Source organism: Sorghum bicolor, chromosome 6 (assembly GCF_000003195.3).
Source record: "Sorghum bicolor cultivar BTx623 chromosome 6, Sorghum_bicolor_NCBIv3, whole genome shotgun sequence".
NCBI classification, from domain to species: Eukaryota; Viridiplantae; Streptophyta; class Magnoliopsida; order Poales; family Poaceae; genus Sorghum; species Sorghum bicolor.
In genome coordinates this window covers 6,045,509-6,189,687 of record NC_012875.2, presented here as the reverse complement: position 1 = coordinate 6,189,687, position 144,179 = coordinate 6,045,509, and the positions used below count along the sequence as shown (strand labels likewise).

At 42.3% G+C, this 144,179-nt stretch overlaps 7 protein-coding genes across 9 annotated transcripts; 4 read left to right on the top strand and 3 right to left on the bottom strand.

Annotated features, from left to right (window-relative positions):
- On the top strand, positions 33,292–37,621 carry LOC8067784 (GDSL esterase/lipase At5g62930). Its single transcript, XM_002447496.2, has 7 exons — positions 33,292–33,528; positions 33,630–33,745; positions 34,759–34,836; positions 34,952–35,092; positions 35,690–35,766; positions 36,154–36,318; positions 37,089–37,621. The coding sequence occupies exons 1-7, from the start codon at positions 33,456–33,458 to the stop codon at positions 37,243–37,245; spliced, it is 807 nt and encodes a 268-aa protein (XP_002447541.1). The 5' UTR covers positions 33,292–33,455; the 3' UTR covers positions 37,246–37,621.
- On the bottom strand, positions 45,728–52,139 carry LOC8085740 (DNA repair protein RAD5B). Its single transcript, XM_002446127.2, has 18 exons — positions 50,980–52,139; positions 50,725–50,858; positions 50,499–50,634; positions 50,357–50,410; positions 49,940–50,074; positions 49,681–49,832; positions 49,509–49,593; positions 48,912–49,103; positions 48,549–48,692; positions 48,285–48,434; positions 48,074–48,141; positions 47,837–47,959; positions 47,656–47,755; positions 47,300–47,412; positions 46,639–47,212; positions 46,472–46,543; positions 46,269–46,367; positions 45,728–46,170 (listed from the first exon to the last, which is right to left on the bottom strand). Exons 1-18 carry the CDS (start codon positions 52,048–52,050, stop codon positions 46,048–46,050), a joined length of 3,525 nt encoding a protein of 1,174 aa, XP_002446172.1. The 5' UTR covers positions 52,051–52,139; the 3' UTR covers positions 45,728–46,047.
- On the top strand, positions 54,572–57,594 carry LOC8067783 (subtilisin-like protease SBT2.4). The gene is made up of 3 exons (XM_002447495.2): positions 54,572–55,662; positions 55,761–56,043; positions 56,114–57,594. The coding sequence occupies exons 1-3, from the start codon at positions 54,670–54,672 to the stop codon at positions 57,397–57,399; spliced, it is 2,562 nt and encodes an 853-aa protein (XP_002447540.1). The 5' UTR covers positions 54,572–54,669; the 3' UTR covers positions 57,400–57,594.
- On the bottom strand, positions 57,583–74,768 carry LOC8067782 (actin-related protein 9). Of its 2 annotated transcripts, XM_002446126.2 has the most exons (21): positions 74,610–74,768; positions 74,402–74,474; positions 73,933–74,054; positions 73,766–73,825; positions 73,613–73,687; positions 71,494–71,596; positions 70,881–71,086; positions 70,350–70,470; positions 69,339–69,403; positions 64,891–64,980; positions 64,708–64,758; positions 63,294–63,425; positions 61,838–61,927; positions 61,054–61,124; positions 60,798–60,973; positions 60,684–60,727; positions 60,550–60,599; positions 60,198–60,243; positions 59,955–60,005; positions 58,370–58,516; positions 57,583–57,946 (listed from the first exon to the last, which is right to left on the bottom strand). In XM_002446126.2, exons 1-20 carry the CDS (start codon positions 74,610–74,612, stop codon positions 58,373–58,375), a joined length of 1,773 nt encoding a protein of 590 aa, XP_002446171.1. In that variant the 5' UTR covers positions 74,613–74,768; the 3' UTR covers positions 57,583–57,946; positions 58,370–58,372. The 2 variants fall into 2 exon arrangements, with proteins under 2 accessions (XP_002446171.1, XP_021318347.1); XM_021462672.1 differs by lacking the exon at positions 63,294–63,425.
- On the bottom strand, positions 76,840–79,958 carry LOC8085739. Of its 2 annotated transcripts, XM_002446125.2 has the most exons (5): positions 79,700–79,958; positions 78,352–78,466; positions 78,178–78,267; positions 77,293–77,391; positions 76,840–77,196 (listed from the first exon to the last, which is right to left on the bottom strand). In XM_002446125.2, the coding sequence occupies exons 1-5, from the start codon at positions 79,765–79,767 to the stop codon at positions 77,095–77,097; spliced, it is 474 nt and encodes a 157-aa protein (XP_002446170.1). In that variant the 5' UTR covers positions 79,768–79,958; the 3' UTR covers positions 76,840–77,094. The 2 variants fall into 2 exon arrangements, with proteins under 2 accessions (XP_002446170.1, XP_021318348.1); XM_021462673.1 differs by lacking the exon at positions 79,700–79,958 and having other exon boundaries at positions 78,352–79,405.
- LOC8085738 (1-aminocyclopropane-1-carboxylate oxidase homolog 1) lies at positions 110,000–112,993 on the top strand. The gene is made up of 3 exons (XM_002447494.2): positions 110,000–110,691; positions 112,077–112,398; positions 112,575–112,993. Exons 1-3 carry the CDS (start codon positions 110,135–110,137, stop codon positions 112,818–112,820), a joined length of 1,125 nt encoding a protein of 374 aa, XP_002447539.1. The 5' UTR covers positions 110,000–110,134; the 3' UTR covers positions 112,821–112,993.
- Positions 125,167–133,813, top strand: LOC8067781 (LEAF RUST 10 DISEASE-RESISTANCE LOCUS RECEPTOR-LIKE PROTEIN KINASE-like 2.4). Its single transcript, XM_021462847.1, has 5 exons — positions 125,167–125,909; positions 125,980–126,137; positions 131,387–131,431; positions 131,926–132,988; positions 133,424–133,813. Exons 1-5 carry the CDS (start codon positions 125,242–125,244, stop codon positions 133,458–133,460), a joined length of 1,971 nt encoding a protein of 656 aa, XP_021318522.1. The 5' UTR covers positions 125,167–125,241; the 3' UTR covers positions 133,461–133,813.

The following is a 144,179-nucleotide window of genomic DNA, read 5'->3' as shown; positions in this document are numbered from 1 at the left end:
ATAGGGTTCGGTCAAAGTTTGTGTTTCTAAAAACCAATGGTTTGACTTTGGTCAAACTTGGTCAAATGACCCATTTGATGACTTGAAATAAAAAAAATTTGAATACAAAGTTGTTAGAGATAATCTGATGTAATGGTTATTGATGTAAGCATAAATAAATAAGAAATAGAGAAAAAATTTTAAAAAATAATTCGATGTAACGGTGAATATCACGTATATCATGATTTTGGAGATAAATGATGATAAATAAACGAAATTTACGTTTAAATATTGCACAAACAAATTTTTCTATCAAAAACATCTGCTTTAAGATATTAAAATTAAATAATACATTTTTGCATTAACAAAATACTAATTATTTTTCATATTTAAGTTTGTCAATATAAGTGATGAAAAGATTTTATGTTTCCAAATTTATTATGTAACCAATTAGACAAAAAGAAATGGAACTATTATTTTTTAACAAATTAATACCTATTATTCTATTTACTATGCAGTAAACAATATTAATCTAATTATTGTATGCATAAATAAATAAGAAACTGAAAAATACATTTAGTCCCGGTTCCTGGCTAGAACCGGGACTAAAGGTTACCTTTAGTCCCTGTTCTAGCTAGGAACCGGGACTAAAGGGTGGACCTTTAGTCCCGGTGCGTATCACTAACCGGGACTAAAGACCTTTTAGTCCCGGTTGGTGATACGCACCGGGACTAAATGTCTCCGCGGGTATTTAACCGAACAGTTGTCTTCCTCCTCGATCCAGTTCGACGTTGCCCTAATTTCTTCCTCCGCCGCGCGCCGCTCCCCGCCGTCGCCTCGTGCCCTCGTCCCCAGCCGAGCGCCGTCGTCTCGAGCCCGGCTAGAAGCGCCGCCGCCACAGCCACCCCTCATCCTCGGGACGAGCCGAGGAGCGCCGCCACCGTACTACCGGCCCCGCTTTCTTCTCCGGCGACCGCTGCGAGCTTCTTCGATCTCCGGTGACCGCTGCGAGCGTCTTCGATCTCCGGCGCCGCTGCGCGAACTTCTTCTCCGGCGCCGCCGCAAGCTTCTTCTCTCGGCCGCCGCTGCGAGCTTGATCTCGGCCGCCACCGTACTGCGTATAGTATAATTCTTGGTCGGCACTTATGATGATTTTTTAGAAACTGTGTTGAGCGCTCTGTTGTATATATATTGAGATGAGATGATATAATTTATATTTTATAATTTATCCTTTGTATGATATAATTTATATGATATAATGTATCCTGTGTAAAAACTTGAAATTTGTAATTTATTTTTACAGTATGTTTCTAAGGCCTTAGTTGTAATTAGTTATTGTTATTTATCTTGTGTAGAAGCTTAATTAGTTTATGTTAGCCATAACTACAGTGTAATTTATATGATATATTTGTCAATAAAAACAAAAGTGTTACAATACCAAAAACCAAAAAAAATTCAAAACTAAACAAGTCTTTAGTTGTTGTTTCGAATATTTTATGGAATAGAGCAGTTTGGATATTAATTAAAAAATTAATTACATAATTTCTCTAAAAATGTGAGACAAATTTATTATATCTAACTAATCCGTTATTAGCATATTTGTGTTATTATAACAATTATGGCTAACATAAACTAATTATGTTTAAAAGGTTTGTCTCGCGATGTCCCTATGAACTGTGTAATTAGTTATTTTTTCTCTATATTTAATACTAATTTTATCTAATTTTTAGCTAAGGCATGTATACCTATGAACTAATTTTATCTAATTTTTTGTCTCGCGGTGTCCCTATGAACTAATTTTATCTAATTTTTAGCTAAGGCATGTATACATATATATATGGAAGTGTTTTGTTTATCATATTTGTCTCGCAAATTTTTCTCGTAAATTAATTACATGCTGTAAACATATATATGAAGGGCTTTGTTTGCTTGCAAAAAATTTGTCTCACAAATTTTTCTCGCAAATTAATTACATGTTATAAACATATATATGGAGGGCCTTGTTTACTTGCAAAAAATTTGTCTCGCAAATTAATTACATCCTGCAGTGGCGTTTTTATTTATCCATACATTTTTATCTATCTATGCAAGAGTTAATGGACAAAAAATAGAAGTGCTTTCTTTTTTATATATTTATAAAAAAGTTACACATCTAGATTTACTTGTTGATAAATATTTATATGTATTAAAATATTCATTAGATAAAGTGTAGACAAATATTTTATGATAAAAATCCTCTTAAAACCCCTCAAAAGCTATATTTATCGTTATGATAAAAATCCCAAAATGTGTGGACAAATATTGTATCCAAATATTGTCTAAGTACGAGATTTGACAAATAACTTTTAACACTTGATTAAATTTGCAGAAATGGCCTGTGGGGGTATAAACCCCTATACCCTTACGGCTAGACTTCGGCCAGGAAGCTTGGCCCATTACGAGACGAGTTCAAGGCTTGATCCGACAACCTGGAGTTTCGCGCAAGGAAACAAGATGGGGAGATCAAGCAGGATTCTAGTCGGTTAGAATAGGAATTGATATCGAATTATCCATGGCAATTGTAACCGACTAAGATTAGTTTCGAGATCTGTAACCCTGCCCTCCAGACTATATAAGGAGAGGCAAGGGACCCCTAGGACATCATATTCTCTCAACACAAATCAATACAACCAGACGCAGGACGTAGGTATTACGCCAACTCGGCGGCCGAACCTGGATAAAAAGCTTGTCCGTGTCTTGCGTCACCATCGAGTTCGTAGTTTGCGCACCGTCTACCGATAAACTACTACCGTGGGTATACCCCAAGGTAGACTGCCGACCAGCTTTCGTCGACAGTGGCGCGCCAGGTAGGGGGTGTGCGTGCAACTTTTCCGGCGAACAAGATGGTCACGATCCCAGCTTCCGCGACCGTGCCTGAAGGCCTCACGTTCACCATTGGCCAGATCACGTGGACGACGTGCAGCGGCGGCCTCACGACCACGGTTTCGAAAGAGACCCAGATCCAATCTGAGATCATGCCGTCTCCGACCACACACGTGGCGGCACCGAGCGCCCGACCACCGCTCCCGCTCTACAAGGGAAAGAAGATCGACAGCTCGGACCTTCTCCAAGCGCTTGATCGCGCTGACTCCAAGCTACTCGAAGTTTCCCAACTAGTAGACGGAGTTCTGCGTCGGCCCGACCAAGCTGCTCCAGTGGATTTTTTCAAATCCCGCCGGCCAACTCGTGTCGCCACACACGAACGGCTGGGAACGTCTCTGACGATAACCTCAACACCCTCAGGACGATCCGTCGAGCTCAAGAAGGAAGATTATCCTTGCGGCCTGAACAACTCGGCCTCTGTTTACTCACAGCACACCCAATCCGTTTTCAGCAAGGCGGGTTGGTTGCCGACAAAGAACGATCGTCACTACGTCAACATGGTAACAATCCGAGAACTACGGGACGGCCAGGTTTCCAGCACCAACTCAAGCACCGGTTCCGTCCCCACCGAGGTTATAAACACCGAAGACGAGGACTACGACCTGGATTTTCCTTCACACCCTCCGGGTTTCGACCGATTCCCGATATTTCCCCCCCGGCGAGGGGATATTGTGTTCAATGTCAGCGCCGACGAACCGGTCGTTGATGGAGAAACAGATGACCAGAGGCAACTCCGCGAACAGCGCAACGCCGATCGCGCCCGACGACGCGCAGACGAGCAACAACAAATGCCACCAAATAATCTCAACGATGCCTTTGACATGGTCGGGGACCAGCCAGTCTACAAAACGCCAAGCGCCAACGTGGCTGTCGCCATGGCTAACCTAGATCGGCTTCCTGATACCCCCGAATGCCAGGGAGTCCGGACCAGCATCCGAGCACACCTGATCGCTGCAATGGGACAGACAGCCACTCTGCTCAAGAGAGTCCAGGACGTCTCTTATACGGGAGCCGCCTCTGACCAGACTAATCGTAGCCGGGCCTCACCGCCTCCCAGCAGGCGTCACCGCAGCCGCTCCCCCGACAACCGTCGAGGGGACTCACGGCGCGATGATGGTGGTCGGAACGCCGACGGTCGCCGCAAGCAGAACCACGTACGCGGCCAAGAAGTAAACCAGCACAGGGATCTCCGCCACGACATCCCTCCCAAAGATGCCCGGGACCGCATCAACAGGCGCGCCGCAGAGAGAGCAGTCCACGAAAACCTGCGCCGCATCGAGTACGATGCAACGCACGGTCCTCCGGGCCTAAGACAATTCTCCTCACACCTCCGCCAGGTCGTGTGGCCCCGCAATTTCAAGCTCGAAAAACTTAAAAAATACGACGGCAAGGAAAATCCACAGAACTAGATCACCCTCTATGAAATCGCCGTCCGATCAGCGGCAGGGGATGAGCACGTCATGGCTAACTACTTCCCCGTAGTCCTCGACCAGGCTGGTCATCAGTGGCTTCTTGGCTTGCCCGAGGACTCCTTCGACTCTTGGGAAGAGCTACGCCAGGCTTTCATCGACAACATCATCGCCACATGCGAGCAGCCCGGCAACAAGTATGACCTCGAAAGGATAAGGGACAGGAAGAATGAACCCCTGCACGATTACATCCGACGATTCTCGGATATGCGCCTCAAAATCCCGAAGATTTCCCACGACGAGGCCATCTCAGCCTTCATCAAGGGCCTGCGTTTCCAAGAAGCGCTGAGGAACAAGCTGCTGCGTAAACGTCCAACAACGGTAGCAGAGCTCCTCGCCACGGCCAAAAATTACGCCGATGCCGACGACGCAGAAAAACTAATCCGAGACGATGCGAGAGGTCCCGACCAGCCTTCCCGGCGAGATGATGGTCGTGGTCGCTACGACAGCAGAAGCCACCGCCGCTCCGACAACCGCGATCACCGAGAGGGTTGGGATCGGCGGCGCGACAACCGCGACGATTTTAGAGGAAAGCGCCCTCGCGACTACGATCACGAAGTAAACACGGTCAAGCGTCCCAACGGACGACGGGACTACCAAGAAGACTACAACAAAACGTTGAAGGGACCATGCCAACTGCACCCAAAGTCTAATCATACCATGGAAGAGTGCCGCGTCCTCAAAAGCATCTATACACGGCGGGCCGCCCAAGACGACTCCGCCAAGAAAAACAACAAGCGAGACGGGCACGACCACGAAGATGAGGACGAGGACCAAGATAGGGACCCCCGACACCAGTACGTCAGCCCCACCGACGTGGTCCACTCCATTTTTGGGGGCAAGGTCTCCATTGAATCTAAGCGAGAAAGAAAGCTGTTAAAGAGAGCTTGCCTCAACATAGACAGCATGGACGGGCTGATCGCAGACCCAAAATTCCCCCCGTGGTCCCACAGGGAGATCTCGTTCAGCAGGAAGGACCAGTGGGCCGCTATCCCAGAGCCGGGTCGTTTCCCCCTGATTCTGGACCCTTGCATCAACAGCATCAGATTCGAGCGCGTGCTCGTGGACGGGGGAAGCTCCATTGACATCCTCTTTCGCAACAGCCTGCCCGCCCTCAAGATATCTCCTGCACAACTAAAACCTTACGACGCCCAATTCTGGGGGTTTTGCCGGGTCAAAGTTCTGTGCCTCTCGGACAGATAACATTGCTTGTCCAATTCGGCACACCCGACCACTTCCGGACGTAGTTCATCAACTTCGTGGTCGCCGATTTCGACTGGACCTATCACGCTATACTGGGCCGACCATCGCTGACAAAGTTCATGGCAGTCCCGCACTACTCATACCTGGTCCTTAAGATGCCTACGGAGAAGGGTGTCCTAACCGTCAGAGGCAATGTTTACACTGCGTATACCTGCGAAGAGGAGAGCTTCAAGATCACCAAAGCAATCGACCTCTCAATCCGCATGGCAGAAACAGCAACTCAAGCCGCGCAGCTGCTTCCCGACCAGCTCCGATTACCTGAGCAGGAGACAGCCAGAAAGAACTCAAAATCCAAGGAGCACAAGGAAGTTCAGCTGGTCGACGGAAGCCCCGAGAAGACGGCCCTCATCGGGGCCAACCTGGATCCAAAATAGGAAGACGCGCTCGTCAGGTTTCTAAGAGACAACGTAAGCGTTTTCGCATGGAAACCCGCAGACATGCCCGGCGTCCCACGAAACCTGATCGAGCACTCCTTAAATGTCTCGAAGACCGCAAGACCAATCAAGCAAAAGCTGCGACGGTTCGCTCGCGACAAAAAGGAGGCTATTAGGACAGAAATCACATGGCTTCTAGCAGCCGGATTCATAAAAGAAGTGTATCACCCCGATTGGCTCGCCAATCCGGTTCTTGTACGCAAAAAGAATAATGAATGGAGAATGTGCGTTGATTACACTGATCTCAATAAACACTGTCCTAAAGATCCTTTTGGTCTCCCTCGCATCGACGAGGTGGTCGACTCAACGGCCGGATGCGAACTCCTCTCCTTTCTAGACTGCTACTCTGGTTATCACCAGATTTCATTAAAGGAAGAAGATCAGATCAAAACATCCTTTATCACACCTTTCGGCACATACTGCTACACGACCATGTCTTTCGGACTCAAAAACGCCGGAGCCACTTATCAAAGGGCCATCCAGCAATGCCTCCACGACGAGATTCGCGATGACCTCGTCGAGGCCTATGTGGACGACGTGGTCGTAAAAACAAGGGACGCGAGCACCCTAATCGACAACTTAGACCGAACCTTCAAGGCACTCAATAGGTACAAATGGAAGCTCAACCCCAAGAAATGCATTTTCGGCGTTCCTTCCGGTCTACTGCTCGGCAACGTTGTCAGTCGCGACGGCATACGACCAAACCCTTCAAAAGTAAAGGCGGTACTCGACATGCGACCACCGAAGAACGTAAAGGATATCCAAAAGCTAACCAGATGTATGGCCGCCCTCAGTCGCTTCATCTCAAGGCTAGGAGAAAAAGGCCTCCCTTTCTTCAAACTATTAAAAGCGTCGGAAAAATTTTCTTGGACAGAAGAAGCCGACACCGCATTCAACCAGCTTAAGACCTTCCTCACTTCACCACCTGTCCTTACAGCGCCTCAGCCCAATGAAGACCTACTCCTTTACATTGCTGCAACCGACAGGGTTGTTTCCACGGCAATAGTGGTCGAGCGAGGTGAACCAGGTCACGCCTACAAGGTCCAGAGACCAGTTTACTTCATAAGTGAAGTCTTAAACGAGTCCAAGGCCAGGTATCCACAAATACAGAAGCTCATATACGCCATTCTAATAACGTCAAGAAAGCTGAAGCACTACTTCGACGGCCATCGAGTCCTGGTGACAACCAGTTTCCCTCTCGGGGACATCCTGCGCAATAAAGACGCCAATGGCAGAATCGTGAAATGGGCAATGGAATTATGTCCATTTTCCCTGGAGTTCCAGAGTTGCACCACTGTCAAGTCTCAGGCCCTGGTCGATTTCATTGCTGAATGGACGGATCTCAACGAGCCTTCCGTTCCCGATGTCTCAGACCACTGGTCAATGTTCTTTGACGGGTCCCTGAACATCAACGGTGCCGGCGCTGGGATACTGTTCGTATCACCCAACAAGGACAAACTGTGTTACGTCCTTCGGATCCTTTTTCCGGCGTCAAACAACGTCGCCGAATATGAAGCATGCTTGCATGGCATAAGACTAGCCGTTGAGCTGGGAGTCAAGTGCCTCTATGTTTATGGCGACTCCGCTTTGGTCATCAACCAGCTCAACAAGGAGTGGGACGCAACCCACGAGAAGATGGATCTCTACTGCAAAGAAATTCGCAAATGGGAAACCAACTTCTACGGCATAGAGTACATCCACGTGGTCCGGGATAAGAACCAAGCAGCAGATGCGTTGTCAAAGTTAGGCTCATCTCGGGCCCAGATCCCGCGGGGTATTTTCGTCCAGCACATCCACGAGCCGAGCGTAGGCTCCTCCCTGGCCGACAAGCAACCCACCGAGGCAATGCTCATAGGCGACGCCACTCCGACAACCGGTGGGTGTGACTGGCGTACCCCGTTCATCAAATACATATCGGACGAGACAGGCCTTCAGGACAAAACAGAGAACGAGCGCCTCATTCGACGATCAAAGAACTACATCCTGGTCGACGGCAAACTCATGCGGAAAAACGCAAGCTCCGAAGTACTGCTCAAGTGCATACCCCAAGATGATGGTATCAAGCTCTTAGAGGACATACATGCTGGATCCTGCGGCAATCACGCCGCATCCAGAACGCTGGTCGGAAAGGCTTTCCGAGCAGGTTTTTATTGGCCAACCGCGGTCGGCGACGCAGAAAAACTGGTTCGACATTGCGAAGGATGTCAGTTTTTCGCTAAGAGGACCCACGTACCTGCCCACGAAATTCAAACCATCCCGTCGTCTTGGCCCTTTGCTTGCTGGGGGCTTGACATGATCGGGCCATTTAAACCAGCCCCGGGCAATTTCAAGTTTGTTTTCGTGTTAATCGACAAGTTCTCCAAGTGGATTGAATACATGCCTCTGGTCAAGGCAACCTCCGAGAAGGCTGTGGAGTTCCTCAATCAAATCATACACAGATTCGGCATCCCGAACAGCATAATCACCGACCTGGGCACTCAGTTTATTGGCACCACTTTTTGGGACTTCTGCGATGACAGAGGCATAGTCATAAAATACGTGTCAGTGGCACATCCACGTGCCAACGGTCAAGTTGAACGTGCTAACGGAATGATCGTTGACGCCCTAAAGAAAAGGTTGTACACCGAAAACGACAGAGCACCCGGTCGATGGATGAAAGAATTGCCGGCAGTGGTCTGAGGCCTCCGAACTCAGACCAGTCGAAACACAGGGGTGTCTCCCTACTTCATGGTGTACGGCGCAGAGGCGGTCCTGCCGTCTGGCATACACTTCGGATCTCCTAGAATCGAACACTTCGACCAGGCGACCGCCGACAACGCCAGAGAACTCGAAATCAATTGCATGGAGGAAAAGCGTCTAGATTCTTGTCTCCGAACAGCAAAATATCTCGCGGTAGTCAGGCGATACTACAACAGGAACGTCAAGGACCGTTCCTTCGTGGTCGGCGATCTGGTACTTCGATGGAAAACAAGCCAGGAGGGAATGCACAAGCTATCCACTCCCTGGGAAGGACCCTTCGTGGTGACCGAGGTCACACGACCTACGTCCTACAGATTGGCATACCCAGACGGAACACGAGTGCCTAACTCTTGGCACATAGACAAACTGCGACGTTTCTATCCATAAAGTTTTAATAACTTTCCTCTGTAAGTATCTTATAATTGTTGATAATGAAATTCTCTATTTTTTGTCTATACCTTGTCGCACACAGCACTCGGCAAAACTCCTGCAATGGATGCTCTTAACGACTACCAAGACGAATACGGTGACACGTCACTCAGATAATCTTACAGCGCTCAAAAACAACAGTCATGACAAAAAGCAAACTTTATTACAAACTTTACATACAAAGTTTACAATAAATACCCTGACGGGCAGACACTAGTCTATTCCTACAGACTACTCTATTGGCCCAGCTGCTCGGGCTGATCACCCGCCTGGCCCTGCTGCCCGGACGAAGGGGTCGGGGCCACCGGCGCCTGGCTGGTCGAGACCGCAGGCGTCGACCGCCCATCTCCCGCAACGGACGCGCCCGACAACTCCCTGGCCGACCTATCTGAACTCGGCTGGTCTGGGGGAGTGGCCGTTCCGCACAGATTGATGTCGCCGATCACTGTCGACGACAAATCCAGCAGACTACCCCGAAGCTCGTCCGCTTCCTGTGGGCCGACCTCCTTTGGGTACCCCTTCTCCAGCCTGCTCAAGTCGACCAGGGGATAGTGGGCGCGCACCATGCTGAGGACGTGCGCGCCGGCAAACTCCCCGGCGTCCTTCACGAACTGCTGGAGCCAGTCCCACGCCCGTTGCGCCTTCTCGACCGGGGTCAACAGTGGCGCGCGGGGCTGGCTCTCCGGGAGCTCGGGACTGATCAGGTCTAGGACCGGGGACACTCCTTTCCAGATCCTGCAACAGTTGACCTTCCAGGAGTCCCGGTCCTTGATCAGATCATCCAGGTGCTTCTTGGCGTTCACCTTGAGCACTGCAAACGAAACAAAGCGTTATTTTCGGCATACCAAACAAACAAAGGGGCGACAAGCAGCAGCCAACAAGGCGGCACTCATTACCAGATAATTCTCGGTCCTTTCGACCCAATTCCTCTCCTGCTCGCCGCCCGGACTCCAGCGCACCGGCGAGCTATTGGCTGAGCTGCTCCTTCTCTTGTCAGAGGCGCGCCACCTCCTCCTCCAAGTCTGCGTGAATCATAAACTGGTCAGTAAAGCAAACTACACAAGTACGCAAAGCTGCTCGGAGCGTGTGACTAACCTTCTCGCTGCCGGTACTGGTCGGCCAAACGACGAGTGAAGTCGAGACGACGCTCCTCTTGGGCGCTCATCTCGGCCACCTTCTCCCCGACTTCCGACCGCAGCCGGTCTACCTCCGCGGCCAGGGCCTTGTTCTCGGCCACGACGCCTTCTATTTGGTCAAAGCACCGTTTCCGGTACTTTGCCGTTTTCATTGCGCCCTACAAAGCGAACATTTAACGACCATGCAAGACAAGGCATAGAATGTACAGCTGTACAAAAAGTCGCTTACCTTGACTTCGTCGACGAGGCGCTTGGCTGCGCGCTCCACCCTGGCGGCCTCCTCGGTCTCGGCGAGCTCTTCATGCCCGATAAAGTGATCCCAGCGTTGGCGCCACACATACACGTGTTGGCGGCCATCACGGGGACGACCCTCAATCTCCTCCACCTCGTCCTCGGAGGCCGCCTGAGCTTCCTCCTCCCGCGCTGCGTTGCTCCCGGTAGCGGTCCCAGGCACTACTGGTCCCCGGACCAGACCTGGGGAGCCTGCAGTCGAAGCGGCCCCTGCTCGGGGCGGTGTGGAGACTTCACCCTCCCCGGCGGGAGGAGGGGTCGGGGTTCTTCCCTCCTCTTCTGTGGAGCCAGCTGGGGGAGCCTCTTCAGCCCTGGTCGGGCTGCCTATCGTAGTCGGTGCCGCGGTCGGGAGCCCCTCGGTGCTCCCAGGCGCGGCTGCAGCTGTAGGCTGCTCTGTGGTCTGGAGGGCCGTATCTTCAGCAGCGCGGACAGGCTCGCCCGTCCCCTGGCTGGCGGCCTGGCCGGGGTCGACATCTGACGCCGCACTATAGGAACAAAAGTGTAATTTAAAAAAAAAAGTAAAGAGGAGTCCAAAATACGTAAGTCGAACACTTACAGGTCTGATCGACGGTGGGTCGCGGTGAACCTCCTCCTCGCCCGGCCGGTCGGCACCTGCGCCCTCATCTCGACAACTTGCGGTGCATGGGGGTCGCTGGCCACTCGATCCGTAGCGGCCGGCGCATTATCTGGGCGGCTCCGAGGCCGTCGGACTAACGACGGTGCAGCCTCCTCGTCGTCGTCGTCGTCAATGATCCGCACGAGCCGACGACGCTTCGGCGCTTGGCTGCTCTCCGCCGGTAGATCTGCCGGCAACATCGGTGTCGGCGAGGGATCTGCCGGCAATGGCCTTTTCCCCGCTACCCTCTCCTCGGTGGTCGGGACGGGGCGGGCTTGTTCCTCCTCACTGCTGGTGTAACGAGTACACCTAGCAGCATCGTCTTCTGGCAGGTCTTCTCCCGCAGGATTCTTCATCCCCGGTGCCAGTGATACATACACTGTGCACCGGTCGACATCGCCGATCTGCAAAAGCAACAAAGATGAGTCAGCTACAGACAACATACGAATGCTAAAACAAATACTCTGCAACATACCTTTGGTGCTGGTCGGCCTAACTTGAAGGCTTGCACCCGATCACTGCCGCGGATGAAGCCTCCGTCCGCAAAGTTGAACAGCTCGTTCAACAGCTGTTGTACCTCCGCCTTCTCCAAGATCTCCGGTCGCATCCTGGTCGGGTCCACGCTTCCGGAATACTCGTACGCCGAGTGCACCCTCTTCTGGCAGGGCATCACCCGACGACAAATGAAGTTGCCGACCACGCCAAGCCCATCCAGGCGCGACCAGTCGATCAGCTTCATCAGATCCGCCACTTGACCGTCGAACTCCGGGCGGTCGGTCCAGCTTACCCTCTTCTCGGGAATGTACCCCACGTCGCAGAACGTGGAGCTGCCCTGTTCCTCCCTGACGTAGAACCACTTCCTATACCATTCGGTCAAGGAAGTGTTCCATGGACAGTGCAGGTAGTGATTCTTCATTCCATCACGAAGGTTGAGGTACCTCCACCTGCAACCTTGGAGCCTCCAACTGCTCCCTTCTTCCTCAAGCAGAAAAGGTAACGAAAAAGATCGAAGTGCGGTTCTATGCCAACATAGGCCTCGCACAGATGAATAAACGTGGAAATAAGGAGAATTGAGTTCGGGTGCAGATTGCAAATCCCGATCTCATAATACAGAAGAAGACCTTGGAGAAAAGGATGAACCGGAACCCCAAAGCCCCTCTTAACGAAATCTTCGAACACGACGATCTCACCGGCACGAGGGTCGGGGAAGCTTTCTCCTTCCGGTGCTCTCCAGCCGCCGAGCTCCGAGCTGTGCAGGAGTCCCATGTCGACGAGGTCACCGAGGGATTTGGTGGTGCTGCGGGACTTCTTCCACTCCTTGGCCATCAGTTCAGCCCTCTTCTTGGCGTTGCTCTTCGCCATTGGAGGAGAGAAGTGGATTTGGGTTACGAAGATGCAGGTGATTGAAGGAGGCAAAAATGGAAGGCTTGAGGGCAATGGCAGGGTAAGGAGTACAGGCGGAACTGTCAGGCTTTTATAACCCGCAACTCCACCTCTCCCACTTCCCGTATTCTCGGGAAGTGGGCGGGCCATGCGGCGGATGCGGCGTTTCGGTTTATAATGATTATAGACAATTAATGCGGCGGAGTTTTCGTACCAATTGATGGTTCCCTTTTTCTCAAACCACGCAAAGGGCGGCTGTACAGTTGCCAGGCGCAACTTTTCATGCGTCCATCTGACAACCCATCAGGAGGTCTCGTCATGTCAACTTTAACTGAAAAGATCGTTTCAATAAAAAGAAGACAAATATGCCAGAGAGTCAACAATCCGGGGACCGCACCGACCACCGAGCACTTGACGCTCGGGGACTGGTCGCCCAGTCTATCAGCTCGGAACTTCAAGGACTGCACCGACCACCGAGCACTCGACGCTCGGGGACTGGTCGCCCAGTCTATCAGCTCGGAACTTCAAAGACTGCACCGACCACCGAGCACTCGACGCTCGGGGACTGGTCGCCCAGTCTATCAGCTCGGAACTTCAAAGACTGCACCGACCACCGAGCACTCGATGCTCGGGGACTGGTCGTACAGTATAGCAACGCAGAATTCTAAGGAGCGCACTTGGTGCTTGGGGACTGGTCGTCATACTATTATACACCCGGAGACTGGTCGATTAGTCTATACCTGGGCAACGGGCCGGCCCGGCACGTTGCCTAACGGGCCGAGGGGGCCCGTCGTGCCCTGCGGGCCGTGCCTTACCGGCCTGCGGGCCTGACCTCCGGCCCAGGCACGGGCCCGTGGGCCTTTTTGCGTACCGGGCGGGCCCGTCATGCCGGGCCGGCCCATATCCCGTTGAACAATAACATATCAATAAACACATATTTAAAAGCATATTTCAAACACATTCATCAATTCATCACTTCATCAGTATAAAGAACACATTCAAATATATATGACAGATGTAGAGAATAGATTTAGATATCAAAATGAGTTATTTTATACAATGTTGTTATTTGGCGGGCCGGGCCGGGCCGGCCCGCAGGCCTGAAGTGCGGCCCAAGCACGGCCTGCAGCCCCGTGCCGTGCCAGCCCGGGCCCAATGACCTTCGGGCCGGGCCGGGCTAGGGCCGGGCCAAAATGACGGGCTTCGGGCCGTGCTCACGGGCTCGGGCTGCATGCCCAGGTATAGATTAGTCTATTCAATTGCAGACGGACTGGTAAATTCAATTTTTTAGACCTTGCTACAAGGCTCATACTTCGCCTTCCAGCAAGCTCGGGGACTACATCGGTACGATGCATCTGGCGATGCATCTCAGTTGCAGAATTTCTTTGAGGACTTTTATTTTGACCCTGGCACCACGTGCCTACGTCACCTACTACCAGGCTCGGGGACTAAGTGGGCACACTTCACCTTGCGGTGAATATGCTTGCTTTTTTGATGTTTATACCTTTCAAAAAAGTAAAGTGGGCACACTTCACCAGGAAAGAAATCTTTTTTAATTTAGAGCACCATGCATTCTTCGAACAACTCGCTTCTTCGATGTCAATGTTGATCAACTGTCTTTTGAGTTGGTCAAAGAACCGTTGCAACTGTTTGGGCGACTTTCCCACTTATTGAAGACGTCAAGTCTCACTGATCGAAGAAGCTCAAGACGGCGTGTTACATCACAATACATGGTGCTCGGGGACTAGCTGTGGGGGTATAAACCCCTATACCCTTACGGCTAGACTTCAGCCAGGAAGCTTGGCCCATTACGAGACGAGTTCAAGGCTTGATCCGACAACCTGGAGTTTCGCGCAAGGAAACAAGATGGGGAGATCAAGCAGGATTCTAGTCGGTTAGAATAGGAATTGATATTGAATTATCCATGGCAATTGTAACCGACTAGGATTAGTTTCCAGATCTGTAACCCTGTCCTCCAGACTATATAAGGAGAGGCAAGGGACCCCCCTAGGACATCATATTCTCTCAACACAAATCAATACAACCAGACGCAGGACGTAGGTATTACGCCAACTCGACGGCCGAACCTGGATAAAAAGCTTGTCCGTGTCTTGCGTCACCATCGAGTTCGTAGTTTGCGCACCGTCTACCGATAAACTACTACCGTGGGTATACCCCAAGGTAGACTGCCGACCAGCTTTCGTCGACATGGCCAATTCGAATGACAACATGGATGACGCAATGATGGACCTAATCAACAGCGGCGCCAATCCAGATCCCCAAGATGATGGGAGTCAGTACTTTGCTGATTATGAAGAACTTATGGGAGACAATCCTGATGAGGTCTATCTACAATCTAGTATATATTTATACTTGTTTGTGATGCAATGAAGAACTTTGCTGATTATGAAATTAAAATAAATGACATTTATACTAATATATTTATACTTGTCGCCAAAAAAGAAAGCCTCCAAAAAGAAACAAGCTATCATTCCTAAGAAGCTGTCCTATGATCAGATGACTGATGCAGAAATAAATGCTTCAGTTAAATCAGATGTGGATAGTTTCTTCAAGAAACTTAAGACTGAAAGAGAAGCCAAGCGAAACCCTGAGAAGTCGTACGTCTTACTACGGCCAGAAGATCTACGACAAAGGGTTGAGGCTGATAAAAAAAGAGGCGTGAAGCTCAGAAAGAATCATCATCTTTATCAGACTATGATCGCACTTTAAGAAAATCCATAGAAGAAGAGAAGAAGAAAGAGAAAAGAGCACGCAAGGGTGTAGCACAGCTCGGGGAACAATCAAAGCAATCAATGACCCCGCTAGTCATTGGAAATGAATATGGTTCAAACATTGACGTGCTAGACCAGCAGATACCGGCAGATTTAAAATTTGAAGAGCTTGAAAATTTTTTTACGGAAACTGGTCTTAGCTTAGCCCAAATGATAGTGGGGGCACCAATTGAAAGTGCTCCACAAATTGATCATTTGCAGAAGGAATATACATATGGCAAGAGTTTATACAACCCTGCGGCCCTCAGCAAGCTTGGAACGCAAATGTACATGCTAAACAAATGGTACATGGAAGCGTGTGTCAGAAAAGCAGATGACTATATTTGTGTCCGAATTAGAAACTATCATTACTTCCGTGGTGATGATATTATTTATGTTCAATTTAATGAGCTACACCAACTATGCCACATGGACGCTCTTGACAAATCTCTAATGAGTTGCTTCTGTCTGTAAGTGATTCTTCCTTTCAATAATGTCTCTGTAACTTATCATGTATATATATAACTAATTACAGAAACCCGCTATACATATGCAGAAACATGATGAGGGACCTCAGAGTTAGAAATGACAAGGAGATTGGATTTGTGGATCCAAATGTTGTATTCAAAGACCACAAGACCCCGTATGTTTTATGGAGAACTCAAACAGAGAGAAATCTACGGAGGTTCTTGATCAACCAAAAAGATAAAAGATATATACTCTTTCCCTACAACTTTAAGTAAGTGTCGTTATCGTGTGTACATTCTATTTAACTAATTAATCAAAACAATATGAAGATATATACTAATTTTGCCTACATATATGCACACAAATGCAGCTTTCATTGGATACTAATTGTCATTGATCTCTCGCAATGTCAATTGGTAATCTATGACTCATTGAGAAAACCACAGGAGGATTACCAAGAAATGATAGATATTATCCAAGGGTAACTCCGATCTCTATATATTAAATTCTGCTCTTTTAACTTGGTAATGGATAATTAATAATGTTCGTTTTATTGCTAGGGTTTGGGCTGGGTTCGTGCAGAAACACCGTCCAGAGTTGAATGCAGCACTTTCAAAGCCCATCTTACTTCAGTGGGTTCTACGGCAGACACCGGGCAACAATTTGTGTGGCTACTATGTGTGCGAGTTTATGACGGTGTATGCCAAAAGAACTAATCTTGAGCACCTAAAAGTATGTAACATGTATATATAATAAGTATATTTCATTTATTTGTTGCTATTTAATAAATCCTATTCATACCTCTAACTTTTTTCTTTAATGTCTATTAAAGGAGATGTGGCTGAAGGAGCAGGTGTTGGATGCGGTGCGCCTAAAAGGAATTCAGGAGACAATCGCAGGATTTCTTAATGACCAAGTCCTGGATTCCGGCGGCGAGTGCTATTTCAACCCTCAGGAGCAGATGAAACCAAATAACGATGATCATTTGTACGATGCTTGAGTGGTGGAGAAAAATTATGTTGTAAATACTTTGTCCGTGAAGCATATGTGTAAATATTTTATTATGGACCTATAGATATAATTATTTATATATATATAGTGTTTTATAGTATATTTATATGTAATCCTTTAAATTATATAAATTATATAGGTGCGCGTTCCATAAACTACCAGCAAACAATACGCATTCGAAAATAACAATAACATAATTGTAAACCCTAAATGGAAAACCAAATGAAAAGAAAAAAAAAAGAAAAAAAGAAAAAAGTCTTTAGTCCCGGTTGGTAGCAACAACCGGGACTAAAAGTGGAGGCCAGGTGGCACACCCTGGCGCACCTTTTAGTCCCGGTTTCTGTTACCAACCGGGACTAAAGGTGGGACATTTAGTCCCGAAACCTTAGCCCCGGTTCCGTAGCCGGGACTAAAGGCGCTTACGGCCCGGAGCTAAAGCCCTTCCCTGTACTAGTGATCTTGTACCCCTAATTCTACTGTCGGACACTTGTCCATTTTTACCTCTCGTCTCACTTTTTCTTTTCTTCGAGGTTCCAGGCACTTGCCCCTTTTTATTTTCTCGTATCTTTTTTTTCTTTTTTTTAAGAGCACTCATCTCATGAGATAATATAGCAAGTGGTAGTAACAAGATAACTTGAGCATTTATTTCATAGGAGAAAGACAGAAATATTTTTGGCTATTCTCTCCTGATTAGGAGTAAAATATTTTTGGGTGGTTCTGGAGATGGAAATGGATGGATATATGTGGATGCGTACTTCCGGAGTAGAAGCAGCATGTATGAGTGAACGTGCAAGTGAATCTTGATTTTAACCACATGACAAGCTCCTAAGGGTCTACACAGCTTGACCACACTCAATGCTCATAAGCAGTAAAAAGTAAATGTGTGGCTCAAAGTCTAGCAAGCATGTATATATGGCTGTGGTGGGAATTTAAACTCTCATCATACAGGAACTCATTATGCAACATTTTAAAGATTTTCAAAGATGAAATTCTCCAAAATTCTAGCATCTCTAGGAACAGATAAACAGCAGCTCAACCTTCCCATATCATATCCGTTAACGACTTAGACTTCAGATCAAGTACTCTTCCCACAAGTTCAGGTTTAGAGCAAATCTTAATTAATAACAGTTAGGCCTAAACTTGAGAGAGATTTCAATTTTAAGAACTAGTCATGGCAGAGCAACTATTCATCATTTCCATGTGAGAGCTTATCATGATGGTTCACAGTAAACTTTATTTATTTATTTATTTAGCAAACTAAGCAAAGATATATATAAGCACAAAATCTTTATTTGGGTTTTTATGATCATGCATCTTTTTATTATTAGAGTAAAGTATAAACGTGAGTAGAACACTTAGCTGGATAAATGGAGGTGCTCTCCCCCAAGCTGGATTTTGACGTAATTTCTTCTGATGTAGCTAGCAGCTGGCGGAGGTGTATTTGAATGTCGGCAGCACTCTGTCAGTGATTAGGATGTTCTCCGTCTGCTAGTCTTCTTTGATCCTTGAATTCTGTGGAGTTCAAACAGACAACAAAGCTTTGTGGAACTGGTTAAGGGTTAGCGTAAATACCTAGCCTTTATCATGTTGAGCCTCCTCAATAAATGTTACTCTCTTTAGTAGGATCATAAATTTATTTTTATATTTTCATTTTTATAGGACAGGAATATATTTATTTTATTTTTATGCCACCACAGTGAATGTACTTATGGGTTTTATGCCATGAGCATACTCACATGGGGCTTACTATTTTTAACATTTTTATTTTCTTTTTAAGATGATATGAACCTGATTAACTAAGCAAACTGTTTTAAATAATTGAAAGGGAAAAAGGATAACTACCAAGTTTACCTCGTGGCAAGGCGTTCGGTGTTTTTAAGTCCTCCGAACGGGACTCTCTATCTTCTCTCTCCACACCTGACTCGGTGCTACGGTCTTCTCAGGACAGTTCTGTTCAAGCTGTATGTCTTCAGACCTTACGACTTCTCATTCGTAGTCTGCCCATCCGTCCTTTATGATTTTCCTCCTCTGGTTACGGTTGCGTCGTCTTCTTGTTGTCCTGACCTGCTTAGAGTCTTCAACTATATAGTTAGGGTCAGTAAAATAGCGGCGTACCTTCTCAGAGGGGAAATGCATATGGACTTCTCCAGTTCCAATGTAGATGATTGCTTTAACGGTGCTGAGGAACGGTCTTCCAAGGATGATGGGTGGATTGTACTTGTCTTCAATCTTTTGAAATGTCTGATCTGCCATCTGGAGCTGAATGTATGTCGGTTTTAGGGGCATGGTTCCAAATAGGAGCTGATAGGTGACTGGGTCGTCTTTTTGGTCAGAAACGGTGACTTAAGTCGACGGTCTTGACCTCCTTGAACTGCAGTGACCATCTTAGCTGACTTGGTCCACATTTGCTTGTTCTTGTTCCTCTTGTTGGTCCTTCCTTGGTTCATGTCAGGATGGCTCTAAGATTTGTGTAGTCTTGTTCTTGAAGGAAAACGTCTTCGTCCTTCCCTTGATGTAGAAACTGATCTTGGCAGCACTAGCGTAGATGACAGCTCCCGAGGTGTTCAGGAATGGCCTCCCTAGGATGATGGGTGCCCTCTCATCAGTATCAGTCTCTATCACCACGAAGTCTGCTGGAGCGTATAAGGTACCAACTCGGACGTAGAGGTTCTTCAATATTCCCTTTGGGAAACTTAGCGTATGATCTGCAAGCTGCAAACACATGGCTGTCTCTAATAAAGGATGTGTAAATAATTTTTTTTATAGAGTACCCTGAGCATAATGTTGACGCTGGAGCCAAAGTTGCAGAGTGCTTCTGGGAAGTCCACCATGCCGATGGAGATCGGGATGACGGGGCGTCGTGGATTGCCTCTCTTGACCGGCAGAAGGTCAGTAATTACTTCCACAACGGGGTTACTCTAGTAGTTACGTCCTCAAGCATCTCAGGGCAGTGATTGCCTGAGTGTCCAGTATCTCGAGTGTGTTTGTGCTCGTAGATTTAGGTTCTTCACTTGGTGGAGTCTGGGAGTTATAAAAGTCCTTCATATTTTGCTCGAAGTGTACCTGCTCATAGAGACAAGGCAGAGATCAAGTGCATGGGCCCTGTTGGTGAAAAACACCAACAGAACCAAAAGTGTATTTGCTCTTCTCTATCCTTAAGCATAGTGAGCAAGACACAGTTGATGGATAATAAGATCATGAGTGTAGCATTTAAAACATTCGTCAGATCAGATCACTCAACCTAATGGAAAGATAATCTATCTATACTTATGTTTTATATATATATATATATCTTCCAAAGATTGAGTGTGCAACATTTTAGCTCATATGATTAGGAGTGTGGGATCACAAAGGTGGAAGGACTACACATATTGAATCGATTGGGTTGGTTAATCTAGAGTTGCAAATCATACATATTTGTCTCTTTTTTTCATGTGAACGCCAGAAATAAGGAGAAGCTTATAGAAGTGATAGTCAAGTACCTTAAGATGTTACCTTTCTTGAAGAGTGATGGTACAGTATTACCTTATGGAAGCTTTCCTTTCTTTGCGGTTGTGCATCGTGTTGGTGGCACCCTCCATGGATCATCTCTTGTGAGCTATGTCTTCCTTGTGTAAATTGTTAAACGTCATGTGTGTCTCTCTTTGTCTCCAATGTGAGTTTATCTCAGGACTTCCCAGGTCGATATTGAAAGTTTTCTTTTTTTTGCAGGGGTTAGTCTGACAAAATATACCAATGTCTACACAAGCAGTTTTTAGTACAATAACCAAACTAGACTCCATGTCTAATTAGATTAAGGAAGGCTGTTTAACCTAAGCACCATGCTTAATTTAAAAACCAATAGAAGTATGTACAGTACTTCCAAACTAACACTTACTAGGATAAACAAAGGTAGTGTGATGGCTTTTATAGAGATCTACTCAAGTGGAGATGAAGTAGTGTGATTACTATTTAACAAATTGAGCATGTCTCAAAGGTAGGGACAACCAACATAGCAACATGCAAAGAATGTTTTTATGTAAAGTACTCCCCCAAGCTTGAATTTGTGCAAAATTCAAGTTTGGATGAATTTAATTCAATGTTGTATGATGATTGGTTGGACATACCTTGTGCTTGTCGTTCATCCGATCTTCTTGCTCCAATCTTGGAAAGGTTAGTGACAAGAATACCCGAAGAAATTTTTTTTACAATTATCCTTATATGCTCAACACACAAGGTAATGTTGCAAATAATTAAAAGCTCATGTTACAATCTGATCAGTGCTTGTTTTAGGACACTAAGCTTGTCCTTGGGAAACCATCAATTTATGTCAGTGAAGTGGTTTCCCCTCCAACTCTGACCTATATCAAGATCAACTCAACGAGATCTGCAAAATTTATTATAGACATATGCATCGACAACCGCCCTTTTAAAGTTTTTATAAATAGAAAGGAAGAGGGGGTTGGAGATCTCGAATGTGGTGATGTTGGAGAGACCAATGGATTGTGAAGATGTTGCATATGAGCATGGAGTAAATGAAGTGGCTATGAAATAAATTCCATGCTCATTAATGCTTAGAGTGAAATCCATGTGGTGTGGTGAAAATGGTAAGGTGAGTGTGGTAAAAAAAAGGAAAAGAAAAAGGATACACGGACGACTTGGTTCGAAACTAGCACAGCTACCGTTCCCCGGCAACGGCGCCAGAGAGCTTGTTGGGTATTTTAAACGCAAACAGAAAAATCCGCAAGCACACGGATACCAATGTAGCCTTCACCCGGGAGTATTCCAGAGTATCGATTTTTCACAGGGAACGTGAGTGTACTAATTAAGATCTAAGATCGCCCAAGGATAACTATATAAGTATTTTTGGTGGGAAGAGAGGAAGTTTCCTGAGAGTTCTCTAATTGATCTAAGAATCAAGAATTACTTCAAGATTATCTATTTCGGGACATCAGAACACTAACCACAGAAAGAGATGAGAAAGGGGCTAGGAAGCTCCGACTACGGTCCTACAAACACCGATCCGAACGAGGTGGAATACGTCGACCGTTAGGGCTGTCACTACCCTAAGGCTACCACAACAATCCGCAGGATTGGGTGCAATTCCAGGTAATTGCAAGACTAAACACCACGTCTAATCTATTAATTACTACTCTAATGTTTCAAAGATTAGAGCACTTGATGCAAGCGGGAATCCAATAAATAACTTGAATGTAAATAAAAGTAATTAAAGAACTCAGGAATTATGAATTGAAGAACCTGGAGAACGATGAAGAACGAACCAGATGCTGCAAAAGTACAATGTTAAGGAAGATCCGACAGATCCGGCTCCTCCTCCGCTCTCCTCTTCTCTCTCCCTATTTTCTAGATTACAACTAGAACTAACTAGAACTAGAACTAGAGGAACTAGAACTAGAACTAGATGAACTAGAACTAGATCTAGATGAACTAGAGGTAGAACTAGAAGAACTAGAGGGATCCTCTCTACTTGGATGAAGAATTGAAACCCTAGCTTTGATTCTGTAGAAGAGGTATGATCTCCAGGGGCCAGGGAGGTCTGGTTTTATAGTCCCTTCAAGTGAATCTGGGCCGTCGGATCAAACCGACATTAATCGCACGGTTTTCCTTGATCCTTTAGGTCGGTGGAGCATAATCCGCGAAACGTGTCCTGATTGGGCACTGTAGCTGGGCGGGCGCCCAGGAGAGTAGGGCGGGCGCCCTGCGTCCGAGCCCGATTGCCTTCCCGTTCGGTCCCGTGGCTTCTGGAGTCTTCTAGATGATAGAAAATTGTGCGGCACGTTAATATCTCTATGTAAACCTGACGTGTGGGCCTTTCTTCCGTATTTCCTGATAACCCCCTGCAGAAATAGACAAACACCAAAACTCGTGGAATTCTGTCAGATAAAACCCTAAGTCTAGGTATTGGTTGCATTTGGATCCTTTTCTATGATTAGTTGATGGTTAAATGTGAGCATTAAGGACCGTCAACATATGTTTATGCTTGATTTGGATCTTTGTAATGAGTGCAATGATCTTGTGGATTTCCTCACAATTTCATTAGTTCATAGGCCTAAGGCATAAGGATTAATGACATATAGTTGGGTTTGGTTATATCCTGTTTCTATCTTTTGTTGTTTTTCTGGAGCAGTCTGCAATGATTCTGGTATAAATCAAATTCTGTTCGTGCAATGTTCATCAAATTTTTCTGAGAACAAGTAGACTTTCATATCTTTCCAGTGCCACAAGAATGACCATATTATCTATTATGAGCTGTGAGTTATGACTGTTTAAAGTTGAGGTTTTTGTGCTGTCGGAAATCTGGACCAGTTTTGGTTTCCTACTGTTTTAGACAAATGTACCTATAGAATTTGGAAAAGTATTCTATAGAAAAGTTATATACAATTTGATAAGCTTTCCAACGGTATAAGCTGGAACGTATTTGGATAACTAGAACCTGAGATATGATATTTACACTTGGATGTTTCTGCTCTGTTTCAAAATCTGGACAGATCTGGCATTTCCTATTTTCAGCCAAGTTAAAGTCAGAATTTGGGAAAATGTTGTATACGAAAGTTGAAAAGGATTTCCTAAGCCTTTCAAAAATGTAAGGATCATCTCTAGATGAGTTAAGTAGCTCGAGATATAATTTCTGGAATTTACTGCATCTTTGCTGAGACATTATCAGGAAGGATATTATGTTTGGTTGTTTTACCTAAGCTTAAAGACAGAATCTAAGGAGGTCTTCTACAGGAAAGTTATGGTGAATTTCATAAGCTTTCTAACGGTATAAGCTACAATTCTATGGAAAATTTGTTCACGAGATACGACTATAAGACATAAGTGTTTATCTTTGGAGTGCAAGTTGTGAAGTGGAAATAGTTATCAATATCTTGCTCCTATTTCTCTTTCGGAATCCGTGCCTCTTCCGAATCTCGAGGACGAGATTCACTTTAAGAGGGGTAGATTTGTAACACCCAAAAAAATTGTTTTCTAGGAAATAGAGTTAAAATAATTTAATTATGATTTTTTGGTGCTCATGAAACCTAGGAAATAATATTCTTCATCAAAATAAAATTTATCTTAGGGTGTAGCAACATTTTTGTGCACTCATGCTTTTGCATTTTTTTTTGCTGAGTGTTTTTGAACTCAAAGTTCAAAATGATTTAAAAGAATTTTTAACTGAGTTTCAAATGGCTTTGGAATAAAAAAACAAAATCTCTCCCTTCTATCTCTATTCTGGCCTGAAGGCCCAGCGCTCCCTCCCCTTCTGTCACTGACACGCGGCCGATGCCTAGAGTCGCTGACGCCTTGGGCCCATTCGTCAGCCGCCCTTCCCTTCTTCAACCTTTGAATCGGGGCTGTGCAGGACTCCTGACCGGGCAGCAAATTCCGATTTCTCCGGGATTTCGCGCGATAGGAGATCTTCTCCAGGCCAATAAAGCCCCGTGCCCTCCCTCTCGACCCCCTCTTCCGTTTAACGCGACGTGATGCCGCCCCAGCAGCTCTCTCGTCACAGTTTGGATCTCTCCGACGAACGAATTCGCCCGCCGTCGTGGGTCTCGCCATCAGCTGCATCCAGAGCACCGAAAACCACTTGCCGAGCTTCGGATCGAGGTTACGAAGATGTCTAGCCCCTTCTCTTGCTCTCTACTGCATTCTTTCGTTCACGCCTCACCGCCGAATCTATATAGGAAGGGCCGTCCGCATATTGCGTCGCGCGCCTCTCCCGAGACCTCCCCGAGCTTCGATAACCTCCCAGTTGAGTTCACGAGGGCCCTATCTTGCTCCCGGAACTTTTCCCGTCGAAAACCGAGCTTCCTAGTGCCTCCTCCACCAACTCCAGCGAGTTCTACTCTTTTCCGGCCATGGAGCCGCCGTGGCCTCCATCTGTTCCGGCCGGTGCCCTTTCTCTCTCCCTCCTACTTCTAATCAGAGCCATCCATCGCAGATCCAACGATCCAGATTTCATGATACCTCTTCGATTGAAGTTTTGCTAAACAGTCCCTGCACTTCTTTAAAATAGAACTCGCGGTCCAAGACGTATTCTCTGATTCGCGCTTTTCAATTTTGAAAGCGTACTCTTATCGATTTGAAAGGAAATACGTATTCCAGTATTTACAAGATTGCCACTAGATTTGTTTAGCTCATAAAATCTTCGTTTTAAATCCGATTTGATCCATTCAAATTTCGTTAGATTCGTATTAATGAGCTCTACATGTTAGTAAACTTAATTCACCAGTTTGAAATTTTTTATTTTCGTGATATTATTTAATTAATTATTTTTCTATATGAAATCTTAGAAAAATCATAACTTCTACGTTTTAATTCCGATTTTCGTGATCTTTACGTTCGTGTGATCGTAGCGATGCATAGAATCTTTTTATAAACTTTTCATACTGTTTTTATATGATTGGTGTACTGTTCTAATTGTAGCCTTATTTGCTTCGTGTATGTTTGTTTCTGATTGTTTGTGTGATGAAGATCGATGATCGAATTTAGATGGAGAGCAGTTTTTGGTGATCAAGATCAGAGCCTTGGACAAGTGAGACCAGCAGAACCAAAAGGATAAGCAAGAGCATTTGGATTAAGGCAAGTATAGCATTTGGAATTTATTTCTGTGACCGTGATCCTGTGACTAGATTAATGTTAAGTAATAAATGATAAAAATGACTTTTTAGCCACTTGATGATTTATCTGTAAGTGATAACCGAGACAACAGTGCAACCAAGAGGGCTATAATGGCTCTGGCTTTAGCTCAGTATGAGGACTTTTTTCTAGCTTGTTAGCGGTTATCTTAAATGGCGTAAGAATGGCTAGACACCTGTCCGTGTGTATAGGCTGCGGGTTACGTGCCATGGAAGGGGGGCTCTATATCTGCCTGCCGAGTGAATCTAATGGCCCTAACTTGTTAGACGAAACCTTTGAAAGGCTTCATAGGGATCCCTGCCGACCTCCCAAAGAAGGGGGTTAAGAGATTAGCTACCTCGGGCGAAAGGGTAAATCATGACTCATGGGTAAAGATGTATAACCTCTGCAGAGTGTAAAACTGGTATACTAGCCGTGCTCACGGTCATGAGCGGCCTTGGGGATTCTTGCATCGACGATGATGATTCTTGTGTGTTAAATATGCCCATTATTTATTATTTAATGCTTTATATTATTTATGTCACATTGATCATGAGATTGTGGGATCTATACAATCTAGTTGCTATACTTGTTGAGTTCGACATAGACTCACTCTTGCTATTTCCCCTAAACCTCAGGAGAAGTTTAGGCTTGTGATCAACCAGTCAGTTGGATCCTATTGAGTGAAGTTAATACCCGAAGTTTGGAGTTGTCTATCCGTTGTTTGCTATTAAAGGTTATCTCTTTTATACTAAGTACGTTATATAATTTATGCATTGTCTTTTGATATTACCCATTATTTGTAGCTATATGTGAGATTTGTCTTTTAAAACTCGCATATAGTGCATATCTGGTTTTGTCCTTAAAATCGGGTATTACATCAACCCACAAACATTCGAAGTCTAAGTAACCCAAAAGTACCACTTACCAAAATCTATGGACCCTCAAAACAACAACCCACCAGCCTTTTAAGTTTAATTATTCCATAATTAGATATTAATTGCCGAATAAAATAAAAATGCTAAGACCTTAGCTGCCTAGCAACAACTTATATAATGCCCGTGCTAACGCAAACGGTTTTATCTCGGGGATATACATGAAAACAACCAATAACTTTGTTCCATAATTTAACTTTTACATAATTATATTTGAGCATACAATCTGAAAACACTTTTGCATAAGTCCTTAACCATCTAAGTTACATTCTGTCTAAGTCCTTAATCATGACTTGGAGATCTCTAGGGAAGTTGTCAAAACATTCATTTAAACGGCTCTTCAAAATGTATGCCATGAATTCCATCCTCAGTGTAGTTGATAGCTATGCATGACAGATAGTAAGCTAAGTACTTTTGATCTGTGCCAATCGTACAGTGTACGAACTATAGTTGAAGTATATATATACTTACATTGTTGATTGGTGGCAATCTTACACCATCCCATGACTTCATAAAATTATACACAAGGAAGCCATAGAAGGAATACAAATTCGTTTGAGGGCCATAGAAGAAAGTTAAAAAAAAGAGGCTATACAAGAAAGAGGCATTTTTTAGGACCACACAAATAAATCTCTCTTTATAGTATGTGAGATATGACTTTATTATTATGCATGAGTGTATTCCTGATTATATGGTCATATATAATTGTGTGAGACAAAAAATATTGAAAAAAAATATATCTTCGTTTGGTTGAAAATGGTTGTTTCCAAGTGCATCCCTAGAATGAAATCGTGGCGTTAGCACGGGCACTATACTAGTAAAATAGTGTGGAGATGTGTTTCAAATTTGAATATGCACAATTATTTATTCTAATAAAATAAAACAAATTATCACTAAATTAATATATAACATAGAAACTTTTATCAAATCATAGAGTTACAAACTTTTTTTTCAAATTATAAAGTTACAAATAAAATTACATTATATACACTAACACGTTACCCACTCACCTAACACTATGCATGCATATCACGTATCCACTCATTTAAAATGCATACACAAGCATACGCTAACATAAGCACACACATGCAAATCACATAAAACTTCAATGTGTCACCCTATAAAATTTGCACGCATAATCATGTCATGCATGAGTTACCCATGTCATGCATCATGTCACGCTATAAATTTTAATCCTATTGCACACGGTAAAAATTATGTCACGTATAAAATAAAAGATTTACCCCATGTGTGCATCAATTAATCACTAGTACAGGGGCATACAATACATGTGGCTGGTAACCTATTTCTACTGGTGTTTTTCAGCACCGTCTACGCTGGAGGCTAGTAGAAATGGGTCAATTCCACAGACGGTTCCTTATGAGCCGCATGTAGAAGGGAACCGCCTGTGGAATTTTTTTATAGAAAATATGAAATCACATTTTAAAAATAAAAAAAATTAAACCTAAGACATCGCCCTCGCGTGTAACCTCTTCTACTACTCCACCTATCACTCAGATGTGTCTATATTAGAGTTTAGTTCCCCACATATTATCCTATACTGAGCATACATTGATTATTTGAGGCCCTAAACAGATTCAAATGGAAAAGTTGTCAACTACAAAGTTTCATAATATTTCAAGATCTACAACTTTTATATTGCCTGTGGTATAAAAAGGGGGCGTCGGCGTTGTACTCTTTTCTACTAGTTTATTAGAGATCACATATAAAATAAAAGATTTATTGTGTCCAAAGTCCTAAAATAAAAAGAATTACAATATCACTTTTTAGAGCAATTTACCATATCACTTAGAGATCACGCATGCATCAATCAAATCTAGAAAAAGAATTTTTATATCTAAAACTTTTCTTATTTAACCTATTTTATAAAATAAAAGGTTACTAAATGTACATTTCATCTATTACCTCCTAGGAGGCAATAGTTCATCGTAACCATCCTATCGAAATCAATGAACAACTCACAGTCATTTAGGAGTACCGTAGTAAAACCCTACTATCAAAACCACTTTTCATAGATAGATGAAAACGGTTAATAGAGACAATTGTACCATCTCTTTACACTTGTCTAAAAGACGGTTTAGAGAGACGAGCATTCAATTATCCCTACATATCTACTCCCTTTGTCCGAAAAAAGCATGCACCTCTAACATAGTTGGCTGTACGGTTATGCCATAAAACATGCAAATAAATCTATCCAGACTAGGATCTGTGGTGGCTCCTTTTTCAAAAAGCATACAAATACAATAGGAACTTTGTCTTCCATTTGCTCTTCAAGCTTGTGCAAACCCGTGAAAGTTCCGCGCAGAAGCCTAAAAGTGCCTTCGAGCTATAAGTCATAGATGAAAAACAGATCGAGTAGCTTCCTAGTGGTTCTAGCTTCCTTTTCCAACAAGTCCTACAGCTAGAACACACTATACGTGTAGATCAGGTTAAAACCCTAGAATCGCAATTCAAACACGCGAGAGAGGCACCAACTAACAATAGGAGAGGAGATATGTGATTTACCCAAGGTTCAGTGGAGCCACAAAGGCTTGACTATGTCCTTGTTGAGGGAGACAAATGCTTCGAGTCTCTTCCAAGTCTGACCTCTTCTTAAATAAACCACAAAGATCAAGCTTCCACTAAGCTTCACAAGGGTAATAAAAACTTTCCAGTGCTCAACCACAACTGATTGGGATCTCATGGACAACCTCCAGCCGTCTAGAAGCCAAAGCTCCAAGAGTAACAAACACTAAGTGCAAGATAGAGGGAGAACCAATCTCAATCGATGCTCTTGCTCAAGGGCTCTCTAATCCACTTCCAAACCCAATCTCACAAGTGGAAATCACCAAGAACTCAAAGGGAGGTTGGGTGGCCTTCAATGGAGGAGAGAAACTTTTTTGCATGTTGGTGGGGGTGAGCAAATGCACAGACGACAGTTGAGGGAAGAAGACAGGTGAGTTTAAATAATCCCCTCACTCCCATTCCAATTGTATAGATAAGTCAAGAAACTTTTATGGATGGATGCGGAACTTCCGCGCTCGACCACAGAACTTCAGTGGTCGAATGTAGAACTTCCACACAAGCCAGAATAGATAGGACTAGGAATGTTGCTGGCTTTCTTTTGCTTTGGGATTTTTGGTTCGAAGTGAGAGCATAGGATTCCCCTTAAGCTTGCATTCTATGTCCCCATTTGTAGTATGACGCTACTTAAATTTTAAATATAAAATGAAAAGTAAGCCTTGATTGATCCAAACACCACTCGTATAAGAATTAGGGGGAGGGGAGGGTCTCACATGTTTTCATACACCTTTACATATTTGTTACCTATCCAAACTTGAAAAATCTCAAAAGTTCATTAATTACATTATCATTAATATGTCAAAAACCCACTTAGGAGCTTAGATGTACTTTCACATATAGGGAAAAAAGTTTTGTACAAAATAAATCAACCTAGAGTATTCTAAACTAAATTATCTGTCGGACACCAATATTAGGCCAACCTTATATGAGGGCCTAATAAACTGTCAAAGCCACAAAGAATGACCCAAAACATGGGCATAAGCAAATCTGGGCCCTTTTTGCATAAGCCTTGATTTTTTCATCATCAGCGAGGGGGGGGTTAGCTAGGGTTCTCTCCATAGCACCCTTTGATCATGGTTCGTAATCCCACTATGTTGGTCTTGTAACCATATACTCGTACCGGTCAGAATTCCGCCATCCAAGTTAAGTGATACATGTAAACCCAACCATGGCAAGATGGAGATCAATTAGATTGATCGAATCGAACCTAGGTGAAGTGCCGAGCACATGCTATGCATGGCGGTGGTAGATTGGATCTACTGCTACGCACCGGGGGTGCAAGAAAAGTGTTGTTCAGTAAAATAGTCGTAACTTTAACATACGACTCAGATTGAGATGATCTTTAAATGAAAATCATAGAGAAAAAATATTACATCTATTTGTCCCACGTTATGCCAGGTTTGGTGAAATTATATTTGTGAAAAACGACCGGGAAGATGGAGTTTTCAACGGTTTAAGTTTAGACGTCGGAATCGGTTAACTCTATTTTGCAGGGATTCATGACTGGTATAGCCCATACGTGTATGTGATGCATGTATGTAATTATTTTATGGCTTGCATGTCATGATTATAACAATATGGCTAGAGCCACATAGATATTGTCAATTTGATGCAATGGCCTGCGTGCCACACTATGATGATCCTATCCGTGACTATGTAATTTGAATTCACTGCCTTGTGTTAGTAATAGCTAGTATTGGTGGACTCATTACTGGAGAATAGCGTACATGGATCATGGAGATGAAGATCATCATGATGAACAGTTCGATGGAGATGGAGATCCCCAAACAACAATGGGCTATACAAGTCATATCCTTGTTAATACCGTTCTTTACTTTGTTCTACTTTCACATGTGATGATGTTTTTATCTACATGCGCATGGTAGTGAAGTAGAATGATCCCTCAGCGATGTTTAAGTTACATGCTCTCCCAAATCTTGCACTACATGTGTCTTGTACAATTGGTGGCAGGTCTATGAAATTAGGATGCCACTGGTTTTCCTTGACTAGGCAGGTTCGTATCGGATACTTACTGCAAAAGGATTGGTTGCTTGAACAAGGTCATCCTAACGGTTAGGGGCCTTGGAGCATGAGTAGTTAGACGCCAAAGCATAGAGATGCTGCCCAACAACAAGAGTCATATGTTATATGATTAGCAAGGAGTTGCTTACCGATCTACCATATGATTAACAAGTCTTCTAAAATACTAGTATGGTATCAACTACATGAAAATCTGGAAGTCAAAGGTTCCGCTCAAAGTGAAAGTATTCATATGGTTAGTCCTACATGATGCTATTCTCACTAAGGCTTCGTTAGTTTCTTGTCATTCCTGCTAAGAACTATTCATAGAGAAGCTTCGCCAGGAACAAATTGTATAAGCGTTTCTGGCCAGGAATGGTTGAGGAACTCATTCCCTGCCTACTGCCTACTGAACGTGGCCTAAGGATAACTTAAGTAAACGCAAATGGAAAGACCATGATTCTTGTGCCTTTTGCGCAGAGAAAGAAAGTGTGCAGCATCCCATCTTTGATTGTATGATAGCTAAGTATTTATGGAGCCTATTGGCTTATGTGGTCTAAGTGCTGACCCGGCAACGACTTTGATCAATCCTGGAAATGGATCAGTAACAGTTTACCATACCATGGGACTGAAAGTTGTTTGTTGGGCTATCTGGAGAACTAGAACTTTGTTTGCTTCAAGAGCAAAAGAGTTAAATATCCTATTAAGATAATTTGTATGATATGTTCTTTCATCACATATTGCCATATTGGGCAAAGACTTTAAAAGGTGGACATGGAGAAGCAGCTGGTGCAAGGCATTAACATCGTGATTCGTGAAGAAGACGACGACACTAAGCTTCCACAAGTAGATATAGAGAGGCACTTGCAAGAGGATCGCCAGATGGTCTCTTATGTCGGTAATGGTTGGGGGTCAAGTTGGGTTGCTCCATGCGTGCCAGCCGGGCAGAAGCCCTATATGGAACGCCTGGATATGTCTTTCTGATAGCTTTTGAGTTGCCTTTTATGCTGGCAGTAGGAGCTTTCGATCACGAAATTGGTCCCTGAGGTGACCAAGTTCATGATCGTGACTATGCTTTTAGGTGTTCTTACCTTCGATCTCGTTAAATTGTGGCACTTTGTAATTTCATTATAGTCATAATGAAATCTGGTTTGTACCATTCTAGAAAAGAACATAATATGGATAATGTGCATTTGAGAAGATCTATGGCTAGATCTCTGGCATTCAATGTGTATTTGAGATCTATGGCTAGTCTAGTACGAAACTATGTGCATCTTTTTATTGAAATAATATTAGTTAGAAAAAAAAACTGACTACTCCTAGTCTATTCCAAATTATAAGTTATTTTGATTTTTTTTGTTACATTCATCTGCTATGTATCTAGATATAACGTATGTCTCGATACGTAGCAAATTATATATATCAAAATAGTTAAAGCGATTTTTAATTTAGAATGAAAAGAGTAGTTTTGTGCATACACGATTCAGAATGTTAGATTCCGATACATTGTGTGACTTTCGGATTTGTTTTCGGCCTTTTAGTTTGCCGTTAATTCACTACGGGAGAGGAAACTTTTTTCGAGTATCGCAGGTTTCTTCGAGTGTCAAAAATCGGACACTCGAGAAAGCTAATCTTCCCTGAGTGTTATACTCAGGGAAGAATTGCACTTGGAAAAGAGATGTTTTTCCGAGTGCCGCAGTGTACCCGGCACTCGGGGAAGAGCGACACTCGGCAAAGGCCCTCTTTTCCGATTACAACACTAGGGAAAGAGCAACATTTAGGGAAGAAAAGTGTTACTTAACGGCCCAACCCACCGGCACTGTTGCAACTAAAAACAAAAAAAATCTTCCCCGAGTGCCTTGCCTAACTCTTGGGGAAGAGGCTCTTTTTTGAGTGTCATGACATGGCTTTCATGGAAAAGGCTGACTTTCTCGAATGTCATGGGCCTAGCAGGTAAGACATTTGAAGAAGAATTTTTATTTTTTAGTTTGTTTGCCTCATTTTTTTAGGCCACATTATTTTAAACTTCTTTTTCAATTTTAGTTTGACTTTTAGTTTGCCGTTAATTGCTGTCAAAATTAACTGATCATCTTGTAATTTGTTGGCTCTGTTAACTTGTGTCGCAGTTTTTTTTTTGCGAGACAAAAAAAACCTTGTGTTGCAGTTGGTAGAAACTGAATTTCAAAGTTTTTGTTAACCGAAATTTCAAAAATGACGGAGAAACCTAACCGAGCCAAAATTAAATTATCACGGCCGACACACCGCGACTCCGCTCGCCCTTTCCATCTCGCTCCCACCGCCGCCGGCCAGCTTAGCCATCGGGACCTTCCAATCCTTCGCCGGCCGTTTTGGTTCAGGGGCTGCTCTCTTGATCGTATCGGTGTCGACGCCCCCTCCCCATCCATGACGACGCCCGGCTCCTGCCCCGCGACCACCGCCGCCACCCACCCTCCCGTCTGCGACGCTGGCGCCGCAAGTAGGTGCTGCTGTATTCTCCTCCCATCTTCCTTTCTTGAGCCGCTCGTGCGCTTGGCACACTAAAAAAAAAATCTTTCTTCCCATTCTACTTTCGGGCAGGTGGATCGCAAAAATTGGTGCGGCCGCGACTGGTGCTCTTCGGCGACTCCATCACCGAGCAGTCCTTCCGCCCCGGTGGCTGGGGCGCCGCACTGTCTGACACCTACTCGCGCAAGGTATAAGTATATTCATCCCTCCCCTTCTCTTCTTCGATATCTGATAGGTTCAATTGTTTTGTTTTACCTCCCGTGGGCCGTAAATACATCGCTTTCTTGGTCAGAAAATTGTAAGTCTTAGATATCAATTTTCGAGTCCAAGCATTGTGGGTGTACAATCAGTGCTTGTTAGCATTTGTGCCTTGCATAAATCTTGTGAAACATTCTATTCTTTTTTAGGGGGTGTTTAGTTTAAAAAAATGCAAAATGCCAACTACTTTGGAATGATGGAATTCAAAATGCCAAAATTTTTAGGGTCATGTTTAGTTCCATCCAAAATACATAATTTACTGCCCTCATGAGGGCCTCTTGAGGCTCTTTTGGGTTTTTCTTTGGCCTCTTGAGGCCAAAATTCAAAATGGAGAATAACCATCTTTTTGCCAAAATTTTTGCATGGTGTTTAGTTCTATTTTGTAAAATGATGAATCAAAACCCAAAAAAAATTTTGGAATAGAAGGGAAACTAAACACCCCCTTAGTTTGGGGAAGTTGCAAAAACCAATGTGCAAGTTAAGGGGGTTTTTTTTCAAATACCCGCATCTCTTGTCCAACACTTGCATGTTTTATTTGTTTGCATATTTCACTTTGTGCCTATCAAATGCATCTATCATGTAGCCTCCAATAGTGCCCAGCTTGTCCTGTGCCAAGGAGGTGGTTGAGGCGCTCGATTACACAACGTGTGCCAAGTTTCACCTGAGTACGAAAATCATATAAGATACCGATGTTATCCAAACTCGAGGAAAATGGGTCAGTCTTGAGGATGATTACTGATCTCTAAGAAACTAGCTTGCTAGCCAAATCCTTGAGGAGGGAGTATTTGAATATTGAAAACATATAAATTTTTAGATGTTAGAATGTATGAAATTGGGATGCAGATAGGTGTTTCAACCCTCACCCTTAATTTTTAGGTGGGTCTTTGCCATTTTCCTTAGTTTTCCTTACTAATGTACATGATATCCGGTCCTTTTGTGCCAGGCTGATGTAGTTGCCAGAGGCTATGGTGGATACAACACAAGATGGGCTCTTTTCTTAATACATCACATCTTTCCACTGGTAAGAAAGTTCCTCCAGCCGATAGCAATGTGGTGTTGTGCACACCACATATTGCTGTAAAGTCAGTGTGTTGGCATACAGATTGATACGCAGCAAATCGTCATATGCCTTGTAGGATGGTTTAGCACCCCCTCTTGCAACCACTATTTTCTTTGGAGCAAATGACGCTGCCCTTTTAGGAAGAACTAGCGAGCGACAACATGTTCCAGTTTCAGAGTATAAAAACAATCTCAAAACGATTGTTAATCATTTGAAGGTAATTTCTTTACGATATTTATTAGTTAACTTTAGCTGGATATTCTGGTAACATTTTTTTCTCCTATCTTGGGGACTCAAGCGCGTTTAATTGGTTGTCTGAAAAAATCTTACATTCTACTCCAAGCAGCCAAGCAGTGTGCTGTGAACAGAGACGTGATAAACTTATGTGAATCTCGTGTATATTAGGAAAGACTACAGATTTGCTACCATGAATAAAATGTTTCTGTTAAGTTAGCATAACTTAAGTTGGATAAATCATGCCTGTGTAGTCAGTGAAAAGGTACTGAAACTGCACACATCTTTAAGCTCCTATTTCCTAATGTATTATTCATTTCCTATTGTGGACCCTTCTATTTATTTAGATTGAATCTTGAGAATAACATTTTTGGCTTTGTTAACATGGGTCTCACCAATATACCACAATAATACCCAAGACTTATAACAAGATTAACAATTAGTCGAAGTTAGTTTCAAATGCAATCATCGAAAGGTAAGTCTTCAATCCTGGTACTGGTTTAGTAAATGGGAACTTTGGATCTATTGTCATTCTTTAAACTTATTGTGCTATCAAATTTTTACTGTAACCACAATGCAGGACTGTTCTAATTCCATGGTTATTGTGCTTATTACACCACCTCCAGTTGATGAAGAAGGAAGGGAAAGATTTGCACGGTTGGTATAATGTCTCTTGTTGAACTCAATTAAATGCATGATGCTTTTGCTTTATGATTATGATTCAAAAATGTTAAATGAATGATAACTGTCGAGCTAATAGTTGGACTGTCGTTCTATTTGCTTGTGGCACTTCTGCGTACTTACACTGAAGTGTGTGTGTGTGTGTTTTTTTGCTATCAGTTCTATTCTGTTAGCTCCCACCTTGTATGGGAGCTTTAACCATTTAGTGTGCCCCTGTAATTCTTGGTTACCTGGGCTGTAATAATGATTAAAATTTTGGGTTTTCCTTTTTGTCATGTCTCCATGTAGGGACCAATATGTTTTATTACCACAAAGTTTATCATATGCATTACATGGACCATACCAATTCTGATTACCCCAAAGGTCACTTTATGGACAGGATGCGAGGAAGCTACCTGAAAGGACAAATGAGATGGCTGGGGTCTATGCTGGTTATTGCGTTGAACTAGCCAGAGAAATGCATATACCCTGCATTAATATCTGGTCAAAGATGCAGGAGACAGAAGGATGGCAGAAACTTTACCTAAGGTAATACTTCATGTCCAGACTTCATTTTCTTTTGTTGTACATATGGTATTTACTGTGTTTATATCTCGACTGTATATGCAAGTGTAATAAATATAATTTAGTGCAGTTTTCATGGTCATAGTCATTTTCCTTAATTGAATACATCATTGAATTCCAAAGGATAAATGTTTTGTTTATGTTATATTTCAGTCTTGGAAGAAAAATGAGTCTATCAATGTTGTGTTGTTTTTCCACTATAAGAGTATGCTGATTTTGTTTTAATGAAATCTAGCTTTGTTTTTGTAATGCGTGGTTTATAGATCTTAAATTTATTTGTTTGTTTGGTTTCCCATGGTGGCTTGTGCAATGTTTGGCTTTACAGTGTGGCTTATAGGAGGTCTTAGTGGATAAATATGAATTTTGTGCATGAATGTCATCCATATGTTTGTGAAGACTCAACCATGATTGAATAAACTTAGGAGACAAACAACTTTACTTTTTTTTGGTTTGGCAAAATAGTGATTGTTTGGTCTTGCAAGAATAGAACATTGTTCTTGTGAACCTATACTTTTGGTTATTTTCAAGACAATGCAAGTTTCTGCAATTGCAATCCCTGGATTTTGTTCTTGTTTAAGGATACTTCTATTTATTGTACTTGTAAAAAGGCTATTGGGAGTTAGAAAACTGTTGCTAAACCTCCAACGTAGCTGTAAATCCAGGACTAGTTACTTGTTTTTTTTTCCCTTCTTATCCTGGTGCCATGGTGAAATGATTCTGTTTTGATCCTGCAGTGACGGCCTGCATCTGACTCCGGAAGGAAACGCAGTTGTCCATAAGGAGGTCGTCGAAACATTGAGAAATGCTGGTCTGAAAGCAGAACACATGCCGTATGACTTCCCTCATCACTCCAAAATAGACGGGAGTTGTCCAGAAAAGGCGTTCCAATGAACTGATTTCAAGCTGTGTGATGATTTGGAGTTTTGGATCCTGGATTGAAGATTATGATGCCCTTGAATTAAATGATTTCAAGTTGTGTGATTTTTGGAGTTTGAAATCCTGTCTTGAAGATTGTAATTTGCTCAGGCTTCTCCAAATGCTGGTTTTGCTTCTTCTACACTTACATTTTTGGATTAAGGAATGTTAGCTTCCATTTCTCATTACTCGTAGTGAGTATTATTAGCTACTAATGTCATGTTCTTTCCACACTTGCCCAAAATAAGGGGTGGATATTCCTCGGATCATTTGTTTATCACCAATTCGGATGAACAAATGATGTATGCTTATAATTGATTCGATGTTATTTCAGCCTTTATGGAGGCCCATATAAGCTTTTAGCCCATTTTGACATAAAGTTACTTTTTTCTTACCTAAAATATATTTTTATCTTCCTACTATATACTTTTTTTGAAGCGATGCGGCAAACATGGTACAAAGTTTGTGGTAGAAACTTTGAGTCATTGTATTTTTCTGTTCATACGAAAGAAACAAATATAATTGGAAATCAAAATTAAGCCATTTTTGTTCAGTCTATCTGGACTTTTTTTGTATAATAGAAATTAATTAGAATATTATATTCTAAGTATTTTGTTTCGTCTAGGAACAGAACCTAAAAATATTCCTTGACTTTACTAAAAATCTGGAATTGTGTTGTATAAGTGAACATGAATTTATTAAGGTTTATATTACGGGCCAAATTAAAATGATAACTTCACTTATACTAATAAATTCAAAATAAACAAGAAAAAAAGGTAAATTTTAAGTCTTCATTTAGAACTATTATCATAAATTCAAAATAAATCCAAAATATGATTTTGAAATTCAAATTCACTAAAAGTTTTGAGTAAACTAAAAAATATAAATGTTCATATTAGTATAAATTTTATTTTAGAAAGTTAGGGATCCGAGAAAAAGCATTAGGTTGACTAACATTTTACTAAAAATTTCTAGAATTGATTTTTTTTCAAAAAAAACATTTTGTCTTTACCAAATCCCTTATATTACATCTCCTATTACTTTTTTAGGATCAATTTCGTCTCTACCAAATCCCTTATATTGCATCTCCTATAATTTTTTTAGGATTAATTTTGTCTCCAGCAAATCCCTTATATTGCCTTAGAATCAATTTCAGGATATAAGAGAGTACTGTTGTAGCAAATTACCTGACATTTGTCTCCTATATATATTTCTTTAGGAATACGGGAGAGGGAGTTGGTTCCTTTATTTAGGAGAAATAGTACTTTTTTAGGAGATCTTTTATAAGTATTAGAGATTAGATTAGATAGGAGAACTGCTGAAGCACTTCCATCTCTTAAAATACTACCTTTTAGGTATAGGAGATTGGATATGATACGTGGGCAAGATACTTTTAATTGTTATTCTAGTGAAAGGATCGAATGGGAAGAGGGACCGGATGGAGGCTTTAAAAAATTAAAGTAATGGAATCCACCCAGTTTCAAAAAAAAAGAAAAACTAACCTTGGAACTTCTACAAAAGCACACGAAAAGCAATTACTTAGGACCATCATACGAACATGTCCTTTGTTTTTGACGAGCATGTCCTTGAAGGCTTTTAGAAAGAACTACATAGAGAAACATGCTAAGCAAATTCATCATTAACTTTGTACGAAACATAGACTCTAGCAAAGGTTTAGTGATTCTAGTGGTTGATTGACCATTAAGACTAACAATATTTGCTAGTATATAGGTACATTAGTTCTTTGGATGCAAAAAATGTACTTGAGCTAGGTTAAGGCGAAGATCTAGAAATCAACATGTCAAAAATAGAGTTGGAAGCAGTGCACTAGCTCTAAAAATTTTATTTTTGTTATCGTGTTCCAATCTATCTTTATAATTTTTCTTTGTCAGATTTTTTTTCAATTAGAAAATGACAAAAACCACTTTGAAACCTATTTCTGACCTTGTGGAATTTAAATGGTTTAAGAGTATAAGGAGGTAGTGGTAGACGACTTCTCTGTCGACAACGTGTCTGTGGTGACTTCATGAATCTCGTGATGTCATTCGGAGGTACTCATAATGTTTTTACGTTCATAGGGATGAATGTGCTAACGTTGAGTGTTTACGTCATACTATGTAATTCTTAGTAGTCTGTCTTTTTTTTCTCTCAAGAAGGAAACTTATATTTATATTATGATCATAATTTAGGGGGAAAATATTTAATTTTTTGTATTTATTAATGTTGTCAGGTTCCACCTTTTTTTCGAATCGGAGGTATCCTCCATTTTTATTAGATTCAACGGAAATACAGCAGTTCATTCAAGACTGTTGCAGGACATCAAGAAAACTAGATAAAACCAGACCTGAACAAGTTTACCCTGATAACAAGATCTAAAGACAGCCAAACAAAAGATCGAACAATCCGGCATACAGCCTTAGCATACAGACATTTAAGTTTAACCAACAACCAAAAAGAAAACATCACACATGTTGATGGTAAGAGCCTCTTAATCATCACTCAGATCAGTTCTGGGAGTTGTCATCCGACTTCTCTTGTAAGAGTAGTTTGCCATCTCCATGCTTCGACCATATCATCAGCTTGGTGGCGATCTGCAACATTGTGTTCACCCAAGCTTGTAGCGCCTCCTTGTCCATCTCCGGAAACAAACCTGCCCAATATGTCATGAGGTGAAAGGTCCAAAAGGCTAGAGGGAGGGTGAATAGCATATTTAAAAATTCTACAAACTTCACTAAGCAAGTGAGTTAGTAAAATAAATGGCGAAGCAATTCTAGCACTAGCTCAACTAAGCTATGCAAGCCGCCTATACAAACTAGTACAAGGCTAAACACTAAAGCACAACAACAAGAGAAGGCTAGTTACACTCCTAAACAAGAAGACTAAACTAAACAAGCTAAACAACTAGCAAGGTATACAGATAAGTAAAGGAGTGGAGAGTGATTGTTATACCAAAGTTGTAGAGTAGAGATATATGCAATCAATCACTCACAATCACAAGAGAATCCTCGACAAGAGATGACACAAGATTTTTACCGAGGTTCTCTTGCTTCCCGGCAAGCTACTCCTCGTTGTAGCGATACACCCACTTGATGGATCACGAGCTAATTAGCAATTCAAAGCCAAACCCTCAGCGGGTGCCGCACATCCACTCATAAGATGGGGATCCTCCAAGCCACAAGCAATCCACTAGAGTAACCAATTTGCGATCTCCCGCGGGGAAGGCTCAAAAACCCTCACAAATCACTTGGTGAGGCTCGAAACAATCTCCAATCACGAGCTCAACACCACCGCTGCTCCAAGCCGTCTAGGGCGTCGGGAAACACCCAAGAGTAACAAGAAATCCGCAGCAAACTTAAGAATCAAGTGCCACTAAATGCAACTCTCAAAGCAATACACTTGAATCTCACTCAATCTCACTAGGATTAGCAATCAAGCAAGGAGATGAGTGGAATGAGTGTTCTCTAGCTCAAAGTATGCCTCAAGTAATCAAATGTGCAAGAGTAGACCTCCCAAAGCCGGCCACCCTCTATTTATAAGCCCCTCAAAGAAACTAGTCGTTGGCTACTTTCACTGGGCTGAAATCGGGGGCACCGGACGCTACCAAGTGATCACCGGACGCTCGACCCCCAGCGTCCGGTGCTCAGGGGTTGGCCACGTGTCCTTCTTGGATCTTGCGTGTCAGATTCCAACGGCTACCTGCGAATCACCGGACGCTCTGCGAGTCCACACCGGACGTGTCCGGTGCACACCGGACTCATGCGCAGAGAGTACCGCAAACTTGCAGGGTCACCGGACGTGAGTCACCGGACGCACCCTGAGCGTCCGGTGCTCACCGGACTTAAACACAGAGAGGATTGCAAAACGCCCTCGCACCGGACGCTAACCATCGGACGCTCTCAGAGTGCGTCCGGTGCTCAACCCTAGCAGAGTCAAGCACACCGGACTCTGAGGCCAGCATTCGGTGCCTTCGTACTCAGCGTCCGGTGAGTGTTTCTCAGTGAGAAAGCACTCCCGCGACTTCTCCAAATTTCCCATCGGCGCAATAGAAAATATGCACTTAATTTTCTCAAAAGCGTCGAATCCCGCCTCGCAAGCTCGGCGGGAGGGAGAGAGGAACCCACACCCCTCTCAACCCTAGGAACTCCACCTCCTTTGTAAATGTGCTAACACCAACGAGTGTCCACCACCAAAGTGCATATGTGTAGCTTTTCACAAACATTTTCACCCAAAGGAGTTAAGTTAGCACTTTACTAGATCCTAATGCATATGCTCAAGAAGTAGACCTAGTAGCACTTGATTTGAGAGATGACCGTGATTTCCCCTCTTGATAGTCGGCTATCTATCCTAAACCCGGTCAATCACTTCTCTACTCATCTTAGACCGACAAAAGTAAAACCCTATGTTTATACCTTTGCCTTGATAACTTTGCTCCTCGTCTATCACCATGATCTTCACTTCATGCTTCATCCCTTTGTGATCATGTGGTCACCTTTCCATGCCACCATGCATCTTCATTACATGTGTTGCTATGCCTAACTCAAATCACTTAGACACAAGGCATTAGCAACTTGGTGTCATTAATTTCCAAAACCAAACTTGGGCTTTCATGAGGGCACATGCATAACATATAATTTCAACAGGGTTTCTGATTTTTTTCTTCGAAACAAACTTTGTTTCTTGTTTTCCAGATTGCCCAGCAGATGGCGGCAATGCCCATAGTATGGAACTGTTTGCCAAAAGGCAGCCAGCGCTCACACCACAGCCAACATTGATTAAGAGATTTAGGTACATTATTAGCACCAATGCAGCGAGCGACAATAGCCCAAACTGCCTTAGCTGTACTACATTGGAAAAAGAGGTGAGAAGCACTTTCAATCTGATTACAGATATAACATGTTGGGTTACCAACCCATTTCCTTTTAATCAAGTTATCCTTCGTTAAAACCGCATTATTGAGAAGAAGCCAGAGGAAGATTTTGATCTTAGCAGGTATTTTACTTTTCCAAATTTTACTATGAGAAGGACCTGAGTCATTAAAAGTCATAGCATTATAAACTGATTTCACACTAAATCGGCCAGCAGTTCCAACTGTCCAAGCAACTGAGTCTTTGTTAGAAGTAAAATTAATTTTCCTCATATCACTCAAAGTAATTTGCCAATCAGTTAGCATATCATCCATTAACCACCTAGTAAAAGAGACACTCTGTAAATTGTTTCTAACCTGATCAACCAAAATATTTTGCTGTTGACAAAATTTGAACAGAACAGGATATACAATGCAAAGTGGCTTCTCATAAAGCCAACTATCTTTCCAGAAGAAAGTAGTCTTACCATTCCTCACCAACTTTTTTCTTCCCTGCAAGTAGATATTTTTAACCTTCAGAAGATCTGCCCATATAGCAGAGTCAGATTGCTTATGGGAAACATCCAGAATTGATTCAGATTTAAGGTATTTGTGCTTGATATTTTTTTGCCACACATCCTCCTCATTATCTAGCTTCCACCACCATTTAACAAGTAAACTTACATTCATTTTTCTAATATCCTTAATCCCGAGACCTCCTTTTTTCTTACTTTTACAAATCTTGGTCCATTTGATCAAATGGTACTTACGTTTAGTAAACCCACCTTGCCAAAAGAAAGTTCTACGAATCTTATCTAATCTGCCTAGGATAGTCTTTCGCAACAAGTAAATTGACATATGGTAAATTGGTGCATTATTCAAACTAGAGCTGATCAACGTGGACTTGCCCGCAATTGACATAGTTCTACCTTTCCAGATGTCTAACTTTTTCATACTCTTGTCAATCAGAGGCATCCAGTCACAGACATGAAGTCTGCTGGAGCTGACAGGTACTCCCAGATATTTAATAGGAAAAGTCCCCACCTGAACGTTAAAAATATCGGCATATTTTCCATCCCAATTATCTTCATCACTGATGGTTATAACTTCACTTTTAGAGAAGTTTATTATCAAGCCAGCCATCAGTCCATACATGTAAAGCAATAATTTCATGTTTCTAGCCCCCTTAATATCATGCTTTAGGCAAATAATAGTATCGTCAGTGTACTGTAAGACAACAACTCCTTTCTCAATAATATGATCTCCTGAACCACAGAAAAGATTATTTGATTGAGCTTTAAGTATCATTCTGAAAAGTCCATCAGCTACAAAATTAAACAGAATAGGGGAGAGGGGGTCCCCTTGTCTCACACCTTTATGACTTTTTATGTAAGGACCAAGGATATTATTCAATTTAACGCTTACAGTCCCGCCTGAGACCACACTTTTGATCCAGTCACACCAAATAGGGCAAAAGCCCCTAGCAGCCAAATATTGAAATAAAAACCTCTATTTGACTTTATCATAAGTTTTTTCAAAATCTAGCTTGAGTACAATACCAATTTGTTTTTTTCTTTTTGTTTCATGTAAAATCATGATTCCATTCATGATATTTATTCCTTTCATAAATGTCATTTGATTAGGATGTATAAGTTTTTCTGCCACCTTTTCTAGCCTCAATGTCAATGTTTTTGTTATGAGTTTATTAAACAATTCAGCAAGCAAATAGGCCTAAACTGTTGAATCCTGGCAGCATCAGAAACTTTGGGAAGAAATGTTATAACTCCATAGTTAATTCTACTAATATCAACTCTGCTCTCATGAAATTCAGCAAACAACTGAATAATGTCATCTTTAACAATATCCCAACATGCCTGATAGAATTCAATAGGAATCTTATCTGGACCATCAGCTTTATGTTTCTCCATTTGAAACAAAGCATCTTTTATTTCCTGTTCACAAAAAGGCTTACATAAATTCTCATTATCCACATCTGATACTTTTTCAACTTCATCCCATAAAGATTGATCAATATGAATGTTATGGTCCTCTTCAGGTCCAAACAGGTTTGTATAGTATTCTGTAGCATGATTCAAAAGATTTTCATCCCCCTCAACGATTTCACCATCCTTCTCCAAGGAAATAATAGTATTTTTCCTTCTCCTTCCATTAGCAATTTTGTGAAAATAGCTAGTATTATTATCCCCTTTAAGCAACCAGTTCTCATGACACCTATTTAACCAATAAGATTCTTGCTCATCTAACAAATGGAGATATTCTTGTAATAACCAAACTTTCCTAGCCAACTGCTCACCATCTAACAAACCTGTTTCCTACTTTCCTCAATAGACTCGATTTGGGCTAACTCAATGCTGATTTTTTCCTTTTTTTTCTTCTCATTTCTCCTTGTAGATTAAACCCCCAACCCTTGAAGTATTGTTTAAAGAGTTTCAACTTTTGTTGAATTCTAAGCAGAGCAGATTTTGCTCTACATGGTTTAGTCCATATTTTTTCAACCATAGGAAGAAAATCAGGATTACTGAACCAAGACAGTTCAAATCTGAAATGGATATGCCTTGTAGGCTTATAAGAAGTAGTGGATAAGATAAGAAGATTGTGGTCAGATACTTTTCTTGGCAACTTTTTAACTAAAACATTGGGAAAAATATCTTCCCATTCCTTGGATACTAAAATCCTGTCTAGTTTTTCCAAAGTTGGATTTTCCTGATTGTTTGACCATGTGTATAGCCCTCCAGACATGATAATTTATCTTAATTCATAGAAATGAATCAAGGTATTAAAAGTATCAGAATGTGAATGTCTACCACCAGGCTTATTCCTCTCACTACTATATCTAATAATGTTGAAGTCACCTCCTATCAAAATAGGTTCCTTGTTTTTTGAGCAAAATGATGATAATTCGCTTAAAAAATCCATCTTCCTATCATCATAAGCGGAACCATATACCACCAAGAAGTTCCATTTTATTCTATTTGTTTTATCCCACAAATTCATTTGTAACATGAATTCTCCTTGATGAAAAGATCCCACATCATATAAGTCTTTTTTAATCCCACATAAGATACCTCCTGATTTTCCATTTGCAGAGTTGTAAAGCCATAGATAGTCTTGATCAGTATCAAATTTTTTCAGTAATTTCTCATCACAATCCTTAATCGTTGTTTCCTGAATTCCAATAAAGTAGAATTTATATTCAGCAATAAGATTTTTAATGAAAGTGGCGATCCCTTTTTTTCAGAGGCCCCTACAGTTCCAAATGAGCCCTAGCATTAAGATTTTTTTTTTGACTTTGTCCGGTTCCACCTGGAGATGCCGAACTGACGCTGTTCCGCAGCCCCTGACAAAGCGAGGCGGTTGCAGCTCGAGGTGTAGGAAGGAGATCGATACAAGAAAAAGAACCGAGAGGAAGAGCAACTTCAACAGCTCTCAAAATCAGGATGCAGCCATCAGCTGACGTTTAATCAGGCACTGGAGACTAAAAAGATTCTGACAAGATAAATGCAGCGATCAGCTGACGTTTATTCTGTCTTGAAGTGGCCGGTGTGCTGATGCATGTGCTGATTGCATAGAGTATCAAATGATCAATTCTCAGCATACGAAGATCAGAGACCTCTCACACTGAAGCTAATCCAAAATCAGCGACCACAGGCCACAAGGACCAGCAATGGTAGATTAAGGATTTCATAGGATGTTTCAACACCGTAAGAAACTACTCTGCAAGATATACATACTAGCATGGGGGCATATACACAAAATCGGACGGGCCAAAGTTCCACCCACTCCATCCCCATCTACAATGATCTGAACCTAGATAATAATACTCCTACCAAGCATGCCCTGAACAACATACTTGACACTACCAAAGTATCCAGGACATAACGTCAGTTATACACATCAGGAGTTCATGGCTATAATCACTTGAACAACATCTTGAGATGCTCAATGCGAGCGCCACGAATTTCCTCATCAGTGAGCGCCCCAGAAACCATCCTCTGCTTGCGCATTTGGACCTGTTGCAACCGCTCCTCGACAGTATCCTGAAATGAAGACAGCACAGCATTTGAGATTTCAGTATCCTGGGACAGCAAACAGGCCAGTGATGCCCCGTCAATGGGATAGAGATGCCATTACTTACCTTGACAATGAAGCGCTTGACTCGGACCTCTCTTTTCTGCCCAATACGGTGAATTCTCATGATAGCCTGCTCTTCCACAGCTGGATTCCACCATGGATCCTGTACATCAGCAAAATGTAGTGCCAAAACGTCAATATGACCAACTAGTTGATGTCAAGATAACTACTAAGTTGTACTGGATTGACAGGGTGCAGTATAATTACCATCAGAAAAACGTTGGAGGCAGCAGTTAGATTTAGCCCTACACCTCCAGTTTTGAGTGACATCATGAGCACCTATTTTTCATACCACGTACTCAGTATGCATCAAGAAAAAATGAACTTATGCAGAAAGGAAAATAAGAGCATGATTATAAATTGCTCAGGCATACCAGCTTGTCCTGGGTTTCACTGAACTCCTTCAGAATTTTTTCTTTATGCTTCTGGCTCAGCTTGCCATCAAACCTCAAGAACTTGATACCCTTCTGATTGAAGGGGATCTCCAGAAGATCGAAGAAGGAAGTAAACTGGCTGAATACAATGCTCTTCTCCTTTTTCTTCTGAAGGCTCTGCAGCATCATTATAAGTTTGCTCACTTTGCACGAGTCCTTCCAGTTATTTTTGGCATCAACCTGGAAACGACACTGAGCAGGCAATATGATCAGGTCAGATTTGCTGATGTGACTTCTGCAGAGTGGGCATGGCCCTCCATCTGGAGTCCTCCAGCTAGAAAGAAGGCATTCGCGGCACATCCGGTGGGCGCAAGGCGTGAGTACTGGATCATCTGAAGCTGACTCAAGACAGATAGGACACTCAGTAGTAGCACCCTGGCGAATTTCCTCAACAACCTCTTCTACATAAGCACGTGAGGGCACTACATTCTGTCTTCCAGAAAAACTCTGCACTCCTTCAAGGAATTGCTGTGCTACCTGATCGAGGTCAGCATACTTTCCAGGGTCAGCTCGGCTGCACATTAAAAATTTGGTAAACGGATTAGACGATAAAATCATGAAATGTAAGAATTAGAACATTTTCTTGAAATGCATAGCTAACCTGATAACTAGAAAAGGGTGGTCACAGCACTGCCTTAGCCGGAGAAGTAGCTCGAGAACATTAGCATAATTGTTCAGAACACTGCCTTGTGCCACAAACTTGTCAAATTGAACCTGGCGGAGGTACACATGCAAGAAATTTAGTTCATGAAATTTCACAAACAAATGATATGCAGAAGCACAATTTAGTGAAGTTTGACAATGATAAACAAGAATCCTCTTGGTACCACATCAGTTAAGCAACAAACATAATAGCATTTAAAGTTTCATGTTGTAGCTCCACATCAGTTAACAGCAAGCCAAACATTGAAAACTCATCCATCTTGTATCAATGAAAAAGCAAAAACATAAATATACCTTTGATCTCCTGAAAAGCGCTTCATAGAAATCACGTTCATGTTCAGATTGTTCACATTCTACAACTTCAATATGAGCTGGAGGTAGAACCAGTATGGGACTGAAGAAAAAATTTGAGCACTGTGAGGCACTATATATGCTTATTTATGCAGTTGTGAACTTTGAAAAACAAAATACATACTTTCCAATCTTGTCTTTTGTTTCCTTGGTCCTCCTTAGCATTAGTGGCCTAAGAATAGCTCTAACAAGTTTCAATCCTCTATCATCACCATTCTCATAAGGTTTCTGAATAAGCTTCTGCCACCTAGAGAGATCAGCAAAATCGTCCTAAGTAAGGATTTAAAAAAAACAAAGGAAGCAGTTGAAGACTGTAGAGGTCAACATGGCTTTCAACTAAGCAGTTGGCTTTCATCCATACCATTTTGCATTGCACCATGGCTCACAACGTAGGAAGCAGAGAAGACTGTAGAGGTCCTCCAATTTATTCTGCAGAAAATGTGATACTGAGTTAGCTTCACCAGAAATTGAAAAGCTTTAGATCATCTTTTTCCATTACTGTCAGTTTACAAGCTGCCAGTTAAACTGAATGTACTGAAAACGAAACATGAATGTCAATGGTGAAAACATACTTGCAATGGTGTGCCTGTAAGGCACCATCTGCATTCTGAGTTTAATCTATAAGCTGCTTGGGCACTTTTAGTTTTAGGACATTTGATTGTGTGAGCTTCATCAAGCACAATCCTATACCAATCCATCCTGTGAAAAATGCTGTTGTAATCCTGTTAAGGATAACCTTTTCATTAGTTAAAGTTCCGATGACCTTGTTACTTCCAAAAAAAATTATAAAGATTGCCAAAAAAAATGGACAAGGAGTGCAAATGCCAAACACATACAGCTTTGCATGCAGCTGAGAGGACACCATAGGTTGTTAAAACGACATCATGTTGAGCCATCAGCATGAGGCTACTAGTTTTATCACCACCATAATGCACAAACACAGAAAGAGCTCCTTGTGCCGAATGTGCCTCCAACTCATCCTGTGAGGAAGAACAATATGGCTGTAATTATTTTTCTTGTGTGATCAAGTTTATTGCAGAAAATAAAAGAATTATTAAGTTGGTCCAAGATGCAGTGCATGAACAACAGGATAAGAGTGAAAGTTTAGCAGTGACATTCAAATATTCTGTCATCGATTACAAAAACAAATAAAAAGCTTACTAATAACAGTTGCTTCAATAGTAAATCACAATGCTAACCTTCCATTGACCCAATAACGACTGAGGGCAAACAATAAGGGTACCTCCTCTCATAGAGGATGTTGTGGAGTGTGCTCTGGTCGCACGATCTCTGAGATACCTCGTGTCTCTTTCTAACTCCCCCCTAGGATTGGAAAGTATCAGAGCAATGGTCATCACAGTTTTGCCAAGACCCATTGCGTCTGCTAGTATCTGCAAATACAGAGTTAACACATAAATATTTTTCATAATACACCATTTAATCACAACCCAATTAGGAGAACACAAACATTCATAGTCATGTAACTGAACAAAATTGAAGGAACCATCTGTGAGGATTGAGTTTATGTTAGCACCAGAGTGCTGAGCATTATGCTTTAACATGAATAAACCAACATTTGCCAGAAAACGTCAGAGTGCAAGCAAAACTATAGCTTATAACAGCAAAATCCTTGTTACAGAAGCAAATTTCATGTTATTTAGTCTTGTTAAAATATCTTGGCAGCATAACATAGCATAACTGTTAAGGGGCAGGATACATCAGGGAAAATGGAACAGCAAGACCTTTGGGAATATTATGGAAAGAAAGCACATGAGCACCCCTTGAAACAAACTTACCCCTCCTCTAGCAGTCTCAGTTACACTTGGAAATTGTGTTGTTGCTTGACCAGTAAAAAGATTGACATACACTGGAGGAGCTCTCCTGCAAACAATGACGATTTTCATAGTTATCGCCATAATCTAGTCAGCATTTTTGTGCTTTGTAAAAAAGACACTGAATAGAGCATACCTGTCTGCAATATTGTAGGCACTCCAACACGGATTAAGAGTTTTTGTTTCTTCATTAGCATCAATTCCCTTCTCCAATTTAGACATCCAGAAGAGAGCTTGTTTTTGGTATGGTTTTAGAACAGAGACAAGGGTAGTGGGAGGCTCTGCTTCCTGTTTTACAGTTATGTAACCAAATATTTATAACAGTTAAAGTTTTTGCAAAATATTGGGCCAGCATGAGTAAACATTCCAACAATTCCACAAGCTTCAATTCTTACCTCTAAGTCAAATGTTTCCGCAATGCCAACAAGTTTGTTCAAGGCAGCCTCTGAAATAGCCTGCTCATCAGCGCCTTGCTCAAGAAATGTTTGGCCAAGCACAGGAGTAGAATCATCACCACTATTATTGTCCCCCTGATCCAATTATCGGAAAAAGAAAAAAAACATAATAGCAAGAATCAACACATAGAACAAGGCAACCGATCATAATGCCAAGAAAGAAAGTATTATAGTACAAGAGAAGGCAATAACTTTCTGCAGTGAGTTTTCCAAAAAAAAAAAAGCCTACACTGCTGTAAAATAAACACAACAGTAGGTATACTGCATTGGGGAAGTACCCAATTACAGACGCTACATTGTAGGATACGACCTGAAAAACTTGTAACAGTAAAAACAGCAAGAGGGCTTGTGGCTTACCCTTAGAATTTGCTTCAGCTTTCTAGTGGTGAGGTCATCAAGAGAGAAAGCATCCTGCACATGGTAGGCACATCAACATTTATGAAAAAAAAAACAAGAACATTGTCAAATCTAAAAATAAAAAAATCAAACAATGAGCTACCTTGTTGGATGGCTTTAGGTTCAGCAAATTAAGCAATTTATGAAGAGGACTGGGAGAGAAATCAACATTTGCATGATCGAGCATGTCACAGGGTGAGTTGTTCATTTCAGCAAGCACAGATTTGTGGATATAGAAGCTGCACAAATAAACTTCAGCATCAGAACAAACTGGCAAATCTAAGTAACTTGCTAAATATAAAAAAACACGTATCATCATCAAACATTACCTAACATAAAGCAATATCTCCTGCATCAGCCTGAGCTCCACTGTTGGGAACACGAGCTTCCCCTGAATCTTCACCTTGGACGAGTTGACAAGCGGGACAAGGCATTGCGTCCACTCTGGGGACAGCTTCCCAATCTACAAACACCATCAGGGAGAATGAGACAAGACCAGATTATATCAATTTCAAACAAAGAATTCATTCGCTAAAAAAATATTCAAGAGTAATCATGCATCATAAGATGGATTGAGTAACAACCTCTCCGGCTCGTTTGGTGGAGAAGCGAACAATCTGTGCCAGAGCAGCCGCCTTCCTGGCTGTCATCTTTAACCCGCCATAAATCTTGTCGTACGAAGGGAAGGCGAAATGGACGATCTCCCCGGCGTCCAGCCTCCTCCTCCCACGGTTGGTGGACAGCCCGGGAACATAGGACTTGCCGACGAGCATCCAGTCGCGCTCCACAGGGAAGTCGCCAAACTCGGCCTCCGGCGGCGCCACCACCATCCTCATGTCCGTTACCGGGGCAGGCGCAGCCGTCCTGATGGGCCGGGGCGGCGGGGGACGCGACCGCTGCTCGTACATTTCGACGTCGACGGGCGACGGCGCAGGCACGGCGGGCCTGCGGTCGTGCATCCGGACTTCCAGGGGCGGCACCATCTGGATAGGCTTGGGGTCGTACACCTCCCCATCCCCACCCACGGGTGGCAACGCCCGGATGGGCCGCGGGTTGAGGTACGGCACCGGGTGGGTGGTGGTGAGGTCGATGGTCTCCTCCTCCTCCTCCTCCCTCGGCCTCTTCTTCTGCCGCGGGATGAGGCTTATGCCGGCGCCGCCGCTCGCCGCCGCCACAGGCGCGCCGGGCACGAATCGGTCCGGCTTCTTGGCGGATGAATCGGCCGGCTCGCTCTTCACCTTGGCGGTGGCATTCGCAGAGGAGCCATCGGATTCTTGGCTCCCGACGACGTCACCGTCGTCGATGGACTCGGCCTTCACCTTGACAGCCGTCAGCACCACGGCCCCACCGTCGATGGACTCGGCCTTCACCTTCACCTTGGCATCTGCCGGCGCCGGCGTCGGAACACCACCGACGTCGAGCTCGGCCTTGACCCGCTTGGGGGCGGGACCGACCTCGGCGGCGTCGTCGAGGAGCGCGTTGATGGCGCGCTCGGCGTTGCCACCGCACCGTGAGAGCGCGGCGATGACGCGGGCCTCGGAAAGGCCCCCGCCCAGGACGGCGCGGACGGCGGCGATCTCGTCGGCGAAGAGGACGGCCTGCGACGGGGACTCCTGCCACCCAGAGTCGTCGTCGGCAGCGACGGAGGCCAGCATGGCTGCTACACCGGCGCGGCGAGGGCGGGGCGGCGGAGTAGATGTGGGCGGGAGTGGGAGAGGCGTGGAGGGCGCCGCGAGGGGGGAGGTTTGGGGGCGGAGGGAGGGAAATGGTGGACTGCTGCGCTTTGGAGGGGGTTTTAAGCGGGGGTTTTTTTTTTTGGCGGGGAACGGAGGGAGGGAGGGAAATGGGCGTGCAGATTTTTGGCGGGGGAGGGAAAATCTGCAAGGAAGCGGGGCGGTCAAATTTTTGTGGACTCCAGCGGTGAAAAGTTTTTTTTTCTTTTTTTTTTGACGACTCTCCCGCGGTGAAAAGGTGAAAGTGGCGGGGGCGCGCGCGCGGGGATGTTGCTCCCGCCTCCCGGTATCGTGGCGCCGCGTCTGCGCTCCAGTCCGGGCCCATCACGCCACGTGCTCGTCACCGGTTGGTTGGATGACGGCGCGGTGGGCGGGTGGTGGCTGAGCCGCTTCCGGGTGTGGCGATTCCGTTATGTCTAAAGAAGTATTATAAAAACACCAAGATCTAAATAAATATGGGAAGAAATATAAACACACGACACGAGTATTTGCATATATTAAATAAAAAATAAAGAAAAAGGAATATAATCATGTGAGAAGAGAGAGACGGTGCGAGCACAGTGTCATCTTTGAACTCTGTTTGTTTATCTAAAAAGTCATTACTGAAAGTATTATTCGTTAATTTATTATGAGAGAAAAAAATATTATTAAATGGTTAGCAAATTTGATAGATAAGCTTAAGCAAATAAGACCTTTGACCTAGATTCTGAAGCTGTCGCGTGTCCACGGAGGAGATGCCACCATGCACGTTAAAGATCCACCATTGTTGTGCATTTTGCTCGATGGAACCAGCCATAGTTGCTACTCGCTAGATGTCGTGCGCTCCTTGATGGATCCAACTGTGGTCGAGCTCCTCCTCTAGTGCACATTGCTCCACACGACCGTAAGGAAAATGGCACCTAGCAAGTATCTTAACAAAATGGTTAAAATAAACTAATGTGGTTCGATAGTATATGAGGTTTTAGTTCATTTGGATGTAGAGATGGCTTGAACAACAACAACATTAAGATCAAGTGATCAACACTTTAAGAAAAAACTATACATATGTTTTTTTTAAGGAACTAGCAGGGGAATCCTCTACTATTTTATTTTTCTTTTTCAATTAAATATAAGAATGGAATGTACAAAAGTTGTAGTAAAAAAAACAAAATACAACGGGAATCTTCCTGTCTGATCTTTCGAACGGGAGATAACCGATGATTCCTACATTTGCTTTTCAGCTACCACAGCCCACATGCACGCGTGACGGGTCCCCCAAGTAAGTACGTTTACTTTGTATTTTCTTTTTCTGTTCTTCTTATTTTCATTCTTTTTAATTTATTTTTCACTCCCGCTCGTTGCTGTTTAGTTCCTTTTTATTTTTCTTTTTCTTTTCATTTTTTGGTTCTTTTCTTTTTCTTGGTATATTTTCTTTTTTAATTGGTTTTTATTTTCTTATTTCCTATACGTCAATTTCTCTTTCTTTATATTCCTTTTTCTTTTTTTCTATATTCCTTTTCTTTTTTTGCTTTATTCTTATTTTCATTTTATTATTATTATTATTATTATTATTATTATTATTATTATTATTATTATTATTATTATTATTATTATTATTATTATTATTATTATTATTATTACTACTATTATTACTATTATTACTATTATTATTATTACTATTTTTATTATTATTATTATTATTATTATTACTATTATTACTATTATTACTATTATTACTACTATTACTACTATTATTACTATTATTACTATTATTACTACTATTATTATTACTATTATTATTATTATTATTATGGTCTGCCCATCGGACACTAGCAACCCTAAAATACAAGGTATCTAGACCCAAAGACAACGCCACCCCTATGGGGGGGCAGTGGCCCATGGGCCCTTGCGGCTTGGGGGATAGTATACGTATTATAATTTGAGGCCTTGCAGGAGTAGGACGAGTCCACAGAAAAGCCGAGTGGCCGCTGCCAACACACGCCATCGCCTGTTGCGCTGCTGGCCGCTGCGTCTGCGTTCCAAATTTCAATCAGGTTCTTGTTAATTTGATTAACTGATTCATTTCATACTTTTCGTTCATATGATCATGTCAAATTGTGTAGGTCCAAGATTTTTTCCCTTGTTCAATTTTTGTTTATTACTTTGTACTCAATTACTAATATTAATGAACAAGTTGATGCTTGGATGAATGAAAATTTACAGCCTTCCTTTGAACCTGAAAATTCAGTTAATGATGTGCAACCCTCTATTCATGATGTCTTTGATCCTAGAACTTGTCCTTTGCACATCGTAGCGTTTGACTGCCAGTTTCTTGTTTCAGTTGGAGCTTTTGTCGCGTGATGATGATGAGGCGGCAGAAATAAATCTCACTGGTATTTGGGGTTTCACGGTTTCTCCCGGATTTTGCTGGCTGACCACGTTACACTTTGAGCAAAACAAGCCAGTTACAGATGCATCAGCAATGAGGTAATAATAAATGAACTCAAGGTATATAGCTCCCAAGCGAATTGCGAATGCAGAACATGTGACGCACAAGAGGCAATGTCGGCTCTTGCTCGCTGCTTCCTGATCCCCATGCTCTTTGCAGCAGCAGTGCAGGTCGCATCCTCGTCGGCGGCGGCGGAGGCGGTGGGAGTCACAGTGAGAGCAAGGCCAGACGATGAGCAGGAGGAGGAGAAGCCATCCATCTACCTCGTGTCGGTGCACGGCGAGCCGCCATTATTGGCCGCGGCGGCAGTTGGCCGGAACGCGACATGGTACCACCGAGCACAGAAGCGGAGGGCAGCGATGCTCCACGACCGGCTCCTCCAGCGCGCCATGGACGACGACGACGACGGCGCCGGAGGTTCAGGTTCGTGCTGGTGCCGGAAGCTCTACAGCTTCCACCACTCCGTCAACGGGTTCGCCGTCCACGCGACGGCCTCGCTGGCCGAGCGGCTGCGAGCGGTGCCAGAGGTGGCGGCGGTAGAGGAGGACGTGGGGACGCGGCTCATGACCACGTACACGCCGCGGCTCCTTGGTCTCCCCGACGGTGTGTGGCGGCGGCGGCGGCACCGGGACAGCGGCAAAGGGGACGACGACGGGGAGGGCGTGGTCGTCGGCGTCGTCGACTCGGGCGTCGACCCCGCACACCCCAGCTTCGCGTACGTGCCACGGCCAGAGGCGGCGACTGATCCGCCGGACCCGGACGACGACGACGGTGGCACGTTCGCCGGGGTCGGTCGTTGCAGCGTCGGGCCCATGTTCCCGCCTGGCTCCTGCAACGGCAAGATCGTGACGGCGAGGTACTTCGCCGCCGGCGCCGCGGCCGTGCTTCCGCTCGACCCCTCACGCGACCTGTCGCCGTTCGACGCCGAGGGGCACGGCAGCCACGTTGCTTCGGTAGCGGCGGGGAACCGGGGAGTGCCGGTGGTCGTCGGCGGTGCCATGTACGGCTTCGCCAGCGGCATGGCGCCGAGTGCAAGGCTAGCTGTGTACAAGGCTGTATACCCGGCTGGAGGAACAATGGCTGATCTCATCGCTGCCATAGATCAAGTAACACGACATTATTACTGATCTGGACCACATTTCCAATCCTTGAAATGGTTCAGTTTTCTAAATGAAAATCTATCGTGTCATCAACTCGCTGTCAGGCAACAGAAGACCAGGTGGACGTGCTGGTACTGTCTGTTGGACCAGATGAGCGTCCTGCCAGCAAGGTCACGTTCCTCAGCATGCTGGATGTCGCTCTGCTGTACGCAAGGAGAGCCGGCGTGTTCGTCGCTCAGGCCGCCGGCAACCGTGGGCCGGCCGAGTCTTCCGTCGTCTCCTACAGCCCGTGGGTGACGACCGTCGCCGCCGCCACCACCGGCCGGAGCTACACGTCGTGGCTGGTCCTCGGCGATGGTCGCCGCATTCCGGGACTCGGATTGTCCGGTACGTTAGTATTCTTCTTGTTCCGGTCAAGCTAAGGAGTAAGGACGATTATATATATCTGGTCTTGCAGCGCCGACGATCATGGCCAGGCTCGTCGCGGCCAAGGACGCTGCGGCGCCGGACGCGGCCAGCATGGAACGCGCGGAGGAATGCCAGGACGCGGAGGCGCTGCGGTGGCGCGGCGCCGACGACGTGCTGCGCGGCAGCATCGTGGTCTGCTCCTTCTCGCGAGGGTTCTACAACGGCACGTCGACGGTGACCGCCATCCTCGACGTGGCGGAGGCTCTCGGGTTCGCGGGCTTCGTCCTCGTGGCCGACGCGCGGCACGGCGGCGACTTCCTCGCGCAGCCGCTCCCTCTCGCCGTCGTCCCGGGCGTCATGGTCCCTCGCGTCGCCGACGCGCTGGTGCTCTGGTCGTACTACGCGGCGCACACGGTGTACGGCGGCGGCACCGCGACCGTGTTCGGCGCCACGGCGGCGATCACGGAAGGGAGAGTCGCCGCGTTTAACGACGCGGCGCCGGTGGTGGCGCGGTACTCGTCGCGAGGGCCGGACGTCACGGACGGGGAGTCGACGCCGGCGGACGTGCTGAAGCCGGACATCCTCGCTCCCGGCGACCAGATATGGGCGGCCTGGAGCGCGGTCAGCGTCAACGAGGCAATCCTCGCCGGCGACCGTTTCGCGATGATATCAGGCACCAGCATGGCGGCGCCACATATCGGCGGCGTGGCGGCGCTCATCAAGCAGAGGCACCCGTCGTGGGGGCCGGCGGCCGTCGCCTCCGCGCTGTCCACCACCGCGCGGAGGCACGACGGGCAGAAGCGCCCGATCATGTCGGAGGGCTTCGAGATCGGCGGCTCGCTGCACCGGGCGACGCCGTTCGACTACGGCGCCGGGTTCGTGAACCCCACCGGCGCGCTGGACCCCGGGCTGGTCGTGGCGCCAGAGCCCGATGACTTCACCAGTTTCCTCTGCTCCCTGCCACAGCTCAGCCCCGACGACGTGGTGGCCGCCACCGGTTTGCCCTGCCAGGCGTCGCTGGTTTCTCCGGTGGACCTCAACCTGCCGTCGGTCACCGTCTCCGCGCTGCGAGGCTCGCTGTCCGTCCGGCGAAGGGTGACGAACGTGGCGGGCAACGCGGAGACGTACCTCTGCTCGGCTCTGCCGCCGGCCGGGGTGGACGTCACCGTGCGACCAGGGTGGTTCGAGGTGGCGCCGGGGGAAACGCAGGAGGTGGTGATCGCGCTCAGAGTGACCAGGGCGTCACACGCGTTCGGCTTCGGTGAGATACTTCTCGCCGGGAGCTTGGACCACCTCGTGAGGCTGCCGCTGGCCGTGCGACCCGTTTCTACGTGACAGAAATGGTCGGGAGTGAAGTGCTCGCGAAATCAGCTCCAAGAACTATGATTCGACAAGTGTAGGAAAAATTACATGGGATGGATCGAGGTCAAGAGAGAATGGTAGGAACGACGGAAACATATGATCCAGTATTTTTTTTTCTATTACAGCAAGGATAAGCAAATGGACGAGGATTGTTCATTCTTTCAAAAAGGGCTGAGAATGCATTTATATATTTATCATCATTGGAATTAAACTACGAACCCAAACATCCGCAAATCAAAGTCAATAGGTAACACCATTGGCAAGGAATTAAATTACTGTAGAAATTTGAGTACTATATGTTATACTAGTACATCTTTAGAACGCCAGAAGACTGGTGTACTTCTAACAGAAACATCAAAGTGCTTGAGCGAACAACCAGCCCTTAGTCCAGGTCTCGGGTTGATGACCGACCTCCGAACCCAAAAATACAGCAGCCAGCATCAATGAAACTGATGCATCGTGTACGCAAGTTAATCGCAGTCCACCGATCATGTTCTAAGATGGTTTGCAGTCGAACAACCTGTATATCTTGATGTGTTAGGGGCTCGGTAATAAGATAGGATAATATAATATAGAGAAAAAAGTTGATAAGAATTATTGACCTCCATGCACAAACCAGTTTAACCAAAAACAGCCAAGTTGTTGGGCTTGGGTTTGTTTTCGTATGTCTAATCTAATGCGTAACTAGGCTCATATGTTAAAGAAAGAAAAGCATCCACCAAACTCAAGGTCACAATGAAATGGATCTGATAATCATGCTGTTTGAAATAAAGTCCTAAAAATTCCTTCCAAGAAATCCATTAGCATCAAGAGCCATTCCATGAAACTAAACCATGATTCTTTGTACCGAAAACACAGATGTTAGGATACAACTTGGTCAATACTTGATTGCATGAATATTTATAACATGTACATAACACAAACAGGGACAGAGAGAAAGCACCTGTCATATATTGTAGTAGCACATTACTTGCGCCTGAAGAAAATAGGAATCCTTATATTTTCTGCCACTCCCGATGTGGACACCATTTTTAATCCAGTCTTCTCTATGAATCCATGCATCCCTACCAATATCAAGGACACCCAAAATCTGCAATGAAAGAGTAAGGATCCAGGAATATGGAACATAGCATAAATAAAAGGGGAAACAAAGGACAAGATACATCACACTCATTTTCATCCTACTGTTACTGTTCTTTATTTACCCGGTTCCTAAAATCAGACAGGCCCTCCTTTTCTTTTTAGTGAATGCTTTGGTGCCCACAGCAAAGTTGATACAAAACTGTGGTTCCTTAATGCATGGATTATCTTATCTTTAGTTCAAGTTCATGCTTAGTACTAGCTGGTTCCATTTTCTATTTAATTAAATGGACTGTTTTAGAAGTTGGTACAAGTCCCACCAGTTCCACTTTTACAAACACTGGGTTGATGTGGATAACGTACAATACAACAACCACAATGAGATCAATCAAAATCTAATCTTCGTAATCTCTGTAATCAAGACCTAGTGGACTAACCAACTGAATGACTTTTAGCAATGGATTTCCTCTCAGGCTCATAAAGGCTAGGTCATCAGACAGACCCAGCCCATATATCAATCATCAGTCCAATTTGGTAATATTGTCTAAAAAGAAGGCATGGCAATAAAATAAGAGAAATCCTTGCTTGGCACATGATATGGCACTTAAACTCAAATTGTATTTGTGCATTTCGTCGTTGCCTTGTTTGGCTTGAAAGACGGGTCAACAAGATCATGAGCTATCTACTAAGGTGCCTGGCCAAGTCAGTTTCTGGGCTTTCGGTTTCATTGGTTCAGCTACCACTGTCCCCCATGATTAAGATAGTCCAAACATGAATGCTCTTTCCTCAATGAAAGAAAAAACTACTCCGTCTGTCCAAAAATACAAGCCATGCCTATTTTTACAACTTTGCATGTCTAGCGCATATATACAGAGCCAAAAAAGATTAATCTTATACTCTTGGACATGAGGGGGAAATGGTTATATTTTTTAAAAAGGAAAATTCTCTTCTAAAAAAAGTTGCATCGGTTTGTTTTATTAGCACATACTGTTAAGTTGTTACCACCACTCCCTCCATCTTTTTATAAGGCGTTTTGGCTTTTTTAGATACATTGCTTTTACTATGTATCTAGACATAGTGTATATCTATGTACATAGCAAAAACTATGTATATAGAAAAGCCAAAACGTCTTATAATTAAGAACAGAGGGAGTATATCCTGAGGAGCGCCCGAGACCCTCTCATATTAAACGTAGAAAAGAAAGTATTTTACAGAACAATTTACAGTGGAAAGAAGAAATTAGACCAGCCACAGGGCACTGACATTGTCCAAACTCTAGTCCTAACTTCTGAGCAATCAATGAACAAGAAAACACATTACCATTATATATAGTGTATAAAACTAGGACATTAGCTCTAATGCCATATTGAGTTTGCTGCACCAAAAGTTCACCCAAGCTATGTAGGAAAAATGGACAACATACTTCAACTGAGAAGAGTCTGACTTACCACTCCACCTTTCCATGGAACAAATAATGGATAAGTCCTAGATTGCAACACCTGCCATTTTCAATGAAGAGTTAAAAAGAAAGAAATAACAGACCAATAATGTAGATTATGGACTCGCAAACATCAATCGCTAATAGAAATGACGTAAATCCAGGGACAAACCTATCATTATGACACAACTACATATAAATCGCTAAAGAAAGAGAAAGAACCAATCCACGTCTTTAAGTTTATAGGGCACACCTCAACTTTCTCAATAGATTGGTTTGCTGAAATTTTAGTGCGAACCCTGAAAAGAAAAGTTTAGGAGATCAAAAAACTTTTGAAGGTAACTTTGACCATAAATTTTACAACTTGTAGACACATTGCATGATAGACTAGTGATCAACATACATTTTGAGTACTGTGTTGATGTCCAAAAAGTCAATTATCTGTGGCTGAAGAGTATAAAATATACAAGAAAAAGGAAAGAAATGACAATCACTATACTTGTGCACTATTTACACATAGTGGGATGTTTGTAGGCTTTTGCAAATTTATTCCAGTACTGTTCCATGAAACAACGCTAGGACAAGCCGATTGACATCTAACAAACCTTTGCTCCAGCACTTGTGCAAGGCCAGCTGTAGAAGCTGCACCACCAACCTGAAAAGCACAGAACAGCTTAGCCGCTTTACCAAGTAACAGAGAAGTATTCGTTTATTGGAAAAAGTAATCCAGATACTTTACCAGCTGAATGCTACAGAACAGCTTCCTTTGAAGGTCAACACGTCCTGCAATCAGTAGTTTCTGTTAAAGAAAAGTTTATATTTCAGGTAAGCGATATATTAATAAAAACACTACCTGTTGAAAGAACGCTACTAATGATGGCCTCTACGAGGCCAATGTTCTCAAATTTCTTTAATCTAGTGGAAAACACTGGATAACTGTCCCACATGCCAAATCCACCATTCCCACTAGGGTAAAGACCATCACTTGTTTGCCAGGTATCCTCCAACATGTCATCATAGTCTTGGAACCTGGGAGCATGCACAACTCGTATAAAGCAATCATATCATATTCGAAGCCTGATCACCAAAACTGAAAAAATAAAACTCACCAAGATCGAGGAGGTGGAGGGTACTCTTCTGGAACAAGAACCCTTGGGTAAAGAAGCCCCATAGGAGGAACCTATTTTTTCCACAACTTAGAGTAAATTGCTGGAACATCAATTGCAACAATCCAATAGGATGTTTAAATAGAGAGACCCCCCTCTGTTTCTTCTAAATATAATGAAACGCAGTTCTCCTGCATTACGGAGGATAGGGATGGCAAAATTCCCTTAAAGACAGGGATCTGCTCCGTTGCCCCACCCATCCCACCCCCCTGTGTGGGCTAACAATGTGAGGCCCCAAATTCAGGTCGGGGCTGGGTCCAAGCTCCAAATTCACTCATCTGGCCCCCCTACGTATATGCAGAACAGCCCTTTTTTATTAAATCTTATATGACCTACACCCTCCTGGAACCCTACTCCTATCCCCAATCACACTGCACACTGCAGCCAAAAGCAATCGCTCACTCGCCTGCCAATGCTGCCACTAGCAATTGAGTGAGGAGACAGGTGAGAGCGCGAGGCCATGGCACGGTTGTGCTGACACCAGCAAGGGGGACGCCAGTGTCAAGCAGCCCGCCACATTGCTGGCCATTCCAGATCAAGTGAGCGCCTGAGCGGATAGAGGGAGGGCTTCCCCATCCCTACAGATAGAGGGAGGGAGCTTATTTTTATATGGCAGGCATGAACACAATGCTCATTTCTGTAAGACATGTCTGAAAAGACAACAGCAGCAAGGAAATAAAAGGAAAGTCAGAAGACCAAAAGATAATGTATGCCTTCAAGGAATTACATTAAGAGCTGATAGTTTTGTCTTCTGATGTCCACCAGATCTTTCATTATCATATGAATGAACAAGCGCAACTGCATCAATGCTCCCAGTCTGAAAGAAGGAAAAAATTATGTACTAGAATAAGGGAATTATTCCACCTCAATTGTTTGTGAAAGCAATAGAAATGACCACAAAAAGTTTTGAGGCAAAAAAATACAACTTTTTCTTATTTTATTGATCACTTTCACATAGAGCATGGTAGTACAGACTCTAATGTAGAAAAGAAAATAGATCCAGATTTAAAAGTGTAGTACATTTCTTCAGCAAAACATTACCCAATTCTACTGGATTTCTTTCTCTGCTGTGCTTACTCCATTCCAAATTGTAAATCATTTTAGCTTCACCCGAAGCCAAGGCCCCATTTGGATTGTAGAAATTCAAAGGAAAGATACAGGAATCGAATAATGGAGGAAAGGGAGTGAGAATGAACGTTTGGAACAAAGTAAATGGCTAAACGCCAATTCCTTTCTTCCAGAATCCTGCAGCCAGATTCTTGTTTTACAGGGAAAAAATAATCCACTTTGACCTCTGGTTTTCTTTTCTTTTGCTCTTGCCTGAGGCAACTCGTACGAGAAGAGAGAAACAAACAGCTAACCACACCAAGAACCTGACTAGCCAGCTCCATCACTGCTCCCATGGAAATACCAGCCAACTCGCATGAGAAGTTGATAGCGCACTTATTTGATATTGTAGGTGTTAATATATTTTCCATAAACTTGGTCATAGTTAGACAAGTTTGACTTAGGACAAAACTAAAACGATTTATGATTTGGAATGGTGGGAATAATACATTAAAAAGCATGATACACTAAAAAATTAGCAAGCTATATGAAATGATTCATCAGCCCAAGGCCCAATTACAAGGCATGTTTGGAAGATGGGGGTTACTCGAGGAATTTTAGGACTTATTTTGCATTCATACTAAATCCTGGGGATTTAGATCCAGACCTACCTTCACAAAGTATGAGAAGGCCCTAAATGCCTCAACAAGGCCATTTACTAGGATTTCATTGCATATATCAAGCAATCCAATGTTTTGATGAACTGGAGCAGTCAGTCAGATACAGCTCAAATACCATAAAAGGAAGGAAGGATGGAGATTTTAACTAGGAAAAAGAAAAGAAAAGTAGAATTTGTTGGGTTTCAACATGCCAGATTTACTAGTCAGCATGCATAATAGTACAATCGTGAAGCAGTGGATGCACATGGTCTTTTTCATTTACATGTGACTGGCTTCAGCTTTTCAGATGAGTTAATCAATTCAATCATAACATAATATGCAGAAGATTTACATGTTTATTATTGTTCATTACTGTAATAAATGCAATCTTCTGTAGCACGTACAACACTCCAACTAGGAAAAATTCTTTTGCGGTCACCAGTTTAAGAATGAGCAAGCTTAGAACAAGCCACTTACTTTTATTTGGCTATATGACTCTTTTATTTTGTTGAGCATTAGCAGATCTATAGGCTTGCTCACTGGATCAGTTTGGAAGTTCGGCCACGTGCGATGGCGACGTTGAACCCAAAGCAAGCATCTGGAGATGTCCTACAAGGTAGCAAAGGGCGCATTGTTGAGAAAGAAAGTGGACTGCACAGGTAGATGGTGCTTTCAGCAGCCTAAAGTAATTCATGCAGTTACTAAGGGTAAAATGTAGACAGCTATTTACCAGGGAGATGAACATATTATTTTGAAAACTAATAGTAACACCATCCAAGACCAAATTTATCACTAGCTTGAAATACAACATGCTTTAGTCAGAGTTAATGTATATTAAGTGCTATGATAATTTAACTTCCCCAGACCCACTATACTTTAGTCAGAGTTAATGTATACTAAGTGCTATGATATTATAATTTCAGTAGACCCGCTTTCAACATTGGATGCACCCTTTTTTTAGTGCAATTATCTGTTCCACTAAAGAATCATGTGACTCTATATCGCATTCTCTACAGACTTCCTCACTCATTGAAATGACTATGTATATTTTAGTTAGTAAAAATAACAAAAGGTACACGGACCAAACCACATATAAGTCAGAAGCAGAACAAACAAAGGGCACAACCATTTACTAGCAAGCCATCAAAAACGAAATGAAGAAAAGACAACATAATTCTACATATAACTTGTTTGTAGTGTTCTAATGCTACACTAAGAAGGTTCATCCTACCAATCAAATAAACTGGACCTATAGAGTTCTATTACTCTGCTTTGTACAGTATGTAGACTAAGAACCAAAAACCTACATTATGCGCCAAATAGTAAGTCATATTGTTAGGACTTCTTTAAGAACCATAGATACTCTTTTATTTAATTTTTATACATAGTTTTGGCACTAGAGTAACTGCAGAAGCAGATTTCTGCTGGAGGGAGCAATAAGGCAGAAATTGCTGCATCTGTAGATAATATGTTATGATTTTTTTTCCTCGAACATGCAGGAGAGCTGCTCATCATTTCATCGAGGAAGAAAAGAGAGTACAAGGGGAATCCACAAACAAAGTCACACACACCACAAAAAGTTCATTCGACAAAACTGAAGATTAGATCTTTCACCCTTTGAGAATAACATGTTGTGAATAGGATGATGAAATTAAAAGACACAACAACAACAACCCTAGACCATCCACACCCTCAACCAACCTTCCTATCAACACAACAAGCACATCATACCAAATAAAAAGATCTCCTTTGTGGATGCATAAAGTAGAAAGCGATTGTAGGCACAGCAGTACATAATTGCAAAAAAAAAAAACCCATAGTACATGAGAAAATGACGCCATATGGATAGAACGACAAAAGTAATGAAAATCTATTGTGCAAGAAAACATACATCTCCACCATATGGAAGCGCCAAAGCTGTGTGTGGCAAAGCTACTCCATCCTGTAAAACATTGGGGGAAGATGGTATGTTGATATCTAAATAGAGTTTCAAGAAAAGATTTCCTGGAACTAAAAATAAGACCTGCATTCCATGCAATTAGTGCAATAATTAAAAAAATACAAGGGTTATTACCTCAACACAAACTACTTGTGTAACTTGAGCACCAATGTTGACAACACAAGCTGTAGATAAACCATTTCCAAAAGCTGCAGCTAGAGCTTCCTAATAAAAAATAGGGTAGAATAAGTTGAATGCTACTCTTGAATACTACCAGAAAATATCTTCAGAGCTCAACAAAAGCACCAAGCAGTCAATTTGTAGTTTCCTAACACAAATAGGATAACCCATATAACACTCCAAAATTTTCTAATTTTGGATTGTTATTAGAAAACACTAAATTAAATAAGGATTTAAAAAAATTTAAAAATATTACAAGATTTATTTTATTAATTATTGTCATTATAAAATGAGAAAAATGTGAAATTCTAAAATTTTTGTAAAGAAAAGTGAAGGGCGTTTTGTTTTGTTATTGTGTGCTTTGTGCTCTAGTTTTTACTTGGGTTTGTTGTTTTTGTGCATGCTAAGATTTTACAAACACGTTTAGACGCCGTCCGATCCTTCCCGAGAATTTTCCAAAACTTTTTCAGAACTTTTTCCCATTTTCCTAGAACAAAATCTTTTTTTATATGCTCTAAAATTCTTTTTCATGGACACCAAAAACTTTTTTTGGATTGATCAACTCTCAATATATCTCTAAAAGTTTTCCTTTAATTTTTAGAATTTTGGAAATATTTTTCAGGGCTTTAAAATGATTTCAGCTTTTTCTGGAATTATTTTGAACTAAAAATGAATTTCTAAAAATCCCGTAATTAATAATTTTTGAAACTTTTCCAAACCCTAGACCTATATATATGCCGGTGTTCGTCTCGTCGCGCTGATCACAGATCTAAAAATCCCATCGCGAGCCGCCACCCGTAGCTCCCTCCATCTCTCGCCGAAGTTTGCAAAAGCTAGGTTTCCGGCGAACTCTCCGGTGAGTTTTTCCGGCAAAACCATGGCGTCCCGGCGTTAGCCATCACCATGAAGAGGTAGCCCTTGTCATTCTCTTCACCGTAGTATTTCTTTTTGGGCGAATCCATTATCGTTTGACTAGTTCCCATCTTCCAGTTTCATCTCCGGCGAGAAACCTCCATTGCCGGTGAGATCGACCTTGTTTTTCCTGCGTTCTTCGGCACTTAGGGCCCTTCCTCGGCTTGTCCTGATCACACGCCACCGGCCACCGGCGCCCTGGCCAGTGCGACGTCGTGTCCTGCGTCGGCGCCGCCAGCGCACCGGCCGTGTGCTCGCTCGAGCAGGGCGAGGCCTCGTGCCCTCCCCCACTTGCTACGGCTCGAGCAGGTCCCAGCCGTGACCCGTGGGCTCCTCCGCGCTGCAGCTGCACGCCGCGCACCAGGCGGCCAAGGTCCGACCGAGCCCTTCCTTCCCACGCACAGCACGAGCAGCATGTTGTCCTGGTTCGGTCCGTACAAAATCTCAAGGTAGAAGATGAAAGTAATTACAAGTTTGCCACTGGTCATTAATCCTTCGCCATTCAATCGTTCTAACTCTGTTTCATTCCGTTTCAATTGCGTTAGTTTCGTAACGTCGCGCTCTACGCAGTAGTGCTAACTTTTATTATGTCATATATTTTTTTCCATATTTAATTGAATATTAGATTAATTAATATATGCACCTAATTTTATAATTAAAAGCAATATAGAGTTATAATCATGTTTTCTATTGTTTTATGACCATGGCAACGTAAATGACTTATTAGCGATACTGTTTTCCATGTCCCATGTTTATAAATATAATTAGTTTAATTAATATTTTTTGAATGTCATTTTTAATTAACAAAAAAACAATCTAAGTTTACACTTCGCTATTTTTATAATCTAATATTAACTTGATTGAAGTTAACTTAAATATTTATTAATTATAATTCTTTTAGTTAGACATAAAGTATATAATTAATTTGTTTAATATTTATTTAATGTCTTTTTGGATTAAAAGTAACCTATGTTTATAATTTAGATCTTTTATAAATAAATAAATGTTAACATTATTAATATCAACTTAAATGGTTCTTTATTAGTTATAACTTGTTTAATATACATGCGACGCATGTTAGGATTTGATTAGCTGCTCTTACTTGCTTTATGTTTTCTAAAATTACAAAGGCGTAAATGGCTTAAATGATATATAACCATCTACAATTAAAATATGACTAAAGTTTAACTCCATCTTTTATAATTCTTTATAATTTGGTCAATTCAACTTTGAGATATTTCTCTAAAAGTCTATCACCTTCTTTTATTAAATAAAATACGACCAGCGTATAGTCGTCTTCTCCGTTACACTCCGAACCTCGAAAGTCGTGTCCGTTTAACGATAGCTCCGTTCTCAATCGTTCTTGCGTTGTCACGATCGTAGCAATAAGTCGTGTCGTTTAGTGCGCTCTTTCTAAGCTTTTCTTTTGATTGATGCTTGTTCTTAGTCATGATTGTTTGTTTGTCTGTTTGTGTTGCTTGGTTGCTACGAGTAGAAGAAGCGTGGTTCGTCAGCATTGAAGATCAGGCGCTGAGGACCGATAATCGAAGCAGAAGTTGGAGATCAGAAAAAAAGAAGCCAAAGAATTCTGAGCAGATAAACACTGGGAATTAAGGCAAGTGCAGGCACCCTTTGATCATATTGTACCTATAAACTTTAAATACATTTACTTTCCATTGCATGTGTCTTAATACTGCAAACCCTAAGGACATGACTAGTCTTCTACTATATTCCTTGTATACCTGGGTTTATATATATGGGTAGTATAGTGAACAGTAGATATGCTTAGTTGCTCTACTCATCTAATCTATATAATAATAATAATAATGATCTTGCTTAATGAATTCTTCAATGATGATAAATGATTAAATGGTGAACAATGGTCACTTCGGTGATGGAGATGTTGCGGTGCTTGCGAGCATCGTGGTTTGGTTGAGGACAGGGGGAGCGGGTACTGTTGGTGGTCCGGTTTGCCGGGCGTACCCGTCTCTGCTCTCCGTAAGGACTTAGTCAGGGAGCGGCCCCCTGGGACTTACAGTGCAGCTCCAAGCTATATGGCTCTGGCTTGACTAATTATCAGGCTATATGGCTCTGGCTTGACTAATTATCAGGACCTCCGCTGGTAGGGTGTTACTTTCCGGGTAGGCGTAAGGAAGTAGCTTGGGTATTCATATTAAGAGGTCGGTCAGTTCGGGGTCCCATTGCTATGGGCACGGCTGCCGCGCGCCCCGGCAAAAACTTACGAGTGGCATCCTATTAGTTGGACCCTGTGAAAGGTCTCGTAGTGAAACCCTGCCTGCTCACCTTGGAAGTGTTTTGGGGAGTCGCGACCCCGGGCAAATGGGAATCACGACTTGGAGTGAAAGTGCACACCTCTGCAGAGTGTAAAACTGATATATCAGCCGTGCTCACGGTCACGAGCGGCCCAGACCCTCACTTGATGAGCAAATTGGATTCACTGGATACTTGGAGGCGAAATTTGGTTGAGGTTGCTACCTCGTGCTTTGGCGGAATGGCTATTCCGTGTTGGCAGGATTGCTATCCTGTGTTCTAAATTGGGATTGCTATCCCATGACCTTAATGGGGTTGCTACCCCGAGTTACTATCTGAGGTTGCTACCTCGGTAATAATTATAATGATGATTAATAAAATTGTTAATATACTTTCATCTAATTAAGGGTTGGGATGCTTTACCCATATTTAGTAATAGGTTGTTTTAATAATAGAGTTGTAATAAAAGTTTACCAACTTAAAAGCTCACCTGCAGTTAAACAGTGTCAGCTTTTCCTTTGATTAAGCCTTGCATGTCATTATACTTTCCGCCTGTACTTGTTGAGTTGGACATGAACTCACCCTTGCTATTTCCCCCACACCCCAGTGTGTAGTAAAGTGCTGCTCAGAAGAAGGATATAGATGCTATGGAGTTTTCTAGAGGCTTATCAGAAGTGCTTGGCGTACGGAGCCCCCAGTCAACCGTCCCTGAGAAGATTGGAGCCTAAGAAGTTTAGCTATTGTTTCCGCGTACTCTGATGTTTTGTAAGTGTTATTATAAATATGTTTTTCTGCTATATATAACATTGATTCTGATATTTCTATTCTTTTGTTATATGTGTGGACTTCCTGGGCACACATATGACGACTCTGGTCTTATTTTAAAAGCCAGGGTGTGACAACCCAACACCATATGGACCATATTTACTTAAACCTAAGTCTCAGCTTGGAAAAGCGATGCAACCCTCTCCAGCATATATTACTTAAAAATAACAAAATATAGTGAAATGACACTCTGCACTATGCTGAATTTCTATTAAGAGCATAATCTATCAAGTGAATTAGTGAACACAATTTCAGTAGTTCCACAAAGAAACCAACAAGCTCAGAAATGATGAAATTATTATAGCACCATACAGTAACAAAAGTTATCCCCATCTCGAATGAGAAGTCAAATTAACCAGGAGAAAAATGCTAAGAGATTGGAGACGAAGGCAAACCTGATGTACAACTGCTGTGCTGAACCCCAAATCATTGAGAACGATAGACAGCATCTCTTTTATTTCTGGCATACATTGAGCAAATTAATTTTCTTCATGAGAAAACAGAATCAGCCTTATGAAACATAACATACACTTTGCGGTATAAGACAGTGGACAAAGTAATAAAAACAGAAAAGAAAGCAAACATATGATAGAGACATTGAACGGCTGTGGGCTGTGACTAATTATGAATTTAACAATTTAAATGTTCCTTAACTACATGGATGATGGGCATTTAAATGTAAAACATTAGAAAAGGAGATCAGACAAATTGATGAGTGATGGCCAACAACAATAGGATGGGGATTCACAAACTGGACAAAGGATAACGTAGGATACACCATCACGACACAAATAAAAATGTACCACCTGACAAATGATCATCTCCACAGATATCACAAAGCCAATAAATCGAATCAGATGACAACCAATAGTATGTGAATATGTGCTTCAGGAAGAATTTATTTGAGAACTACATGTTAATCCGAACTGTATTGCTAAGAAACTATGTTATGTGGTTAACACTTGACAATCATGTCGACTGGGAGAACTGAAAGAAAAACCAATACCACATTAGCTTAAGAAACATTCAAATACAAACAAAACACACCATGTAACACAAACCAAATCAGACGATAAAAAGATCAACGAGTCCATCATAGGCACATGAACATTGATGGTGTCTGTATTCTTCTTCATCTGTTGTTAACTCTCTTCAATTAACATGTAATAGATGTCTAGTAAAGCAATTCACTAGGCAATAGCATCACACAGGACAGTATTCTATGGAATGGCAAGTGATATCAGGTCACACAAACCCAAGAAAGTGATCTATTACGAGAAGAAAATGGATAAACCTTTTGTATATTTTGCATACCAAGTTTGTACCAAGACATATAGATGTACTTCATAAACAGGTGAGCCCACCTTGCACCCTAAAATTCTATTGTATGATGAAGGGAGAAATACCTCGGTTGTCAAATGTCTCCCCAAGAACAAGAATTGCAGAATATAGACCTCTATCTCTTGGGTTGATATGCAACTTTTCTGTCAGTACCCAGTTCCAAATAGTGCGTAAATCTTCTAAAACCTGCAAATAATGTTTATCAAAGAAGATATAGAAATATGACACGTACACAAGAATGACAGGGCATAGTTACGAAAGTATGATGAACGATTCAAAAGGATATCTACTTTCCTCCAACCCTTTTAGGAGAAAGAAACATACATCTGTTGCAAGCATCCAGCTTAGGCCTTTCTAAAACGAAAATCTTTACTGTTTTGCAGCCCAGAGTTCTATCCATTGTCTCAAAAATAACTACTTTCAAAGCCAAAACACTCATACTCAGCCATTATAGAACTACCAAAAGAAAACTTGGCAAATGAACTGAAATACTCCATGATTACACAGGCTGTGTTATCAAGAACATATACCAAGAGAAGCATACCACAGTTGAACTATCTTTTAAAAAATAAGCATGCATTAATCTGGTTTCCTACCTGATGCAGTGAATAATTATTAGACACATTAAAATGGCCTCTCCTGATAGGACGACTCAGACAGTATGACTCTGAAGGAGGAATTTTCAGAGCATCTTCTCCAAATATCATTTCTTTATACTTATTCTCTTTAAATTCATGTCCATTATCATCACCAGATGTGCTTGGCGGAGTATCTTCCTCAGCATCCTTGTATACTGACCTATCTGGCCAATTCGAAGGGTTAGGCAAAACAATTATAAGAAATTACTATGTAGAATTTCCTCTTAACAAAGAATTGAACATAACTGGGTAACTGTAATGACAAAAAGCAGCAGCTTTTCAAAATTATCCCTGAAATTAACTCCAGCTGTTTCATATGGGTCAGCCAGGTCATCCTAACTGGGTAGGTTTTAAAACAGAAGTCATAACAAGAAATCACAATGTCCAAAAGTAGAAACCATATCAAACGACACTGCTGTAGAACTTCCAAAAGGTAAACTAATCCATAAGTGCAGTACCCTAAACATAAAAATATACAGTTTAACTTTAGTTAACAACTGCAACTCTGAAATGAAAAAGGAAAAAAGGTAAGCACCACTTCAATGAATGAAGTGAAATGATCAGAAAGTACCAATTGATGTGGATGGCTTAGTAATTCTCTCTGTCACATCTGTCCAAGTGAATTTAAGGTCATCTCTGTTTTGCTGCGAAGAAAAGCCATCAACACGTCCCATCTGAAGAGGTCAACATAACCATATCAGCATGCAGAGATTATGTTGCAACATTTCTTAAACAAACAAAACAAAACTGAATTTTGTGATGCTGAACTATCTAATATACCAAACATCAATTAGTCTCAAATATTTGAAGCTACGTTCCATGATTGGAACAATAAGTTCCACAGACAGAGATAATTCAGAACTATTTTTATGCTTTTAAAAGAGCTGAAAAAACATTGAGTCATCCATGGACATGTTAGAACCTTCAACTGCAACTGCATGCTATGATGCTAATACACTGCATTATAGTTCTCTGTTCAACACTTGACATCTTTTCATATCTGACAATCTCATTTATATCTTTGATTGATAGCTACAAAGGAAATTCATGAAAAAGCTCAGATAATTTATGTGCTCGCTTGGAGACACTATATTTCATCAATGAGAAGATTTGTTATAGCACTGAACAACACCTGATTGAACAATTGCCATAAAACAATTATATTGCCATTGGTTTTCTGAAGTTGGGCACTCCATGCTACAATGATGGTTAGCAGCACATCAAGTGTTTAAGGTTGAAACTAAAGACTGATGGGAATACAGAAGAAATGGTAACAGTGGCACAGCCCCAAAATGATAGTTTATGTTCTGTAAATGTGTGTTTCCCTGATAGATAACAAGTGAGAACACATGGATTTGCATTTACATCCAAACCATCTCAAACTGTCATAATGTGCTATATCTCTCTGAGGGACTTATCAAATTGGCTAAAAATGAACAACATATCTGGAGATCTAAGCATCATGTGGCAACTAAGACAATACAGATGAAAACAGGAGGAAACCACATAAGTTGTGGAAGCCACTGTAAGAACATAGGTAAAGTTCTTGGCAACTGCAACAAGGTGGTCAATGATAGTAATGGAAGTGATAGCCAAAGTTGAAAGACTAAAATGTAAATTGATCCTACCAATAAACACAATCCAGGACTGGTGGTACCATACATATGGTTAACATCAGAGGACTGCAAAACAGCAGTGAAATGCTGGCAGAAATATCTAGGGTTCGGCCCCATCGACTGTTTTTTACAAGAAATGGTAAATCAAAGAACATTTTATTTCGGCCCAGAAAAAAATTTGAAAAGGAATGCGATAATTGCTTGTATTGGATCATTTCTAGATGAATGGTTAGGCTAGTAAGGGCACCCTCAACAACAGAGTCAACTTGCTAGCTCATATGAACTTGAAAAAAAAAGGTAAAAAAGGAGTAACCCTAACATGCTATATAGAAAATTGTGCAAGCATAGACACATGAATGATGAATCATAGAAAAGTATGTGAGCTTAGCTCTTCATGGAGAGCTACCTTATCATTCTCTCTCTCCTTATTCAATAAAATATTCTATGAGCTAGCCCTTTTAACACTGTTGGAGCTGCCCAGATACTTAACAATTTCTGAGTGGCATTTGGGGCCCACAAAGGACAGGCATGATAAACAGCAGGTTGCAAACAGGAGGTAATAATGATGGAATGGGTTGCCAAACTTTTAAAATCAATGGCATAAAAGAAATTAAAATGATTATTTAGTGGAGGACCATGCAGGGGTTCTCTTTACAAATAAACTAGCATACTGTATAAACCCTTAAACTTATCTAGGTATTGTTCAACTTATAAACAACCTAGAACCTATAAGCACATATGTATGATAAGCAACTCCTGCTGGCATCTGTTGCACCATAAGAAATTGGCCTTATCATTATGACATGAGCTGATGAGGCTAAGAACCCAGGTTAACACGGCAAATTTCTTAAAATAGACCAAACAAGTCCAAGGCTTCATCCTCCCAGCCCATTTACTGTGCAAATACAATTTTGCAACCCCCTAAGAAGACTAAGAACTTCAAGGAGGCAAACCCTACCTCCAGGTGCCATTTCCCACTTACTTCATAACATGAAAGGTAAGTGTGACTGTGCGAATAACATAAAAAATGGTACAGGCTTTGGGCACATGGTCACAAATCACAATGCCCAGTACCTTTGGAGGAAGGGGTTGGCTCGGTGAAGGCATTTCTTCATCATCCAAAAATGGGATTTTCATCAGTGCTGCAATCTGTATGTATAACAACTCATTAGCTACAGAGCCAAACCTAGTCCAAAAGGAAAAAAGTTCAGAATAATTTTCTTTTACAATATCATATGCACTCTCCCGCTCTGCATTCTGTGATGAAGTAGCATGGCAGTTGAGCATCTGCATACAAGCATAACTCTTGCTTACTAAAAGAAGATACATTAAAATTGCAATGCATAACACTATGGGAGAGGACCTGCATACAAGCAAACTCGTATTTGCATCACCTGATCGCGCACAGAGAATCTTGGTTCTTCGCCCTCTTGTGGATTGATGTGTCGGGCAATGCAATGTGGTATATTGAATGGCACATCCTGACTAGCAAACCCCATTCGCACATTTCCAGATCCTATAAAACATGTCAATTAAATGACTAGCAACCATGAATTACATCATATACAGGGGAAACATACAAATGTGTTGCTAGATTTTCCTTTCAGTTGTAAGCAACAACAGCATCCCACTGCCAGCAGGGTAAGTTACATACATGTCAGGTAATATGCTTCTCTTAAAAGCTCACTTCAGTACTACAATACTAAGGCATTCCTTTTAACCAGGCACAGATAAAACAATGCAAAATTCCCATTTCAACCATCAAAAGTAACATAAGGTTCAGAAATTCCGAGCACATTGGAACCCAGAAAAAAAAAACTTGACCAAGGACATGGGAGCGCTAGGGTTTCTGCAGGACCGAACCTGGGTTGATGACGACAAGATTGGAGCCGCGCTCGGCCATGAGCTGTGACGGAACCACCGTCTTGAGGTAATCCTGCGGAACGGTACATTAATCAAATTGTCAATCGCCGCTCGCTAAGGTTTCTCCGGGGTTTATGGGGAAGGAGGAACAAACCAGATGCGGTGGGACGGAGGAGGATAAGGAAGGGAGGAGGACGTTAGCGCTTACCATCTCGGCGGCGGCGGCGACGGCGGCGGCTAGCGCGGCGGAGCGGACGCCGGGGTTCGAGACGAAGACACTGTTCCTCTTCTTCCACTAGTTTTTTTTTTTTTTTGAGCAAGCTCTTCTTCCAGTGCGGCCGTGCGGGTTTGCCTGCCCACGTTTTCGGTTGCGCCTCTTTTTCCAGTCCGTGTGGGGATCCTGGGCCATCCGACCCGAGCCATCTCAAACGGGTCGGATTTTCGATTAAGGGGTGTTTTTTTTTGACAAGTTATTAAGGGGTGTTTAGTTCCTATGGAATCCTAAATGGAATCCTAAATGCAAAATGTCAACTACTTTGGAGTGATGATGAAATGCAAAATGGCAAAATTTTTAGGGTCATGTTTAGTTCCATCCAAAATGCAAAATTTGGGTTTTCTTTTTTTTTGTCTCTTGAGGCTAAAATATAAAATAGAGAATAACCATCTTTTTGCCAAAAAAATTTGCATGCTATTTAGTTCCATTTTACAAAATGATGAACCAAATCCTTTTTTTTGAAAAAAAAAGGGAACTAAACACCCCCTAACTAGAATTGGGCAGATACCGAAAACCAAACCTATAATCACTATGTTTAAATAGTATAATAAAAAATTATGTATTTAGAGAAACCAAAACAATCTACAATTTAAAATAAAGGTAATACAACATAATAAGTATACACATAAAGTATCAAAATATATGCATGGATAGGCAGCAATATGAAAATTAGTTTAAACACAACCATCAATAGAGCACTTGAATCTTTGACTCGCGGATATAAGAGTGTCACTTAAACAAATTAAGCCTTACATTACATTATATCAATGGAAGAGGATATACAAGTGTCATTTGAACAAATTAATCCTAACTTTACCTTATCAAATTGAAGGGGTTGTGACATCTACGGAGGTTGAGTTAGATCATTTGTAAAAACTAAGGCCCCTAAATCACTTATAGAAACCTAAACAACTTTTATCTAGATGCACATTAGGTGGAATCCAATGCGTTGAGAATAAAAATTCTATCCATGTAGACTATCCATTGTTTGGAAGCCTTATTTATTCGGTGATTCCTCTTATGCCCTATTGTACAAATCTAATGTGTTGTTCAAAGGATTGGGATCCAATGAGCGTTGTTTTGCACCACACCTATACTCTAGGTGCATTCTTGGATGCATCACCACTTGCCATCACACCATCTATGCAACATCTTTTGTACTTAATCTTTGATGCTAAACTCTAATGTCCACAACGGAAGTACACTATGCGTAATTCCAACTTCCAACAAAGGGCAGCTCCAACAATCGACTTTTAAGCTAGCTCTAAGTATTTTTCTCATATTTTAATAGAAGAGAGAGAATCTAGAGCTAAGCTCTTGCCATACTTTAAAGTTATATGAGTATCATGTGAGGTTATCCATACTAAAAATTGCATACTAAATGTTAGCACTGTTGGAGAAGTTTGCTTAGGTCTATTGTAGGTTCCCTAAGTATATTTCTTCGTATCAAATCGTGGGCATCAGGTTTTCAATGCTCCTGTTTGATCTTCATTTAAGGCATTGATTCATCAATCTTCATCAGAGCCTACCTCAAGTACATCTTTTTGCATCCTAAAGGCTAATGTGCATTGTATTGTATACTAGTAAGGCCATCCTCAATGGGAGTTTCATGACACAGTTTCCAACACATCAATATTTTGAAAACAGTGCATAGGAGTTTCACGGGGATGAAACTCTCTCTACTCCCATGAAACTCTTATCATCTCTCTCTTTATTAATATAGTGCCACGTCAGCATATTTAATGTACATGAAACTCTAATAAAACCCCATTGAGACTGGCCTAAACATCGTTAGTACTAATAGTTATGTTATTAATCAACCATCAAAATCAATAAATCCTTACTAGGGTCCTTGTTTCTTAAATCAATTAACATCATCCATCCTAAAATATAAGCAATTTCAGTTATTCTAAGTCAAAATATCCAAAGTTAATCAAATTTATAAAAACAAATAATTTGCATCTATTAAATCAATGATGTACATATGAAAATACTTCCATAATATATTTAATTTGAAGCTCACTTGATATTATAAAATATTGTTCTTATTTTTTCCAAAACTAGTATGGTTAGAGCAACTCCGAAAAAGAAACGTTTTATTATTTCAGGTAGGAAGTACGGAGGCACGAGGATGAACAATTCTGAAGCTACAACACCGTGCACGCACAGAAAAGAGACTATGCAACTTACCATTTTTCACTGGCAAAGCAGTTCTTGTAGCAAAATGGAACATGACATAACTCATCGCAGCATACGAAAATAGAATTGTGCAAGATAACTTAAATATCCTACATGCTAAGTCCTGTAAGTCCCGATTCACAATTCAATTGGCGCACCAAGAACAAAAGTGGGACATCTACTCCTGTATAGTATGCAAACATAATGAGCTCAATTGCTTCCCCTCCTACAATAACTGACATCAGTTTGTCTTGGTTTTTGTTGTCCTTCCCTTGGAGCGCCTTCTTGGAATCGAGTTCTTCATCCCCAGGAAGAAAAGCAGGGCACCGATAAACGCCAAGTTCTGAAAAAATATGAAGCGCAGAGCTTGTCATGCTTAATAGTAACTGAGGGAATATTTTCCAATTAAGTAAGACAGCATGGTAGCAGGCTAACAAACCTGTGTGAACTTGAAAAAAAGCTGGACAAACTGCTCTGACTCCATTTCATAGTTGTAGAAATCATACACGATAGGGGTCATAAACGCCAAGTAAATGAGCTGTGCGAATGAGCAACATCAAAGCATCAGAATAACCACAAATCTACCAAGAACCTGTGCAGCTGTGGTATACAGAAATATGATGCAAATATGTATATGAGAATCCAAACTTGATCCCATATAACTATATAATACAGGTTTATAATGGAGCGAATCACACCCCTTGAAAAATCACATATGGGCCCTGCCAAGTGGATCAACTATTGTGACATGTCACAGTATATCATGAACTTGAGCCTTCCACTTCTACTCCCTCCATTGAAATTTTTAAGGCATGTTTTATATTGGGAAGGTCAAGCTCTGTATATACTGACCAACAATTAGTCAACTTATAAAAATTATAGAAAATTTTGTATTTCATAAGTGTTTTTACACTATATATACATTTTGTAACTATTATTAAGTAAATGTTGTGGAAAAAAAAACAATGGTCGAAGTCTAAAATCAATGACTGCACCAAAACAAAATATTTATTCATGGCCAAGGGAGCAGATGCTAAAACCTTGCTAGACCAGGGACCAGCAAATGTAAATGTATAGTGCAGCAAGCCTAAAATGCCAGAGTGCCAGACGTAAATGATGTTCAAATTAGCAAATAGTTTTAATGTTTGAGAAGACATGCTACAAGAAACCTTGACATCTAGATGGCATTCAATTAGTCAATTACACATGACAGTATCTTTAGTGCCTTTTCCTTTGCAATTACCTTACCTCTATAAGCCCTTTATTCTTTAACACAAGACATTAGTCATAGTGCAAGCAGAGAAAACAATACTTAGTTGCTCACCAGGAGGAATGCTCCAAATGAGCTGCTGAATATGAACAGAAGACCACCAAAGCCTTTAAGAAACATGGTAGCCGCAATGACAGTTTTTATCTGCAAAAAAACAACAAAGTAAATATCAAACTGGGTTGAATAGATTCCAAAACAGAATGGGATTAAACCAAACATCATTCCTACATCAATATGCGGCACCCCCAATCCGGTATTCTTGGACACTAGCTTGACGAAGAGATTGAACTTTGGCTTCAAGGTCTTCGCTGCCGGTCCACCATCATTTCCAAATTCAATGAACCTAAATATATGACCGAAAAGCATTATTTCAATGTTCTCAACAATAAAATGGTGCATGAAAAGAACAAAATAATGTGCAACAATTGAAAGAGAGGAATTCAAAAGCATCTTAGGGATTGGAGAACATAAGGTGCACATAACTTTGGCACCAAAGATCATTGGTGAAGACTCAAGAGTTGTGACGGTCAAAAATGAAAACCGAAAATGCACACTGAGCCTTGACGGTCAAAAGATTATGGGGCTAATTAAGGGTAAGCTGCAAAGAAACCTTACTACTTTATCAGTGGTATGCTTTTTGGTAGACAAACATAAGGAAAATGAGCAATATAATAGTAATAACAACATAATTTCTCTTTAACTCAGCCATGTATCAGTTTTTAGTTAGCAAGCCATGACTTCAGTACTTCAAATATCTGATTGGACACCAAGAAACAACACTAGCAGTTAGCAGAGTGACAAGTTTATAGAGATACATCAGTTTTACAAAAAAAAAGGACCTTCATCAAAAGTACAAGCCAAATGTGCCGTACAAGCCAGCATTTCTCAGTTGTTCTTAATGCATAACTCGTTCTATTTTTGAAGGAGAGAATGCATAACACATTAATGAGAAGACCATAACCATGGAACCGAAGCTAAGGGATCACGTTTGTATTGGATAAGATAAGATGAAATGACCAGAGGGAAGCTAATTCAAATATTAATACAATTCTAGCCCTGGGGAAACATCTCCAACTGAGTGCTTCAATACCGAACAAACTTTTCCACTTGTACACAGGCTGCACCTACGACTAACGGCAACTCGTATCATTTTGATCCCTCGACTACACAAGATGCCAAAAAAAAAATGCAGAGAGATCTGGTGCAATACAAGTCTGTCTGTGCGCCGTGCGGCTCACAGACTCACGGCGGGGGGTAAAATTCCGGGCACCTTAACTGGCCCTCGGATCTACCGCAGCAAGATCCAAAAAACGCACCGCACCCGCACAGACCGGATCTCAGCTCGCGTCGGCGCACCGGAGAGGAAGCATTTCGATTGAGCCCGCCCGAGCCCGAGCCCGAGCCACCATGGCCAGATCGGTACGGAAGCAACCAACGGAGAGGCGACGAGACAAGGAGCGGCCTCGATTTGGCGACGAGCAAGAGGGTACTCAGACGAGACGGGATCTGAGGGATGGTGGGCGAGGAAGGCGTGGAAGAAGAAGAAGAGAGGGTGGGGGGACGTCACGTCACGTACTCTTGGTAGGCGGAGAGGAGGAAGAGGGAGGCGAAGAGCACCCGGCCGACGAACGAGATGAAGCCCATGGTCGTGGTCGCGCTTCTCCTCCTCCGCCCGATTGCGCTCTGTGTGTGTGTCTGGAACTGAAGAGGAAGATGACGGGTCTTTGAGGGGGAGGGGAGGCGAGGCGAGGAAGGAGGGGCAGACCGCAGACTGGGTGAGGAGGATGGGCTGCTGTTCTGTTTTGTCCGGAATCCGGATGGCTGGTCGAGGGATCGAGTCAGTCTTTCCATGTGCTCGCTCAGTCAGGATCTCAGGGACCCAAGTTCGGGTTGGGGTGATTGGGTCCCTTCTCCACGTCAAAGCCTTCAAAATAGACATGGTTTATTTCCACCTAAAATCCAAAATTTTTTAAGATTTTCTGTCACATCGAATCTTTAGACGCATACATAAAGTATTAAATATAGATAAAAATAAAAACTAATTACACAGTTTGGTCGGAATTTACGAGATGAATCTTTTGAGCCTAGTTAGTCCATGGTTAGACAATAATTACCACAAACAAACGAAATTGCTACAGTGTCGCGAAATTTTTCCCTTCAGAAACTAAAAGCGGCCTTAGGCTCTTTTTGGATTTTTTTTTTATTTTTTAGTCAAAATTTAGAATGAAGAATGACAACTATTTTGTCAAAAAAAAAATACATGTGCTTTAGTTCTATTATATAAAATCTCTACTCCTAAAAAGAGTCACTGGGATGTGTCTACCACTAGTGGTGAAGCCGCCCACCTTATGCCTCCCTATAAAAATTTGGCATCGGCATGTGGGCCCATGCTCGCTCCCCGCACGCACCTCCTCGCTCGTCAATCTCTACGGCAGAACGAAACACCCCTACGACACGCCGATGCGAAGGCCGGCGCCGCCGTTGCAACTCTTCGCCACACGGACCCCAACACCAACAAGCAGCCGCAGCCAGTCCTCCACCGACCCGCCGAGCCCTCGCCTTGCCGCCTCTCCCATCCCCGTGCTCCCTCTGCTACCCTAATGCCTCCACCAAGCACTGCTGCTGCCATTACCGAGGTCGAACTACCGATCTCCCCACTCTGTCCCTCTTCCGCCTCGATTTTCCCTATGTTTGGTTCACAGCGGCACGACACGGCCTCGCCTTCACTTGCTGGTGTTGATCCGTGGCTACTTTGGCTTCCCCACAACGCTCGCTAGAGCTGCCGTCCGACTCGCCCACAACTCGGTCTCATCTTCACTTCCCAGTGTCAATCCATGGCTGGTTTTGGCTTCTCCGTGATCTTGGAGTTGTTTTTGCACATGTATCAATACTCCTTGTGCAGTAGCTCAGAACAGTGTTGTGTTGTTTTTGCCGTTGGAGTCCCCAAACCATCAATGTTTATGGGTTAGGATTTGAGATATTATGTGCTTTGACTATTATTCAAACTCAAGGATTACCCAAACCATCGATGCTTATGGGTTGAGTTTTGGGATACTATTGTTAAAACGTCTTTGCAGACGAATTTCAGTTTCAATCGATGTTAATTCTATGTGTATTTGGTCCTAGTTGGATGCTTGTCTGATTAAACATGGGAAGGATAAAAAAAAGTTCATGGCAAGCTATAATTAGAATGGCGGTCGCAAGATCCAGTTATATTGCATACATGAATACATGATGTGTTCGGTAATTTGTTTGATTTATTTTGTTGCATTCATCATATATCATGTTGTAGTTTGAAATTATATTGGCATTTATGTGTGAGCAAGGCATATCAGTTGAATCAAAAATAAAGAGAAGGTATGACAGGTGCCAAAGATTGTCGATTCTGCACATGTCCCTGTTATCTATCTCTGCATGTTTGCATTTGAGGTGTATGTGTTTTGTGATGTAATGTTGCTGCAAAATAAGATAATTTGTATTGATCACAAGGTTACTCTGTATTGCAAAATGTCTGTGAGATAGATCTTTGTTTATTTTTTAAACAATCTATGCAGGCAGGCAAGGAAAAGAGTGACGACTATTGACTGATGTTGAAAAATAGGACGGGGCAGTACCAGCTTGAGGTGCTTGAGCAAGCAAACAATAGAAACACAAATTGCTTTCGTTAAAACTGGTGCGGCGAAGATTCTCATAGCTATATCGCTGATCCAAAGCATCTGTGACAAAATGATCAAGGAGAACAAGAAGATGCTTGTTGTTTCTTGGTGTGCCCCTTGTGTATCAGGTACAAACATAAGAGCAAGTCTTCAAACATATAGAAAAGCAAACTTTTATACTAGCACACACTATTTTGAAATAACAGAATATAGAACAAATACTCGACAAGATAAGTGTGAACCTTCATGTGCCCACTATTTTTTTATGAAAAGAAAACTTTAAGAGGGTGAGGATACTTACCTAGATACACATGGGAGATGCCCCTCCCCCAAGCTAGATGTTGACATAGTCTTTCAATCCAATGGCTTGCATTTTAGGTTTTCTCTTCTTGGTCCTCAAAATCCTGTGGAAAAATAGACAACAAAACTCATGGAGCATATTAAGAGTTAGGTGTTCGAGCATTAGTTGTATAGAGCTTCGGTTGAATTTTAATGTAAGACTTCAGTGAACTTGATTACATCAAATTCCTCAACCGAGTTGATTTGTGGCTCAAGATAAACCTTCAAGCATTGGCCATTTACCTTAAAAGTGTTACCTACATCGTCTTGAATGGTAATGGCCCCATGGGCTGAAGTATCGATGACCTTGTATGGTCCATCCCACTTCACAATTTACCATGTCCAAAGAGCTGAACTCTTGAATTAAATAGTAGAACCTTGTCTCCAGGGTTAAACTCCTTATGCTTGATTCTCTTATCATGTCATCTTTTTGTTCTCTCTTTGTAGATCTTAGAGTTATGATAGACCTTTTCTCTCCATTTCTCTAGCTCAGTGATTCCTACCAGCTAGGTGGAGATCCATGTTCCATTTCTTGATTGCCCAATGAGCCTTGAACTCCACTTCCATAGGCAAATGACATATTTCCCATATACAAGTTGATAGGATGACATGCCTATGGGTGTCTTGTAGCCAGTTTGGTAAGCTCAAAGTGCATTAGGGAGTTTGTCCTTCCACCTCTTCCCTATTTCATCCATGGTCTTTTGCAGAATATTCTTGATTTGTTTGTTAGATGTTTCTGCTTGATTGTTGGTCTGAGGATGGTATGTTGTTGTGACATTGTGACGAACTCCATGATCTGCTAGGTACTTCTGAAAGACTTTATCGATGAAGTGGGAACCTCCAACGCTTATGACCATCCGTGGTATACCAAAATGAGGAAATATCACTTCATGAAACATTCTCTTGGCATGTTTAGAATCTGATGTTCGATATGGTAGTGCTTCTACCCATTTGGACACATAGTCCACAGCTACCAAGAGGTATTCACAATTCTCAGACATGGGGAATGACCCCATAAAATCAATGTCCCAAACATCGAAAAGTTCAACTTGGAGATTGTTTGTGAGAGGCATTGCATTTTGCGAGTTGATATTCCCATGCTTCTGACATTGGTGGCATCTCCTAACAAACTCCTTTGTATCTTCATACATCGTTGGCAAGAAAAATCACTTTGCTAGACCTTGGCATGTGTCTGGAATGCTCCATAGTGTCCTCCATATGGCGAGGCATGGCATCTTTCCATTATTTGAATAGCCACAACAATAGGGACACATCTTCTCAATAATCCATCAGAGCAGATTCAAAAAAGATATGACTCTTCTCGTAGGTGAAAACGGCTATCATATAATAATTTTCTTTTGTTTGCACCAGGTGGGACATAGCCTTTCACTATAAAGTTCATGTGAAGGGTCGAGATGGCAGACTAGAGGGGGGTGAATAGTCTTTTCTAAAACTTATCGCACCGGCTAACCGAAATAAGTACGGAAATAAAACTATCGGTCTAGCCAAGACTACACCCCTCTATCTAAGTTATCTAGCACCTTTAAAAGATCCTAAACAAGCATGCAAGGTGCTACCTTAGCAAGAGCTCACCTAACCAATTCTAGGAGCAAGGTCACACAAACCTATGCCACTAGTACTTTGCAAAACCGGGGAGCTCCTACACAACTAGTAAGCAAAAGCACAAAGTTCCTAAGCTCACTAGCAATGCTCAATAACAAGGCAATCAATGCTAAATTAGAGAATGCAACTTACCTAGCTACACAAACTAAGCAATGTAACTAACAAGGTTACACAAACCAAATTAGTCATGCAAGGGAACTACTTCTAGCTACACAAGCAAGAAGGTAACTAGCAAGCTACACAAGCTAACTAATTACAAGAGCAACTACATAAGCACAAGTATATGAATATAAGAACAAGCTTGTGTTAGGGACTTGCAAACCAACGGGAAGAACAATGTTGACACGATGATTTTCTCCCGAGGTTCACTTGGTTGCCACCAAGCTACGTCCCCGTTGAGACAAGCTCCAAGGTTGCCGCCGGTCCTCTTGCTAGTGGTGACCCGCAAGTCACACTCTCCCACGTGGAGTGCTTACCATAAGCTCTAGCACTTGACCTGGCCGGACCACTTGTCGCTCTTCACGTCTCGCTCAACTAGAGTTGCTCTTCGCGATCCCCGCGGGGTGAGCACCGTACCCCTCACAATCTTTTCTCCGGAGCACCGCACAATCTCCTTACGTGCTTCGATGGAGTCATAAGCCACCAGGCCGCCTAGGAGGTGGCAACCTCCAAGAGTAACAAGCACCACCGGCTTGCAACACGACCACCTAGTGCCACTCAATGCAATTTCTCAATGCAACGCACTAGAATCACTCACTCGCTATTGATTCACACTCTTGCAAGCACAAGTGAGTTAGAGGCTTTCCTAGCACTCCCCAAGCATGGACACTAAGTCCCAAGGGTGTTCCACACCAGTCAAGGCCGGCCACCACTTCTATTTATAGCCCCAAGGGCTAAACTAGCTGTTTCCCCTTCATTGAGCAAAAGTCGTGAGCACCGGACTCACTGTAGGTAGCACCGGACGCTGGAACAGTGCGTCCGGTGCTCTATAAACAGCCACGTGTCACTAGTCGTTTGAACTCGACCGTTGTCGCCAACGGTTAGCACACACACGCGTGTCTGGAACAGTAGCACCGGACGCTCTGCTGCTCCACACCGGACGCATACGCAGAGAGCAACGCAAACTTGCAGCAGCACAGGACTCTCAGCGTCCTGTGACACCGGACTCGTCCTGTGCGCACCGGACTCTCAGCGTCCTGTGCCACCAGACTCTGTTGACACCGTTTTTAGACACGTACCTAGGGGATCGGTAAAGTATAGATCGGCAGATGGAGCAACAGTAACTAGTCTGCACGGGAGTTGCCGATGAGGGCGGTTGCCGATGAAGAGACAATCGAATGTGACTAAGTCCAGAAGTGGTGACGCGTTCGTGCCGATGGTCAGCGTTAGTCTTTGTCGATGGCTATGATAAGAAGTCTGCCGATGACTCGGAAGGAGAACGTGAAGGTTGCCGATTGACTTGTGGTGGTGTCTCGGTCTGTTACGGGAGGATAGTTTTATGTTTTCCATAGATATTTAAATTTGTTTTGTATACGGATTCCGTTTAATTTGGAATTTGAGTCCTAGTCGTGTCTGATTGTAGCTCTTTGAGCAGGGTATAAATGTAGACCCTAGGGCCTTGTAATGAGACATCTATCAATCAATCAAACACAAGTTTTTACTCATATTCCAGCATCTACTTTTCCGACGACTTTGTCATATTTTCTTTTTATTACGAGTTCTTAAGAATTCGTCGACTTAAGCTCGGCGTGTTCTCAAGTTCCGCGTGATCACCTCTTGGCCGTGACATCCGGGCGCATCGCTGTTGTCGGGACCAAAGTGGTCGAGTTATCACCTTTGCCGATAGTAAGGTCAAATCGGCTGGCACGCCTTAACGTTTAAATCGGGTATTAGCCCTTTGTGTTTGCAGATCAGCTTTTGCATAAACACATCTTTTGGCACGCCCGGTGGGACCCAGATTCAAGATCAAGATCGACATGGCGACTAGCGATTTCGACTTGGAGAACGTCATCCCCGTGACGGAAGCCAATCTCAGAGATGAGCAGAAGCAAGCTATTGCAAAAGCTATGGAGGACTACAAGCAGCAATGTTTGAAATCCTTCAGTATCAACAGGAGTGGTGAGGTGATCCAGAAGGAAGCGCTACCGGCTCCTCGGCAGGTTACTTTCGAAGCCAATCCTGGTAAACTTCAAGACATGGTTGATAGTGCTATTAACCGTGCCTTGATCAATCAAGCTGGTGTGCTGTCCAATACGGTTTTCAATGCCGTGGCTAGAACTTTCAAAGAAGGACAATTACCACCAAATTATGTGGGCCCTGTCTACCATCAGCCAGGATCACCAGTCGTTATAGCTCTATCGGCTGCTACGGCCGCTGCGGGCACAGAAACTACCGTTCCTCTAAGCACGTTAGGAGTCACTAATGCACAATCCACACCAATGCCGACCAACCCATCAACATCAGATGAGTCAATCAAGCTTGCCACAGATCTATTGGCGTCGGCAATGTCGGGATCTGTTCCTCCTAACTGGTGGGGTTTTGGTATGCCCCCGGAGATGATGTTGAAGACTCCTGGAACATCTCAGATGGCTGATACGAGAGGCAAGGCTCCTATGGCATCGGCACCTCCCAATCTGCCGATGAATCAGAGTCCCCACTATACTACAACTACTACCGCGAGTCCTTACACTGGGAATTCTCAAGCTCCAACATTCCAGATGCCTAACGCATCGGCAGATTCAATGCCGATGCAATAGAGGTTTATGACTCAGCCGGGGTATGTCAACTCAATGATGATGCCCAATTTCCAGTCATCGGCAGGGTTTATGCCGATGAATGCTAACAATGGATGGACAGGGCAGCAAGCCTTTCCACAGATGCCTCAACAGAATCATCAGGCTACAGGGTTTCAACAAGGCCAGATCCAACCTGGGTTCCAGAATCAAGGGTTGGCCAACCAGCCGATGAATCTTGGTCAACAGTTTGGTGGTCAGACGATCAACCCTATGTTCCATGCAGATCGTGCGCCTCAGCGACACGTGGAGGTTTATCAGTAGGTGCCAGATCCACAACCACCTCATCGGCAAGATGCCGATGCTTATTGGGCCGATAAGATTGCTGAAGTAATGAGAGACCAGTTTGGGATAAAACCCAAAGTCAATACTTACTCTTATCGGACACCGTATCCTCCTGCATATGATTTAATCTCACTTCCAAATCGGTACAAGGTACCCGATTTTACCAAGTTTTCTGGACAAGATGATACGTCAACTATGGAGCATGTCAACAGGTTCATCATCCAATGTGGCGAAGCTGCTAACAGAGACGAATTGAGGGTTTGCTTGTTCTCGTCATCCTTGTCTGGATCGGCTTTCACCTGGTTTATTTCATTGCCTCCTAACTCAGTGATTACTTGGGCCGATCTGGAGAAGAAATTCCATAAATACTTCTTTTCTGGAGTCCATGAGAAGAAGATCACCGATTTGGTCAAATTGAAGCAACACAATGATGAATCGGTTGAAAGTTTTGTCCAGAGATTGCGGGAGGTCAAGAACAAATGCTATAGTTTAGTTTTGGACGATCGGCAGCTAGCCGATTTGGCTTTCCAAGGTTTGTTGCCACACGTCAGGGACAAGTATGCCTCTCAAGAGTTCGAAAGCTTAAGTCATTTGGTGCAGAGAATTTCTGATCAGGATATCAGACCTTTTGAGCCCAAGAGAGCATGGAACAAAAAGGTGTCATTTGTTGATGAAGCAACAAGCTCAGATTCTGATGAGGAGCCAGTCATCGGTTTGGCAGAGTGGGTGAAAAACAAGAAGCCGATGTCTTGCCCTTTCGGGCATAAAGAGCCGGAGAAGTTCGCATTTGATATCACTAAAGCCGATAGAATATTTGACTTTCTACTTTAGGAAGGCCAGATCAAGTTGTCGCCCAATCATGTGATTCCATCGGCTGAAGAATTAAAGAAGATGAAATATTGCAAATGGCACAATGCGACTTCTCACAGCACCAATGAATGCAAAGTTTTCAGGCAACAGCTGCAATCGGCTATAGAATCTGGGAGAATAAAGTTTGATAGTTCTAAAGCTCAGAAGCCGATGAAGATTGATCAACATCCTTTCCCAACAAATATGTTGGATGCTAAGGAAAAGACCAAGGTTTTGACGTCGGAAGCAGCTGAAAAAAGTGCATCGGTGGATCCTCAGCATCAGATCACTACTGCCGATGCGAAAGGAAAAGGCTTGATCCAAGAAGGAAATAGCTCAGGAAGGCCTCCCCGATCCGGTATTGTGATAACTCATAGAAGGCCTCGGGAAACTTGGCAGCAACGTGAAGATCGGTATCGGCGCCAGCAAGAAGACTATCATCGGGAAGAAGAAAGACGCTGACAAGAGTGGAATAGGCAGAGGGATCACTGGAACTGCCCGTTCTTTATCCATTGCTGGGAGCAGAATATTAAATTACCCACTGTTAGAGACTGCCCTGAATGCAATGGTTATGATCGGTATGACAGATCCGATCGGCGCTATCATGATGATGATCGGCAATTTAATGGGCCGATTAGGGGGAGAGCGTCAGTTCATGATCGGCTGGGGGGCAGACTCAGTGTACACGATAGGCTTGGCGATTGTGTTCAATATTTTCTCAGGAATCAAGAAGAGCTTGAAGAAATGGCGAATGCTCGGGTTCCCGATGAGTTCATATTTTGCAGGGATGCTAATACCTATCGCGTCGAATCAAGGGAACATTGCCGTCCATCGGCAAGGCAGTCACCACTTCCCCCGTGGTGTCCAAGGGGTTGACTAAGACACAAAAAAGGAGACTGCAGCGCGAAAGACGAGAGGAGCTAAGCAAGGGCGAGAACTCTGGACAGTCTGATCAGCAGCAGCCAGATCCAAAGGGAAAGGGACCATCGGCAGATGTCAACATGGTATTCATGTTGCCGATGGAGTTCCTTGCGCCATCCAGTGATGGTGAGGAGTTGGATTTTTCCGACCAAATAGCTCAGTTGGCTCTGGATCCGATGACAACTATCTTTGAAAAGCCTGCCGACAATGAAATGCAGCATCTTAAAGCCCTGTTGTCAAAGGAAGAGTTGATGGTCAGCCGATGACCAAGATATTAATTGATGGTGGGGCTGCTTTTAACATCATGCCGTATGCAGTCTATCGGAAACTTGGGAAAGGAGATCAAGATTTAACCAAGGCTGATATGATGCTAAAGGACTTTGAAGGGAATGTGTCTCCGGTTAAGGGGGCAGTCTGTGTCGAGTTGACTATCGGCAGCAAAACCTTGCCGACAACCTTCTTTGTGATCAGTGGAAAAGGTGCTTATAATTTGCTGCTAGGAAGAGACTGGATTCATGCCAATTGTTGCATCCCATCAATAATGCACCAATGCTTGGTCCAGTGGGTAGGTGACAAAATTGAGATCGTCCCGGGAGATTCTTCCTATGTTATTGCATCGGCAGAGGCAGACACTTATGAAAGGACTAGGTGTATTTCGGGAGAAATTTGGGAGAAAGATTTCCTCAAAGTTGCCGATTATGAAATTCCACCGATCCAAGCAGTCGGTCCTGATGAGGATTTTTAATGGATAGGTTCGCCGATGATGGAAAATTAGGCCAGGGATTCACATCGGCCGATGATTTAGTAGAAGTAGATATAGGTAGTGGTGATAAACCTAGACCTACTTTTATTAGTGCTAAGTTAAATTCTAAGTGTAAGCAGCAGTTAACCGATTTGTTAAAGGGATATAACGATTGCTTTGCTTGGGATTATACTGAGATGCCTGGTTTAGACCGATCAATTGTTGAACATCAGTTACCCATCAAGTCTGGATTTCGGCCACATCAGCAGCCAGCTCGCCGATGTAATCCTAATATCCTTCCTGATATCAAGGCCGAGATAACCAAACTTATCGAAGCTAAATTTATTCGGCAATGTTGGTATGCCGAGTGGATTTCCAATGTTGTTCCAGTTTACAAGAAAAATGGGAAGCTTCGGGTTTGCATTGATTTTAGGAATCTTAACAAAGCTACGCCGATGGATGGTTACCCAATGCCAGTTGCCGATCTACTAGTTGATGCTGCGGCTGGGCATCGGATCATCAGCTTTATGGATGGCAATGCAGAGTATAATCAGATATTCATGGCTGAAGAAGATATTCCAAAAACTACATTTAGATGTCCTGGTCATGTTGGATTGTTTGAATGGATAGTCATGACCTTTGGCTTGAAAAATGCTGGTGCTACTTATCAGAGGGCCATGAATTTTATCTTTCATGAGTTCATCGGCAAGCTGGTGGAAATTTATATTGATGATGTGGTGGTTATGTCTGGAGATTTCACAAAACATCTTGCCGATTTGCGAAAGGTGTTGGAATGCACAAGGAAGCATGGTTTAAAGATGAACCCTAACAAGTGTGCATTTGGTGTATCGACAGGACAATTCCTTGGTTTCATTGTGCATCAAAGGGGGATTGAAATTAGTAGGAGATCCATTGATGCCATCAATAAAATAGTCGCTCCTACCAACAAAACTGAGCTCCAGTCCTTGATCGGAGCAATCTCGAGACACCACACGACAGGAGACAGAGCATCAAAAGGAATAAGCCAAGTGATAGGACACTTTGGCCCGTCATACGGTGACCCATCTAGTGGAACTGCAATAGTGCAACCAGCACGCTGAAGTTCATCTTCTACAACATCCACCATAGTGTCGTGGCCAATGGGATCAGGAGCCCGATGCAAAGATGGAGGGGGAACTAGGAGGGTGCGAGCCCTGCCCAGAAGCACGGGCAGCAGCACGGTGGGAACCGCTAGCACCAGCCTGAGGAAGAACAACTTTGGTGCGGGGTGCAACAGCTCTATCCTGGTTCGTCTTGGACCGCTTCTCAACATGGCGAGATGGACTCCCACGAATCATCGCTGTGACACAAGATAGACATAACTAAGGTACAACATAGCGAGTGAGAGAGTATACCCGGGGTGGATGAGCGGGACAGAGGGCGAGACCACAAGGTCAGAAGTCCCGGTAGGGGCCCGAATTCCCGACGGTCAGGACTTCCGACTGCCGTCAGGACCCCCGATGTAGGAGGACACAAATTTGTCAAGCATACCACACACACGAGCACACAAAGAATTGAGAGGGAATGGGGAAAAGAGAGACCCGAGATACCTGAAAGGATGGAGGAAAGAGAATAGATGCAGTTGAGAAGATGCACGCCGCAACTGAGACAGGGGCCGCATGTGGGACGCGCGAGGGGCGGCACGACGAGAACGATAGAGAGCCTCACAGTCGCACAACCGCGCAAGATGCGATGGAGCACGGGGGCGGCGCGACAGCGGCGGTAGGGACGTGGTGACTCAGGATCAGGGAGATAGGTGGATGAGGCGTCGTGGATCTAGATCAAGGAGAGGACGGTGAAAGGGGAAAGTAACTATAGGAGAGAGGGGGTAGGGTAACTAAGAGACAGCCACAATCAAAATAGATAAGAGAGGATAAGACCGGTATGCGCAGTTCAGATCTGCATCGGGACTTCTGACTCACTTCAGAACTTCCAACTCATGTCAGAACTTCCGATGCAGGTAGGGACTCCCGATGCCAGCCAGGACTCCCGGCACAGGACTGTGCCCGCACCCCCGTCAGAACTCCCGACGCACATCAGGACTTCCGACGTTGAGAATCCTAGAAACCCTAAAACTTGAACTCCCTATGTTGTGTGGGGCAAAAATAAGATGGACACACATGTTTTCAAGGATGACTAGATTTCATTCAACCATCACATAACAATAATCATCCATGAAAACTATAAAAATAGGTTTTGAAAACGACATACAAAATTTTCACAAAGGTTTTCTCCTATGTAGACCAAACAAAGCATGTGGAAGACATCAAGTTAGGTTATGAGAATCAATAATATTTAGCTCACTCCTCAAAGCACAAAATCTTGACTCATCTAGGGGCTTTGTGAAGATATCGATAAGTTGTCTATCGGTGCTCACATGATGAAGTGCGATATCTCCTTTGGCTTCATGGTCTCTCAAAAAGTGATGCCGGATGTCTATGTGCTTTGTTTGAGAGTGCTTTACAGGGTTGTTTGCCAACTTAATGGCACTCTCGTTGTCACATAAAAGAGGAATCTTGGTTAACTCACAACTGATGTCTTTGAGGGTTTGCTTCATCCAAAGTAGTTGGGCACAACATGCATCGGCCACCACATACTCGGCCTCAGCAGTGGACAAAGCAACGGAATTCTACTTCTTAGAGCTCTAAGACACCAACCTACCAATGAATTGGCAAGTCCCGGTAGTACTCTTTCAACTTACTTTGCAACCGGCATAATCCGAGTCGGAATAGCCAAGTAACTCAAAAGTGGAGCCATTGGGATACCACAAGCTAAGATTAGGAGTGTGCGCTAAATACCAGAAAATTCTCTTAATAGCCATTAAATGACATTCTTTTGGATTAGCTTAAAATCTTGCACACATGTGCACACTAAGTATAATATTAGGCCTAGATGCACAAAGGTAAAGGAGGGATCCAATCATGGAACAATATACCTTTTGATCGACGTCCTTTCCTCCTTGATCAAGGTCAAGATGCCCACTTGTTGGCATCGGTGTCTTGCTGGGCTTGGCTTTGTCCATGTCAAACTTCTTTAACATATCATTGGTGCTTGGTTTGACTTATGAATGTGCCATCTTTGAGTTGCTTGATTTGAAATCCAAGGAAGAACTTCAACTCACCCATCATGGACATCTCAAACCTGTTCGTCATGATCCTACTAAATTCCTCACAAAAAGCCTCATTAGTACTACCAAATATTATGTCATCGACATATATTTGGCACACAAAAATATCATTATTGACTTTGTGAGTGAATAAAGTAGCATCGAGTTTTCCTATCTCAAACCCTTGTTTGAGTAGGAAATCCTTTAAGCAATCATACCAAGCTCTAGGGGCTTGTTTAAGCCCGTAGAGTGCTTTGTCAAGCTTGTAGACATGGTTAGGAAACTTGGGGTCTTCAAAACCCAGTGGTTGCTCAACATACACCAACTCAGATAGGGGGCCATAGAGAAATGCACTCTTCACGTCCATTTGGTATAGCTTGAAGTCATGATGGGCATCATAGGCTAGTAGAATACAAATTGACTCTAGCCTTGCCACCGGTGCATAGGTCTCCCCAAAATCCAAGCCTTCTATTTGAGTGAATCCTTGAGCCACCAATCTTGCCTTGTTCTTGGTCACCATGCCGTGCTCATCTTGCTTGTTGCGGAAGACCCATTTGGTTCCAATCACATTTTGCTTGAGCCTTTCCACCAAGGACTAGACTTCATTTCGTGTGAAGGTGTTCAGTTCTTCTTGCATGGCCATCACCCAATCCTCATCATCAAGTGCTTCCTCCACCCTACGAGGTTCCAAGGGAGAAACAAACGAGTAATATTCACAAAAACTAGCTAAACAAGAACATGTAGTTACCCCTCATCGAATGCTTCCCAATATGTTATCAACAGGATGATCCCGTTGAATGGATTGATGTACTCTAGGATGGGGCACTTGAGTTGACCTTTGGATAGGGCCATCATCTTCTTCTTCATCATGGTCATGATCCATTGGAGGATCAAAACAATGAACTTGTGGATGATTGTCTTCACTTCAAAACTCAAGGTTGAGTTGAGGTTGAGCTTGCACATTGTTGCCACCATCTTCATGAGAATGTCCTTGTGTACCATCTTGATCATTTCTTGATGCGGAAGCTTCACCACTTACAATGGATGAGACATGATGAATTGTAGGATCATGATCAATATGCACAATATTTTCTTCATCATCTTCTTCAATGGGCTTTATCTCACCAATTGCAAGCTTCTTGATAGCTTTGTGTGGAGCTTCTTCATTACCTACATCTTCAACATTTACTTGCTCCTTTTGGGAGCCGTCGGTTTCATCAAAAGTCACGTCTACCGCTATCTCAATCAAACCGGTGGTTTTACTAAAAACATGATATCCATATTCATTAGTACCATAACCAAGCATAAAACCCTCATCGACCTTTGGTGCAAACTTTGAGCTTTTGGATTTTTTGTTAAGTATGAAACACTTGGATCCAAAAACTCTAAAGTAGTGCACCTTGGGCTTTTTACCGGTTAGAAGTTCGTAGGCGGTCTTTTCTCTTTTCTTTTGAATATATAAGGAGTTGATAGCATGACACGCTATGTGGACCGCTTTCGCCCAATAATTCACCGGAGTTTTGTATTCATCCAACATTGCTCTTGCGGCTTCTATAAGTGTCCGGTTCTTTCTCTCCACAACACCATTTTGTTGTGGAGTGTACGGAACCGAAAACTCATGCTTGATTCCTTCTTCATCAAGGTATTCTTCAATGTTGGTGTTCTTGAACTCCATCCCATTGTCACTTCTAACTTTCTTGATCTTGACATCAAACACATTTTGGGCTCTCTTTGCAAATTTCTTGAAGATCCCTTGGACTTCACTCTTATCATGCAAAAAGAAAACCCAAGTGTAATGTGAATAATCATCAACAATCACAAAACCATATTTGTTACCACCAATGCTTATGTAAGCCATGGGTCCAAATATATCCATGTGTAGCAACTCCAAAGGCCTTTCAGTTGTCACAATGTTCTTGGCGGGATGTTTAGCTCCCACTTGCTTTCCTGCTTGGCATGCGCTACAAATCCTATCTTTCTCAAGAAACATTTGTTAGTCCAAGAATGTGTTTGCCTTTTTTGAAGTTTGGACAAGTTCCTCATCCCAACATGGGCAAGTTGGCGATGCCATAACCAACCCATGCTAGATTTTGCCATTAAACAAGTCTTGAGATTTACTCTATTTGATGTGAAATCAACTAGATAGAGTTTCCCTTTTAAATGACCCGTAAATGCAATAGAGGAATCCTCCCTTCTATAGACTTCCACACCCTTATCTGTAAAGAGACAATTGTAACCCATCTCACAAAGTTGTGAAACGGACAACAAATTGTAACTCAACGAATTTACAAGTAAAATGTTGGAAATAGAGTTATCATTTGAGATAGCGGTTTTACCCAAATCAAGCACTTCTCCTTTTCCATTGTCACCGAATACAATGTTTCCACTTTGTTCACCACTATGTTGGAATGATGTGAACATGTCCTTCTCTCTGGTCATATGATTGGTGCATCCACTATCCAACACCCCACTTGTTCCACTAGAGGAATATTCCTACAAAGACAAATTAAGCTTGTGTTTTAGGTACCTAAATAGATTTGGGTCCTAGGGGGTTAGTCACATAAAGCTTCGGCACCCAAACACTCCTCAATATCTCCTTCCTCTTGTGAGCACCAACATACTTTACCACAATCTTGCCATCTTTGCCCCAACAACACATATAGTCACTAGCATAGCACCGTGAAAGTGGTGCTTGTGGCTTGGGGGCTTCGGATTGCTTTGTCTTGATTGTCTTGTTACTTGTAGGTTGAATCATGGGAATGTAAACCTTGTTGTTTGCCTTGCATATAAGCTCATCAAGGGCAACATCGTTGTTGAATTTTACACATGGCACTCCATTCACCATGTTCCTTCCATTGGCCTTTCCATCGTACCTATTGTAGACAAGTCCTTCCTTGATGGATGGGTGCCTAAATGCCTTGTATATGGTCTTGTTAGATTGCTCTTGGTATTTGCACCCCTTCTTCAATTCTGTCTTCAACCTATTGATCTCCTTGTCCTTTTTCTCTAGCTCAACAAGGTTAGTTGCATATGCATTTACATCAATTTTATAGCATCTTTTACAACTGTTACTAGTGGAGACATTAGAGTCTTTGGTTGCCTTAGGAGAAGTTGAAGTGCTAGCCCAAAGAGTATTATAGTTTAACTCAAGAATTTGGTATTTTTCCTTTAAGCTAGTGAGGCTCTCTTGAGCTATACTATTTTCATTTTTGAGGCTAGCTACTTGATCATTAACAGAGGAATGTTCCTTAGTCAATTTCCTAATAAAGTCATTAGCTAAACACAATTCAATGGTTAAATTTTCAATCTTCATCTTTTCCTCGGCAACAAATGCTTCAAGTGCTAGGTTCTTTTCTTTCTCTTGGACAATTGTATCACCTTGCGTCTCTAAGCATCTATCCCTCTTCTCTAATTTCTTCATTAGGCTCTTTATTTTAGTGAAGGCCTTATGACCAAACTTCTTTATCAAGGATGCCTCAAGTTGTTCTATATTCTCATCACAACTATCATATTCATCACTAGAAGTCTCGGATGAAGTAGTTACCTTCTCCCCCTTAGCCATGAGGCAAGTCGTTGGTCATGAGGTTGGAGAAGAGGCTCTATGAAGAGTCCAAGTTGGGGAAGAGCTTTGGTGGTGAAGCCTTGTTGGAGAGGTTCATAATTGGTGATGAAGAGTGGTGGATGGCAATGTTTGTAGCTCCCTTCTTCTTCTTCTCATCATCATCACTTGAGTCACTATCATTGGATTCCCATTCTTCACCAAGATGAGCTTCACCGTTTTTCTTCCCTTTGTACTTCTTGTCATTATTCTTGTTGTACTTGTTCTTATCCTTCACATGACATTCAGCTATGAAGTGACCGGTTTGACCACATCCATAGCAAAACCTCTTCTTCTTTTGATGACCCTTCTTCTTCATAAACTTGCTAAGGTTTCTAATAGCAAAAGCAACTTCTTGATCGGAATCTTCTTCACCACTTGATGAGTCATCCTTCACTTTGTGAGATCCACAACTTCCAACACCACTATGTAGTGGTTAGATAAGGATGTTGAGCACCTTTCTTGACCACAAGAGTGCTCCAAATCATAGATTGAGACCAAACCCTAGAAATGAGTTTGAGAGAGAGAGACAAGAAAATACAAGTAATACAAGTAAATACCAAGAACAACAACCACAAGGGATGCAAAGATTTATCCCGAGGTCCGGCAACCCCACTACAAAGTTCCTACGAGCCATTGTTGAGGTGACCACCAAGGTCTGAAGGTTGGTCGCAATGAATGAGTGGGTTACAGTTAGAATAAGAGAGAGAGCTATTTATACTACAGAGAGAAGTGACTACTCAGATCTATGTCGGAAGTCTTAACACAGATCTTGGGACTTCTGACAATCACTGAAAACACTACTACAGAGATAGCCAGAGTCTACGCGAAATGCCTACATCGGAACTCCCAACGTGTCAGCACTGCTGATGTGCGCCGGAACAATTGGCACAAGAGCAAGAGCAAAGCAGGCCAGGGGCTTGGCATTGGGACTTCTGACACGTGTGCGCGCGAGACCCAGCGTCACGAGTTCCGACTCACGTCGGGACTTCCGACACCAGAAGTCATAGAAATTAACTCTACGTGCCTGTGAAGTGCTAGAGTGTCTCTAGTTTGTTATAGTTAAAAGATTTGAGCACTCTTTCTTCCCCAAACCAACAACTTTTGCATCCCTCTTGATTGTACGACATACCTAAACCCAAAGTAAGAAGAATAAACTTTGAAGCTTCACTTTGAGTCAAATGCCTTTCTTAATTCCATAAACTGAGGGACACCATTTCATCTTTTGTCAATCCTTTGAATCTTTCATGGGACTAATAGCTATAGCAATTCTCATTCAAAACATATTAGTCCCTAATTTGGGTGCCATCAATACACCGAAACCCACATAGGGGGCAAATGCACTTTCAGGTTGTCATTGATGGGAAGCTCATGTGTGTCCTTGAAATGAAGCCTAGATAAGTGGTCGGCTATAGAATTCTCTACTCCCTTTCTATCTTGAATTTCTATGTCAAACTCTTGGAGTAGAAGAATCCATCGAATTAGCTGAGGCTTAGTGTCTTTCTTAGTGAGGAGGTACTTTAGAGCAACATGATCTGTATAGACAATCACCTTTGCCCCCACTAAGTAAGATCTAAACTTGTCTATAGCATAGACAATAGCCAATAGTTCTTTTTTAGTTGTAGCATAACTGAGTTGGGTTCCACTCAAGATTTTGCTAGCGTAGAATATGGCTTAATGCATCTTATCCTTGGTTTGGCCTAAAGCAGCACCAACTGCAAAATCACTAGCATCACACATGATCTCAAAAGAAAGATTCCAAAAACATGGTTGGATGATTGGAGCTAAGATGAGTGCTTTCTTGAGGATTTGAAAAGATTCCTGACACTCATCAGTGAAGATGAAAGGTGCGTCCTTAGCTAAGAGACTAGTTAGGGGTCTAGTGATTTGAGAGAAGTTCTTGATGAAATGCCTGTACAACCCTACATGTCCTAGGAAGCTATAGATTCCATTCACATTTGTGGGAGGTGGAAGTTTTTCAATAACCTCAATCTTTGCTCTATCCACCTCTATACCATATTCAAACACTTTGTGCCCTAGCACTATCCCTTCTCGAACTATAAAATAGTATTTCTCCTAGTTCAAGACTAAGTGATTTTCTTCACACTGTTTTAAGACTCTATCTAAATTCTCTAAACACTCATCAAAGGTTTTTCCATAGATGGTAAAATCTTCCATGAACACCTCCATGATGTTCTGGATCATGCTAGAGAAAATAGACATCATGCACCATTGAAAACAAGCTAGAGCATTGCACAGTCCGAATGACATTCGTTGATATGCATAAGTTCCATATGGGCATGTAAAAGTGGTCTTATTTTGATCATCTGGTTGGATTGGGATTTGGTGATATCCAGAATAACCATCAAGGAAACAAAAGAAAGAGTGGTTTGCTAGCCGTTCCAGCATTTCATCAATGAAGGGTAATGGGAAGTGGTATTTCTTTGTAGCCTTGTTGAGTTTTTGATAGTCAATGCACATACGCCACCTAATGACAATTTGGTGAGGGATGAGTTCATTTTTCTCATTCCTAATGACTATCATTCCTTCTTTCTTTGGCACAACTTGGATAGGGCTAACCCACTCACTATGTGGCACATGATAAATAATCCCACCTTGATAGAGTTTAAGAACCTCTTTCTTAACAACCTCTCACATAGCATTGTTAAGTCTCCACTGTGGTTCCCTTGAAGGTGTGAATTTAGGATCGATAGGGATATGATGAGTGCAGAGAGCGGGACTAATTCCCCTAAGGTCTTCGAGTGAGTTGCCTATTGCTGATCTATATCTTTCCAAAATAGTGATAAATTGTTGTGTTTCATATTCAAAGAGCTTGTCACTAATGATTATAGGAGTGTTTTGGTTGTTGTGAAGAAAGACGTATCTAAGGCTAGGTGGAAGAGGTTTCAACTCTATCGAAGAAGGTGGAGGTTGTTCATTTATATCTAGCTCAATGGGCTTGGCCAACTCTTCCTCTTCTTGAATGAAGTATTCTTTGTCAAAGAATGGTTGGACCATTTCTTCTTGAGACACCATTAAGACCTCCTCAATAGGGTCTGGTTTAGGTTCGGGTTCCACTATCATGTTAATGGATCAGGCAAGAGGGACAACAATAGTAGAATTCCCTTGAAATCTAGTTGACCTTGTAGTGGTTGTTCTTGTAGAAGTCCCATGATTGGTCTGCCAATCAAGAGAGGCATCTCTAGGATCTAAAAATGTGAAAATCTAGGCATATCCCAAAGTTCTTGATTCTAATAGGAATAGTCCTTAATACCCCAAGGCTTTCAAGAATAAATCCTGATGGTCCTTGTAGAAGCTTTTGAGATGGAGTTAAGGACATGTTGGGATAAAGAGTTCTAGCTAACTCTTTTGAAATAATATTTATCTCGATAGAAGGATTGTAGTGGACTCTTCTAGCGACCCTCTAACTTGGCACAGAAGAATGGTGGATGGAAAGGTGATCCGAGCTACCTCAGGAGATAACTCTGCTTCTCTTAGCCATTCATAACTCATGATTGCCAAAAGGTTTTGAATGTGTTCTATAGCCACTGATTCTTCATGTGGTTCAAAAGGAGTGGTCTCTGACCATTTGGATAGGATAATTCAAGGAATTTCCATAATCTTCAAAAATATCTTCCTTAAATTCAAAGGGAAGCTCTAAAGGAGATGTTTCATCATCCTTTGGTTGAGTTTGCATTCCCTCAATGGGAGGCTTTTCAACAACCAAATTATTAGAAGAGTCGACTAGAATATCCAATTCAGTTGTGGGTTCCTCCTCTTGTGGTGCAGTGATAGGCTCGACTTCTTTTTCTTCTTCGAGAAACTCATCAAAAATGCCAGTGTAAGGGGTGTTTTCAAGGATTTTCTCAAGAATGGCTTGCCCGTAATTTATGGTTTTCTGCGAGAATGAACCTCCTAAAGCAGTGTTGAGATGTAGAGCAGCTTCCTTGTTAAGTCCTAGATAAAAATGTTCTAAAAGGATGTTTTTAGGCAAGGAATGGGTTGGACCAGAATTAGTAAGGCTCATGAATCTCGCCCAAGCTGCTCTTAGTGTCTCCTTCTCTTTTTGTTCAAAGATAAGAATTTCTCTATGAAGGGCTGCTCTTTTAGAAAGAGGGAAGAAAGTATGATAAAATTTGTCTCGAAGTTCATCCCAATTTCCATTGACACCTCTTACGGAATGAGCATACTACTGTTTTGCTCTACCCAAAAGGGAGAATGAAAACAACTTCCATTTGAGGGTCTCTTGTGTCATGCCAGCAATAGTCAGGCAAGAACACAACTACTCAAATTCTCTAAGATGGTTATGAGGATATTCATTTTCTAGCCTAGAGAAGGATTGGTCCTGAACCATGGCTATAAAGCTAGGATGAAGTTCATAGTTGGAAGCTGTGATTGGCTTTGACGATTGTGGTGGCTCTAAGAACTCACCCTTTGGTGCGGAGAATTTATAAATTAGAGTGGAATCCATGTGGTATGATGGTGGTGATTAAAAAGATGGTAAAAATGATAAAAATAAAAAGAATAAATGGACGAACTTGGCTCAGAACTAGCACAACTACCATTCCCCGACAATGGCACCAGAAAGCTTGTTGGCTATTGTAAACATAAACAGAAAAATCCGCAAGCGCACGGATACCGTTGTAGCTTTCAACCAGGAGTATTCCAAGGTATCGATTTTCCACGAGGAACACGAAGTGTACTAGTTGAGGTTTAGATCGCCCAAGAATAACTATATATATGATTTTGTAGGGAGAGGGGAATTTTTCTAAGAGTTCTATAGATTGATCTAGGAATGAGGGTTTACTCTAGTGTTACTTTTTTTGGGACATCAGAACACTAACCACAAAAATGGGTGAGATGGGGGCTAGGAAGCTCTAACTATGGTCCTACAAGCATCAATCCAAACATGGTGGGATACGTCAGCCGTAAGGACTGTCACGATCCTAGGGCTACCACAACAATCCATTGGATTGAGTGCAATTCTAGATAACTGCAAGACTAAGTGTCACGCTTAGCCTATTAATTACTACTCTAGCATATTAAAGAACTAGAGCACTTGATGCAAATAGGAATCCAATAAATAACTTAATAGTAAATATGGAAATTAAATAAAGAACTTAGGAATTATAAAATTAAAGAACCTGGAGATTGCCCAAAGATGAACCGGCTACTGCAAATGTACAATGCTGAGGAAGATTCGACAGATCTGGCTCCTCCTCGGCTCTCTCATCTTCTCTCTCCCTCTTCTATAGTTTACAACTAGATGAACTAGATGATGAACTAGACAACTTCAACTAGATAAACTAGAACTAGAACTAGAAGATCTAGAGGGACCTCTACTTCCCTACTTGATGAAACCCTAATTTCTGCTCTAGATGTAGCTAATGAAGGAGATGCCTTTGAGTGGGGTCTGCCTCTGCTTATATAGTCTGGTGGGATGAATTGCAACCCTTGGATCAAACCGACCTTAATGTAGGCTGAAGATGCATCCTTGGAGACGGTGGAAGAGTCTTGAAGAAGCACGACACGAGAAGTCTTGGGGGTTGGCTGGCCGGCCTTACATGTGGGGTCGGCCATCCTAACTTTATTCTAGGTGGGCTTCTGTTTCGATGGGCTGGTATATCTCTTCGTTAGCTTTCCAAAAAGTCCTAGATCAGTAAAACAGATTTCGGATGAGGGAGATATGCCCAATTTACTCGGACTCCTCTCGAAACCCATTTGGAATCTTCCGGAAGGCGTAACTTTGTCGTCTAGACTCCAACTTGGGTGAATCAAAACTCTATTTCATGTGTCTTGACAAGCTCTTCACAATGGTGCACTCCAATTCATCACTTGAGATACTTCTATTTGGTGATTCTGGTCCTTTTCCAGTCTAACCCCTGTAAAACATAGATTCACCAAAACTCATAGAACTCGTCAGTTTCAAACCCTAGAATTATGCTTTGTGGTTTATATCATATCATATCAAGCAATAATTGATGGATAAAACTGAGCATTAGTGATTGTCAACAATCGGCACTAACTCTCCTGAGGTGCTTCTATAAGAAATACCCTTAGAAATATTTAAAGATTTTCCAAAAGGTTTGTGATGATTCTGTGGTTTCTTTATAGAATAGTAGTTCAAAACATTTCCAAAATTGGCAAAAAGATCAGTTTCAATGTCAAGCATAAAATCAGAAAAATGAAATTTCTTCCTTGTGTGGCTTAGAACATGGGGTAGCTGGAGTGGATGGTATATGTGGCAAAGAATTGGCTTCAGCTACTAGGGGTTGTACTTCTAGGATGTTATTATCAGATTCAGAAGCTAAGATTTGATCTAGGATCAATCTTGCTTTCTTAGAGGAGATATGCAAGAATGACCCACCTGAAGTTTTATTGAGCAATTACATACTGTCTTTATGAAGACCTTTGTAAAAATGTTGAAGAAGAATATGGTCTTGTAGACTAACGTCTAGGCTAGAATCTAAAAGGTTGGAAAAACGATTCCAAGATAAGGCCAAAGATTCATTGTGTTCTTGTTTGAAGGTTAGAACCTTAACTCTAAGGTTGATGATTTAGGAAATAGGGTATAAGTCTAAGTAGAAGTTGGAACATAAGGATCCCCAATCTCCTTGTTGCTTACCTATAGTTTTACTATATCATTGTCTAGCTTTACCCTTTAAAGAAAAAGTAAATAGCTTCCAACATAAAGTTTTATTAGATACGCCTTCTATGCGGAGACAATCACAAGTTTGTTCAAAATCTCAAATGTGAAGGTAAGGATTTTCGTCTTCCTCTCTTGAAAAGGATAGGCTTTGGACCATTGCAATTAACCTCGAACTCAGCCTATAGTTAGGGGTTTGGATTGGTTGTGATGATTCCCATGGACTCTGTGGGTGCAGAAATTTCAAAGATATGAATGGTAATTATGTCATCCATAAGGATGGAAAAAGGTAAGATAAAAGAAAAGATAAGGATAAGGAATAAAAGAATAAAAAGGTAAAAGTATGAATATAAGGTAAAGAAAGAGTTAATGTTAAGTCAGCAGACCGTCTTTCTCCCTAGCAACGATGCTAGAAATACTTGTTGATATTTGTCAGAAGAATCAAAGATAAATAATCCACAAGCACACGGATATCAGTGAGCACTTCACTCAGGAGATATTTCTAGAGTATCGTATTTATTTATCCACAAGGAGAAAACATGTGATGACTAACTAAGTCTATGCTTAACCCACAAGTACAAGCCAGAGAGGAGACACTGACAGGCCGGGCTTCCACCAACTCTTCCCTCCACTCTATCTCTCTCAATCTAGAAGAAGAACTCTAATCTCACATACAGGCTATAAAGCTAATCTCTCTTGAATGGTAGGCTCTAGAGAGGAGATACATTCAAGGAACCTCTCTGAGCTGATCTTGACTGGAAATAATGAATTAGGGATTCTCAGCATTGCTCCTCCAGGGGCCAGGCGTCTTGCTTATATAGCTCTTTGCGCGGAACATCGGTCGTTGGATCAAATCAACTTAGATGGATGATTATAATTGATCTTCAAAGGTAGTGGAGGGACGATCTGCGAGCCTGCACCTAATTGGTGTAGGGGGAGGGCGGCCACCCTCTATGATAGGTGGTCCCTCTCTCTAGGGGTGCCTTCCTGAGTCCTCTAGACTCTTCTTTTTTGTACGTAGGTGCTTTCTCTCTATGTAAACCTGACATGTGGGCCTTCCATGGTTTTTTTCAGCTGACACCCTATAGAAATTGATATTCACCAAAACTCATAGAATTTTGTCACTTAATCCCTTAGTTTATGATGGTGGTTCTTTTTATAACATTTTGTCGTTCAAGTTGATGGTTAAAATTGATAGTTAACCACGATCAACACACATCACTTGAAGAGTTGAAGGGCACCTCATGGCTTCTTTCAGGAGGTACTCAGACGCTACATGATTCTACTTGGCCAAGTCTAGAAGATTTAGGATGACTTCAAAGATCAACCATGAAGAGCTTGGTGGCTTGATAGAACACAACGCTAAGGGTTCCCCATAGGGCCCACAGTCTACTTGAGGACACAAGGCAAGGTGGTGTGTACTCCAAGACATAAATGACTAATGTAGTCAGACTCTAGGTAAGTCTAACTCTGTAATTAGATTAGAACTCTTTTATCATATCCAACTAGGACTTGATCAATGCGCATGCCCTCTAGAATGTATAAAGAGAGGAAGGAGCACCCCCTTGTAACACAATCATACACAACAATCCAACATAAGGCAACATGCCTAACTGGACGTAGGGTATTACAGTATACTAGAGGCCTAAACTAGTACAAAATGTTGTCTTTGAGTTCACCATCGAGTTTGGCACCCACCGATCCCCACCAAACATCGTCTCGGGTTACCCTATGACGTATTGCCACTCAACAGACACCGACAATGGGTTTCCTTAGGGCGAGCATCTCCAATAGTTTGCCAAGTGAGGTTGCCATCCTTAAAATTTTGGCAAAATAAGAAAATTCCATCTCCAATAGTTTGACAAATGAGGTTACCATTTTTAGCAACTTACTATTTCTCCCCTCCGCGCGCATCTTTACGCACGCGCATCGCACTTGGCATCGCTGTTGGTGGCCTGCAGGTCCTGCTCTTCTTCAATCCTAGCAGAAACTGATTGGTGGACACATGCTGTTGGATGCGATGGGAGAGTATATTCTGCTGGTGGCCGACATGCGGTTCCTGCTTTGCTTCTGGAATTGATGTACTGATTTGCTCCTGCCGCTTCTTGTCTGCACTAGGCCGTGTTGATGGAACATGGATGCCAGGTCTTGAATAAATGCTGATGCTCCTTGTTTTCCTGTTTGTGAATGCAACCAAAATTTTCACAAGAAAATAAACATCGTGGGTATTTGTTCTACTACAAACTGATGAATGAAATATAAACCCAGATAATATAGGTTGTGGGTCTACTTTTTTATTTTACCAAGTTAAAATGGCAAACTATTAGAGAGAGTCTATTTTTTTTACTTGCCATATATTTTAGGGAGTTGCCAAATCAAGATATTTGCCAAGTGAATTTTGGCAAACTGTTGGAGATGTCCAATTGGCTTTTCATGGATATCTTTTAGGAATGGCTTTTCAAGGATGTTGAATATCATAGAAGTTAGAGGGACTTGCTACACTACATTTAAACCTCATGAGAGCATAGTGATCATTCCAAAGGTATATAAAGAACAATTATTGAGTGATTATTTCTTGTTTAGAGAGTTGAGTTGGTCTCTTCTAAGCTTGGGTTCATAGAATCTTGAAGCCTTTGTGCTCATCGTCAATGTTGTCAACCCTTTGAGGTGTTGTGGTGACTTATGTGTGCTGAGAACGAGGAGTCGCCTTCCTTGGTGGAGAAAATGCGTAGTGGACGAAACTTAGTGATCAAAAGAGTTAGGTGACAAGTGGTGTGTCCTAGTCTTTTTTTTGCCACTTATCTTGGTTGGCGGTAGTCTTTGTGGCTTGACCAACACCGTGATCAGGGTCATTCTTGGTGACTAGGAACATATCATATCTAACATGGACTATGTGTTACATTTTGGTAGCCTACACCACTAGATAAATTTTATTTTCCATGTTCTTTCTTAACGTGCTATTTACCTTATACATTTAAGTTTTTGTGTTGTGTGGCCTTTGTTTTTTCCAAGGTTAACATACGCTAGTTGATAGGATTAGTTCTATGTTGTAAAACTCTTTCTGGCTTGGATAGGTAGAGCACACTATAGAGGCATAGTTGACACATACTAATATAAGTTGAATTTGAGTTTGGTTAAGCTTTCAAGTACCCAATTCAACCTTCTTTTGGGCTTACTAGCAGATACGCACGTGCGACACACACGTGTTTCTAAAAAGTATTTCAAATATAACAGAAGTGTTAATTGAATGAATTATTGGTATAGAAAAGTTAGATGGCAAGTGCTTGATCGATTTGATCGGGTCGTGTCGTGAGGTTGAAATCATTTGATTGTTAGGATGCCTTAGCTGCATATATCGCTGCACTTTGACTTGACACTTTTTTAAACATCTCGTGTTGCCATATTTTATCATATTTTCGTACTTTTGTTTATCCATCCTCGTATGAGTGAAGAACCCGTCGTAGTCTCAGTTGTGCTACCGAAGGCCGTTGGAAAGTTGGAGAAGAGAACACTCATCTTGTAGTGAGTTTAATACTTATATGTTTTTAATTGTTACCCTTTTCATATACTTGGCTACCCAAGGTTTACTTTTAGACATGTACAAACAATGTGAGGGATTATAACTTTATTAATGATGTAATAAAGAATGTGCCTAAATAAATTAATAGATATAAAATAACGTGATATGGACGTAACAAAGCATGTGACGATAATGTAATGTTATAAATACTAGGTTAATGCCCGTACGTTGTTACGGGTTTTAAAATCCACATACTCTATGTTTCTTCATTGTTATTTTATTTTTTCTGTCTATATTCTTCCTTTTTCATTTCTTTTCAGTTTTTGTTTTTTCGATTTTATTTTATTTTCTATCCTTTCCTTATTATTTTCTTGTTTTAATTTTACCTTTTATTTTCTTTTTCTTTGGTTTTATTTTTATTGTTCTTCCTTGCTTCTATTTGTTTTTCTTTGTTCTTTTCACATTTTCTATGTTTCTTCATTCTTATTTTATATTTTATTTCCTTTTAATCTTATTTTTAACCTTATTTAAATTATTCATTAATTTTATTTTTTCTATGCACTTTTTATCATTTGTTAATTATGTTTGTTTTTAGATTTTTTCTTAGTAATTTTATTTTTTTATTTTTATTTTCTATATATATGTGGTATTTATTTAATATATATTTAGTGTTCTATGTTGTGTTATGTCATGTTTACGTAGTATATATGTGATATTCTATAATGTTTCTTACGGTGTTCACTTGGTATACATGTAATCTATAATAGATGTGATGTTCTATAATATATTTAATGATGTTCTATGATGTATTTAGTGATGTTAATGTTCTATAAATATATTTACGATATTTGAAAAGTAACCATTTGACATTATTTGAAATTTTTCTCCATTTGTGTTTTTATTTTTTCTTGTGCTTTTTACTCTAGATTTTTTTTTATTTTTTTATCTATGTCATGTATTTATATATTTTTATGTATATTGTAATATCAATTTCATAAACCTAAAACCAAAATACTATTTTAATCGATAACATTTTTTTACAAAGGCAGAACATTGTCTATTGAACCTAAAATATTGTTTCCACTTAATAAAAGAAAATATTTTATCTTTATAAGATAAATATTAATTAATAAAATTTTATCTAAATATATTCATGTGTGATTTTATTCTGAAGAATTTGTTATAAGAAATTTAATTGTGCAATCAGAATTTAATTTATATCTCTAGTTTAGGAGTTATGACTTTTTCTAATTCGCTAAAACAATTTTGCATGCATAGGTGAGTGGGGCCTAGGTTGATGGGATAGCGTGTCATCGCGCAGTAAAAAAGACCACCAAAAGGATGGAAGTTATGGATGGGTCCTCTCCATAATTTTTAGTTGTAGAGATAAATATTCATTAATAAAATTTTATCTAAATATATCCATGTGTGATCTTGTTTTGAAGGATTTGTTATGAGAAATTTAATGGTGCAATCGGAATTTAATTTATATCTTCGGTTTAAAAGTTATGACTTTTTTTAAATTCGCTCAAACAATTTTGCATGCATGGGGTGAGTGGGGCCTAGGTTGATGAGATAGCCTATCATGACTAAAAGGGATGAGAGTTGTGGCTTCACCATGTGTGTGTGGTAGATGGGTCCTTTTCATAATTTTTAGTTGTAGAGATATGTATAGCCATTTATTATGTTACTCTCCCATCTCAAATTATAAGTCATTCTAAGAATCTTAGGGAGTCATAGCATCTCAAGTTTGATCAAAATTATAGAAAGAATTATAAAATTTTATGACATCAAATAGATATACTATAAAAATATAATAAATAAAGAATCTAATGATACTTAGTAGGTGTCATAAATATAATTATCTTATCTTATAAATTTGGTTAAACTTGAGATATTTTGATTCTTCAAGATTCTTAAAATAATTTATAATTTATGACGAAGGGAGTATTGTATATGATAATTGTTGATCTTAGCACAATAAAGAATTTTCAACCGCGAACAAAACTTTGGCACGGCGCAATTGGTGCAGTGTGAAGCAACCACGATCAATTGGTGAGTGTCGTCAGAGTGTGACACATAGGAAGCGAGAATTGGTACGTTGGCAAAAAAATAACAATAATCATTCAACGTCTTAGGGCTTTCTTTTTCACGTGTTAAAAAATCTAGTATAGACACTTAAATGTGACAGTTAAAAATTAAAAACCGTCGTTGGCTAGCACACAAGTACCTCACCACGTCCATGCATTCCGAGCGAGGTCGTTCGTGTGCTCTCATGCCTAGCGGCTTTCGGCATGAACACGACGATACAGATGGCACGCCCTCATGGGGGCAGATCGTATTGCATACGGAGTACAACAGTCAACAGGTACCTTTATTAGTCGAGCCGACGATACAAATTCTAAGTACATGTACCATAGCGACAACCGACTTCTATTCTCGTGGTAAGCAATGTGATTTATGGCAGCTGAGAATATAGACATACCATGAGACGTACCCTTCGTCCCTAAATACTGCTATTTCTACGAGAAAATTTTGTCTATAAATACTGTTATTTCTACTAGCATACTCAGTCCACCAGCTCAATTAATTCTCCTCGAAACTTCCGTGGTCCACCAGCCCATTTAATTTCTTCTAGGGAGTAGTACTTTAGCGCATGGTAATTATTTAAGTCTGTTTAGTTGGCATTAAATGCAGCTCATTAGAACCAGAGAACCATGGCTTAACGTGCATGATTAAATGGTGGAACCCAAATTAATTGAGGGTAGAATGGTCTTTTGTTTGCCACACTAATCTGTCTGAAATCTGTTAGAAATAGCAGTATTTGGGGACGGAGGGAGTATTTGAGACTGAATAGGAATCTTGCATCGACTCATATAGCACGATGCGTATATCAAATAGTTGTTAAACAGTAAGAGTAAGATTGTGGATGACGATGACATGTAGATCGGATGGTTATTAGGCCAGTCTCAATGGCCCGTTTCAATACACGGTTTCTAAAACAAATCTGTTGACAAGGCATCAATGAAACGAATAATGAAATAACCTCCACAATGCATGAGTTTCACCTTGACATTTCCTAGGTTGGGCAAAGCATTTAATTACTGCAAAATGATTGGATCACATGCAAGATGGTGAAACGATTTAGCCCTCAGTGGGGATTTCATCTCGTTTCACCGCGTGGGAAACAACGTCCGCAGGGTTTCACTATGGTGAAACTACTTCCTTCTCTCCTCTTCGTTTCATGTAAAAAGTACAATTTTGGTGACATGGCACTCTAATAAATATGCATGACATCCTGGTGAAACTCCCACTGAAACTGACCTTATAGACGGAGAGCCCCTCTAAAAAGATTTGCTCTTTTATAGTCTGATAATAATGATGATGATAATAATAATGATGTGTCCCTATACGCAGATTAACATGAAAGCAGGTTATAATTTCATTGAATTTGATTTCAGCCTATTATAAGGTAGAGTACTAGAAATCATATTATGATAGTTTTTTTTTTGACCTAATCTTTTGTGGCAGGAAAGCCGACATAAAAAATTCAAGAAGCTACTATCAAATCATCAAATTAATAAAAGGAAAGAAAAGAGCTTTGTACCCGTATCTTTTGTGGCAGGAAAGTCTGACATAAAAAATTCAAGAAGCTACTATCAAATCAGAAAGAAAGAAAAAAAGAAGTGATTGTCTGGCACGGTTAGCAAACCTCGTCACTGATCACTGATCAGGTGACTTGTGACTATATATATATATATGTGCGCATTTTTTTTGCCAAAGAAAAACGAAAAAAAAACAGACAGTCAGACACGCACGCAAGCAGAAACGAGAGTTCGTTGTCTCACTCGCCGCCGGCGCCGGCGCTCCGCCAAGCCCGCCTCATTCTCTCACCATGTCGTCCGCCCCTGCTCCGACTCCTTCCACCGCCGCCGCCTACGACCGCCTGGTCGAGCTCCGCGCGCTGGACGCGACCATGGCCGGCGTGCGCGGCCTCGTGGCGTCCGGCGTCACGCGCGTGCCCCGCATCTTCCGCGCCCCGGAGCCCGAACAGCCGCCAGCAAAGTCCAACGCTACCGGGCGACAAGCGGCGCCGGCGCCGCCGCCGTGCATCCCCATCCCGACGATCGACCTCGGCGTGGCGGACCACGAGGCGCTGGTCTCTGCACTGCGGCGCGCCGCGGCGGAGTGGGGGCTCTTCGTGGTGACGGGCCACGGCGTGCCCGAGGAGGTGGCCGCCGCGGCGCTCGGCGCGGCGCGGGCGTTCCACGACGCGGACGGCGGCGAGGGCAGCGAGAAGGCGCGGCTCTACACGCGCGACCCGGCCAAAGCGGTGAAGTACAACTGCAACTTCGACCTGTACCAGTCGTCCGTGGCCAACTGGCGCGACACGCTCTACCTCCGCCTCGCGCCCGACCCGCCGGCCGACGGCGAGATGCCGGAGAACTGCCGGTGAGCTCTCTCTTTCTCCCGCTTACTATCTTGTCTGATAACTGAATGACCTTTGATCCTGTGACTAGCGATTTGTGGCAGTTTCGTTCACAGGAAGGTAGATGAACATTCCCACTGAGGGAGTGTTTAGTTCCCATTTTTTTCCAAAAAATTTTAGGTTTTGGTCTATTATTTTGTAAAAGGGAACTAAATATCATGCAAAATTTTTAGCAAAAAGGTATTTATTCTCCATTTTGTATTTTAGCATCAAGAGGTAAAAAAAAAACCCGAAAATGAGCCTCAAGAGGCTTCATGAGGACAATTTTGGATGGAACTAAATATGACCCTGAAAATTTTAGCATTTTGCATTTAATCACTCTAAAGTAGTTGGCATTTTACATTTTGGATTCTACGAGGAACTAAACACCCTCTAAAAATGAAAATGTTTATTTGTTCTTCTGGTGGCCGTGCTGAAGAAGCACGTATTTCGTTGAGAGGAAAATGGCCACTCAAATTGTTGTTTTTTGAAAGTTCCAAATTTGCAGATGGCAGATGGCACTGCTGTATACACTTTTTAGGCATTCACAGAAAGTCAGAAACTTCCTATATCTGTTCTATCTATCTATGGTTATTGGCGAGTGCTAAGTTGCCTGCTGTTTTTTTTTCAGAGTTGCCTGATGGTGAACATTACTTTGTAATTTGTATCTACATTTTCTCTCAAACGTATCCACTAGAAAAAGTATTTAATTACGAATTTGTGACAAATTTAAGTTATGACCTATCCTCTCATGTTTACTTTGTCCCAATTTTGACTCAAACTACCGAGCGAGGCAAATTAGACTGGCTACGACCTCTGAACATGAGAACGGCCATATGGCGCTCGATCCTCGGGAGTACTAGATAAGGGCTGTCATCATTGTCTAAATTTCTCGTTTTCTTCTTTGACATGCACAGATTTTGAATACCACAGCTTTATATTATATACTTCCATGCTGGTGGTATACTGGTATCTCTGTTTTCTGAAAGGTTGATCAGCAGCAGCTTTGACGAACCAGTATTACCTTAATCAGGAACCAAGGTATCGGTCAATTATGTCTGCTTATAGTTATTGTTGGCAAGTGGCAACAAGTTGTGTGCTGGCAATTACATCTGTATGGAGCTTATGTTGGCTCTGACGTTCTCAGCTGTCTGAACGACTGCTTATGTGTTCAGTTCAAGCTTTGTGAGAACACAATTTTTTCTGTCTGCATCATGGACTCTGAAAACTTCAGATACCTAAATTTCCATTGCTATATAATTCTGACCAACCATGGACTAAACTTAGATTCGATAAGCGATAGCTTGTCAGTTGAAATAAAAAAAATACTATTGATAGTGAACGGCTACTTGCTTGTGTTGATTTTCAGGGAAGCATTCTTTGACTACGCCAAGCATACCAAGATTTTACTGGAAACATTGTACCGGTTGCTATCAGAGGCTCTTGGTCTAAACTCGAGCTACCTAATTGATATTGAGTGCAACCGAGGGCAGATGATACTGTTTCACTACTACCCTCCATGCCCGGAGCCCGAGGTCGCCATGGGAACAACCCAGCATTCCGACACCGGCTTCCTCACCCTCCTTCTCCAGGATGACATCGGTGGTCTGCAGGTCCTCCATGACGACCAGTGGATCGACGTCCCACCAATGCCTGGGGCATTCATTGTGAACATCGGCGATCTCATGCAGGTTCATACACATATTTAAATTGTAAATTGTAACAATCAGAGATTTTGACTGTAAATTGTAACAATCAGAGATGCATGCTTAATTTGTCTCTGAGATTCTGAATGTAAATTGTAACAGTCAGAGACCTAAATCATTGTTTTCAGAACTGATATTTTGTTGCATGCGTGTATGTGCAGATGATGTCGAACGACAAGTTCAGAAGCGCCGAGCACAGAGTGGTGGCAAAGAAAGCTGGACCAAGGGTCTCCATCGCATGCTTCACCAGCCATTCAGATTCCACAAGGATGTATGGCCCTATCAAGGAGCTCTTGTCTGATGAGTGCCCACCGTTGTACAGGGAAACACTTGCGAGAGATTACATTGCGCACTACTACTCCGTCGGGCTAGGTCGCAAAAAGGCTATTTACGATTTCCGGCTATAGCGATTGTGCAACAAATTGCGAGTTCTTGCTTCTCTGAAGTCTGAACTATATATGGCCTTTGTTGCAATGTATGAATTAAAGGCATTGAGGATCATCCTATATGCCCATATGCTATATTACGAAATAAAGGAAGTGGAGAAATAACAATACTGACGAATTCCTTCTTCCAGTAATCCTAGACTTATTTGACCAAAGAAAAAAAATTTACAAAATTTTGATCATCAATCAGTCAAATTATATGGAAGTTCAGAGCATAAAACTTGCATAATGAATTTGTGTCCAAAGTGCGCGCGAGATGATATATATTTTGTAATAATTGATTATATATTACAGGAGAATTTAAGGGTAAAAAGTTTACTTTGTGTATATGTTTTTTTACTGGTGCAGTACATTTATTATTTTTGGACAGAAAACAAAAGAATGAAAGATAAAATGATTGTGAGCTGCTTCTTACCCCTGTTGTGTCTGACGTGAACTCCTTCAGCTCAGGGCTGTTGCAGTAGCTCAATCATGTAGGGGGGATAGCAATAGATTCTTTTGTGGTTGTTACTGCGCCATATGTTCTAGTGAACTCGTCTACGTCAATACGTGTGCATTGTTTTCTTTAGTACTCAATTTTGCGTAGGAGAACTTGTGTGCAATTTCTGAACTCAATCACTACGTTTTCTCTTTTGTTGCCACATGGCTCGTACACACGAAAATAGCTGATGGTCGCAAACACACGCTACATATATCAAAAATTCTATTTATAATTAAGTGGTATCTTATATGCTATATACTTCCTTCTCACTCGTATTTTGTATTGCACCAAAAAAAAGAAGTCCGTGAGACAGTGACATCCAACATCTACATGTCAACTTAATCAATATATATGCATGGTACCGCTTAATGAAAGGTAAAAACGATCGACTTTGGACAATCAGATAAACCAACACTGCTACACGACTGGGGCTTTAGTCCCGGCTGAGAAGGGGCTTTAGCCCCGGATTTTAAACCGCGACTACGCTTCCGGGACTAAAGATCCAATCCCCTTTAATCCTGGCTCCGTGCACCGGGGCTAAAGCCCCCCTAGTCCTGGGTGGTATTACAAAGCCGAGAGTAAAGGGTACTCATAGCGGTGCCACGCAACAGCACCCTTTAGTCCCGGCTGGTAATACCGCACGGGACTAAAGGAGCCCTTGGTTTTTTATTTTTTCTTTTCTGTTTTTTAGTTTTATTTATTTATACAATAGGTTTTTCAATATGTATTCTTTGCTGCTAATATATATAATATATATTATATATACTAGCAGCATATCATAATAAGTTTATTGCATGCATATATAATTGAATTATAGAATATATATATATATATATATATATATATATATATATATATATAGGGAGAGTATACTCTATAGCTAGCTACAAAATATGTTATTCTGTAGCCACCTCCATTTACGATAATTTTATCTACTAATTTACGATAATATGTATACATATTTACGATAATTGGGTTACTATAACACGTGGGAATATTTACCATAATGTTATAGTAAACCACTTAGTAAGGAGTTACTATAATCTTATAAATTAATATAGTAATTATCGTAACTCAAAGTGGCTACAAAATAAATTATTTTGTAGCTAGCTACACAGTAATAGTTATATATATATATATATATATATATATATATATATATATATATATATATATATATATATATATATATATATATATATATATATATATATATATATATATATATATATATATATATATATATATATATATATATATATATATATATATATATATATATATATATATATATATATATATATATATATAATAACTTTATGCACATAAAGCTATATATATAGAAGTTGTTCTCCAAATCTATCACAAGTTGTACTCCAAAGTTAGTACTTTAAACCTATTACATTTTGAACTCCATCATCCAAAGATCTACAGGGCATACAAATGATCATCATTGTTAGGAATCAACGGCTCGGCCGGATTGTAGTGGAACTTGTCGCTTGGACTTATGACTTGTTTCCGAAGAAATCCTGCTAGTGCCTCTTGTATTGCTTGGAATTGTTCATGTTGTATGAGTTTTTGCTTCAACCATTCAGTCTTCAATTTGAATAAAAAATAAGATATTAGTTATATATAGATTATCAATAATATAGTAATTCAAGAGAAAATGAAAAGAGACATGTGTTGTTACGTACTCTGAGGTATTCTTCAGGAATTCAATTTGATTGAACTATTATATACTCGCAAACGTAGTATCCACATAAGTTGTTGCCCAGTTCTGGTCTCAAAATCCACTGTAAGCTGAAGAGATTCATCTCGTTAAAAAGACGGCCAGAATATATGACATATGATCGATATAATAAATATATAGGTATATTGACGAAGCTTAATAAACTTACTGGTAGATGTATTATTTTAAGTGGCGCCCTATATTTAGTCATATGTTCCCAGGCAATGAAGACCTCCCAGACCCTTATCCAATGATAAGAAACAAGAGTCGGATATCATTAAGTATACAAGCTTCTTAGTCTACTATGCAATGGATCGAAAATACCTTTGGATGATGTCTATCATATCTTGGTAATCTTGTTGCGCTTTTCGCATTGAGTCATAGATTACAACCTTACTTTCATCAAGATCGATGGCCATGAGTATCCAGTGAAAGCTGTTCATAGACATGAGTCGTAGATTAGGGTTAAGTAAAATTAAAGGTGCACACACTTGCATATTGTAACTATATATACATCTATGACTCACTTGAAGTTGTAGGGGAAGAGTATTGTTCTTTTCTCTTTTTAGTTCACGAAGAACCTCATAAGATTCGTGCACATGTCATTCATCCAAGTCGTTGTAGGGTTGGATCCTTGAAAATTACGTAAGGATCAACAAACCCAACAGTATTGTCGTTTCTAGATCCGAGCTCTCTCATATGGAGCCTGCATATAGTAAGTCCATCGACAAGTACATGTGTGTAAGGATAACTACTATATAGAGACATGCTGGAGTTTAATAAAAATAAAAAAAAAGAAATACTTACAAACAATAGCAGCTAATGAGCAATTTATCCAGAGCGTCCAAGTGGCATAGCTGGTGTAATTCGTTCATCTGGACTAAGATGAGGTCATCGCCACGAAAGTAGTTTTGGTTTCGAAACCGAACAGAAATCCAAAGTTGTCCATCTCTAGAAGCCTCCATGCACCAGTTGTTGAGTGCATACATCTGTGTACCGAGTACATGTAAGTGCTTGGGGTTCATTAGACTTCTGCCTGGTTCAAAATTTCTCCTCCATTCATCAACTACCTCCGCTCGTGGAAATTCCAGCCCAGCAGCAATACCGACAATTGTTTCGAACGGGAGACCACTTTCCAAGAAATAATTCTCAATTTCATAATCAGAAAAAGTGGTATCCCCGGATTTCCTGTGTACTCTGCCCACGTTTGAGCCATACTGATTTGGCAGAATAAACGGGGACAAAGGTCTTAATGTTTCCCCGAGCCCCAGAACACCCTTTCCTGCTTTCTTCTTCACGAGTGGAGCTTTCGCAGCTTTGAGAAGTTGGCGTTCATAGTCTGACAAAGGCCCCCGCTTACGAAGTTCGTGCATTTTCCGGTTGGCCTCGTCAACCTTCTTCCTTAGCTCCCCTTTTGGTAAATAAAAGTATGACAACTTAGGGTTCCGCTTCGCCAGACTATCCCTTTTCACTTTTTCAAAGTGTGCTTTGATATCTGAAGCCACCGATGCATCTAGCTCCTCTTGAGTTTTCTCATAAGATAACTTTTCAGTGGCCGATTTTTTCCCTTTGGGAACCTGAGGCTGCTTCTTCTTATGTGGTGGAGATGGTGCCTTTTGTACTGGGGCTGGCCTCTTCTTACTGGCTGCTTGGGGCAGTGGCGGTGCTGGTGTCGGTGTCGGGGTCGATGCAGCCCGTGGCGGCGTTGGAGTCCACGTTGGAGGCGGTGGCGGTGGCAGGATCGGTGCGGCTTGTGGCAGCGTTGGAGACCGCGCTCGAGGAGGTGGCGATGGCGAGGTAGGTGCGGCCCGTGGCGGCGTTGGAGACCGTCATACAAGAGATGGGGTTACAGCCATGTCCTCCAATGCATCTTCATCGCCCACAACACTATGATGCGCGGGGGAATGAATACTTGGACTGAAGTCCCTGCTAGGAAAACAATGAGTGTTTTGAGTAATTATAAGCTATATGTTTTAGAATTCAATATATACATATATATAGGATGTTAGTGAATAAATTATTTTTGTATGCATGCACCTATGCTGAAGATCTTGATCATCAGTAAGACGAGGTGGCGGCGGTGAGACTCCAGGAATGATGATGAAGCGCTTATGGTAACAAATGAATGTCTTCTCCACCTCACCTAGAGTCTTCTCCCCATATCCCCCTTCAATGTCGAGAGGCACGCTGGCACAACCTCTCTCCACCCTATCCACCGAGGCACAAGCATATCCTTCTAGTACCGGTTGACCATGGATTTTGGTGTTCTCGTCCGGTCGATAGCATTTACAACACCGACCGCCACCTTCTTCATCCCAATTCCTTCTGGAATGTGCAGCTCACACGAATTAACTGGTTCTGTGAGGTCATCCATGGGGAACCGTAGCTTCGTGTCAGCTTGGGCAGTTGGTACTTCCATAGAGGTGCAACTCCTGTTCAACTGACCTGGGGGGCTAATATTGATGTCTATCGGCTGTGATGATGTAGCTCCCCCTCTCATCATAGAACTAATTGTTGCTTGCACTTGCCTCTTGATCTCCTCCTACATCCATTCTTCTCGACTTCTTTCACGCTCTTGCGAGCTATGCACAAACTCCTCCAACTTGCCAATCTACTCTGCCTCCTCTTCCTTCTTTCTGTGGCGGCTTCTATAAGTTCCTCGATCAGCTAGGAAGGAATGGTACCACGGAACTGCCCCATACCCTCTCGTACGCCTGCCGTGTTCTGGATTTTCAAGGGCGTACGTGAGTTCATCCTTCTCTCTATTGGGCTTGGATAGACCAGATGCAACCTCTGCTCGTGCACGAACTAGCCTCTCTGCTCCTCTTGAGATTTCTAGGCCCCAATCTAGCAACCCAGTTACGAGATCTACGGTTCCCCCATAATCATTGCTTCGAGCGTTCAGCCCAATTCTCCCGTATTATCTGAGGTACTACCCCCTAGCCATCATCTCCCGTTCCATTCTCTCCCACTTTGGAATGGCACTCATATAGCCACCTGATCCCAGATGATGGTGGTATTTCTTCTTTGCAACATTCTCTTTGTTCCTTCTGATAATAGCTTTGCTCTCTTCCAACGTTTTGTACTGCATGAATTCGTCCCAAAAGGGCCTTAGCTTGACATACGCCTTGGTGCTGAAATTTGGCATCTCGTTTTTCTTCACAAACTTGGTGTACAAGTTCTTCTTCCAAGCTTGGAAAAGTGTTGCCGTCTTCTTCATTGTCTACTCTCGGATTCTCTCCTTCAGCTCGTCATCGTTCGTGTCGAACGTAAAATGGTGTCCGATATTAGTCCACATGTTGGCTTTATCACGATCGGAGACAAAACTGATATGAGGAGCACTTGGCTTCTTCTTCCATTCTTGAGCACTAATCGGTATCCTGTCCCTCACCAGGTAACCACAATGACCGACATATGTCTTTGCATGCTGTCCTAGTGGTTGGCCTGTAGCCTCGTCGAATTTAGAGATTACGAGATAGCCCTCCAACGGCCTCCTTGGCCCTCGATCCAGTCTGCTCTTCTTGGTTGTAGATGTCGATCCAGAGGGCTACATATATAAATACACGAAGATGAAATTAATACAAGATGCAATATACCCTAAAGTCTAAACCCTAAACCCCAACCATAACCCTAATAAATATGTATAATTAATATACCTCGCCAGTATTGGCTTGCTCAACAATTTGTTGCTCATTAGGCGGCGGGGAGGATCCCTACATGATCTCCTCGTAATCTGCCCGCAAGTACTGACTCTCATCATCATCACCCTCGATTTGTTTGTCACCATCGGCGATGAGATTCATCATGATGGCCTCATCATCGATTTGTTGATCCCTCGGATCGGCCGTTGTCTATATATATAAAAGCTATATAAAAAACTATAAAAATATTATCCAATCATAGAGTAACTTGGCTTGAAAGATTGTCTCGTAATTTACAGGAATATATAAAAGATGTGTCTATATATATAATGCATATATATATTGATTGCAGGTTGTTCCCATTTGGATCTGTGGCATCTTCTCGTACACCATTATTTTGGTTGGTGCTCCTTTTATCTTGGGCTAATGTGTAAAATGTACTCTCATTGATCTCGTACCCTTTGTAAGTACTGATATGCCATGATGGCTGCCTAGCCAATAAATAAAGCTGCCCATCTATGTTTTCATCACCCTGACATTCTTCTCGCAATCAATCGCCGAAGGTTTCCATGTGATGACGCCTAATCCAAGATTCATTCTTCCCAGGCCACTCAGATAGAATGAAATCTTTATGTACCTCGATATACGGATCCACCAGCGAGGAGTTCTACAGAACTGTGTAGTGTGCTTCATTGAAGTAATCGCTCTCTGTACCGATATATGTTTTCTTCCCTAGTGTCCCCTTGCCACTGAGTCTACCCTCATGTCGTGATTCAGGAATGCCAATCGCGTCAATGTCTGGAATAAAGTCAACACAGAACTCTATAACCTCCTCCGTGCCATAGCCCTAGGCAATGCTTCCTTCTGGCCGAGAGCGGCTGTGAACATATTTCTTCAGAACACCCATGAACCTTTTGAAGGGGAACATGGTGTGTAGGAACACAGGACCGAGAATTATAATCTCCTTGACTAGGTGAACTAGAAGGTGTGTCATGATATCAAAGAAGGATAGAGGGAACACCAACTCAAAGCTGACAATACATCGAACGACATCATTCTATAGAGTAGCAAGTTCATCTGGATTGATTGCCTTCTCAGAAATTGCATTGAGGAATGCACATAACTTCATGGTGGCTAGACGTACATGCGGAGGTAGAATTTCTCTTAGAGCAACAGGAAGCAGTTGCGTCATAAGCACGTGGCAGTCATGGGACTTCAAGTTTAGGAACTTCTTCTCTTGCACATTAATTATTCTCTTTATATTGGAGGAGAATCTAGATCATACCTTGATGCTGTTTAGGCATTCAAACATGCTTTCCTTCTCTTCTTTGCTAAGAGTATAGCCAGCAGGGCTTAAGTACTGGCGCCCGTCATCTATCTTCTCTAGATGCAGGTTGCCTCGTTCTTTCATTTCCTGCAAGTCTTGTCGTGCTTCAAGTGAATCCTTAGGTTTCCCATAGACATCCATGAATCCAAAAAGATTCACACAAAGATTCTTTGTCTGGTCCATCACATCGATCGCGTGGCGGACCTCTAGGACATGCCAGTAGGGTAGCTCCCAAAATATGGACTTCTTCCACATGGGTGCATGTCCCTGAGCGTCTTTGGGAATAGGTTTGCTGCCCCATCCCTTACCAAATACTACTTTCATATCCTTCACCATTTCGAGTATATCATCCCTAGTTTGGTTATGAGGCTTAGTCTGGTGGTCTGCCTTGCCTTTAAAATGTTTGCCTTTCTTTCTTACTAGGTGGCCCACAGGAAGAAACCTACGGTGGCCAATGTACATGACCTTTTGACATTTTTTTCAAAAATATACTATCAAGGTCTTCAAAATAGTGTGTGCATGCATTGTATCCCTTGTTTGTCTGGCCTAAAAGATTACTTATAGCAGGCCAGTCGTTAATTGTGACGAACAACAATGCTTGCAGGTCAAAGTGTTCCTGTTTGTACTCGTCCCACACACATACACCTGGCTTGCTCCATAGAAGAATAAGTTCCTCAACTAATGGCCTTAGGTAGACATCGATGTCGTTGCCAAGTTGCTTTGGCCCTTGGATGAGCACAGGCATCATAATGAACTTCTGCTTCATGCATAACCATGGAGGAAGGTTGTAGATGCAGAGAGTGACTGGCCAAGTGCTATGACTGCTGCTCTGCTCCCTGAAAGGATTAAAACCATCTGTACTTAAAGCGAACCTCAAGTTTCTAGCCTTATCTGCAAACTCTAGGAATTATCTGTCTATCGCTCTCCACTGGGATCCATCAACAGGGTGCCTGAGCATATTGTCTACCTTATGGTCTTCTTTATGCCACCGCAACAACTTTGCATTGTCTTTATTTCTGAACAAATGTTTCAAGTGTGGTATTATAGGAGCATACCACATAACCTTGACAGGGATTTTCTTTGGGCTGGGATGTTCTTCACCCTCTACGTCGCTAGGATCATCTCGCCTGATCTTATACCGCGATGCTTTGCATACTGGGAATGCATCCAAATTCTAATATTCCTCACCATGGTATAGGATGCAGTCATTAGGACATACGTGTATCTTCTGGATTTCTAATCCCAAAGGGCAAACAACCTGCTTTGCTTCGTACGTAGTGGAGGGCAATTCGTTTGCCCTCGGAAGCATCTTTTTCATTATCTTCAATAACTGCCCAAATGACTTGTCAGATGTACCATTCTTTGCCTTCCATTGAAGCAGTTCAAGTGTTGTACCCAGCTTTTTTTGCCCATCTTTAGTGGTCGAATATAGCAATTTCCTGTGATCCTCTAGCATGCGCTCGAACTTGGCCTTCTCCTTCTCACTTTCACAATCTCTTTGTGCATCGCAAATGGCATCACCAAGAGCATCAGCATCACCTGCCACATCTTCTGCCGCTGCCGCATCCTCTTCATCATCTCCCCCACTGCATCATCACCGAAGGCACCGTACTGAGCAATAATATTGGCGTGGTCCAATTCTTCTTCATCTTCTTCACCATCATCCGTTAGAACCGCCCTTTCTCCGTGCTTCGTCTAACAAATATAGTTTGGTACGAAACCCGACTTCAACAAATGCGTATGAAGAATCCTTGAGCATGAATATGCCTCCAAATTCTTACAAACGGTGCATGGGCAGCACATGAAACCATCCTGCTTGTTTGCCTCAGCCACACCTAAGAAATAGTGCAAGCCAGCATTAAACTCTTTGGAGCGACGATCGACATTATACATCCAATTGCGTGACGACATCCGCATTAAATATTACAACCATGCACTTAGTTCATTATGTTATTGCACAACAGACATGACATCACATGATTTATTAATTCAAGCAACCCTTACTACAACAAAGACAACTGCAGCTAGCAATAAAAAAACTAGAACTAAAATGCACTTAAGCAACATAATTAGTTCCCATCCTATCCCAACTAAAACAGACAACTTCATATCCACTGGCAGGGTGGTGGGCTTCTTCCGCTGGCTCACTGCCTCATCACGTTCAGCCGCAACCTCCTATGTAACAGAATTTCACACGTGCTGAACGTACTCTTTCTCCAGTACCAACCTTTACATCCGCCGGTGCTCTCCCACTGCAATTAGAACAAAGAATAAGGAATTTAAACAATATCATCAAGCAAAACCAGGACAAATTAACCATATTAATCAAATGCGGGAATATAATAACCCACCTCACGGTCCGGACACTTGTAGAATATATGACCCTTGTTGATTTCCTCTTTTTTCACTCGGTATTCCTTCACAATCTTCTGCTTACACTCGCCACAAGTAATGAGAGGAAGATCTGGCCGCAGACGCTTTGGATCCTAGTGATGAGACTGAGGACCCGGTCACGGTTGCCATCTACTATATCCATACTTATTTATTTAAACTATGCATGATTTTATTTTAATTTTTGTCTATTTTTTATATTCATTGTTGCAAACTATTATAAACACAATATTTTCTAAAGAAAAGTAATTAAAAAGACAAATAATTAAATTCTATACTTGTCTTGTTTTAAACATGAAAAATATAATGGATACTATCTAGCAATAAAAAAATATCAAGTCAATTTGATGAACTCTATGCTCAAAATTTTTATACATGCTTAAATTAACAAGTCTAGCTAACAAGTCGATTTGATGAACCCTATTAATTAAATTCCTTTTATGATCTCAATTATATATAGAAGAAAGATTAAAAAGACACTATAATTCTTTAATTTATAGCAAACCATGAAATATTATATATATGGTTACTAATTTAAGCTATGAATTCAAACTAACAAGTAAATTTTAGCTCAAAGTGGTGGAGAAATCACAAGGACAAAAACAACATTAAAATGATATGGGAGGATGAAGCTTAGTTACCTCTAAACACGAAGAGTCGATGACGAGTCGAAGAAGATCACCAATAGACACCGGCTATGTCGATTCAAACTATAACCATTGATTTTGAGCTTAAAATGGAGGAGAAATCATAAAAACAAAAAATAACGTCAAAAAAGAGAGAGGATGAAGTTAGTTACCCCTAGACCCGAGGAAACGATGATGGCGTCGAAGAAGATCACCAATGGGTGCCGGAGATGAAGAACAAGGAAGAACAAGCAAGAACAAGCAAAGGCTAGGAAGAAAAGAGGGAATAAGCTCACTGAATTTTGAATAGGCTCGGTCTCGGAGAGGAAGAAGGGAGAAAGATATAACTCGTGCACCTTTAGTCCTAGCTTGAAGTAAAAACGGGGACTAAAAAGGGTGAAGTCCCCAATTTACTCCCGGCCCATAACACGAGCCGGGAGTAAAGGGTCCTGCCCCGATAGCTCTGCGCAGTAGCCGTTGGGCGGGACCCTTTAGTCTCGGACTGTATTACCGGGACTAAAGAAGTCTTTAATCTCGAGGACCAAATCTGCCGAGACTATTGGCGATTTTGGTAATCGTCCAAAGACCTCTTCTATAGCAGTGGGCAGTAGAACAAAGGGTCACCGTCCCTCACCTAAGTCGGTCAACCTAGCCTCACCACCAGCCAATGTGCCGCAGACTATAGGCGCACCCGTGCGTGCACTTCAAGTATCCCTGCTACAAGCCCTGCCATTTAAACGGTATAAATAAAGAAATAGAGATGAGATACCATCCAAGGCAAAGCCTTATCACCATGAGGAGCAGAAACTATCGACTTATCTTCTACCATGTAGCTTGGCAGATATAGCTCTACTTTGAGTGACACCTGGATTGGTACTCTTGTGTCTATGCTTTTGATTGATTTAGTTCAGTTCTTACTTTAGGTTACTTACATATTCTCCCCACGCATCGAGTGATCTAATCTAGAAGGCTTGTATATACAACAATACTATCTCAGTTGAAAAAAAAAGGTTTCTACAAGGACAAAAAAAAAGCCCCCTCGCGACAAGATATATATGAACTTGTGTATCTATCTGTCTTTACACTTGCAATTTCTCATTCATATACCCCTATCTTTGCCAAGGCAGCTTAGGCCCACCCCACAATGTAGATACGTGAGAAAGACGAGTAAGGCTGTCTCCAATAACAAACTCATATGGAACCCAAACCCAAAATAGGTTTCTAACACAATACCTATAGCCTCCAACAGAATACCCATACAGAAGACCCATTTTGGGTATCAGGAGAGGCATAACCCAAATTTGAGTATCCTCTCTCCTCGAGACCCATTTGCAGAGAGTGTTGTCTTTTAGATCTTGTTGTTGGAGAAGACTAAAAATGGATATGGAATCTTTTACCTCTAGCGCTACCAAAGGATAAATAGGTCTTGTATTTTGAGTGACGATTGTTGGAGATAGTCTAACGACAGCAGGGATCCATGATCATGACCACAATGTAGATACGTGAGAAAGACGAGCAGCTTAGCCCCATCTCATTCGGTTCGCTTGTCTAAGTCATATTTAAACAGTATTTTCAACCATAACATTTTAGACCACCGACGTTTGTCCTATATGACCATGATAATGCAAGGTTGACGTTGACGACGCATTAATAAATCGATTTGTATTCACTCAGATCCTTTGGTATTTTATTTTCCTCACAAACTTGTATGTGTCTCACTGACACCTTGACAGACCCACATTTTGTGTAATGTGTATTTAGGCCTTGTTTAGATGCGAAATACTTTTGGATTTCGCTACTGTAGCACTTTCGTTTGTTTGTGGTAAATATTATTCAATCATGGACTAGCTAGAATCAAAAGATTCGTCTCTCGATTTACATATAAACTGTGCAATTAGTTTTTATTTTCGTCTATATTTAATGCTTCATGCATGTGCCTAAAGATTTAATGTGACGGAGCTTGAAAACTTTTTGGTTTTTGGAGTGAACTAAACAAGGCTTTATTGTCGAAAATTATTAACAAGGTAAGATGATTAGCAGGACATTCGTACGACCATAGTCATGGCTACCAAGGTGCCCACAAATAAATAAAGACGCACCGCATTGCACGGCCAAGGGGTAGTAGTTCACAAGCTTTAATTTTGCACAGTCTGGTACCACACAGTCGACCATCATACGCCACCGGCCATGGCGGCCGTGAACTCCCTCCTGCTCCTGGTGCTCCTCGTCGCCGCCGTCCACAGCGCCACCCTGGCGCTCGGGCAGACGGTGAAAGTCTGGTCTTTGTGCTCGCCGGCGAACTACACCCCTGGGGATGCCTACGACGCGAACCTCCGCGGCATGCTCAAGGACCTGGTCACCGTCACGGCCTCCTACGGCGGCAACGGCAACAGCACGGTCGGCGGCGATAACGGTCCGGCGGACCACCAGTCGTCCTACGGGCTCGCCATCTGCTACGCCGACGCCCCACCGGAGGTGTGCCGGCTCTGCCTCGCCATGGCGGCCGGGAACGTGACGCTGGCGTGCCCGCGCGCCGTGGCCGCCGACATGATGTACAACAACTGCCTTCTCCGGTACGCGAACGCGAGCTTCCCGGCGAGCCCGGACATGGCGCAGAGGTTCTCCTTCTACAACAACCTGACGCGCGCCGGCGAGGCCGCCATCAGCGCCGCCGCGCTGGGAATGCTCATGGACCGGCTCGCCCCCGCGGCCGCCGCGTCGCTGCGGTCCTTCGCGTTCGGACGCACCAACATGAGCGCCGAGCAGAGCCTGTACGGGTTCGTGCAGTGCGTGGCGTACCTGTCGCCGGACGACTGCCGCCGCTGCCTCCGGCGAATCGCCGCGTCGTTGCCGATGTACGTTAGCTTGTGCGATGCAGAGCAGTGGCGGCGGCATGAGCATGACACCTGCTCATTTTGTATGCAGATGGACGAGAGGAGGGCGCGCCTACTCACTGACATGCTACACGCGGTTCGAGGTGATGCCGTTCTACACGCCGCCGAGCGCGAAGACCATCGTCGTGGAGCCGGCGCCACCGCCCGAGCCGTCGCCGGCGGGCACAACAGCGGCGGCGAAGTCCCGAGGTGAGTTGGGTTGACCACCACAAGTCCAGTCCAGTTGAGTCTCTTCTTCTCTCGCGAGGGTGACAACTAACACGGGGCCAGCAACGTACTGTACTCTTTAGTTTTTGTCGTTATTTTATGATGATGACGAGACCAGATAGGTAGGTGTGGAAGCCGCGTGTAGCGCATTGAGTGACTTTATTGCAGAATATAGTCGTTCAACAATATTTTCTTTCACAATAAATTTACAAATATGACTTTTAACTATGATTTTTTAAACAAGCGAACGATCAAATATTTTTTTAACAAAAATTAATTATGCTTTTTAGGAAAGCAACAGGTAATAGAATACGCTAGGGATATCAGCCACATTACAACTCTAGGCTAGTAAAAACTAGGCACGGAACTACACTTCAGATAAGCCAAAGGACTCCAAGCGCTATCAAAAGCTAAAATCACAAACACATCAGTAGCCATGGTCGTCCTGGGTCTAAAGTTGTTCATCCATCCCAAAATCAACTCTAGAACTTGTGAGATATGCTCCTTATCCTTTTCCTTCAATAACATACTCCACCTCTGCATCAATGATATTGTAATATACGTCACATCACAGTGAGAGCTTTAATAAGAAAAGACTTTTCTATATCCATCTTATTTTTTTTATGGTCATATATCCATCTTATTTCTTGTAGTCCACGCCGCCCATGCAAACCTTGCAAAAAAAAGACGATCAATCTACTCGGCATAGGCCCGTTGCCTTGCAACCAAGTATTTGAGAGTTGCTCCAGAGAACAATGACATGGGTGCAAATTGAAGACATTCATGAGAAGACTCCAAACAAGATTGGCCGTATGGCAATTAAACAGAAGGTAGTTTATAGATTCTACACTATCACACAAGCAGCAGCCCATGTTTCATTTCCACCCTCTCTTGACCGAATTCCCACACTACTGCAATAAACTTAACCCAGGCGGGCAAAACAATTTTTTAAGGTGGACACCCAAAACGCCTTAGATGAAATGCCACGATTAATGGGACTTTTTTCCAAGGCGGTTTGATTCCTGCCTTAGTAAATTGAATAAAAAACAACAAAAGAAAGAAAAAAGCCTAGCGAGCCACCCATGGGTCCGCCGAGTCCATCCACGCCACCCCGCCTCCTTGACCAGATTCGGACATCGGGAGCACCGCCGGGGAGGAGGTCGGGGCCGGATCCGCCACCGGGGAGGAGGTAGGTTCCGGATGCACCGCTGGAGAGAAGGTGGGTGCCAGATCCGCTGCTGGGGAGGAGGTGGAGACTAGATCCACCGCTGAGGAGGAGGTGGAGGCTAGATCTGCCACCGGGGAGGAGGAGGAGGCCAGAGCTAGGTGTCGAAACTGCTATCGGGAGGAGGTGGAGGCCGGATCTACCTCCCCACGCACGTCGTCGGGTGAGATGGCCCATGCTCGCCACCATGGTGGAGTCGTGCCACCGTGATGCGAGGCAGGAGGGGCGCCGCCATGGTGGCTGGAGGCAGGGAGGAGGCACCAGTGCAGAGTTAGGGGGGCGCAATGCTCGTAGTGCAGAGGGAGGAGGTGCAACGCTCGTGGTGCGGAGTGGAGCGGTGCTGAGGAAAGAAGAGGGCCACAGGATGGGAAGTGAGGGAGTCAAGGCTGGCGGCGACTAGATGGTGGAGTGAGGCAGTGAGTTTAGGGTTCTAAGGATTCATTTATATATACCCTGAGCACAATATTAGGCCGAGATGGGCTATCTAGGCTCTGAGATGGGCTAGTATTATTCAAGGTGCATCTTATAGCGTTAGAACAATCGCCTTGGTTAGTCGAGGCATTTGTATTGTTGGTATTTAATTTATTAATGCAACACTTGTTTTAGCTAGTCACTTATTAACTACCTACACCTCTAGCTTAGCGAACCAACTGGTCATCCACGGTGATGGTGCTTAGGATGTTTGTTGGCATTACCTAACACTACAACTAAGTAGATAACTTATTATTTTATGTGACTAGATAGAATATGAAGATAATAAAGAAATATTATCCGCAAGCGCATAGATTAAATATATTATTGTAGCATTTTACCTAGAGTACTACTAGGTTGTCAATTTATATTTTACCACTAGTAAGGGATGGCCAAGAAATATATGATTATCACTCATATATGCAATGGAGAGTTAACCATATCTACTCATAACATGGATAAGTGTCACAAGTCATAGATAAATGATTGATAAATGATAAGTAACAAGTCATAAATGATAAATATACCTAGAGCACTCCATTCTATAGTATTAGCATGGTATTAGGCAGAGTAAAAGAATATTCCTAAGTCATTCTAACTATATGTCAAACAATACTATGATTAGTGCAATTACACTTAGCAATCATTATTAAGATTAGCATTATATCTATACATAAAGAACATTACTAAAAGGAGAGCTAGGATTCGGTAAGACTTTTCCCCGCAACCGCGTTCTACTAGTTTTATATACAGGGGGTGGACTCCATAGGGACTTAAGAGACTGTCACTCCCACGATCTACCACATGGCCCGGTTATAGAGTGTATCCTTACATGATATCCACCATTCACCCATGATATCAAAGGATGAACGCTATACGAATATACACATAAATACCCCAACTATACTAAGTATATAGGCCTTGTTTAGTCCAAAAACTTTTCGGTTTTCGAAACTGTAGCACTTTCGTTTTTATTTGACAAACATTATCCAATCATGGAGTACTTAGGCTTAAAAGATTCATCTCGTGATTTACAGGTAAACTGTGCAATTAGTTTTTATTTTCGTCTACATTTAATGCTCCATGCATGTGTCACGAGATTCGATGTGACGGGGAATCTTGAAAAGATTTTGGTTTTTAGGGTGAACTAAACAAGGCCATAATCAAACAATATAGTTGAGATCATAAATAATGAATAAAGCAAAGTCATATCTATAGTATCCAACAAATATATAAACAAATACAAATAGAGAGATTAAAAGGATTTACCGAGCAACGCTCTCAACATGATCCGAATCTAAGCGAAGCTTGCCTTTCTCTACTTTTAACCTATGTAGCTATGCCTAGAATATGGTGGAGCTCTAGGGTTTCTAGCCTTGATGATTTAATCAAATGACTTGGTGCTCTCAACCTAGGGGGTAGGGTCTCTTTATATAGGCCGATGGGATGAACTAGAGCCCTCAGATCAAACTAACTTCAATCAACGACGTAGATGTAAATCCTAAGGCAGTAGAGAACTGACGTGAGAAGGCAGCTGATAGGTGAGGCCAGGCCAAGTCGGCCGACCCTGCCCTATGGCAGGTGGGCCCCACCTTCGGTGATGGTCTTCTCATGTCTTCTAGCTCCTTTGCAACTTGGTTTCATGATAGAATATGCCTTTTAGCCCGACGTCCTTCATGTCTCCTCTTTTCCTTATAAATCCCTGCATATTGATTCACAATGTGGAATTATGTCAATATAACCACTATTCTATGTAGGTATTTCCTTTTATGCTCTTTTCTATGTTTTGTTGACAGTTTATATTTTTAGTTAAGGACCGTCAACATGCATTAGAACAACCACCTCGGTTAATCAATATTAACCGAGATGGACGTTTTAAGGTGCCCGCCATCGGTTACTCATTTTTGTGAGGTGGTTGTTTGTAACTGCCTTGATATAAAAATAACAGCCTTAACCGAGGCGGTTGAAAATCCTGCCGGCCTCCTAGGCCTATTTCAAAAGGCCTCGCAAAAGATTTTTTATAGTAGTGCAAGCCACCTAGGGTTTATTATGAAACAACTGCCAAAGGAAGTTTATGAGCAGATTTTCAGCTTCAACTAAACCAAACAGTTGTCTGGCATGCTGCTTCATAGGAGAAGTCCCAGATTTCCTGCTGAGAAGGCTGCCTACATAGGAGGGAGAGCTAGAAAATTCCAGGTTCTACTGGCCTCCCTCACGCTTTCGTGGGTCCATGCACCAAGGAGACCTCCTCGGTCATGCATTATCGGTGCCCATGGACATGAAGCATATAGGCCGTGTGAAGTTTAGCGAAGGTAGCGTTGGGGAAGATGGGTGCCGTGCGGCCACTGGTGTTGCGGAGGATGTGCCGCGCGTGGCAACCGATGTTGGGAGAAGGGGCGAACGCAACCACTGGTGTTGGAGGAAGGGGTAGCGTGCAACCACTAGTGTTGGGGACAAGGGGTGCACATGGCCACTGGTGTTGGGGAGGAGGAGAGCGCATGGACACCACCCACCGATGTTGATGCATGCGTGGTTGCGTGTTGATTGGGCGGCAGTGAGGAGAGATGCGATGGTGGTCAGAGATTCAGGAGGGGTGAGAGGAATAAAGGGGTGAGTTGAATGACAGGTGGGTCTAAGTCTAAGGTGGGTCTAGTGAGAAGCTATTTTACCAAAAGACACACTTTCAATTAAAGCTAAAGTCAAACGACGAAGCTGCCCACATAGCTAAGCTGATTTACTAATAAAGCCGAGCAGTGCCAAATAGGCCTTAAAGTTACATCGAAGAGAACCTTGAGGCTCACCAGTCATTTTTGTTGCAACCTCCACCTAAAAAGAAATATAATAAAATCTATATTTATACTTTTTGAACTGCACGTATCGCCCACCTGTCATTTTTGTTGCAATCTCCACCTAAAAAGGAATATAATAAAATCTATATTTATACTTTTTAAATTGCATGTATCGAGGGGGCAAATTTACTCAATTTTAACCAAATATACACAAGAGATTACTAATATTATAGTGTGTAATAAATATCATTAGATTAATCGCTACACATATTTCAATAATACACTTATTTGAAGATATAAATATTACTGACATTTTCTATAAATCTAATCAAACTTAAGAGCGTGAAAATCTAGATGACACTTAAAAAGGGATATATAGAGGGAGTACCTAACAATACTCCCTATTCTAAATTATACTATTATTTTGGCTTGCTACATCATATTTAGACACTTAAAAAGGGATAGAGGGAGTACCTAAAAATACTCCCTATTCTAAATTATACTATTATTTTGGCTTGCTACACCATATTTAGATATAAATGCCCCGTATCTTTCCTAACATGGTACATACAGGTGGTAACACATGATCTGTGGACATCAAATCCTATTTTTCTTGAGAACGTAGGGCATGGACATCAATTTTTTTTTTCATGAAAACGTAGGGCATGGATATCAAATCTATCATTGGGCTCTATTTGGCTATCACTATTTTGTTTAACTTTATGTACATATATTTCATTTTACAGATGGAAAATCTCGAAAATTTCCCTCAGGGATGGTGGTGCTGGCGGGTATTTATTCATAACCTTCTGATGACTTACTAGCATAATATAAAATACCATGTAATTTTTATCATATTCTTCATTGGAGTAAACGTAGTAAATATTAAATATAAATATAAATATAAATATATTTTTACCATAATTGGACAGTAGTAGTTACCAATACTTCTATTGGATGATGTTTCATATTCATTTTCTACAAGTGGCCATTCTTTTAATTTAAAGGATTTTCATGTACGTAGTAAATTGGCATTGATGCTAGGATCATTAATTATTGCAGTGACATCAATTGCTTTAATTTTGAAGGTGAAATATTTAGTGGTCAGTGGCAAAATTTCAATGTGTTCAGTAGTATAATTCATTATTCAATAAACATAATGAGTACTGGTTTCAGGATAACTTTATCTAGTTTTTACAAAGCTTTATGCTGTATAATCTTCAATCAATTTTGAAATGTACAATGTTATGGTTCTTATATCATTCACATATTTTTTTTTTACCAGTTTCAACTCTTGGAGCCATTCTCTTGATCATGGTCTGTGTCATTTTTGTCTTCAAGATCCGTAGGAGGGGAAAATTTCAACAAACCATTCGAGTTAACTCAACTACTAAACAAAATATTGAGGAGCTTCTAGAAGATTATGGCTCCTTGGCTCCAAAGAGATATAAATATTCACAGCTGAAGGAAATAACAAGATATTTTAGTGAAAAACTTGGAGAAGGTGGCTATGGCATGGTTTATAAAGGTACATTACCATGTGGCATGCTTGTTGCAGTGAAGTTCCTCCATGACTTCACAAGAAATGGAGAAGATTTTATCAATGAAGTTTTCAGCATCAGAAGGACATCTCATGTTAATATTGTTACTCTGCTTGGTTTTTGCTTAGAGGGATCCAAGCGAGCTCTTATTTATGAGTATATGGCTAATGGATCACTGGACAAATTTATTTATGATGATAATTCAAAAACAATTATGGGATGGGACAAGCTCTATGAAATAGCAATTGGTATTGCAAGAGGTTTGGAGTATTTGCACCGCGGCTGTAATACACGCATCATACACTTTGACATAAAACCACACAATATCCTTCTTGATGATGATTTTATCTCAAAAATTGCTGATTTTGGTTTGGCCAAGTTATGCAACCCAAAGGAGAGTTACCTATCAATGGCAGGCATGCGAGGGACAATTGGGTTCATCGCACCTGAAGTTTTCGCAAGGAGATTTGGAGTAGTTTCTACTAAATCAGATGTCTACAGCTACGGAATGATGCTTCTTGAGATGGTGGGAGGAAGAAAGAACCTGAAAGAAAGTGTGAACAATTCCAGTGAGATGTATTTTCCAGACTTTATCTATAGTCATTTGGCTGAAGTGGGAAGCCTACATACATTTGATATGGCAGGGGAAACAGAAGAGATGGCAAGGAAAATGGCCTCGATTGGCTTATGGTGTATACAAGTGTCTCCTATGTCCCGTCCAACAATGAGCAAGGTTTTAGAGATGTTTGAGAAAAGTGCAGATCAACTTGAGATACCACCAAGGCAACACTTCTATTCAGCTATACAGTATGTTTTTTCAACTTCATACTTTTAGCTGTACATAGACCAAAAGTATATCTTTTATCTACAAAATCGAAAGAGATCTAATGTGTTCCTTGGAACAGCAATAGTCAATTAATTTTGTACATTATTGCATCAATTACATTGATTCCTGCAACACCAGCCAGCCTAAAAAGATCCAATGTATATCATGTATTTATATAATACATACCAGGCAACACCAGACAGCCTAAAGAGATGCAATATATATTTGCCTAGATCTATAGAAAAATTTTGAATGCTAAGTTGCATTATTCTTTTTGGACGGAGGAAGTACTGTATATATTGCGTATTTAGTGGGAGTAATGTACAATGTGTCTGATTTAGTTTATTATCAAAAGGATAGTAGTACTTTTTTCTCATATCATTATTTGTACTAATTTGCTAGTGAATGACATGTAGGGAGGATTCATCTGAGGAGTCTGCTCCGACACTGTAAAACAGAGGAAGCTATGCTTACGGCGTACCTGATTCAAGCAAAGATCACGACTACATTTAATTTAGAAGTGCTCCCTTGTGTTGACCTATAGATATCTGTGAGATGAACTCATATTTTTTTAGATAATGGATATAAAATCCGGCCTCTACATTCGAGGATGTACACAGCCTAAAATTACAGAGTTTTATATGAAATAAACAGACAGAGCCATAGTCCTATACATGGACTGGGACGCTAGTTTAAACAATATAAATGTTTCCATCTATTATTGGAAATCTCTAAAGCAATTACTTCTAATTTCTTGCTTATCATCGAGAGCACGTCCTTGGCTGTCTCATCATGCTGCAGCTGAGCCCAAAAGCATAACCAGTACGCTCCCCTGAAAATTACCTGCATAATAGAGTTAGTTTTCATTTTATTAAAAACATAATCATTGCGGCATCTCCAGATAGCCCGAAGCAAAGCAGCCACCCCTACCCAAATCAAATCTCTAATCTTTTTATTTTGATTAGATAGCCAAGTACCAAACATGTGGCTGATTGATCTTGGCTGATTGATCTAGGTTGGGTCAAACTCGTAGCAAAGTAGCAAAGAAGATAAGCCTTCAAATCATTTTGGTAAAGGGACAGTCTAGGAATAAGTATTGAATAGTTTCATTCCCATTATACCAAATGCACTTCTGACTCTCTTTCCAATTTTTCCTAGCAAGGTTGTCTTTGGTTAGGATGACACCCCTTTGCAGGAACCAAAGAAAAATTTTAATTTTTAGAGGTACCTTTATCTTCCAGATCTTCCTATGCCGAAAGGGTATATGTGTATCTATAAGATTGAGATACAAGGAACGAACAAATAATAACCCTGACCTGGTTAAACTCCATCTGAAATAATCTCGACCATCCACCAATTCGACATGTGATATCTTAGCCACTAGACTAAGCCATTCTGTAAGTTTATTATCCACCAAGGCCCTCCTAAAAGATATGTTAAGAGGGTTCGTACTCATAACTTTTGAGACAGTGGCGTGAGGATCTCTCACTATGTTATATAAAGATGGATAACTAGCTTTCAGAGGCTTATCCCCTGCCCATGTATCATCCCAAAACCTAGCTGCGGTTCCATCTTTAATATGAAAGGAACCTTTTGCCAACACCTCATCTTTGATACGCATGAGGCCTCTCCAAAAATGAGAGTCATTGGGCTTAGCCTGTCACCTGGGATAGGCTTTTGGAGTTTAGGTATTTATTCCTTAAAAGTGTTTGCCATATACCTTCTGTATTCAGCCATTTGGCTAGGAGGCACTTGTTTTGCAATTGTAAATTTAGGATACCTAATCCTCCTTGATCCTTAGGGCGGCACAGGATGTCCCATTTGGCAAGGCGATATTTATGTTTATTTGAGGATCCTTGCCAAAAGAACCTTGATCTATAATGATCTAGGTTCTTTCCCTTGGGGATCTCAAAGAAAGACATCATAAACATAGGCAGGCTGCTTAGGACTGAATTAAGCAGTACTAGTCTTCCCCCAAAAGACAGGTACTTCGCTTTCCAACAAGAGAGTTTATGTTTAAAACGATCTTCTACTTTTCTCCATTCACAATTAAGGAGTTGTCTATGATGCATAGGGATCCCAAGATATCGGAAGGGATATTCCCCAGAATTGCAACCAAAGAGACTAGTATGAAAGGATTCCATCTCTTTAGCAGCTCCATAGCAGAAGACTTCGCTCTTGTGGAAATTGATCTTCAACCCTGATAACTGTTCAAAAGCACAAAGCAACAGTTTCAAATTCTGTGCTTGTTGGGGTTGTGATCAATAAAGATAATGGTGTCATCCGCATACTGTAATATGGATAGACCATCATCTATAAGGTGGGGTATAACACCTCTTATCTGAACGTCAGCTTTTGCTCTGTTAATAAGGAGAGCAAGCATATCTGCGACGATGTTGAATAAGATTGGTGACATTGGATCTCCCTGTCTGAGTCCACGTTTGGTCTGGAAGTAGGGCCCTATGTCATCATTGACTTTGATTCCAACACTCCCACCTGTGACCATAGTTTCTACCCATCGACACCATTTGGGGGAAAAACCTTTCATACGTAGCGTTTGTTGTAGAAAAGACCACTTCACTTTGTCGTATGCCTTTTCAAAATCAATTTTGAAAATGACACCGTCTCTCTTTTTTGTGTGAAGCTCATGGATGGTTTCGTGTAAGATGACGACCCCCTCCATTATATTCCTGCCTGGCATAAAGGCAGTTTGTGTTGGTCTCACTACAGTTTTAGCTACCAAATTAAGCCTATTTGTGCCCACTTTAGTGAATATTTTAAAGCTCACATTAAGAACACAAATTGGCCTGTATTGCTGAATTTTTATGGCATTATTAACTTTTGGGATTAAGGTAATAATACCAAAATTCAGACTGTATAGGTCAAGAGTCTCCCTATGCAGTTCAGTGAATAAGGGAAGGAGATCCTCCTTTATCACTCCCTAAAACACCTGATAGAATTCCACCGGAAAACCATCTGGTCCTGGAGCTTTATTATGCTCCATTTGGAAGACCGCATCCCTCACTTCGGATTCAGTGAAAGGGCTAATGAGGATGTCATTTTCCTCCGGAGATACCTGTGGAATATCCAGGATTTGGTCTTCCCTAAGGGAAATCTCAAGACTCTCCGGCTGTCCAAAGAGTTCTTTATAATAAGTCGTAATATGTCTTTTGAGATTATCATCTCCTATCACAGCACCTTGATCATTCTCAAGTTTATAGATATGCTGCTTGTGATGTTTCCCGTTGGCCACTAAATGAAAGAACCGAGTGTTAGCATCCCCTTCCAGTAGGGTTTTAACTTTGGCTCTCTGGTACCATTTCAGTTCCTCCTCTCTCAGAAGGTTGACCAAACGCTCTTTTAGATAATGCTTCAGATTGATCTCTTGATCAGATAAAGGAGAGATCTCAGCTTTCTTATCAATTTTCTCTAAAAGAGCTAACAGAGTCTTTTTTTCTTTGCGATATGACCCTGCTGTGTGTTTCGCCCAACCCCTTAGATACTGACGGAGTCTACGAATTTTAAACTGCCACCGTTCAAGGGGAGTTGACCCAGAGCATGGTGATTGCCAAATATTTGCAACCATATCATAAAATCCATCTCTTATCAACCATCCTCTCTCAAATTTGAAAGGGTGATTGTGGGTCTGGTGGGTTGAAGCACCTGTATTCAGAACCAGGGGAGTATGGTCTGAAATATTACCATCTCTTGGTTCTACTGTGGTTAAGGAAAACATAATTTCCCACTCTGTGCTAACTAGGACTCTAACTTTTCAAAAGTTGGATTATCCCCTGGGCCAGTCCATGTGTATTGGCGACCAACCATGGTAATCTCTTTAAGATCTATAGATTCAATAATAGCATTAAAAAGATTTGGCCATTTAGGGTCAAAGTCACCACTGCTTTTATCCTCTGGGCAACGCATTATATTAAAATCTCCTCCTATGATATATGGGAGTGTTTCTTTGGAACACGTGTTGGCTATTTCTACTAAGAAAGCACGCTTGTTCTGCAGTTGTGCTGGTCCATAGACCACATAAAGCACAAATTTGAAGTCATTTGATTTAACTCTTAGGGTGAATTTTACATAGAAGTCTCCCTCCACGATTGCTCCAATGTCAAAAATATTCAAATCCACACCTAGCAGGATACCCCTAGACCTACCGTGGGGCGCCATAGTGTGCCAAAGGAAATCATGTCCTCCACAAAGATTTTTGAGAACATGATCCGGGAATGAGTCCCTACCAGTTTCGGACAGAGCGATAAAATTAATCTGTTCTTCCTTAACTAGTTCGGACAAAAATCTGTGCTTAGCCAAGTGTCTAAGACCTCTGCTATTCCAGAAAACACCTTTCATTTTATTTTTATTTTGGAGGGTGTTTTTAGTTTTTTAGGAAGTTTGCCTTTCATGATATTCTTGGCATTGTTGTATTTTTTCTTCCTACGGAGTGGAGAGAGATCTATTATTTGGTCACTCTCCTCCTCCAGAAGATTCTCATTTAAATTACCACAGGTGTGGCTGAGGATCTCCTCAATTCGGCTCTCCCGCTCATCGTCACTCTCAAGATTGGAGAGTCTAGATTTGGTGGAGCCCTTTTTTTCATTGGCACATAAGACCAACTTGTCTACCTCTAAGTTTTTAATAGAAACTACATCTGAGGTACCTAGGTTGATGCCTATCCTACCAAGGTTTGCAAGAACTTTAGAATCTGGAAAGCTAGTTAAAGAATTACCTCGAACAAGGTTCTTTTTCGCTGCCATCCGTTGAACCTTATGTAGGGTGTGGACATCCGCGGTTGCCGCAATCCTGGAGCTACGGCGCAGCACTTTGATGGGCGCCACCGTACCCCCAGGTGGTAACTCTCCCACTGCTAGAGTGGTCGTGTCCACCGGAGTGATCCCCTTCTCGATGAAGATCGCAGTAGGTGTCGCAGGTGGTACGGCTCGCTCCTCAGATGCTCCTTCCTCCACACTAGCCACTAACGGTGCGGCCAGCAGCACCTGCGAAGCATCAGCAGCAGCCGTGGGGGGGTGTTTCACCCCTGTCGCCACTGGAGAAGCAGCTGGAGCAGCCGCCTGTGCTGCAACAGCAGGTAACGGGAGAGGCTCCCCCCTTGCCAGTATCGGGAGCACGGAGACGACATCTGCCGACGTTGTGTCCCCGTTCGGAGTAGCAGCAGTATGTCCCGGTGAAGATGTGTGGGGCACGGAGTCACCGCTGCTGCCCCCGAGGAAGTGAAGTGCCACAGGTTGGGGGGGCTAAGGGTGAAGTCGAACCCCCCACCGACGGTGCAGCTGCAGGGGCGATGGTTTGATCTGCGTGCTGCGCCAGTGCGTCGTCGTGTCCAGACTTGGCCTCCAACGCTATTACCTCTCCACCTTCGAGGTCCGCTGCCGAGAGGGGGGGTGAGGGCGGTGTAGAACCCCCCACCTGGGCGTTCATTGCGCCACTAGCAGAGCCGGGGTTAGCATCCCCGGCCAAAAATTCCGACGTTGGTGAAACAAAAAAAGAAGAAGAGTGAAATTGATTAGTGGAATTCTCATAGGCCACAAGTTCTTCTTCTGTCAGTGGAGAGTAGGACTTCTGATTGGAGCCATCATCTAACTCAAGCATAACTTTTAAACTGATGTCCTCCAGAAGTTGATCACATATTGTGTCCATACACTCCTTCACCAAGGCGGCCTGCTTCTGAGGGGGCTGGTTTTTTGTGGAGTCAGAAACCTGTTGGGAAGCAGCATTAACATCTTGAGGGCGTGGTAGAAGGGTGAACGCATCAGCAGTGGCGTCGGAAGCCACCAACGGTTCAGCTTGAGCAGCGGGGACGCACGCAGCAGGAGTAGCATCTGTAGCCACCAACGGTTCAGCTTCAATATTATTATATGCTGTCCGTTCTTCCTCTGTTAACGGGGAATATTTCTGTCCAATTACCCCGTTATCTGACTCAATCATAACTTTGATACTAATCTCATTAATCAGCTGTTCACATGCTAGATCCAAACTCTCATGAACCATAGATGCTTGCTTCTGAGGAGGTATATTTTGAGGATTTACCGGGGCATTGTCAGATGTGCCAGCATCACTATTTTTTGCTGTAGGGTCAGGATTTGCATCTTCCATCACCGGTCTCCCCCATTGGCATTCTTATCAGCATCATCCAACAGATCATCTTCCTCTGGGTTGAAAGTATCGTTTTGCACAACTTCATTAGGCTTAAAATAGAGCCGATAAACGCTGCTAATAGCACAAACGTCGGCCTGCTTAGGAATCTTTTTGGCATCAATTACCGCCACCAGGATACGGACCTGCCCAGTTGCCCGAAGGTGGGCCATGTCAACTTTCTGTATAGCCCCGATGATGGAGCCGACTGCCCATAAAGGTAAAAAGGAGCGAAGCACACGAGGCACTCTAGTAACTGTCACCCAAACCTGCTGCAAAACTTTAATGGGTTGGACATCATCGATGAACTCTTCAAAAATAATAGTGCCTTCCTTGTTCTTCGTGGTGATTGTTCGTATCGCAATCATCCGTTCCAGTTCATCCATGCTTGGGAAAGGAACAACAAAATATTTGGGACCCTGTTCTTGTACCTCCCAGTCCCAATGGACCGGGATGATCCTAGCCAATTCAGATCGAAGCAACTGAGCAGAGACCTCACCAACCTCCACAGTAATGAGAGCAGCCACTGATGACTGTGCAGGCATGACAATTTGGTTATTTCTTGCAGCTTGAATCTGAAAAAAACCCATACCGTCCTCTGCGGCACCGCAATAAGCCACAGTAGGTTTCGGACCTCGGAGCTGGGGGCATTGATTTGTGTAGTGTTCCTCGGAGCAAATGGTACAGACCAGCTTCAACGGTTAATCCTTGCGCTTCCTTTTTTGCTTGCCCTGTTCATCATCCAAAACGTTGCCGGCTGCCTGGACTCTTGCGTCGATATCATCGCCGTGGCCACGACCCCCGCCCAGTGCTCGCTGATCACCATCACGTCCAGCCCCAGGCCTAGGGGCATTCACTGCTGCGCCCTCCGACGCCGCAGAGCTATCGTTGTTGTCAATGGGCTTGGGGCCTCCACGACCACCTGCAACACCCGTGGGGAGAGGTGGGGGCGCACGGCCAGCATCGGTGGCAGTAGGATACTGCACCCCCAGGAGCCGCGTCCTCTTCCCTGTCCCGCACGGCCATGGGAGTCGTGGCGACCACCACGACCACGGCGGTGATCCTGTGCGCCGCGCCCGGAGAAGGCACGTCCATGCCCGTGTCCGTGGTTGCCGGCCATGAGGGCGTCGCGGTAGGATAGTGCCGAGATGCCGGCGTCTGTGAAGGAGGGCGACGTGGCGGCGGCGTTGTTGCAGAAAGCGTAGAGGTTGAACGGGCGCCGATTAGGTTTACGTATCTGTGGGTTCAGGGCTTGGTGGACGACATCCAAAGCCGGTGCAGCCTGAACCAGGTCGGACTGTCGTTGGGCGGGAGTCGGTCCACACACACCGGTTTCCGAGATTCGAACCTCCGGTGAAATAGGATCCAGGCTGTCGCCATAGATGACGCAGGAGTCCTGGACTTGAGCACGACCATCGTTTCTTCGTTTACCGGAGTGCATCACCGGTAAAATGAAGTCTCCAAACGTCGCCGGCGGAGTGATTCGTCGCGGGGGCAGTGGACCTTTCCACATCCTCTTCCACGGCGCGTGGACTGCCTTCGGGAACGGCGAGGAGGCAAGTCGGTCCATCGTGTTCAGGGGCGGCGGCTTGGGGAGATCCGCCTCACAAGCAGAATCGTAGACGCGATCCCAGAAGTTGCCCGCCATTCCATGATCGGGGATTGCTGAATCTTTCGCAGTGAGCCTACGTAGAGCCCGTCTAGTCGACGGCACAATCAAAACGGGGGACATCCTCCATGAGGGACGCGACGGAGAGGATGAGCGTCGCAGCGGAGCAGCCTAGAGCGGCTGGACCTCGCCTCAGGCGGCCGGCCGGCAGTGGGGCGGGGATCGCCTGATTAGCGCTATGATACAGTTGCCAACCTCTATTGGTGTATATCCCTATGCAATCATCGCCCCATATATCATCTAGCTTTATGGCTGCAGGAACAAGTGTGGAAACTGTAGAGTTATTTATTCAAAACTAGTGAATATCGTGCGTGTCTATAAAAACTCATCAGAAGAGATTAAATACACAATATTTTATTAAAATTTGAAAATTTAAAATAACTAAAGAGCTAATAAACAGGATTGACAACTTTGGGGAGAGGATTTCAACAGGTCATAAAAACTTATTTGGTATTTATTTTTATATATAGTACAATAAGATACACCATGTATATCTTGACAAAAATATTTATTTTCTGTAGCTAAAACTTACGCTCGACAAAAGCAAAGTTGATACTTAGATTACTGAGTAATTACCATCAATTAGTAAGTTACAACGAAAAGAACATATATACATCATTTATAACATCTTTTGAGCCTGCTTTTCTAACAATGCATCCAAATATAAACACTACTTTATAAGTAGGCTAAATCTTTGATAAGAAAGGATCCTCTAATCTATCTTCCAAGAGACGTAGAATAAACATTTTTCGGGGGAAGATTCTCGTCCCGCGTGTTTTTCGAAATAAGGCTTAAAAAATATGCCTAATATTTTTCTCTAGATAAGTTTGTTTATTATGGAGGTGTGAAGAAAAAATGCTTTAAATATAGATATGATGGAATAAGGATTTGCGCTTTGGAATTAATAAATATATGATCAACAATAGGACTAAAATAAACCGCAAATCTGTAGGAGCATAGTGCCATCCATGGCAAATGCGTCGATGGACTTGCTTATACATTAGTTGCATCCAGCATATGCCCGGTCACAATGCAACAGTAGGCAAGGTTTAAATCTGTCAATAGAAAAGTAGTAGAGGGCAAAATGTTTATAGAAGGTTCTAATTTTTCCGAAAGTGGTGTGAAACAGAGAGCATACTTTCATGCTCTCTGCTTCATTCCAGTGAGCTATATATTGACAGTGACACTTAATTAATCAAACAGTTCATGCAATGAAAAGCAATAAATCATGCCTGAAACCTAGACCCTGTTTAGTTCACCCCAAAACCCAAAAACTTTTCAAGATTCCTTGTCACATCAAATCTTGCGGCACATGCATAAATATTAAATATAGATAAAAAATAACTAATTGCATAATTTGCCTATAATTTGCGTGACAAATCTTTTGAGCCTAGTTAATCCATGGTTGGACAATAATTGTCAATAAAAACGAAAGTGTTACAGTACCCAAAAACTTTTCACCTCCTCAACTAAACAAGGCCCTAAAGCCTAAATAACATACCATTTGGTTTGATTCAGAAATAGCAGTGGTCACCACAGTGCGCAGGCGGCCAGGAGAGAATGCAGGTTTGAGTCCCTTTTTTCATGCGTAAAGTTGTCTAGTTGTACCCCTAAGAATTAGATTAATTTTTAAACATGATTAAGGTGAGTTTTCTTGCCTAAATCAATCGGTCCATACTTTTAACAATGAGATTATATCTAAGGTTATTGCAAAATCAAGAAACAATTGGCAATCGGCTTATTCGGGATCCATTTTTGTGTTGTGTTAGAGTAGGATGCAAATCCCCAAATTAAAGAAGCCTCAAGTATGATTAGCTGATCCATTAGTTTGGATACTGGGAGTACATCACACAGGAAACTAAAGGGACCAGACTAACACGAAACCTGAGATGCAAATCATTTAAAGAAGGAGAAGAATATAATCCCCAGACCTTATCTCAATGAGCAGCCATGAGATTGGTCGCCGCCATCTGAGACGTGGCCGGCCGTGCGACCATCTCGCCTGCACCACGTGCGGCAGAGGAAACAAAAATGGAGCCTGATGTGTTTCAAGTTCTTCAATCAGTATGGGTTAGAGCTGTGGGAATACCTGATAATGCAAGAACAGAATTTGTTGTTATGGAAATAGCTAGGCTAGTTGGTGATCTAGAGGAAGTTCATCTACCATCTCTTTAATGGAGGTCAGTTTGGGTGAAAGTATCTTGCAAAAACCCTCATTAGATTGGAGGAACCTCAGAAGTCTTCATCAACAAAAAAAGGAAGGATAATATCTTGGTATTACTCAAATAAGATTCAAAAGTTCCCTCCAACTAAGCCTGATGATGATGATGAGTTAGATGACAATAAGGATGACATTACTGATGAGAAAGATCCTAAGTCATAGAAAAGCCATGAGTGGCTGGAAACTGGTAAGTCACCACCAACTAATACTAGTGCTCCAACAAGTGCTGGCACCTCGAATTCTCATGGCAAGCAGACAAGTTTGTCTCCTTACAGTCAGAATATAGCAGTGGAAAGTAAGGAATATTTTGTCCAACGAGTTGATGTGATTTAGGAAATGCAGAATATGGCAATACAATTGAATCCACAAAAAGTGATGATTTTCCCCAAGGAAGTTCAAGGAATGACATAGGATAGGATTGGAACAGATGACCAGATTCTATCTCATGCAAAAATACCGACAGTATTGGAGAAAGAGAGAGTCCAGATCTTGGCACATCTAGCAAATGCTTATACAATGGTTGATGGGTTGGATAGTCTGAGCACAAGGGAAATTATGCATGAGAATTTATGTCTTCATGTGCAGTCAGATGAGGAAGAAGATAGTTCAGCAAAGAAGAAGAGATTAGAAAAATCCAACCCATGAATGTTGAGGTTCAAGATGATGGGACTAGAGGCAAGTAATCAAAAGCTCTTGACACAATACAGAAAGAATAGTTGACAATGGCTGAGAAGAAAGGAAGTACCCAAAAAGAAGAAAAAGCAAGCATGAAAAGTCAACCTACCAGACAAAGCTCAAGAGTCGGAGATAAGGACAGGTCTGCCTTGGAGAAGGCTATGTCAAGAAAAGCTTCCATCAAGGGTACTATTTCAGGTCCCTCCTCCTCTATTTCTATTCCTTCTTGTTCTCTGGAAGATATTTCTAGAGTTTGTGGTTTCTCTCTGGGGGAAGAGGAAGCAACACGACTGGCACATATATCCTTGATCCAAGCAAAGGAGGCTGCTCTGGTTGCGCTAATAAACACGCAGCAAAAATTATGTCAAGTTCAATTTAGAATAGAGATTTGAATCCAAATGATGGTATGGTTGGGATTAGAGATCTTCCTGTTGATGAGAGTTATGCTACT

Excerpts from the sequence above, each read along its gene's own strand:
- LOC8067784 (XM_002447496.2), top strand. The coding sequence starts at position 33,456 with ATGACGACGCCCGGCTCCTGCCCCGCGACCACCGCCGCCACCCACCCT. Across the intron at positions 35,093-35,689 it reads CGATTGTTAATCATTTGAAG|GACTGTTCTAATTCCATGGT; the intron begins GTAATTTCTTTA and ends ACCACAATGCAG. Across the intron at positions 36,319-37,088 it reads TGGCAGAAACTTTACCTAAG|TGACGGCCTGCATCTGACTC; the intron begins GTAATACTTCAT and ends TTGATCCTGCAG.
- LOC8085740 (XM_002446127.2), bottom strand. The coding sequence starts at position 52,050 with ATGCTGGCCTCCGTCGCTGCCGACGACGACTCTGGGTGGCAGGAGTCC. Across the intron at positions 50,075-50,356 it reads AGCTGAAGCAAATTCTAAGG|GGGGACAATAATAGTGGTGA; the intron begins GTAAGCCACAAG and ends TAATTGGATCAG. Across the intron at positions 47,213-47,299 it reads CACCCTTTTCTAGTTATCAG|CCGAGCTGACCCTGGAAAGT; the intron begins GTTAGCTATGCA and ends TTTAATGTGCAG.
- LOC8067783 (XM_002447495.2), top strand. The coding sequence starts at position 54,670 with ATGTCGGCTCTTGCTCGCTGCTTCCTGATCCCCATGCTCTTTGCAGCA. Across the intron at positions 55,663-55,760 it reads TCATCGCTGCCATAGATCAA|GCAACAGAAGACCAGGTGGA; the intron begins GTAACACGACAT and ends ACTCGCTGTCAG. Across the intron at positions 56,044-56,113 it reads TCCGGGACTCGGATTGTCCG|CGCCGACGATCATGGCCAGG; the intron begins GTACGTTAGTAT and ends CTGGTCTTGCAG.
- LOC8067782 (XM_002446126.2), bottom strand. Across the intron at positions 60,974-61,053 it reads CCTCCACCTCCTCGATCTTG|GTTCCAAGACTATGATGACA; the intron begins GTGAGTTTTATT and ends GCATGCTCCCAG. Across the intron at positions 60,600-60,683 it reads TGTTCTGTAGCATTCAGCTG|GTTGGTGGTGCAGCTTCTAC; the intron begins GTAAAGTATCTG and ends TGTGCTTTTCAG.
- LOC8085739 (XM_021462673.1), bottom strand. The coding sequence starts at position 78,624 with ATGATCTTTGGTGCCAAAGTTATGTGCACCTTATGTTCTCCAATCCCT. Across the intron at positions 77,392-78,177 it reads CATTTGGAGCATTCCTCCTG|CTCATTTACTTGGCGTTTAT; the intron begins GTGAGCAACTAA and ends TCATTCGCACAG. Across the intron at positions 77,197-77,292 it reads TTTTTTTCAAGTTCACACAG|AACTTGGCGTTTATCGGTGC; the intron begins GTTTGTTAGCCT and ends ATATTTTTTCAG.
- LOC8085738 (XM_002447494.2), top strand. The coding sequence starts at position 110,135 with ATGTCGTCCGCCCCTGCTCCGACTCCTTCCACCGCCGCCGCCTACGAC. Across the intron at positions 110,692-112,076 it reads GAGATGCCGGAGAACTGCCG|GGAAGCATTCTTTGACTACG; the intron begins GTGAGCTCTCTC and ends GTTGATTTTCAG. Across the intron at positions 112,399-112,574 it reads ACATCGGCGATCTCATGCAG|ATGATGTCGAACGACAAGTT; the intron begins GTTCATACACAT and ends GTGTATGTGCAG.
- LOC8067781 (XM_021462847.1), top strand. The coding sequence starts at position 125,242 with ATGGCGGCCGTGAACTCCCTCCTGCTCCTGGTGCTCCTCGTCGCCGCC. Across the intron at positions 126,138-131,386 it reads AGCGGCGGCGAAGTCCCGAG|ATGGAAAATCTCGAAAATTT; the intron begins GTGAGTTGGGTT and ends TTCATTTTACAG. Across the intron at positions 132,989-133,423 it reads CACTTCTATTCAGCTATACA|GGAGGATTCATCTGAGGAGT; the intron begins GTATGTTTTTTC and ends AATGACATGTAG.